This window comes from Phodopus roborovskii, unplaced genomic scaffold (genome assembly GCF_943737965.1).
Source record: "Phodopus roborovskii unplaced genomic scaffold, PHOROB, whole genome shotgun sequence".
Taxonomy (NCBI): domain Eukaryota; kingdom Metazoa; phylum Chordata; class Mammalia; order Rodentia; family Cricetidae; genus Phodopus; species Phodopus roborovskii.
Genome location: NW_026126444.1, coordinates 3038839 through 3144759, shown reverse-complemented (window position 1 = coordinate 3144759; position 105921 = coordinate 3038839). Strand labels below are relative to the sequence as shown.

General features: G+C 39.4%; 1 protein-coding gene across 1 annotated transcript; it reads right to left on the bottom strand.

Annotated features, from left to right (window-relative positions):
• Positions 1 to 5835: 5835 nt before the first annotated feature.
• On the bottom strand, positions 5836 to 96684 carry Musk (muscle associated receptor tyrosine kinase). The gene is made up of 15 exons (XM_051187821.1): positions 96489 to 96684; positions 89206 to 89332; positions 85043 to 85194; positions 81059 to 81186; positions 79110 to 79251; positions 47477 to 47601; positions 38293 to 38452; positions 31455 to 31461; positions 25445 to 25708; positions 23709 to 23884; positions 23031 to 23054; positions 12639 to 12837; positions 12028 to 12219; positions 10519 to 10667; positions 5836 to 6518 (listed from the first exon to the last, which is right to left on the bottom strand). Exons 1-15 carry the CDS (start codon positions 96565 to 96567, stop codon positions 5836 to 5838), a joined length of 2607 nt encoding a protein of 868 aa, XP_051043778.1. The 5' UTR covers positions 96568 to 96684.
• Positions 96685 to 105921: the final 9237 nt, after the last annotated feature.

Sequence of the window (105921 nt, the reverse complement as noted above, 5' to 3'; positions counted from 1 at the left end):
AAGTGATGGGGAAAATTGTGAAACCCTAATTTTATTGTACTTACTTGGGAAACATTGGGTAATCTTTCTTTATATTTGTGAAAGTTACAATAAACATGACTAAGAAGCTAGCTACCATGTCTCAGGATGAGGAGAGATGTTAGCAAAAGTTCTCCAAACTGCCCGTCTTTAATGAGGATTGTATTAGTAAGGGTTCTCAGAGTGACAGAGCATGCACACACACACACACACACACACACACACACACACACACACACACGGAAAGGGGATATGTTGGAATGACTTACTCTGTGGTCCAGCTAATCCAACAATGGCTGCCTATGAATGGATAGTCCATGAATCCAGTTGTTTAGGCCACAAGGCTGGATGTCTCAGCTGGTCTTCAACATATATATATATATATATATATATATATATATATATATATATAAACTCTAATGCTTCTAATAATGCCTCTAATGCTACTAAAGTAATGGGATTGATAGCAAGATGAGAGCAAGCAGGCAAAGAGCAAAACTTCCTTCTTCCATGTCCTTATATAGCTTCCAGCAGAGGTGTGGCCCAGTTTAGACTCTGATCTTTGCACTTCAAAAGGTATGCATTAACATTGTGTCCTCATACCTCAAAGGTCCAGATTAGAAGTCGATCTTCCTTCAAATTAGCAAAATTCCCTCATAGGTATGCTTCATTTGGGCAGTTTATTTAATTTTGGTTGTCGAACTTGACAACCCAAAACAGCCTTCACAAGAGGAGATGCTATATACCTTCTTAAACTGATCAATTTAGAAGAGAGAAATAAGCATGTTAGAATTGCAGGACCCAGCCCACAAAGGCTTAGACTAACAATGATAAAGTTTTCAGTGCAGAAGCAAGAAAGGACTTGGGTTTTATTCATCTGCCCCCTGATGAAGAGTTTCTTGACCTCTCTAAACCTCTATAAACAAATAGTTCCCTCTGTAAACAAATAGTTTAAAATATTCTTATTGTTGTAGGGTATCCACCAGAAAAGACTACCCAGACATGGGTTTAAACCAATGAGAAGTTTTTATAAGCTATCCAGCATCTACACTGTATGTTCAGGATTCTAGTGTATCCCCAGGCCTTTCTTAGGGTAGGCTTTTATAACCACAAAAAAAAAAAAAAAAAAAAAAAAAAAAAAAAAAAAAACCCATATTTTAGATTGACATACTTCAGTTAATAAGAACAATTAACCAGAAGCAGAACTACAGAAGCTAAAAAGCAAAAAGTTAGTACATATAGAGACTTTCCCAGAACTATGGACTTTGACAGATTAGGCCTTTGCTTTAGTTTTGGTAGGTGGTACTGTCTATGTTCTGAGTTGTATAGCCTGAATGCAATCAGTTGTGCTAAGGTCGAGGGGTCTACTAAGGTCTGAGGGCCTTTTACATTTATATATTACTCTAGTTCCTTTTCCTTTATTTGGCTCATAATTCTGGTGGCTGGGGGGGTCCAAACAGTAAGGTAGTGGGTTGCTAACTATTATAACATGCCCAGGAAATACAGAGGAAGCTAGAACACATAGTAGGGCATGTGTAGAAGAAATGACCTTGGTTTATAACAAACCACTCTTATGAAGAATAACTCACTCTAAGACACCAGCACTAATCTCATAAATTTAAGAGATTTTTTTTTTATGAATGATGTTTGCCAGTGCTATGGTTTGGCTGTGGTTTGGATGTGTCCCAAAGGATCATTTTATGGAAACTTGGTCCCTAGGGTAATAATGCTGAGAAGTATTAGAACTGTTACAAGACCAGGGGCATGATGGTCTGGTTGTATATGACTAAGGAATTTCAGGCATCATCCTCAGAAGAGATTAGAAAACGATGAATGCTGGCACAAAATCTTAATAAGTCAGAAGTTAAATATAAGACTGACATCCAAAAAGAGTTTATTCTCAGAATACAAGGTTGTTTCAATATTAAGAAGTCAATTTACATGGTTGTAAATTATTAACCTATCAACTAGGGAAAAATAGTCATTTGAATATGTCCAAATTCAGCATCATTTTTTTTCAATGAATAAAAACTTATAACAAAGACACAAGAAAATCGACTGTATATATTTCAACTTGATAGCAGTGGTTCTAACATGTATGACAAAATTTAATGCTTTAATATATAAAGTGCTTTTATGAAGCAATGAAAAAGAGGTACACTCAACAGAAAATAGTATCACACAAATCCCAAGTCAACTGTCCTCAAAACAATGAGAAATTTTAAAAACAATCGGTATGTAAATAACTAAGTGCAAGCTGCAGAATGAAAACTTCTAAATTACTATATTGGCAGTGTTCACAATGCTGCCGTACTTAGAATTGGTGAGGCTGAAAGAAATGCAGAAATGTGCTCTGTCATTTGTCTGGAAGCTACGTATATTGGCAAATGAAGAAATGTAATTGTCAATATGTTCAAAATCATTAAAAATACAAGTGCCCTTTAATCTATAAATTCTACTTCTAAGAGTGATTGCTAAAGAAATTACTTAAGAAAAATGTTCACAATATCCCATAACAAGTATTATGAAAGATTTTTATTATGAAAATATATATGTCTAATTCTAACAATAAAAACTATGATAAACTCATATATTCAATCATTACAAGCAATGCTGTACATGAATATTTTTGATACAGAATATGTTAGAGTACATTGGATGATAAGAACACAGATCAAATCTGTGTAAAAGTATCATTCTGTCTGCTTTGCTTTAAGTTACCTATCATTTATCTATCTATGTATGTATCTGTCTATCATTTTTCTATTTCCCTATCTACTTATTGATAAGTGGTAGAAGAATATTATGTGATATTAAAACTAATAAGCAACAGCTGGAGTTTCTTCATTCTTACAAAGATTTATTATTATTCTGAAGTATATGTTACTAATGTATGTTCTTGTTATTTTTCCCTTTTCATAAGAAATAAACACTTTTACAAGAAAGAAAACTTTAAGGTAAAATGTACATCTATTTTCTCTTCATATAAAGTATAACAGAAGCATAATACACTTTTTATATTATAAACCTTACATTTCAATTCTAAATTGAACACAATATAAAATTAGACTGCAGACAATTACTAAAATGAAAGTATAAATGATGTAGAAAAAAGAAAATTTCAACTCTCACTTTTGCTTTCTGAGACAGAGCTTTGCTAAGTGGGTAGTCAAATCTGGCCTGGAATTTGTGACCTTTAAGGCTCAGGCTCCCAAATGCTGAGATTGAAGGCTTGTGCTGCTATGCACAGTTCAATTTCACCAGAGTTTAAAAAAATAAAATTCATTGAAAAAAGAATATTGAGTGGGTAAACTCCTTGCCACACAGGGGTGAAGACCGGAGTTCATCTCCAGAAGGCATATCAGTCCAGGTGTAGAAGCTTGAGCTCTAACCTCCGTTCCATAGCATGATGGAGGTGGAGACAGGAGAATCCCTTCAAGCTCTCAGGCCAGTGGCAAATCACAAAAGACCTTGTCTTAAACAAGGTAGGAGATGAGGACCGACACTAGAGGTTGTTCTCTGATCTCCCCATGTGCACCATGACACTGTGTCTCCCCCAACACACACACACACACACACACACACACACACACACACACACACACACGCACACAAATTTGATGACAGAGTATTAATTTTCTATCATAGCAAGTGTTTAGTGTCATGAGTTATCTTGTACAACACAGCTATGGTAACAACATTTCTAGAGACTATGACAATATGTAACAAAACTTTTATTTTATTATTTTTGAAATTATTGTGGGTATCTGTTTGTGGGTAAATGCACGAGAGAGCAGATGCCCTTAAAGGCCAGAGACTTTGAACCCACCTGGGATCTGGAATTACAGGTGATTGCAAGGAGGCTGCTGAGAACTGAACTCCAATCTTTGCAAGAGCAGTATACACTCTTAACTGCAAGGCCATCTCTCCAGGTCCCAAAGCAAAAGCCTTAAGATTATCCAGACCATATGGTCCATATATCTCTCTCCTTAAAATTTCCACTAAGAGATATTGAGGGATGTGTACAAATGCAGGTGATCAGAATACTGCTTCCAATGATGACAATTAGAAGAACCTCACATGTTCAAAAATCTAAGACTGATTAAATTATGGGATATCCATAAAGTTGATACGAAGAAATTACATTAGTTTTTAACAATGACATGCAACAGATTCACAATAAGCTATGAAGTGAAGGAAAGTTTTTTTTTTCTGCTCTATGCTAATTCTAGAGAACATTTTTTAGCATCATGTGTAAAATGTACCTGGTACTTTTGGTGTGTTTGGTATCTGGACACTTATGTAGACTTGCTGGTGATTTATTGATATCTTCCTGTACATATTTCCTCTTTTTAATTGCTGTACTGGAACCATATTCCTATACTATATCACACTCTAACCCGCTACCAAGGGGAAAAAAACCTAGTGGTTTTAACTCAAAGAGCAAGTCAAACTCATCTGAGACAACTATGCCATCCATTGGACATTTAGATTGGTTTAAATTGATCATAATAAAATAGGCTTTCTTTCTAATAATTGAAAACACGTAGGAAGACAATAACAAGGCATATCGTGTAGGCTTTGAAACCTGATGCAGATGAAAAATCATCTCCACATGCCCTTATTCATGTGTATGGGTCTCCACTGAGAAACCTTAGGCATTATGGGACCTAAGTCCAGGAATTAAAAAAAAAATCATATTGAGTAACAAGTTGGTTTGGTGCAGAAGTTACAAAGTAACCCTCTGCTAATCATAGGATCAACCAATCAAAATACCTTCTAAAAGATAACAAGTCAGAATGCACAAAACATTCCTATGAAATAGCTCAGGACCACACAGCATCTTGTAATACCTTACATTATACCTCATGCTTTATGATATTTAGTGACCTATGGCAATATAATTACTTTATGGCAACTTCAAGAACGCACAGAGAAGAGATCATACTTGACATAGATGAAAAATGTATCTGTGGCCTATGTTATTTTAAGGAAAATTTACCAGTATAGTTCTCAAAAAAAAAAAGTAGACTGGTAAGTTATGAAAAACAATTGCTGAAAAGCAGGAATGAGGCAAATCATCTCCATGGTGAGCACACCCCAAGGAAGGGCTTCTGCTGGAGAACAGACAGAAAATAAGCCAAGATGTGCGGTCAGCACAGAGCTTGCAGGTTTTCCAATTTTTACCCCTTCAAATCCCATCAGTGAAATAGATGCGCAACTCTAGAATGCAGATATGTGATTGCACATTCAACACAAGAAAGAAGTAAGCAACAGAAAGGACCCGCAGTTTATCTTGAGTGGTGAAAGAATGCTTTCCTGTCTTTAGTTTTCTGTCCTTACCTAAATGCATACAGAGACACACACACTGTTATGGTAATAGACAGGATGTCTTATGTCAAAAATGAAGCTGCACATCCGGATGGATTCAAGCAAGCACAGCAGTGTCGCTCTGGGGGGGGGGGGTGACACTCTGAGGGGGGTGATGCAGGAACAGAACCAGGGTGTTCTCATTATACATTATGTATTAGGAACTGTGCTTGGGAGGGAGAAGAACCACTTACATCTTCTTACTTTTCCTAGCTTGTGTTTCCAACTACCTATTTCAATGAGACCCTTCTACCCTGTGGGTTTTTCACGATCTGGTTTTTTTTTTTTTTTTTTTTTTTTTTTTGGAGGGGGGTGGCAAACAAGCAACTGGCTCATGATTTCTACGATAAACTCTTCCCTCTCTGGTCCTATCCAGCCTCTGCTGTAGGATTCCTCCAGCTCACAGTCTGAAAAGCGCCTACTGTGGTTGTTTGAGCACAGTCAATCCTAGACCCCGACAGTTCCCTCTGCTCTCTCGCACATGCGCTGCAGGATCCGGTGGATACTGCAGAAGCTGGGTCTGTCTGCTGGCAGCTTGCTCCAACACAGGCGCATGAGGTTGTACAGTTCCAAGGGGCAGTTCTCGGGGCAGGAGAGGATGTTGCCATCTCTCACATAGTAAATGACCTCCTCATGGGCCATCCCATAGTAGGGCTGCAGGCCATAGGAGAAGATTTCCCAGAGGACCACACCATAGGCCCACACATCTGACTCTGTGGTATAGCGGTTGTAGAAGATGGACTCTGGTGGCATCCAACGGATAGGGATGGCGTCGTTTTCATTAGCTTTGTAGTAATCTGCAGAGTAAATGTTCCTGGAGAGGCCAAAGTCTGCAATTTTCACCACCATGTTCTCCCCTACCAGGCAGTTTCTGGTGGCTAAGTCCCGGTGGACAAACTTACGCTCAGACAGGTAGGCCATGCCGGCTGCCACTTGCCTGGCAATGCAGAGCTGTTCTGCACAGGACAGGGGTGGAGGACCCGGGCTGGACATTCGAGCCTTCGTGGACAGGTCACTGTGGCTGAGGCTGCACACAGTGTGAGGGGACATGCTTCGGAGGAACTCATTGAGATCACCATAGGCCATGTACTCAAAGAGCAGACACATAGGCTTTCCTACCGCACACACACCTGCAATCAAAATAATGTCTTGGTTAAGGTGAGTCTTTCCACAAGGAAAGAACACTCCAAAATCCAAGGACCAGACCAGAAAAGCTGGAATCCCGCTCTTTAGAGACAGCAGTAGCCATACTGTGACCCCCTCCCTTCTTCACTTAAACATCTGTTACCTGTTAAAATTCGATGTATTCCTTTCTTTCTAGGGTGTCTCAATTCCTGATCTCTTGATTCTTAAAATTTCCTTCTATTATCTTTCCACATAGTACCTACTATGGGATAATGCTCTTATTCACTGTGAAGATTTGTCACTCACATTGGTTTACTAAAATGCTGATTGGCCAGTAGCTAGGCAGGAAGTATAGGCAGGGCAATCAGACTAGGAGAATGCCAGGAAGAGGAAAGGCAGAGACACAGTAGCCAGCCAGATGCAGAGGAAGCAGCATGAGGCTCCCTTACTGAGAAAAAGTACTAAATACAGATAAGAATTATAGGTTAATTTAAGTTGTAAGCGTTTGTTAGTAATAAGCCTGAGAACTAGGCTAAACAGTTTATAATTAATATAAACGCGCGCGCGTGTGTGTGTGTGTGTGTGTGTGTGTGTGTGTGTGTGTTTGGGACTGAACAGCTACAGGACCAGGCAGGACAGAAGCCTCCATTCATAGCCTACCACCTTACTTCATATACATTCATTGTATTAGAGATGTTTCCCCCAAACACTTTATCTCTTGGAACAGAAAAATTATGCCCTGTTTCTTCAAATCCCTCAGACTGACCAGCTATCTGGAGACCAGGTACAAAGTAACATATGGTAGTTGGATTCAGGAATGTGTGATATAATTGTTCTGTTTAGTTCTCTGAAGAATGAGAACAAGAGATATCTACCACATTTAGGAACACTAATAAAAAGAATTCAAGATTCTTAGAGGAACTTCCTAAGTGACTGTAGTAAAATAGTTTGAATTTACATTTTTATCATTGATGTTCATTCTGTAAAGAAAGTAATGTTCACACATTAAGTGTCAGGAAGACATTTGAAAAACCTTAACATCTTACTATATATGAGAAATAAATGTATGAGCTTATACCATTAAATCTGATGGGCACAATTTCACATCATAATAAAAACAGATTGTCAGATTAATTTTTTTTCAGGGAAAAATTAGAAGTTTCAGTTTGAAAGAAAGAAGAAAAATGAGAAATAGGGCCTTTTCTAGTTATCTTTGTAATTCAAAATTTTTAGCTTACTGTATACATTAAAGAGAAAATCTAATGGTGATTACATTCCACTGACCCTCCTACATGACCTTCTTTGGGTTTTTGTTAACAATCATTTACCCGTGTCATCAGGTAGCTTTACTATTGCTATGCTAGTTAAATTGGTTTTCAAAGAATTTTTACATTAGGGAACTCAAGACAATATAATTGTCTCAGGAAAAAGATGTGTGCATGTGTGTGTGTGTGTGTGTGTGTGTGTGTGTGTGTTAGTATCATGGCTGTCCTCAGATCCACTTTGAGCCAATTGTGACTGAACACTTGATCCTTCTTCTTCTATCTCCAATTACAAAAGGTAGTATGAATCTTAGTTCATGTTGGGTAATACACTTGAGAGAAACTATTATTGATGATGAAGAAACATACTTCTCTGTAACCACAAATCAGTGCCTTGTATCTGGCTTGAGTTGGAATCGACCCCAGGAACAGGGAATGCTGTAAAATCGCACACACACATATAAATGCAGTCAAATTTTAAGGAATAGTTTCAATTAGTTTGCAAGAAAAAAGTCTCCCTTTGGTTCTCAATGTGGAGCATTGTCAAAGGCTTTCAAGTTACACAGAATTTAAAAAGCAAAAATGCTGTCTTTCTCTTTTTAGTACCTCTTTTTAAGCTCTATTTCTGTTTTCTGAGTCTGATCGGTGTTGAACAGGAAGTTTAGACCAATATAGTAGGCAGGATCTGCTTTTCCCCATGTATTCTCCCAGATGGTTCAAGCTCATAACACTTAAATGAATGTCCTATCCCTATCCTCACTCCAGAATTCAACAAAACCTCAATAAAATGTGTGGTCTTTTTCTTGTCTCTCTTCCTTGTTGCACAGTTCACATTTGTTCTATCAAGGGATTATCTGGCTCCACCTCTGAATTGCACACAGACCACAGTCCCTTCTCATTACCGCATTACCATGTCTCCTGCCCCGTGCCAGCATCTTCTCTTTCTGTGTATTGAAAGACCCCATTCACCATCTCCTTTTTTTCATTGCCTTCCCTTCAACTCTGCTTAACAAACCAGCCAGAGGCCTTCTGGGGAAATGTGAATCATGACCTGCCATGGCTTGGCCACTTCTTGGCTCAGACTTTCCATTTGATTCCCATTTTATTTACAGTAAGCCAGGGTTCTTTTTTTTTTTTTTCTTCTTTAATTTTTATACAGTAGTTACATCATTCCCCTTTCCTTACTTTCAAATTTATTCATTTCAAATCCACAGCCTCTTTTTCACTAATTGTTATTTCAGGCACACACACACACACACACACACGCACACATGCACACACACACATATGTATATATCATACATAGTGCTATATATTACCTGGTCAGTCTACATGATGTTACTTGTATGTATATTGTTGGGCTAACGATTCGGTACAGGATAAGAGTTGGTGAGCTCTTCCCCGAGGAAGATTATTTCTCCCACTCTCAGTATTCTTTAGTTCTTTGTGTGAAGGCCTTGCAGGATCTTCCAACCTCCCCACTGCACTTACTATGGGATCTAGTCTGACATAATTCTCTCAAACCATCCTCATCACTTTTTATTCTCCTCTCTCTCTCTCTCTCTCTCTCTCTCTCTCTCTCTGTGTGTGTGTGTACACATTTATGTTTGTGTGTAAGGGTGCATTGTGTAGGTATGTGTGCACATGTATGAGTATAGACACTAATGCCAATTGTTCAATTGCTCCCCACTGTGTTTTTTGAAACAGAGTCTCTCACTTCTCCTGGAGCTCGCCAACTCTGCTAGGCAGGCGAGTGCCAGTGTTGTTCTTGTCTCTCTTGTCTCTGCTTCCCGTGTTGGGATTTACCAGCATGTATCACATACCAAGCCTTCACGTGAGTGCAGGGGATCCAAAAGCAGGCTTCGTGTTGGTGCAGTGAGCACCATGCACCGAGCACCCTCTTCCTAGTCCCATCTGGTGTTCTCTAAGGACTAGATAAGCTTGCCAGGGGGCCTGTGCAGGAGTGGCTCATTCTCCAGTCTACCCTACCGTTCTCTTACATAAACATCACATGCCCACTGAAGTCTTCCAAGATAGTAGCTCACATTCCAAAACGTCTCCTTGGCTTTGAGTTTTAAAACAAGTCAGAGGCATAAAAGTCACATTTGCACGTGTTTACTCCTGCTGTCCCCTAAAAAGAATGTAAGCCCCACAAGGCCAGACAATGTTAAAAGGGTTATTTACTTCTATGTAATTATGTCAACTATTCAGTGAATACTTGTTAAATATATCAATCTGTGATGAAATGGGGACACAACAATAAATGAAAATATGATTTAAATCATGATGTCCTAACTTAAAGAAAAAATAAAATGGGTCAAATGTGATACACATAATTTTAGACCTTACTAAGTTTTTGATGGTAAATTAATAATGTTGTGAGGGTGAACTAATAAATAATTAAATGATGGTGAATTAATAAATAATTCTGTGTTGGTGAATTAGTGTCAAGGAGATTTTCTTCGTATGCAGTCCCTTGAAAAGATCTCTGATGAGAAAAGAGCAGCAACGACCAAGACAGTCAGATGTGAGGGAATTAAAGGAAGCAGAGCATGCTGAAACCTGGGGTAGAAGGTGTGTCAGGAGGTAGGGGAAGCTGCTAAAGTGGGAAAGGAAGAGAGAAACATATCCCACCGCTCAGGAAGAAAGATGAAAGAATAAATAAGTAAAGTAGAAAGAAGGAAGGAAAGCTCAGGAAACCTCTTTGCTGCGGAACAATTTTTCTTCAATGACATTTTCATACCTAAGAGCTTCACAATGTTGGGGTTGTCAAACTCTGCCATGAGGGCTGCCTCCCTCTGAAAGTCAGCTTGCATGTCTGCTGAGGCCTCCTCCTTGAGCATCTTCACGGCTACCATAGTGAAGGGTTCGTAAGGAAGTAAGCCTGGAGCCCTGAGAGATAAACCAAAGATGGGGATGTTTATACCTCCTGATTGTATTTACTCACATTTATATGGCCTGCCACCATGCTTATGCAGTCTTTTCAGAGCCAAAAGCTGAAGGAAGATGACACAGTAAGTCATGCTTAAATGCCTGTATGCCAGTTAGGAAATTTACTAGTTATTTTCTGCATAGATTATGTTTGGCAATGTATTATTTACCAACTAAAAGACACACATACACACACATGCACACACACACACACACACACACACACACACACACACAGAGAGAGAGAGAGAGAGAGAGAGAGAGAGAGAGAGAGAGAGAGGTGACCTAACATTAAATTGTAGTCTGAATCTAAATTTCTTGAAAGTGGGGACTAGGGCTGACTGCTTTTATGTTCCCCCATAGAGCCCAACGTTGCATCTTGCCAATCTCACAGCAAGTGTGTGAGACTTTTTATTTTAAATGTAACCTCAATGTCAAGGCTACTTTAATGGAAGCAGGCTATGCCTACTTAAGGACAAGACTGACAATTTGTGATTAAATCTAATTGCACTGTTGCCTGCCATGTGTCTGTAGAGCTGCATCCACAGAGTGGGTATTTTATTCCCTTTCACACAAAGTTGAGAAATGAGCAATGATTACTGTAATATACGCCCCTTTCCTTAACTCACTGATTTTTGATTATTTACATTTTCCCTTTCTGTTTTGTTACTCTATGAATGTCTATTTAATGACTAAAGAAGTCAAACTCTGAGTTCTTCAGCATTAATTCAAAGGGAACTTCAAATGAAGCAGAGAACAACAATAGAAAGAAGAATAGGAAGTAGTAAATAGCAGTGTAAGAAAAAATATGACTAAACTGTATAGAAAATTATTTTTTAGAAAGGAAATATGGTTGAATTGCTAGTAACTTCTTGTAAACTGCTTATTGTATTTCCTATAAATTACAAATTTAAATGCAGCACACTACATTCTTTCTAGTTATACTTTTTTAGTAAAAACGGGGGGATAATATTAAGATTTACAATAAAACATGTGGGGTCAGAGAGATGGCTCAGAGCACTGATTGCTTTAAGTCACACTCATCTGTAACTCCAGTTCCAGGAGACCCAGTTCCCTCCTCTGACCTCTGAGGGCACTGCACATACATGGTGCACATATACACATACAGGCAAAACATCAACCCATGCAAAATAAAAAAATAAATAAATCTTCAAAAATAGCCTTCAATACAAATTATAGAAAGAAATAAGTAACTCGATAACAATTTTATACAAAACAAATTAGTATAATGATCCAGTAATTTGACAAGTATAGTGAGTTCCAACAGAGATTCCTCCTTGCCCCTCATGTTTAATTTTACCTTGCTTGAAAGACCCTTCCAAATGCTCCCTCTCCAATGTCTCTGACATACTCAATGTTATTCCTGGGATACTCCAGGCTGAGCAACTTGGGATTCAGAAGGAGCGGCATCCTCTGGTACATGGGGTTGGGATGGAGTCTGTCCAGTAGGAGCTCGGAAGGCAGTGTGGTGAGGGTCACCGCTGCTGACTCTCTGCAGGTGAAAGAGGCAAGGTCACCAATAGCCTTTGACCTAGATCCTTACGATATTTAGAAGTACATCGAATACATAACACTAAGACAGCTGAGGGCTCTTGGGCTTGAGAACAATGATGTTGCTTGTTGTCCAGTCAAGAGGCACACTTTGTCACTATCCTTATCAGTAGCAGCAGTGAGAGAAAACAGAGTAGCCATTTCCACCAATGCTTACATTTTCTCTGTTGCAAAAACTGACTTTGGTACATGTGGCATTTTTAAAGTTCAAGGTAGGGGTGTCTACATTTCAAGCCAGGGTGTGGATGTTAGTGAGGCATCGGTGGTGTGATAGAAACGCCTTTTCTAATCCCCCGATTCCCAAACTGAGTGTGTGGGTTATAAGGGACAACTTGTGATGAGCTTCAACTAGACTCTCACCTTTTCTTATTTTTCCACTCTTTCCTTCTTCGGCAGCAGTAAAGAGTAGCGATGGTAAGAAGAGCAAACATGGCAAAGCTGGACATGATGGAGATGATGACAGTCATGGAGTATGCAGGCGAGACCGCCAAGGAAGAGGTGGAGGAAGGCATATTTGGAATGTCCACACTTGGCTTGGAGGACGTTATTGATGGGAATGCTGCAAGGAAACGATAGTCGTTTTTGCTTATGTTGGAACCTTTAGGAAGCACTTTTTGTGCTGAAGCATTCACTACCACAGCGCTAAGAATATGCTAGTGCATCAGGATCTCCTAGGTTATCTGTCTATAAAGTCCAGTATTAAGAATCCAATAAGGTGCATTTGCAAGGAAGAGGAGAAAAATACTTTTTCTGAAAGAAATGTAAACCCCAGGCTTAGGCTTCTTGTGTGCTAGCTATGACTGACAACACTAAAAATATTTTTACATAATGAGACTGAAGGTGAGAACTCTGGGCTGAGCTTGTGGTGTGTGTGTGTGTGAGAGAGGGAGGTGAGGGCAAGGGGAGAGAGAGAGAGAGAAAGAGAGAGAGAGAGAGAGAGAGACTGTGACTGGAAGAAGATGAAAAATGAAGCCATTGGAACAGAAATGAGCAGAGGTCAACTCATCTAAAACTTGAACTCTTGTCAAACTCCCATGTAAAAGACCAATTAAAAATAAAATCTGCATTTGTGATGAAAGCAGCAGATGCTACACCACGTGTGCTGCTTGCTTGGTCCCAGCTTGCCAGACCACAGTGGACAGAGTTAAACAAACTTAAACAAACTTACTGTGAATACCTTGAAATCTTCTTTGCAGAGTGAGTAAAGACAAAAAAAAAAAAAAAAAAACACATGGAACATGGAAACAGAATATTTTACACATAGCCAAAACCAGTCTTGACAGCTAAGAATCACCTTTGTAGCCTAAAAAAGAGAAGATGATCTCCTCAAATACCTGGGGAAGACTGACAGATGTGGCAGGTGTTAGACCACAAAGATAAACCTCAATAAATGCCAAAAGCATAAATTATGGAGCTCTGTTCTCTGCTCTTACCTAAAATGTATATAATGGGAGATTAAGTAAAATCCAACAAGACAACTAAGAGAAAGAAAGATCTGTATCTTTTCTAGTTAAAAGTAACTATAGTTGTAGGTCCGAAAACAAGTTTGTTTGTTTGTTTTTACCTTTGTTTTGTTTTTAAGACAGGGTTTCTCTGTGAAACAGTCCTGGCTGTCCTGAATCTCACTATGTAGACCAGGCTGACCTGAAACTTACTGAGATCTGCCTGCCTCTGCCTCCCAAGTCCTGGGATTAAAGGCATGCATGTGCGCCACTGTCTGGCTCAGAAAACAAAAATTGTAATGGCATATATGAAAGTTGCCTATAATTGTATTCACTGATAAACTCATGGTTTTATCTCCTGTTACACATGAGGAAGAGAATGAATGGAATTGAGACTTTACACATGCAACAGTAACTCTTGAGGACAAAAGGGAAACAGGACACAGAGACATCCATATGCAAGCAGAAGTTACTAAGAGAGACTACACAAACCACCAATGACAGAGATGAGTAAAGTTTCCAGTCTTTTAAATATTTAGAACTTGGTTTAATAAGTGGAATTTTAGTTGGAGAAAGACAGGAAAGTCACAAATGTAGCAGTTAAGACTGGTTATCTTGACAGACTCAAAGATCAATAACAACAACAAAAACAGTACATAATTACGCAATCACATTTCAAAATCTTAGAGAAAATGATAGGAACACAATAGTTACCAAATATGAACAAAAAACATTCATGAGTAGAGCCACAGGCAAAAAATTACTTTTAAAAACCATTGTGTATGGATGGAACTAGAGGAAATCATCCTGAGTGAGGTAACCCAGTCACGAAAAGACAAACACGGCATGTACTCACTCATATATGGATATCAGACATAGAGCAAAGATCATCAGAGAAGCTAGGAAACAAGGAGGACCCTAAGAGAGATATACATGGTCCTCCAGAGAAGGGGAAAGGGACAAGATCTCCTGAGCAAATAGGGAGAATGGGGGGTTAGTTAGGAGAAAGAGAAGGGGAGAAAAGGAGGAGAGAGGAGGATATGAGGGAGCAGGAAAAATAAGTCAGGGGAAGAATAGAGGAGAGCAAGAAAAGAGATACCTTGCCATGTAGTGGTGGTGCACGCCTTTAGTCCCAGCACTCAGGAGGCAGAGGCAGGTGGATCTCTGTGAGTTTGAGACCAGCCTGGTCTACAAGAGCTAGTTCCAGGACAGCCTTCAAAGCCACAGAGAAACCCTGTCTCAAAACACCAAGAGAGGGGTTTGGGGGGAGGGAGAAGGAGAGGGAGAGACCTTAATAGAGGGAGCCATTAGAGATTTAAAGAGAAATCTGGCACTAGGGAAATATCCAGAGTTCTACAAGGATGACCCCAACTAACAATATTAACAATATAAGCAATAGTGGAGAGGCTACCTTAAATGCCCTTCCATGATAATGAGATTGATGATTACCTTATATGCCATCCTATAGCCTTCATCTAATAGGTGATGGAAGCAAAATCAGACACCCACAGCTAAACACTGAGGCAAATTCTTGGAATTCAGTTGTAGAGAGGGAGGAGTGATGAGCAAAGGGGATAAAACCAGGTTGGAGAAACCCACAGAAACAGCTGACCTGAAAAAGGGGGAACTCATGGACACCAGACTGACAGCTCAGAACCCAGCATAAGACTGAACCAGGCCCCCTGAACATGGGTGTCAGTTAGGAGGCCTGGACAATCTATGGGGCCTCTGGTAGTGGAATAGTATTTATCCCTAGTGCACAAATGGGCATTGGGAGCCCATTCCCCATAGAGAGATACTCTCTCAGCCTAGACACATGGGAGAGGGCCTAGGCCCTGCCTCAAATGATGTGACAGACTTTGATGATGCCCCATGGAAGGCCTCACACTTTCTATATAACAAAAGAAGGATGGGATGGGGGTCGGAGGGCGGCATGGGAGGATGGGAAGGAGAGGGAACTGGGATTATTATATAAAATAAGATTGTTTCTAATTTAAATAAAAAATTATTTTAAAAAAAGCGGGCAGAAATCCTTCAAGAGCCCCAGATGATTATCCCAGATTGCCAGCGCTGATTAGTGGCTGCATATATGGCTCTTCAGAAAATATTAGAAAGTGAAGAAGACTTGAAAGAAGCTGAGGAGCATAAAGAAACAGGTGTAGCTCTGGATTCAGTAAAGTTAGAAGCGTGAAAGTTTTCTGTACAGGGTGTTTTCCACATTAAATCCTGGGGTCCATTCTACAATTCACTATTTTTTGTTGTTGTTGTTGTTGTTTTTGGCCACAGCTATATTTAGTGATATGAAAATGTGGCTCTCTTTATGAAGTTGCATATATTTTTCTTTGCATAACTTAATGTGTCAAATAAATGAGTTCATCTAAAAACCAACCAAATATTAATGACAATGACAAATGCACTCTTTGAGACTTGGGAGAGGTAAAAATCCAGCTGTCACACTATGTCCCATCTAAAGAACACACTTTTAATCCATCAAGGAAGCTACAGTGCTAGTATGCAACCCAGAAATATTACCATGAAAGTTGAAGGTACACGACAAGTAACTGACAGAGATTTAAAAGTGCCTAAGTGAGCATTTGCTGACTGATCCCAGTACAGTGAGAAAATACAGGTTTCACAAGCAGGAAGATATTAATTAAAAAAAAATCAAAAACACAAAAGAAAACTATATTTCAACAGTAGCCAGACATTTGGAAAAGGGCATTTTAAAGTGATGATTATCAGAAGTGCCTGTCTGCCTTCTTAGTTTGGAGGTGGGTAGCTTACCCCTGCTAGCTGAACAAAAGAAAACCTTTAATACGTGGGATGTCCATGGCCATTTGGAACACAGCATTCATGAAAGTGTAGGTTATAAGGGGTATTTATGTATGACTTCTAGTCTAGGAGTGGACATAGTGAACACCCCTACCTACCCATAGCTAAACAAGTGTTTTTGAACTGTAGAGGTCATTTGGTCACTAATGTGACTCAGGAGGACATATGGGACAGGAAGACATTTAGTAATGCAGCAGACATTTGCATGGGACTGATGAAAACTTGCCTTATTAAGTAAGGCACAGCATGGTGCTCTTAGACTTCGCAGGTTCTAGCACTGGTCTACGGTTACCCCCAGCTTTTTCAATCCAAAGGAAGCCTTAAAAGAGTCTAAATACAGTAAGGAATCACTACTAAAAGATAGCGATTAGAATCTATTTTTATGCATGGATTTTATAGAGCTGTTCATATTATATATAACATGTGAGATGATATGATATAATTTGTGAACCTGATATGATCTAATCAGGAAATAAATGGGTAAATTTTTTTCTTAAAAAAAATCAGAAAATCAGTTTGGTGGATAAAGACTTTGCTCACAAGAATGAGGATAGGAGTTTGGATTTCCAGAACCCAGGTGAAAAGCTGAGTGTGGTGACATGCACTTGTAACTCCAGTGCTGGGGAGGAGACACAGACAGCTGGATCCCAGAGCTTACTGGCTGGCCCATCTAGCCAATGGAGGAGCACTTGGTTCAGTGAGAGTCCTCATCTCAAAAAATGGATAATGATAAATACATCAATGTCTAGTCTCTACATCTGTGCACACAGGTGCACCTACCCACATACACATGTACACACACATATACAAAACATCCACTCACCCACCCATACCCACATACACACAAATACACATTAAATTATTATAAAGTAGATTTTAATGGTATATGTTGTAAAAATCCAAGATCACTCTCTAAGATTTATTTTTTAAATGCAAGAATTGACTGTTTGACCAGTAGTTCTTTTGCAAGGTTTTAAACATTTCTTCTTTTCTGGATAGTTCTATTATGATTCTTTAATTGTTGCTCAGAACATGTTGCTCTGCTTTTATCAAGAGCTGTATCACCTCTCTGGGACCAAATAACCAAAATCAGATTTCCATTATATTTCCTTCTTATCCTTACTTTTTCTCTAACAGTCTTTGTATTTTTATCTTTTCCCTATGATCACCAAGAATTCACTCATCCACACACTAGTACACTGATTGTTGTCAATGAATCTTAGGAAACAGGGGCACCGTGGCCTTCCTTGTCAAGGAGGCACAAATCAATAAGCAGATTATTAGTAGCAAAACGCAAGAGGACATTGTGAGAATAAAAACAGGTACTTATGAACGATTAGGGGCAGTGTCAGTTCAGGTCTAGGGACCTTGGGTGAGTCTTCTTATGCAAGGTTAAGTTAGATATAAATAACGATGGGGTACAAAGCTGCTATAGTCTGAGCATTTGCGTCTTGAAAAGCCAATTGTGATTTACGCCTTTATGAAAAAGGTCTGAGAGGCCTTCCCATTTGCCTTGGAGGATTACAATGAAGAGATAGTAATGTCGGAAGCTATGTCTACGGCAGCTATACACATGATCCTCACCTGACACCAGGTATGTCTGTGCCTTAATCCTGGACAGCCAACTTGCAGAACTCTGAGAGATAGACTTCTGTGGCTTTCAAGCTTCTCCTATTGTGCTTTGTTATTGTATCGTGATAGGCCAAAACCAATATGACTGTTTAGTGGGCATTATGAGAGTTGAGTGGGATGAGGGTGGTGAGATAATGTTTTACCAAGAAGAAATACATGCACTGGGTCAGAACCAAGCTGTTGTACTTCTCCCAGAATGCACCTCACAGTTTTGTTGTTGCAGATGGGAGTTTCTGCAGTTAATGCAGATGGCATCTCTAGGTCCTTAGGAGGTCTCCCAAGCCTAGGGCAGTTATTTGGCCTTTACCCTACAGGAAGTGGAGGAAAATAACCTTACAGGAGGGCTTCAAGTCATGCAGCAATTGGCCAACTGTGTGCATTAGAATGATGTCTCAGCTGCACCCTGACATCTATGACGTCATCACCACCGAGCCTGATCTCTGCCTCCTAATGGAACCTCCTAAGGAAGGAGCCAGAAAGAGATACCTGATGCACACCACTGGGCAGGATTCCTATGACACATACACCACTGATAAAGAGAAAATCTGAAAGCCTCTGTCCAGACAGGAAAAAATAAGACAAAATAAAACCTCACAAGAAAATCAGCAAAACAGCCCACATTAAATTATGTGCTTTCCAAACTAGAAGTTAGAAAAGACACAATTACATTTATAGGCTGTTCAGAGAAATACTATGTCGCTCAAGATCTTCCCATCATGCTATTTCATCTCAGTTCTTACAGTAAGAGAGGACTATCGGATATTATTCATCACCTCAATGATTCACTCTCGTGACCTCCTTTGAGAAAATACATAAAACATCTAACTAAAAACCAACTGAATCTGAAAGAGATTTCAAGATAAGAGTGAAGAGTAATAATAAAAATAAATATTTTTTAACCTAAATAGATAATGATGAAATGACTGAGAACTTCATCAAATTCTCTAAATAAGAATCCAGAGAGAGTCATTCTGCAAGGAAAAACTCAATGCTAGGGAAATAATGAACAAGAGAAACGTATTATGAGGTGCTCACTACAGGTTCCATGGTGGACAGAGTCAGGAATGGGAAGGATCTGGCTTTCATAGTACAGTGGGAAAATAACTAGCCCAAAATAAGTCAAGAGTGAGTCCTAGGAACCATCCTGCCTCTGCCTCTCCAGAAGTGGCATTAGGTGTGTGCCATTCCAGTTATCCTCCACATGGTGCCAGGGCTTGAACTTGCATCATTGTGCTTGTACAATAAGCACTCTACATTTGAGCAGCCCTCAAGCCTTTAGAGAGAGATGATTAGCAATTAGCATAGTTTATCCAACACTAATGAAAGAATACATCTTAACCACAGACAATTACTAAATTCTAATTTTCACTGGATCACATTCTGTCTACTGCATTCAGTTTGGAAGAACCCTCCATCCTCCTACTGCCAGTGTAGGGCAGACATGAAGGTAAGAGCTTTGGAACTCAGCTAAATAAAGGAAAAGTTGAAACTTGGGGACGTTTAATGCAAAGAGGAAGAATCTACAAGGAGATAGAGCATGTGTCTCCGAGCATTTTAAAGTCTGTGCTACAGAAGGTAAGCCAAAGGAGTGGACAGAGCACCAACTATAGAACCCAGGTTTAGTTCAACATGGCTGAAATGTTCTCACAATTGAGAGAGTGAATTTGAGTCAGGAGAAGAAATGTCTGTGGTGGCAATGCAGAAGGGGTTCTCCCCCATGGGAGAATTTATGTGAAAGAACTGTTAAAAATCACTTCCAACTCTGTTTTTGTGAATTTCTAGCTTTCCCATCCCCATAAAACAGGCACAATCAGCATTTAAAATGATTAAAATGAGTTCATTATATAACCCTCCCTCCCCCTCTCTCATTTCATTTGGGGCCAAAATAGTAGCTGACCATTACGGACACTGAATTTTAAAAGCACAGCATACATTTATTGTCTAGTTGTCTGGATGATTTATAATTGGGGACATTTTGGTCAATGGGAGCCAGTCAAGGGCAGTCATTCATAAGGGAACACGAGAAATCATCATCATCATCTTCTTCAGAATGAATCTATTAGAACAACCAGGCAAACTTTTCATGTGAGGCCTTGGAAATGTAAAAAGAAGGTAATAGAAAAGCATCAGCTGAAACCATCTAAAACTTAGACACTGATGATGGAGCCACAACCAGACAGATTGGGGCTTGAATACTGGCTTAACCTCTGACAAACAGGGGAAGGGGTCAAGTTGGCTGACCTTTTTCATATCTACTAGTGTGTAGAAAGGAGCATGTGGATAGCACCTACTTTCATAGGGCTGTTGGGGGACCCATGAGAGACTGTGTACCACAAAACCGATCAGTTTTTCAGGATTGGGGTACACAGCCTTCACTCTTTGTGTGCATGAGTGGCAAGAGAAAAGTTGGAAAGGACAAGAGGATGGAAGAGATGCAGCTCTCTGTTACCAGAATGAGCCAGACTGCATTTCTTTTTTACAGAAGCTTTGAAACAGAATGCAGACTCACTGCTGAGTGTGCCTGGAAGGTATGTGAAATCCCACAGAATAGACAAACAGTATGCTTAGCACAGAGTAATGTAAACATGGCAAAGTCGTGTGTGTGCAAGGAGATATTTCAGTTCAGCAGAAGATGGTATTAAAATAAAACAAACCCAGGAACTGCTGACATTCTAGTTCCCATGTTTGAGCAAGTAAGAAACAATGCAAAGATGAAGAAGGAATTAAACATTTTTTCAAATACTCCTCAAAGTGAACTAGTAATGATATTTGGAATTTACTAAGGAACCATAAAGCTGGGCCAGCAAGATGGCTCAGTGTGTAACTGCATTTACCACTGAACCTCCTGAACTGAGTTTGATTCCCAGGACCCATATGGTAGAACTGACTCCTGACTCTTACAAATTATCCTCTGGCCTGCACACACAGACAAACACACACACACACACACACACACACACACACACACACACACACACACACAGTAAATAAATGTAATAAGACCTTTAAAAAAAGAAATAATAAAATAAGAAATATTTGAGGGCTCAATACATTCCTATAGAACACAAGTTGGTGTGTGTAATCAGGACATTTGCTAGAATTAACCCACTATAAGATAGTAGAGAAGACTACTTGCTTTTAACTCAGAGAGCACAGATATACCCCACCTATATGTAGAGAAAATGATCCCTTTACAAGAGCTGGAGCTATTTTTCTCAAATAATCGCATAAAATTGTTTTCCAAAGTCAAGAAAATTATTATCTGTAGCTGGTTTGTGCTGATCAGTATCTCCACTTGCAGGAGTTATTTCTCTCCTTTCTGTAGGTCCCAGGGATTGACCCATCAGCATGGGCAGCAAGTGCTCTTACCCTTTGATCTGTCTTGTTGCCTTCCTGATGACCCTTTTAAAATGATTTCACTGAGCACTGCAAACACTATACTGAAAAGTGGCTATCTTAAAGCAATGACAACAATAAAAACCAACAAAACAAAGAAAACCTAATCCTTGTTCTATTCCACTATCAGAGGACAGTATTCTATACTACAGATAAGAAAGGATTTTGAGGGTTTTTTTTTAACCACAAAGAAATGATAAATAGGTAGATGACGAGACAGGCAAATCTGCATCATTTGAACATAATGCAGGAATTAAACTATGACACAATACTCCTCAAATATGTCCAATTTTATGTGTCAATTTTTAAAAATGTAAGAGGAATCTCAAATCCTAGATTGCACACCACACCAAATATTCCAGAATGTATATGTGGGTAACCCAGGCAGCTTCACTTTTAATGTTTTCCAGCTGATGTCATTGTGTAGAATGGATGAAGAATCACTCTGAGCCAGGGCAACATCTACAATTCCAAAAGAGTCGATGCCAGAAAGCTTAAGGCTAGCCTGAGCTACTTAAAGAGATCGTGTCTAAGAACATCCAGTATTTAGGACACAGCTCAGACATAAAATGGTTGTCTGTCATTAGGTTGGATGTGGATTTGTTCCCCATCACCACCAAAAAACCCACTATGTTTGAGCGCCTTTTAAGAAGGAAAGGACATTTCTAATTCTTCAGGCAACAACAATGGCACAAATTGGTCTTGAAGGTTTGATTTTTAAAGGACACAAAGTTGGGTGGGTAGGGGATGGACATGGGTCTGGGAAGGTGAATTGAATGAATATGATCAAAATACATTGTATGAGAGTCTCAAAGAACTACTACTAAATAAATACAACAAGACAACGAGATTCCAATGACATACTAAGAACTTTCTCTTTGTTGCTAGTAGAATGATTAATTTTAGAATAAAAACAAAATATGCTGAAAAGTAGGTTTATAGATGCTTTATTTCCTTTTCATTTTCTTCCCTTGGTCCACATGGCAAGAGGTTCTATAATTAATATAGAATTTGTATATAAAAATTCAAGAACTAAAAGAAGACTAAGAAAAAAAAGTACATCTATTCTCAAAAAAAGGAAGACTTGTTAAAATGCAGCTCAATATAGAAAAAAATAGTATTTGTTTCTATCCAAAAATAATTATGTAATACAAAATTGTCACTGTGGAATCAGAAGTATTCGTTTAAAACTTGGCTGATTTTGCAAACATATGAGGCATATCATCTTAGGGAAGGAGATAGCATTTGTTCCATTCACTAAGAGTCACGTTCTCTGTGTTCTACTTAGAAGCTTCAAGCCAGAGGAGGGGATGAGTCCGGCTCCAGAGCGGGGGTGTTCATGATGTTCAGTACATTCTGTTCTGGATATGGGTCAGTGTAATGTAAATATACATGCACGAGTCAACTCACAGACACCAAAGATTTCAGAGGCACAAACGGAATTACTTACTTGTTATGTTTTCTTTTTTATAATCTGAGGGGGAAAGGATAAAAATTGGTTTTAAGTAAGCGTTATCTCCTAGATCCTCGAGCTACCGCTAAGAAATGCGACTTTCCCTGCCAGCATTTAAACAAGTGACAGAAAAGCATTCAAACGTCAAGAGCGCGTCTTTGAAATTAAGTCAGCTGTTAGGGTAACATCGTCCTTACAAATGAAATTCATACGGCGCCATGCAGTGGCTCGGTTTTGTTCTGTGAGGTCAGCGTTTTCAAACATGTGGCTTGTTTTCTGCATGCTTAAAAAAATCTGCATCGTTGGCTAAGAAAGAGGATTATTTATTCTTTTACGCCATTCCCCTGACAAACTATGAGATGTTTCTTAGCCATTTTCCCATACATTCCAGAATATGTTACATTCAAAGGATCCCCTGTGAAATCAAGCATGACCCAAGCAGCAGTTAAAAATGCCCTTTGACTTATTTGAAAACAAATGAAATGAATCTTTATGCTAACCTATGTAATTAGGGTAGCATTAGGATTCTGCTATTGTGTGGATATGGCAAAGCGAAAAACATTAGAACAGCCTAGAAAGCCTAAAAATGTTAGAAGCTTTTAAGTACACACCTTACTTGACTCAAAACACTAAATTTTTCTTAACTTCCGAAATCTGGAAGGAATTCTTTGTTACCTAAATATGGCAGTCTTGTGCAGGCCATCGGATCCCGGTGCATGCTGGGAAGCTTGCTGCAGTCCGGCACCGGGACGAGATGCATCCCTGAGCTGTAGAGTCCTCTGTGGGTCTTTCCTTCCATAGCCAGCCATTCCTTTGCACAGAACAGCTCCTTTACTGCCAAGCAGTATTCTCTGAAATGTTGAAAGGCGAGCAAGACTTGATGAATTATAACTAGTTAAAGACAAGTTTGAGATGAGGCTAAAATTTCGTATTTCTGAAATATTGTCACATCGTAGTGTCTTTGTTTACAAAAGCATTTTTGAAATGATTCTTTTTTGCTTAAATAATGCAAGACATTATAAGATATAGTGTACTGTACTGTGAGATGAATTACTCTTTTAATTTTTTTAATTTAGAAAGAATTAGGTAAGTGTCCCTGATATATTGTGTCTTGAAGTTCATAATAAAAGTACAGGAGCTGGAGAGATGATAGCTCAGAGGTGAAGAGCACTTGTTACCACTGCAGAAGACCCAGGTTCAGTTCCCAGCAGTCACATGCTGGCTCACAGTCATCTGTAACTGTAGTTTCAGGGGATCCAATAGGCACTTACATGGTGCACATACACGCATGCAGAAAAAAAATGTTCATACAGACAAATAAAATCAATAAACCTTTAAAAATTAAAAACAAAGCTGCCGAAACAAGGTAGATCGCTTAAAGAACATATGAATGAAGGGACATGGACCATCGCCTCAGACCTGATGGGCAGGGCGTAATGAAGGGCACACGATGAATTTGTGCTTGCTCTTATCCTGGAATACAGCAGCAGCTCCAGTCACAGTTTACAGGAGTTTACAGGAGTGCTCTGGGTTCATTGGCTAGCGCTTCCCCTGGAGAATCAGAGTTCTGCTGGAGGGTGTAAGTGCTTCCACCTGAGATGCCAGGTGAATGAGTGTGTTGCTGTTAAGTTTGGACAGGTTGTGTAATTAGTGGAAGAGCTGAAGAAAGACTAGTTGAGGAATTGGAATTTGGAAGTTAACATTTGTTAGGGCTTACTTGGACAAATTGCATCAAGACAAACCTGGGTAATTCCAAATTAAGATTGTTGGAGCTGATAATAAGAGGAGAAAACCATTTAAGAGGGAGGATAATTAAAATACATAAGGGCTTGGCTGCAGCCCAAGCTTGTATAGCAAGCACACATGCACATGCGTGCACATGAGCTCGCACAAGTGCACATGAATGTGCGCACACGTACAGACAGAATACAACAGGTGGCCGGTGGCCTATGTCTCTATAAAGTAGGGAATTTTGTTTGTGTGTGTGCATTTGCACACATATAACACAGGGCTCTTTTTGTGGTGTGCAAGACACTTTTTGGCTAAGCCAGACTCTAATATTTTCTTTACATCCTGAGTATTTGTATTATTTATTGCCATCAATGGTTTAAATGGGAAGAATTTCATCCTTTTGTTTTTTTGGGTCTTTTGTTTTGTTTTTTGAGACAAGGTTTCTCTGTATTGTTTTGGAGCCTGTCCTGGTACTAGCTCTGCAGACCAGGCTGGCCTTGAACTCACAGAGATCTGAGATCTGCCTGCCTCTGCCTCCCTAGTGCTGGGACTAAAGGTGTGCTCTCCGAAGGACAGGCTGAATTTTGTCCTTTTAATTACTGTTCAAGACAATGTCTTTTTTTTTTTTAACTCTTGCATACAAAGAATGAAATTTTTCTTACTCAATTTCAAGGTTTTACCTGCAAATGGGCATGGGAGTAGGTACCATTCCAGGGCTGCACTCTCTGAAGAGGTGGTTACACATCAGGGCCTCAGCAGCTGGCCGGCAGAGAGGGCTCACAGCCTTCAGTTCATTCCACGCTGTGTGGATCAGCAGCTCTTGGGCCTCCTCAGGGTCCGAATAGGAGGTGTTGAAAAAGACAAGAGCATCTTTTGCCAGTACTGTATCACACACCTCCCCTCTGTACTGGGCGCAGTAGCCTTTGCTGTCTTTCTGTGATTTACTGCAAGAATCCATGAACAGTGTAACCAGTCATATGCAATTTCTTGGCATCCATCCTGCCTCTGCCACCACTCACATCTGCATCCCAGAAATAGGGAGAGACTGTCCTGGCAAATGTGTTGAAATGTTTCAAAAGAATATTCTCCCCGTTTCCAGCAGCAATGGTGTCATTTCTACATACCTCGGGCTGTGGAAAGCTTTGGAAATGGTCAAGAGCTGACCATTTATGTTTATGTTACACACAGAATGATGTTCTTACTACAGTCAGCTACCATACTTCTTGCACATAAACTGATATAATCCCCCCAAAAAACAAAAACGACAATAAATAAAACCATTCATTGTGATGGATAACACATGAGAGAATATATCAATCACCCCCATGGAGAAAGTTAGCAGCTTTAAGAACAATCAATGTTACCGAAACAAGTACCTGAATTGTTTAGTACAATCCCATCTTGGCTATGTCACTTGTTTACTTGAACAATAATAACTCATAGACTGACAGTTATTGAATATTCATCGGGTGTAGGCACCATCCTGGCCTTCTGTATTCTTATGGTTCCCATAAGATCTCTCTCAATCACTAACAGGATGGAAAACTTCAATCACATATCTCATTTAAATGTATACTATACTATTAAGACTTAGCTTTTCATTACCATTCTATAAAAGATTTAGAGTGAGGTAATTCATCACACTGAAATTTGTGAACTTTTGAATGACTAGGGAACACTATTTGAATTTGAAAAATCGGCACTTTATAAATGAACACTTTCAGCTCTTTGAAACAAACACATTAGGACAATACACAATGAATCCAAATAAAATCATGTTCCATAGGATAGTTTCAGTTTGAATTGGTCATTTGTTAATTAGCCAGCAGGATCACTAATGTACCATTTAATTCATAGGGGATATTTAAAATCAAAAGCCCTGAATAAGAAAATAAGCCACTTAGGGAATGCAATCTGCGATGGCACAAAATAAAATTTAAAAAAGACTAATAACTAATAACCAATAATGAGAAGTAGCTCATCCTGGTTTCACATCCTGGACTCACATATTATTACATCTTAGTAAAACAAGAGAATGAATAAGAGCAAAAAAAACAAAACAAAACAAAAAACAAATAAACAAAACCCTCTAATAGTTAAATAATTCTGTCTTTGACCTCAGGGCTACTCTTCCAGGTTCTAATATTAAGTGTTAACTACTTAGTGAGGCTATGTTTTGTTTTTCCATGAACGCAGAAATATAACACACATTGGTGATTTTCCTTTAATTGAATGTTTGGAGAAGAAAAAGAGACTACAGAAAACTAGTAAAAATGGATTCAGAAATGAGGAATTAGTAATCAAAGAATAAAAGAGCAAACGAAGGGAGTCAAAAAGGTTTGGGAAGCTTTAGGTAGCACACATATGTTTTTATTAAGTCTATAACTGAAGCATATGAATATTTATTACTTATATATATGCATTATTAATGTATATCTAGATATCAACTCTCTACCTGTGAACTGCCTAGTCATAGTTTGTCACTTTAACTTTTTTCCTTCTTTTTGGAAGATATTTACAAAACTCAAATTTTATACAGCTATCCAATTTTAGGTATCAGATATGGATGCAAATTGAATTATTTAGTCCATAGCCTTTCTAAAACTACCATTAAGTAATAATAAGAAGAACCCTGAATGGTATGCACAGAAAGAACTTGGGGTTGAGCTGAGTAGAAAGTCCCCCAGCCCATGTTTTCTGGGGGCTTTTACACTGCCCATCTGAAGCTGTATGACTAACTTGGTTCCTGATACTGCTAGGGCAGTCTTACAGGCGGCTGATTCTGTTCTTTTGAACACTGGGGCAGACATTGCAGAGCTTCCTTTACAGAATGCTGACAATTCTGCACTGTAGACCATCTCTTAAACATACAAATTAATGTTGCACATGGCAGCCACTCCTGTATTATCTCCTGATAACCCAAACCTGGCTGCGCACCTTCTGGAGTGGCAAGAACGGGTATTAGATCCCATTCATCCTCTCTTAGAAGGATGGCCCTGAAGTCAAATGGAGCATTCATGAGATTCTTCCTTCCTTTTCTCTTTACTAAAACAAATCTGAATATATTTTGAAATACTACCTTCCCATTTCTATGAAGGAGGCACCATCTTTTCCCTTTGAACTCTGTCCAAAGGCATATGCAGAGGGCCAGCTATGTCCTGTTTGGTTTATGATATCCCCTACTGTAGTGGAGGTACACTCGATAGCTCTCCCTCTCCTCGGATCTTCCCTTACATAGCAACTGCTGTATTTCCTCTACAAAGGTGACGGCCAAAGTTCTGAGCCAGTCTCTGTCATCAAAGCAGCTGTCTGTTGGCTGTACGGGATTCATTGGCAGAGGCCAGCAAATACAACTCAAGACCTGTCAGACTCAATTCTTAAAATATATACCCAGATTTTAAAAGGGCCTAATGATTTTTGATAATATTTTAAAACCTTGGAATGTGGTCAATTATGGCTACTCATAGTTATATAACTCAAAGCCAATTTAAATATTCACATATATGTACCATGAGGGACACTGTTTTTTTCAAAGTGCCACATAAGTTACATTTTTTTCAGTCTTTTTAAGAAAAATTTTCTTTTTAATTAACAATTGACAGAAGTTTTGTACAGCATGTATGAAATGATGCTTTGAAATTTGCATATATCACAGAATGGCTAAGTTGAATTAAAAAGATATATGTATTATCTCAGATGCATATTACCATTTGTGGTGAGAACAGTTAAATTTTATTTTTGTGATTTTTTTTTAAAAGAATGCTATACATCATTCTTTCACACCAGTCAACATGGCCTATGAAAGTTCTCTTTAACCTGTGTGTGACTGAATTCAAATCCTTAATATTTTAAAGCTTATGCTTTTGTTTTACAGACTTTTTATTTTCTCCTGAGAGCTAAGGATGGTATCTATATTTTAAGTTGTTGTAAAAACTTAAAAGAAGACTATTTAATGATGCATGAAAACTGCATGAGTGTCAAATGTATGTCCACAAATGAGGTTTTATTTTAAAAGAATCAATTATGTCTGTTTATATACTTTTCATGGCTGTTTTGGGGTAAGCCAGCAGACTGAGCAGTTTTAATCATGTCTGTATGGCTCACTGAGTGAATATATTAATATCTGACCCTTTATAGAAAATGTTAGCCAACCTCCGCTGTAGCATACTGATCAAATGTCACTTTGCTGAACTGCCAAGCACAATGTCCTCAGTGAGGAGGACATGACCTCTCGTGCTTCCTGTGAGAAAAAACTAAGAGCTATTTTCTATACAAAATGTATGAGAGTACAAAGAAGAAACACTTCTTATTTTAAAAAAAATTGAGAGAATTGATTTCGTCTTTTCCAGAAGCTAAGACAGAGAAAGAACGTGAGGTTGGGTGGGTAAGGAGGGATAAGATCTAAGAGGAGTTGGGAAACAGGGAACGAATATAATAAAAAATATACCATATGACATTCTCAAAGAAAAAATAAATATACTTACAACTAAAAATGAATTATATTAGTCCTATAGACAGATATTTTATATATTACATATTTGTGCAAAATAGATTATGTTCTTTATATATAGAACTATCAAAATTGAACTATAAATATATCTTTTCATCTTGCAGTTTTGTCTCATAGCATACTATAAACCTCTGTATGTACCTTACAAAACAGAGCTTCTAATCAATGTCCTTTATCAGTAGCTACATACAATGTTTTTATGTTATATCTGTGAGTGTAAGCAATTGTGACTAGTGTTCATTAGTCTTATTATTTCCTTAAAATAGATTTCTAAAAGTGGATTTTTTTATCTATAGATACAATCACCTTAATAAAAATTTCAAAGTTGAAAACTATAAAACCAGTGATTTTTTTTTCTCAGTATCAGCAGAGTTTGAGAGTATTACATTATCCCAAGAAAAAAGTGGATAGGCTGGTTCTCTTTATTTTTTGAGACAAGGTCTCACTTTGTTGCCTATACAAGCCTCAAAACTTCACAATCTTCAGTCTCAGCCTTCTGAGGTTTGGCATGACCTGCATTTTTACCACATCCAGTTAGAAATTATTCTTTGACTAGCATTGGAGCATCTACTAATATGCTTAAACTTCTTTATTTGAATTCACTTGCATGGAGATGATCTGTGTCTATTCTTTAAATTTATGATTCCAGTATTACACTCTTACAATTAATCTTCATGTGCAAGAAAATATAAATCCTCCATGGACATGGGACAGTAAAACTGGTTTTGTGCCTCCATTTCTAATATATTTCCAGGAACAGAGTACTTGCTTTTAAAAGTGGCACCAAGAGCAGTTATGCTAACAGTCTGGGAACAAAAGGTGACATGTGTGTCTTCATCATCAAATGGCTTGTAGTTCAACTCATACCATACTTACATCATATGGCCCTTCAGTGGTTGCTGCAATTCACTGTCAAGTTCTGAAGAGGCAGTACACTGCTTCTAAGAACTGTGAGTAGCACTTAATAAGTAGCAGTGTACCTCACAATAGAATGTCACAGCTATATATCCAGAGATGAGATTTAGAAGGAACCAGGCTTTATTGTGTATTGAGTTATTTTACTCCATGGAACTGAAATCAGTGTCTAGAGTTTTATATTCTTCTCAGTTTCTGGTCTTCTTGGTAAGGCACTGACCAGTGGTTGTGACAGTCTGTGTTCTGGAGTCTGTCTGCACAATTGTCAATGGAGGCCTAGCACTCTGTGATCTGTGTAGCTTGGCAACCCTTGCTGCATCCGGTTCCTTGTATGGAAAAGTATAAACAAAAACACCTCTCCCTAAAGTCTCTGCAATGTTGAAATTAGAACACTAACTGCAGTGGTCAGTATTGGTATTACGGATTAATCCTTCGTACTTATGCCACATCATGAAATTTTTAAAGCTTTTTTTTTTTCTTTTTTCTTTTTTGGTTTTCTGAGACAGGGTTTCATTAAGCCAAGGCTGGTTTTTGAACTCTGCTCCTCTGCTTTAGCATTCTGTGTCTGGCAAGTAGACACCACCATACCTAGTGAATTGTTTGATTTTTCTTTTTTTCATTTGCTTGAGATAAAGGGTCATGTAGTACAGACTGGCCTCAGATTTGCTATGTAGCCCAGGCTAGCCTCAAATACACTATGTCTGGTCTTAAACGTCTGATCCTTCTGACACAGCTGTTGGAGTGCTGGGATTAGAGCAATGAACTTCTATGCCAGGTTACCACGTAGAGTTTTATGAAAGTCAATTTAATATAAAACACTATAGATAAAAGCTTCTGTATGATTTTTTTTTATCTCTTGGAAAAATACAAGGAGAGTTTGGGGTCAGTCTTGAGTTGTGTTTTGAACTGCCTTATTTCTACCTGAGTTTCCAGTCAGTCTTGAGTTATGTTTTGAACTGCCTTATTTCTACCTGAGATTCCAGTGCAAAGACTTTCTCAGTTTCCCTTCTGGAAATACAGACAATCATGGTATGTGACAGGGATGTCTTGAGGATACAAATAACTTATGTAGAACACCTGACACACATAAATATTCAGTAGACATTACTACTGTTCTCTTCATTTTCTTTTTCTTACAAAAATATTAAACAGCGTTAGACATTAGAAATGTTCAAAAAGTTTACAGTGCTTAGTAGACAAAGCATTGGTGTGTCTAATAAACACTACAAGTGACATGAAACATTGGAATAATAATGGATTCTTACCTCCACTCTGGTAACAGGAAAGAAGTGTCCATAGGAAACCACAGACAAAGAAAAAGAACAGAAGAAAGTCAGCATATGCTCATCTTAAAGTTTAATCACTAAAACTAAAGCTTCTGAGACATTCTCTGCTTCTTCTGGGAAGTTAGAGACTACACTAACAGGTGGACTTCGGGGAGATTGAGACAGTCCTGTTCCCAGGAGCTGTAATTTTTCCAGATGGTGGCTGCCATGAGCACTGCCAGTCACACATGAAAGAAAATTTTGCAGTTGATAAGGTAGATAGGCAGATAGTAAAATAGAAGAGATAGGTAGATAGATAGATGATAGATAGATAGAAATGAATGATAGATGGTAGATATTAATAGGTATTACTGGCACTGGGATATGGTTTCTAATCATTAGTTGTATTGTTATTCGTCCGTTAAACTTCAGCAGGCAGCATGGAGAGGACTGAGCATCTGTTCAGGAAAGCCTTTTGCTCTTTCCTCTAGAAGGCCTCTTCTCCTTTGATATAATGGAGCTAGCACAGAGGAAGAAGAGGAGTTAGTTTTACAACAGCAGCAGGCCATATTTCATCTGTTCCCCAAGTTCCTGAATGAATGGTTGTTTATTAATGGGTGGGATGAAGCAGAAGAATTTCAAAGAGGGTAATAAGGCTGGAGGTTAAACTAGAGTAGGTGTTGTATTCCACTCTTAAACATCACCCAAGAGTTATAGAATCTGCTTCAAAGCTTGGAATGAATTGTATTTCCTAAGGGAAAAGAAGATTTTAGAAAGCATCAATACTTGGTCCCCAGTGACTGGAGAAAAGCAACACAGTTTTCTCTGTGTGCATGGCATGTCTAGATTTTAATACACTGGTTGCACATTTCAGTAGGCTGTTTACACATGTCATCTTGGCACCTTGCTGTTTCATCTTTAATTTATGAGCCAGTCAATCTGTTGTAAAATTCACAATAAACTCTCTCTCTCTCTCTCTCTCTCACACACACACACACAGAGCTCTCTCTCTCTCTCTCTCTCTCTCACACACACACACACACACAGAGAGAGAGAGAGAGAGAGAGAGAGAGAGAGAGAGAGAGATCTCCAAACTCCTCTCCTTCTCAATGGATTGCTAACCTGAGAGATAGAAGTCTACATCCCTCTCATGCTAAGGGGAGCTGTATTCCTTCAGGACACATCCCGAACTACATTCAGTAATGGGAACTGACAGGCTCCCAAGTGATCATGAAAGAAGTGTTAAGGGCTGTGTAAGATTTGTGAAACCCATCCCACCAGGGGAGTCACTGGATAATTACTGCAGAAATATCTCTGACTTAATTTATATTCTGAAAAATAGAATCTACTAAGTATTTTATCAAGTTAGGCAGGACAGGCTGATGGATTCTCATTTTTATTTAAGAGATGCTTCTGTCTCAGGGGATGGCTCAGCTGAGCAAAGGTGGAGGGGGTTTGGAGCCCTAGACATCAACAAAAATGCCCATTGGGTATGGTGGCTTCCTGTGATCCCAGTCTCAGAAGGCAGAGACAAGGGATCCTCAAAGCAAGTTGGCTAGCAAGACTGGCTAAATTGGTGTATTCTGGGTTTGATTGAGAGACCCTGCTTCAATGCATACAATGGAGGTACAATGAGGGTAGATTCTAACATCAACTTCAAGTCACCATTTTTGCACCCACACACATGCAGGAAAATAATACATGATACATGGAAAAGGGAATTTAAAAAGAGGGAGAGAGATGTTGCTAATCCTTTCCACAAGTTTTGACCTAAGAACTGGGATTTAGACTTGGATTCATTAATGAAAGAAAATCACATATGGGTCTCACTTCTCCACTATCCAGGCAGAAGCACATGGAAGGGGACAATAGGAAATCGCTCTGATGAGGAAGAAGAGAGGCAGATCCTAAGAGCAGCTGAGCGGGGAGACACTGGCCCGTGAGGGAGCTGAGGCCATGTATACAAGATGCCTTCTTCTAAATTTCTCTGGGATCTTCCTGGCTTGAGCAAATGCCAAAGAGGACTGAGCATCTGAGAGGAGAGAAGCCACTTCCAAGTGGAGGACAAGTGAGCAAAGAGAAGCGATGACAATTCAAGGGTGACTATAAGAGAGTTGAGGGCCCTGAGGGGCTCACTGAGTGACCATGTGTTTCTGGCCTAAAGGTACAGAAGTGCCTCTTCACATCTCCCTCTCTTCATCCCTCTCCTTCTCTCCTTCCTCTTCCTGCTCCCTCCTCTCTCACTCTCCCCTCTTTAGTTTTTTCTGTTCTTTTCTGTTCTGAATGATTAAGGAACCAGGGATGGAGTCCATAAATCTTATACTTCATAATACTTATACTTCATAATAAATTACTTTATTTCCCCCAACTAGATGTGTTTTCAATTTCTGAACTTTCCAATTTTTTTTAAAATTATATGAAAAAAAATCAGTAAAATATTGGTCTGCTTCTGAAACATACATCATTTGTAATGCCAGGAAGCTTCCTGACAGTGCCTTGTATGTCCCACTGCAGAACACTGCTAACAATTGAATAACAATCGAGTGTGGCTACCAGCTGAAGCTCATTTATCCTTTCCCCTTTTGGTAAGAGCAAATACAATGATGGGGAATGTTCTTCTGTCTTATTGGGTGAGTAGCCAGGCAGGAAGTGACGAAGCATGGCAGATACTGCCATTAGCTAACCATAGAGGTCTGGAGGTCTGTACAGACAAGCAGGAAGTGATGTAGCTGGACAGAATCTGAACATAAGCAGGGACAAACAGGAACCCGCTCTCTTCTCTGCAGAGATGTAGCAGGCAAAAGTGATACAGGGCCGGAATTCCCAGTAAGCCAAGACCACATGGAAATACTTAAATTGATAGAAATGAGTTAATATTTAAGACAGAACTAGCCAATAAAAATGCTAGTAATTGGCCAACAGCTTTATAACTAATAGAACCTCTGTGTGTTATTTGGGGCTGACACAGCTGAGGGACCAGGCTGGCGGGAAACAGCTTGTAACAATACAAGGCACTTTTTGTCACTATAAAATCCTCATAATGTTACAACAAAATGCCAGGGCACATTGTAGAGAAAGATACTCTCTACTTGTTTTTTTATGAAGCATGGAATGGTAAAAGGAGGAAGAGGTAACCACAGGCTCATCCCAGTGTTCTGAGAATAAGTGTGCTCAGAACTTTGGAACTCACTGTTTGATATAAAAGACCATCTTGGTCAGCTTTAACTATCAACTTGACAAGCCTAGACTAATCTGAGAGGAAAACCCTGGTAGTGGACTTGCCTAGAGCAGACTGGGCTGTGGGAGATGTCTTATTGTTAATTTACATAGGAGGGACCAGTCCACTGTAGGCAGCACCAACCCTAGAGCAGACTGGGCTATGGGAGATTGTCTTATTGTTAATTTATATAAGAGGGACAAGCCCACTGTAGGCAGCATCATTCCTAGGTAGATGTTCCTGGGCTGTATAAAAAAGCCAACTGAGTATATGCTGGCTAAAGACCCAGCTAGAAAGCATTATCCTTCATGGCCTCTGCTATCCTTCCTGGCCATGAAGTAAGTTCCTGGTCAGAGATAATGTTGTGTAGAAAAGCAGGCAGGCTTGTCTTTAAACTCTTGCCTTGACTTCCATCAGTATCAGAGGGAATAACTTTATCTCTCCTACATTGTTTTTGCCAGGGTATTTGTCACATGAATAGAAATGTAACTAGAACAAGGACTTACTAATGACACTGAAAATGGGAAATACAGCTGTGTGCCACTGTAATTATTCTGATGGTCTCTGGCTGATCCAGGACAGTGCTCATTCAAGGGATCATGGATGTCTTATTGTCCATCACAGTGTTGAGGGTCCTGATAACAAAGGGATGGAGAGATGCTGCTGCGCTGTAAGATATGTGCCAGTTGTGCTCAGCGGTCTTTATGGTTTCTGCAAGATCGTGACATGAGATGAATGTGCTTTGTGTGTGTGGGGAGGGGGGGTAGAAATAGTTGTCTTCCTAGGTTCTTTCCCTGTTGCTGACAGTGCTGTCTCTACAGCCATCTTGGTATCTATGATGGACGGGCTCTAAAGATTAAAGATTACCACATTGGGGGCGGGGAGTTCCCCCAGCTGGTCTGCTGTGGACAAGAGGGAGGTAAAGAAGTGAAGAATATGAATGTAAGGTTCTGTAGACTGTAGACCCTAATTTCTATATACCAGACAAAACAGTCATTAAGATAAATGCTGACAGGGAGAGGAGAGGGGAGGGGGAAAGGAAGAGAGGGAGGAAGGAGAGAGAGGGAGAGAGAGAGAGAGAGATTTGAGATTTTCAACTTCTCATTTGGAATTCTAAAAGCAAAGCACAGTACAAGGGTCTCCTGCTCATACCCTGACATGGGGTGACAGCACTACAGTGGGTAGAATAGCATGAATTGGGTGCACGGGCAGCAGACTGGATGACAAAGTCTAAATTGTGCTTTGATTTTGTACACCTTGCAGGAGATGCAGAAGTGGTTTCAGTCCATGGAGGACACAGGCAGATGAGTAGAGTCAGCTGGTCTGCCTTTGTTTCTCAGTGGAGATACACAGGGTGACTTCACTGTTAAGGATACAGAGCAGACTCTATGTAGGGACTTGATGATGGATTCGGCTTAGCTGTGACTCTAGAAGGAATCCAAAGGCAGCAAATCTAGGGAGGCCATTTGGGTTCTAACCCAGATAACAGATGGAATCATAAATTCTCCAGCTCCAGACTTCTCTAGATCCAAGGGATTGGAGGACACCACTGAAGTATAAATCCGTTTCCCTTTTGCCATCTAGGGGAGAGATGGAAAAAGGAAGAAGGGAGAACTCTTGCAAGGAATTATCACTAAGAAGCCAAGAACTTGCAGAAATGAGACTCTCTGAATCGTGGCTACACTGACATTTGTCTTATGTTTTAGTAGAGGAACAAGCTAAACTAAGTCATGTCAGTTTATATGCCTGCACTATCCCTATGTAAATGTGCTCATCCTTTCCACATAGCATATTGAAATCTTAAGAGAATATTAACGAATTCTTCCACTCTAGTGTCACATTTGAGCACTTGCAAACCTCAGTTTTATCCTGGTAGTCCCTCCTGTTAGTCCTAGATGTGATGTCTCTAGGCTCCAGCTGGGCATGCCCACCAACCTCATGCTATTTCCTATGTGTTGATTTGCTGAAGAGTGTATATCTTCCCATGTCACTTGCTCCTTCCTCTACAATGAAGAAATGACTCACCACTTATGGAGGACTGGACTGACCCAATCCAGACTCTTCATAAGCTGGCTGCACTTCACATTTCAAATCTGTCTTGCTACAGTCTACCTTCTCTGGTGTCCAGCACAATGACTAGTCACCTTCTGGACACACTTACAGTCTATCCATCTCACAGTCATGTCCATCCAAATGGTTTCTCTCCCCTTGAGCTCTCTTGCCTTCCTGTTGTGTAGTCAGTATTTGTGGGACAGGACAGAGTCTGTGCCAGCATGCACATGGCTGACAAACTTCTTTCCCAAAGGCAGTCCTTGGAAAGCAAGATCCATTGTTAATCAGTTTTTGTTTTTATTCTGCTCCACAGAATGGGCCACCGTCATCATACTTAACAAATGCATATAAAGTCAGTTATAAACAGCAGAGTGCAGTATAAGTGATAATCATTTTATTATTCTTTTAGCATAATGAATTTAATTTGCTTTTTGACATCTTGTCATTGCCTGGATGAAATGGTATCCTTTAACTGATGCAGTGACCTAAGACGGTATAGATAGACAGATCCTCTGAGGAGATGGTAGGGGGAACATATTTCTTGCCTTTGTGAGCATGTCCCCAAGGTCCAGTCTTGTCTACTGGTACTTACACTTTTTGGCCTCTATTCATTTCACATTAAAATCATAGACACTGTTGGAAAGTTCTCCATCAGGGAAGATCAAAGGAATGGACTGTAATAAGAAACAGCAAGCTCCAGGGGCTGGCCCTGAGTCCTCCGGTGCTGGCCTTACATGTCAGGCCAAACACCTCTTCACTGGTCCTTGAACAGTAGGCCTGCTATGAGTCTAACATGCCTGGTATTTCCTGATACAAGGATTATTTCCATCTCTAGGAATTCCACAAATGTGCCTAGAAGCTGTTTGGATATTTAACTTTTAAAAATAACCCTTCATAACACAATGTAGATAACCTAAAAACCCACGAGTCAGCTGTTTCCCAAGAAAATGCCTACAAATCCTGCTGTCACTTAGATAACACAGGGAAATGAACACACGAACACACACACACACACACACACACGCACAGCAAAAAAATGCCTTCAAGAAATGACCATATGGAAATTGGCTCAGCCATGTTAAATATCTCCTGCCTTTCTGACTTTCTGAGAGCATTGGGAAGTTTGCTTAACGCAGATGGGGGTGGGGGAGGAAGTGTTAAAAGGGAGAAGGGAGGAAAGGAAGGTAGGCAGGAAGGAACTAGAAAGGGAGAAGGGGGCAAGGAAGGGAGGGGGAGAGGAAAGGAGGGAGACAGAACAAAGGCAGGGAGAGCACTTATGGATAGGGACAGGGAGAAGACAGGGAGAGGGAAGAAAAAGAGAAGGAGAAAAAGGAAAGAGAAAAAACAAGGTCCTATAAATTGGTAACCATCATTTTAGCAAGAATGCTGAGATTTGATTCTTGGCACAAGAAAGTTAAAAATCTATGTCGCCATCACTCAACAGTGTCAAAATGAACAAGGAAATAGCCTCAAAGGGACTGGGGTGGTAAAAGAGGCTGTCTCTATTCCAGATGTTGTGGAATGTCAGCTGCCCCCTCTCCTGGAGCAATGGAAACATGCAGCACCTACCTACTATACTGACAGTGGCCGCTGCCTTTGCCGTGCTGAATTTCTCTCCATGCTTATTGGTAGCTATGCATGTGTAGAGTCCTGGCTTGGTGATAAAGAGCTGGAGTCTTGAGTCAATCACCCGGTCTTTCACACTCTCCTGGATGGACCCTGAGGAAACCTGATGGGGGTGGGAAAAACAAAAGGTAGAACTAGAGTACCCTTTTCTGATATACCGCATTGGTTGTCTTAAAGGATAAAGCATTTAAGTTATGATCAGCAGGCATTAGGAGAGAGCTGTAAACTCAGACACAAGTTCCCTGTCCCTGGCCTTTTGAGGTTTCAGATTCTCAAGCCAGGCCCAGATTCTCTTCCTCTTCCTGCTGCCTACCAATCCAAATGTAGAACTTTTGCCTCCTCCAGCATCATGTCTGCCTAAACTCCTCCGTACTTCCTACTATGATGGTAAAGCACTAAACCTCTGAACCAGTAAGCAAGCCCCAGTTAAATATTGTCCTTTAGAAGAGTCACTGTGGTAATGATGTCTCTTCACAGCAATAGAAACATTAGTACACTGGAGGATGAAATACATCAGTCTCCCAATAAAAGCTCCAAATCACCAAACATGAGGAAAGCTATTCTGAACTAACCAGGACCCACCCCAGCTGCTAGTCATAATAGTCAGACTAGCCTAGAGTTTGGCAATGCTGGCTCAAATCAGTATAACCATCCAGTTGAACTACAGATGTGTGACCACTAGCAGTTATTGTTTTAATCCACTTGACTTTGACCTGGTTTGTGAGATAGCAACAGATAACTAATATGAGCTCCAATGATACTCTTTATAGGTGCTCTAAGATTTATCCTGTTCTGCAGCTAGGAGAAGATAAGTTAAGAGGTTTTAGACTTCATAACATCTGACCACTTCTCTAAAAATGGACATCAGGTTGATAGATGTGTAGTATTAAAAGTTGTTTGTGGAGCCAAGACACTCATACAAACAATGCTGGACCCTTAATCCAGATGTCAAATGTCCTCAAAGAGCCAGAATATCAATATATTAGCATGCAATCAACAAGATTAACTATACAAATGCTTATTCACTAGTCATCCTTCCAACTATACAGTTAAGACTGCCCACATTTTCTTTTTAATTTAAATTACATTTAATTTATTTATTTTGCATAAGTGTGTGGGCACACTCATGCCATGGCATGGGTGAGAGGGTGGGAGTTAGCTCTCTCCACAATGTAGCTCTCAAGGATTGAACTCAGGTTACTGAACTCAAGAATTGAGCTGGCAGCTGGCAGGCACTTTCCCCTTCTGAACTATCATCTCACTGGCCCAAGACTGTCCACATTTTCTTTTCAGTTGAGAGTTAGAACTGTACCCCCTGTTGGTCTGACACCAAACCTAGGGTTTTTTAACCATTATTTTCCCTAGTCCTTGAAGAGAAGGCAAATGAATTGTCATCAAGCAAGTACAGTAGCATGGCTCTTGAATATTTTCAAAGCCTCATGCATGAAAGGGGTGATTGGCAGTCTTGGTAAGGTTGAGGAGTTACAGAAGCATTAGGAAGCTGTATCATCAAGCATGTGGCCTTGAATGGGATGTTGAACCCTGGACCTCCTTTCTTCTCTACTTCACAACTAAGGAGAGCAGCCTCATCCACACACTCCTACGGCCAGATACATTATTATGTTGAATTACATCCAAGAGAGGAGGCCAAGGGACTATAGCCCATGAGCCAAAATGAGTCTGTCTTCCTTGTGAGGTTCTTTTTCTCAGATATTTTTATCACAACAACAGAAAATGAACACTACAATCTTAACAAATCAACTAACAAATGCCATTGTAAAGATGGTGGCTTATTTTGAAATGGCAATTATTTTCTTCTGTTTTTGTAAGTACTATGACACATTTTCAATATTACTCATTAATCCCCATAATGTAGGTGAGAAAGAAATAATACAAGTCTGTAGGAAATTCAAGTGATTGAGCAAAATTAAAGAATTATTCAATGCTATTTTGGAGGATTGGATGTTGAGACCATATCAACATGAGCTTGGCTTCCTTGGAATAAATCCATTGGTATGAATGTGGCTAAGAGTGGGAAATTGAAGAGAGTTATCTAACTATTTCACATGCAAGTCTTCTCAGACAAATGAGAGAGAGGGAAACTCTGAGATGTGACAAACTTTCTAATATATCTGTCTTTGTCTTTGTCTCTGTCTCTGTCTCTCTCTCTCTCTCACTGTGTGTGTGTGTGTGTGTGTGTGTGTGTGTGTGTGTGTGTGTGTGTGTATGTGCAAGGGTAGGGTGCCACAGTGCATGTGTGGAGGTAGGAGAAAAACTTTGGATGTCTAGCCTTATTTTTATATTGTTTGAGGCAGAGTTTCATGCCTCCTGCATATGGCAGTTCCTGGAGACTATCTCTGCCTCCCACCTCTGAAGTACCAGCTCTGGGATTACAGATAAACACTTTCGCTTCCAACTTTTCTGGGCGTTCTGAGGATCCAAACTCATGTCTTCCTGTTTGTGCACTTTTCAGCTGCACCTCTTCCCCAGACTACGACCAACATTCTTCCTAACTGCCTAAGGGCTAGCTATCTCCGGCACTAGACACTTTCCATAGCAATTAGGCAATACAACTTTTTTCATTTATCTTCTTTGTCATGTTACCCTCTACTATCATTAGTAGTCTTAATTCCTGGGAAAACTTTCCAGGTCAGATCAAACATTATGGCACCCCCCACATAAGTAGCCTGGTCTCTATGGGAAACAGAGGAAGCAGAGAGAAATATCTTAAAAATCTTTAAGAGGGCATTGTGTCCATACTAGCAAGAGAGTACAACCAGCAAAGAGTTTGGTTTACTAGCATAACCTGAGTTTGGTTTCCAGAATTCACACACATGCACACATGCATATACAAAACTGATGTGTACTTGTAATTCCAGAGCTGGAGAAGCCTAGATAATTGACACTTTGAGGCTCACTCTCCTGCCCCTCCCCACATCAATAGGCATGCAGGAATTTCTGCTGAGTTTTTTGTTATATTTCTCAGAAGCCCAACATCTTATAGATACAAGTTTCCATGTTAGGTTTAAGCAGCTGCACATCTTTAAACTCAAAACTCTCCCTGATTTTACTCCAAAACACCAACAAGAAACAGACTGAGGTCTAAACTTCCATGGTCAGTCAGCGTGCTTGGTGTGCTTGCGTTTTGTATCTTATGCATGGGGATCATCTCTTTCCAGTTTATAGAAGTGAAGCGGTGGGGCTGTTGCTTCCCTTCTTTGCCAAGCCGGTTCCCTCCTTTGAGAAGAAAAGCTGTGGAGTGCAGCAACTTAAGAGCAGCCCCCCAATGTGGCCTAGCCTGCCCACTGTTTCCTGTTCACACCTAAGCATGCCATTCCTCAACACCTCCCCAGGGTCATGAGGTCACTGAAAACATGCCCCACAGAAAGGAGAAGAGCCCTGCAAGCTTCCTGACCTCTCCAGGGGGCTCCATCCAAGTGCTGAAATAGTTCAGTGTCCAGGCTGGGCCATCCAAGCTCCCCAGTCAAGGATGGTGTGGTTTCTAAGCCCTTTTCCTCCTGTGTTCAGAGGCCTCATTTCATTCCCTCAGTGACTCATGCGCAGCAGGCCTTGTTAGTCATAGTGCGAATTTGTTTTTCTTTCTTCATAGCTCACCCTGACTAACAGTTTAGTATTTTTGATGATCTAAAAATAAAAGCAACCCTCTGCCCTCTATTTGGATCACTTTGCCCCCTTGCTGGTTTTAGAAGATCAAAGGGATGAGTTTAGATTATTGCTGTGACCTTTTACCAAGGTATGCTTAAAGACAGTGGCCCTGCAAGTTTGTCTGTGGCCAGTATGGATTTGACTAATTTTGTATTGAAAATATTTTCAACTTATATTTATATCAAACACATATGAGATATTTTTAACCTGTCATTATTCCCTGAACAAAATACTGTAACAGTTGTTTCCATAGCATTTGTACCAAGAGATGATTTAAAGTATAGAGAAGAGTATGCAAATACTGCACCATTGGACTTAAGGGACTCGAGCATCCCAGGTTTTTGTTACCCATGGAGGGTCCTAGAATCAATATCCCAGGTTAAGCAAGTCGAAGGGACTTAACTCTGGTGATTATATCTGGCATTTACAGTGAGGATGTTTTTGCCAAGTCTCTCAGAGTCACTTAACTAAAGAAGCCAGAATAAGTTCTCTTCTCTGGCTAGAACATATTTCCTTTCTGACAGTGATGACTTTTGTAAGGAGGCAGATGGATCTGTTAATCTTCTTAACTTCAGTAATTACTTCACTGAGTATATTGCATACAAAATACCACTCTTATACCTTAAATATATTACAAAAAATAATAAATATTTAGGGGCTACAGTGGTTAAAGTATATACTGTTCTTGCAGAGGACCCGAGTTTGGATCTCAGCACCCACATCACAATGGGCAGCTGCTTGTAACTCCAGCTCCAGAGAATCTGACGCTGAACTCCTGGGCACTTGCGCTCATACATACACAAACCCACAAGTACACACACACACACACACACACACACACACACACACACACACATTCACATAATTAAAACTAAAGTAAGTCTTAGAAGCAGAAAAATAGAAATTTCTATCAGACATAACAACACCTGAGATAATGTATAATGCACAATGTCTGTGTGTGTCACTAATTCATTCACTGTGTCATCTTAAGATACTCTATCTACAGCCACAAATAGTCTGGTACCATCATGACTTCACCTGAACACAGAAAAACCTTGAAAAGTGTTCTGGCTTCAGTGGCCCCACATTTCAATACTTCCACCTAGCTGGGAACACATCATGTAGCAAGGTATGTGCTAATAATGTAGCAAGGTATGTGCTAATAAGGTCTGTTGTCCTGATGTTGCTATAATGGATATTGTTTGTTGTGATTCACAAAAAAGAAAACAGATACTGAGCTGAGAGGCATTTCCATGTTTTATTATCATAGACATAAATATTGTCCTCTTTCAAGCTAGCCATTGAATATTTCCACATAAGACTTACCATATGTAATTATTTTGTTTTACCAGCTAATAATATAAAACGACTCCAAAGTTCACATGCTTGAAACTAAAATCATGCCTTATTAAAAATATAGGTACAACATGGTTATCTACAAGAATATCAAAAAGCATGATCTTCAAAATATATGTACTTCCTATTTATTTTACGAAATTCTTTTAACAAAATGTTGTCAACATTTACAAAGTATTAGGAATTATATGTATTGGACAAAGCAAGAGAGGAGGACAGTTTTTCTAAAATTTAGTTAAATGTCTATATAACAGTTATTATTAGGATAACTTTCAATGAATATGGTTCTATAATATTCAAAAACTTTCTTTTTAAAATAGTAAGCTTCCAGGCATGGTGGCACATGCTTTTTTACCCTAATACTTGGTCAACAGAGGCAGGCAGATACCTGTGATTTCTGGGACAGCCAGGTCAACATAGTGAGCTCCAGGACAGCCAGTGCTCAAAAAATAAGAGAAAATATTTTTTAAAACAGTAAACTCTCCTCTATCCCCATCAAATTACTATATTCAATATTGTAATAGAAAATAAATAATACTTATCATGCCCAAGTTTATTTGACTACAGATTTTCATGGAAAAAAAAGTAACATTTCCATGGGAAGAAAGGAGATGTGTCTTTATCAAGTTGGAGAACATTGTTGGACTTTCTTCTACTCTTTTTCTCTGACTGTCCAATGTTTTTGTTTGTGTGGAAGATGGGGAACAGTCTCTCCTTTTTGTAGTGTTGTAGGCTTGTTACCATGTTACTTTACCAGGTTAAAGTAACAAACCATCCTGCATCACACACACCTTCTGTGCAACACCCTTAGCTAATACTCTGATGCTTCCTTACTCTGCTGGGTGATTCTAAATCTAGTCCAGTTGACTCTATTATCTATCACAGAGAGGAATCTGTTGACTGGAAGTTTGAATAGAGAGAATAGTAGAGGAGAGAGAAACTGTCTTCCAAGGTATTGCAGAGAAAACGCCTCAGAATTTGAGCAATTTGCATTGTACCCTCTTCAGACTCTGCACCATAGAAAAGTATTCAAGCTTGCCAGGTGATTGAGTAAGGCTGGCCTAACATTGACCTTGGAACAGGTCAATGATAGCTCACTGAAAGAACAGGCTGCTCCCGGTTTAGAAAATAGATATAATAAACCAGAACAGAAAATAGAGCAAGATGAAACAGCACAGTGAGACAAAAACAAAAAGTGATGCTGTAGGGAGTGAAGGGGTGGTACAACACAAGGGATCAGCCATTTACTGTGAGAATGCCAGCTTCTCCAATAGTTGATACAATTGACGGAGAATTATATTGATTGAAATTACATCTATGCCCAAACAGTGAAAATATGTTGCTTTACTTCATAAACTGTGCTAGTTAGGTTTGTCTTTTGTTTAGCAATTTGATAAGAGCTAGAGTCATCTGGAGAGACGGAACCTCAAGGCTCTAACATCACTGGCCTATATAGTCAAGTCTGTGTGTGTGTGTGGGGGGGTGTATTTTCTTGATGAATGGTTAATATGTAACCATCCCTAGGCAGGTGGTACAGGGGTGTATAAGAAAGCAGACTGAGCAAGCCATAAAGAGTAAGCCAGTAAGCAGCACCCCTTAGTTGTCTTTGCTTCAGTTCCTGCCTCCATGTTTCTGCTTGAGTCCCTGCCTTGACTTTCTTTGATGGACTCTAAGCTGTCAGCTTAAATAAAACCTTTCTTCCTCAAGTTGCTTTTGGTCACTGTTTTTTTTTTTTTTTTTTTTTTTTTTTTTGTTTTGTTTTGTGTTTTGTTTTGTTTTGTTTTGTTTTGTTTTGTTTTTTATCACAGCAACAGAAAACAAACTAAAGTAAAGTAAAAAGTATTTTCACATCAAACACAAATATACAACAGGCAACTTTGTGGAATATTCCTTTACACTGTATGAAGATGTGTTGCTGTGACTGGTTTAATAAAGAGCTGAATGGCCAATAGCTAGGCAGGAAGAGGTATAGGCAGGTCTTGAGAGCAGAGAAATAACTCTGGGAAGAAGGCGCAGTTGCCAGCGAGCTGTGGAGGGAACAGACAAGCTGGAGGACTGGTAAAACCCACAAGCCACATGGAAACACATAGATGAATAGAAACGGGTTAATTTAGGTTATAAGAGCTAGTGGAGAAAGCCTAAGCTAAGACCAAGCTTTCATAATTAATAATAAGTCTCATGTCATGATTTATGACCTGGTAGCCCAGAAGAACAGTCTGACTGCAAAGCAGTGTTTAAAAACATGACAGTAATAGTCCTGATTAATTTCCTTTTCTAGATACCAATAAACTAGCTGTTATAGATGATGAACCTTCATATTGAAAAGAAATTTAAATTCTAGAAAGAAATTTAACATATACAAAAATATCTTCCTCCGAGATACTTCCCAACCTCAGAAAGTTTGAATTTTATTTTGCCTTTAAGAAGTGAGAAGAGAAATTAAAATGCAGCAATCATAAAGTATGGAGAATAATTACGTACAATAAAGAAAGATCTCAGAACATTAAGTATCAGGATCGTGTCAGTGTGAGCTGTAAGTGAAATGGTCCACCTGAAGTATTACATCTAAGCTATAGTCACCAGGTATATCCAAGCAGGTTCAAACATTAAGTGGTCCAAGATTGAAGGTAACCCTTAGATCCTGACAGAATTAAGCAAAAATTATTTACCAAGGAACGTACCACCCTCCAGCCCTCAAAGTAGAACATCTTTCCAATACAGCGAGTGGTGGTTAATCAAAAGTAACTAGACACACAAGGGAGCACTGCACAACCAAGAAGATAAGTCAATAGACAATAGGAACAGACTTGCAACCTAGTCTCTCTCCAGACAAAGCGAAGCACAAGTCACTTCAGGGACTTCTGCAGGCCTTTCTGACTCACAATGGCCACTGCACCTCTTATCTATACATTCACTCATCTATAGCCACACTGACCTCTTTGAGACTCCTCCAACAGACATGTCTACACCCTCGTCTCAGAGACTTTGTCCACTAATCTTCCAGCAGCTCTCCATATAGCCTCCCCTGTCTTCATATCCAGACCTCTGCCCAGTTGTCTTTGTCTCATTTAGATGCAACCACACTATCGGAACTGGAATCTTTCTCCTAACATCCAGCTTTCTGCTTCATTTCCAGTTTTCTGTTTATCTTTTTTTTTTTCCATAGCTGACCAATCCACATAAATATACATTTTCTCTCTGATTTTATTCTCTGTTCTTTCCCACCAGAATGGAAGCTATTTGATACCATGGATGGTCTCCCATTTTGCTTGCTCTTATTTCCACGGGGCCTTAGAATAGTACTTGATGCTCAGCATCAAGTGAATTGAGCGCTTGTAAGTAAAGTGCTTAGAAGAGGGCCTGGCTCAAAATAATCATTTATCACATTAGTTATTATTATCACTATTACAAATGAAGAAAATGTATTGAACTGGTATAGATGCATTTTAATTCTGGATTGTTTTCCATTAAACTGATCTCCACCAGTCTTTTCATGGTACATTCTATGAAAATTATTTCAGTTGTGGGAAGAACTTGTAAACCTTTCTCTTGTACACACAAGTATTATACTTTTTGCATGATACAGGGACAGACATAAACTCCCAGGGTTCAAGACCAGTGGTTCCTGAGACTAAAGATGACTTTAAACACTCATACAAGTAGGGCCAGTGGCATAGATGGGAATGGTAACATTACATTGCAGTTACTTTTCTATTGCTGTGATAAAAAATACTATGACAAAGTCAAATTATAAAGGATAACATTTAACTTGGGGCTTATGGTTTCAGTGGGGTAAAGTCCGTGATGGTGGAGCAAAGGTATGATGGTAGCAATAGCTGGAAAATGACATCTTTTTTCCCCCCACAAGTTAGAGACAAAGAAAGTGACAGAGGGAATAGCTTTTTGAAACATCAAACCCTCCCTCAGTGACACATTCCCTCAAAAAGCCAAGCTTCCTAATCCTTCTCAAACAGTCCCACCAAACACAGGGGAGCCATTTTCATTCAAATTACCACACACTATAGGTACATGCTGTGTTCAGAAATTCATCACCAGTGGGTCGCCTCCCCCCCTCCCCCAATGATCCCAAGCACAAGGCACTCACAGCATTTCCGTTTTCAATCCAGCTGATGGTGGGGACAGGAATGCCTATTGCTGTGCAGCGTAGGGTTACAAAGGAACCAAAGGTGACATTGTGGGACTCAGGAGCACGCAGGATTCTTGCAAAAACTGTTAGGAAGACAAAGGGCATGAGTGACGTTCTTTATGAAATAGCTAAGCAAGATTGGACTTTGAAAACTGCAGTCATGTTGTGTGCTCCTGGGTGCAATCAATCCTTCTGCGTTGCTATGCTTCCTCTCCATGCTCTTTGGTCTATGATCTTTCATTTCTCACCATCCCAGGCCACACTGAGCTTATTTCTGACACAGAAGCTTGTCTTTGCTGTTTCTCAGTCTAGAACATTCATGCTCATGTCTTCATGTGATGGGTTCCTTCTATGTGTAACTCAGGTCTCGTGTTAAATGGCATTTTCATAGACTGTAATTATCCAACACATAGTAAAACTCCCACTCAACTTTGTCATTCTATTTTATGACATTACACACTGCTATCTGCTATTCCCTTAGTTCCTATTTATCTATTCTTCGGCTCCCACATGAGATTGTCTCAGCCTATTTTGTTCATTCCTGGATTAAGTGCCCAGAAACATTCAGGATCAAAATGAGGACAGGACACTATTTTAGTGAATTAAAGAAATGATTAATGTTTTATACTTTCAACTTATCATAGTAGGGAGAACAAATTCAAATATATCATACATTTCAGAGAATGCAATGATATACTGGGAAAAAGGAAAGGAATATTTTAAATTAATGTGAGGAGGAAAATGAGTCATTTGCATTCCTTAACTCTACAGATCTTCACCAATGAAAAAAATCAGTCATTCAGAGTTAACAGTTTTACCTTGAATTAAAGAGAGGTGGGAATTCAGAATGAATTGGAGAGCACTATTTTCAAGATCGACTAGATTTCTACTCTTCTTTATAAACTGAATTCCCATTAATTCAATTTTCTTCCCCAGAGTAATAACAGTGATGGTAATAAGCTTGGTCTCTAGTCTTCTGGTGTTAAATCAATGTTCTTTTAAGCTATTATGAAATCTTTTTGTTTTCATATTATATTGTCAGCAAATTTTATGCTCTCTTCTGTTATTTTCTAGGGCATAAGCCTAGAGCATGACAGGAATTCTAAATCCCAATTAGAACAACACTTTGAAACTTAGTTCTCCTAGTTCACTGAAATTCATGGAGTTTGAGGCAAGAAATAAACAGAATAATCATAGCAAGGCTTGAGCTTGTCAGGAATATTTCTGATTTTTAATAAATTCTTTATAAGGTTACATAATTCAAGGTATAAAAATGTAATCTTTCTTGACAACTGGGTCTTTGGTGAAAATTAAATTAACTTGACTTCCTATCTTCATATTGAGAACATGCATTATTCATAACATCATTTGGGCTCATTGCAAAACTCTAATGGTCCATTTTAAATATGTAAATGTTGTACCCAAAAGCCAGGAGAACAGAAAAGTAATAAAAGTGTCATGTTAACCACAACAATGATTAATAAATATTTTTTTTAAAGTTTATTGAATATTTAACATGCTTTTTAAAACCAAAATTGAGGGCTAGATGTGTAGTTCACTTGGTAGAGGGATTGCCTAGGCTATACAAAGCCCTGGGTTCAGTCTTCAGAACCATAAAAACCAGATGTTGTAGTAGCCCATGTCTGTAATCCCAGCACTGGGAAGGTGGAGGCAGGAAGATTTGGAGTTCAAAGTCATCCTCAGCTACATGGGAGTTTGAGACCTTCCTGAACTACATGAGATGATGTCTTAAAAAATAATGACAGCAACAGTAATATCCTGGCTTTAGAAAATCCTGGGGTCTAATTAAATATGCAACAAAAAATCAGAGTTCAGGAACACAGTAAACAATGCCCTGGAGACAATGTTTGTCAAACCCAGAATACAGGAAACTTAAAATGGTAAATTATTTAGTTGCTTCAACCAATAAATAGCAGGAGGGAAGAAATCTGTTCCAGGCTGAAGGAGGCTTAAGGGCTATATGATCCAAGTGATCTTCTTGGATTCTTGTTTTCCCAACTTAATCTGAGTTCACTGGCTGTGTGCTTTTGATGGCCAGACCCAGGCTGACATGCATCTTAGCAGGAGTCATCCACGTACCCTTCTTGTTTTCTGGTAATAGTAATGAGACCTAGAACATGCCACACAGCTGATCCCATTTGTAGCGCCTGCCTGGAATAGTGCAGGAAGGGATTGGCGCTGCCGTTCTTGAGTTGAGTCACACGTACCCTTCTTGTTTTCTGGTAATAGTAATGAGACCTAGAACATGCCACACAGCTGATCCCATTTGTAGCGCCTGCCTGGAATAGTGCAGGAAGGGATTGGCGCTGCCGTTCTTGAGTTGAGTCACTGTAACTAGTACCACACGGGGCCTACTACGTCTGAGCATTGGAGAGATGCTTGAGAGACTTGGACTTGGATCATTTTAGTATCACTCATATAAGAAAAGTATTCTAATGACTTGATTGTGCCCTTGGATTTGAAATGAGTGCCTTTTGGATGAAGATTAGGACAATAAAAATGGAAAAATAGGAAATCTAGATTATCTCTCCTGTTTTGATTTATAGAATTCTTCTTGGAAGAATGACCAGGGTTGGGTTTATTGTGTTCTGACTTACAGCTTTTCCTTTTCTTCTGGCTGTTATTGCACTGTGTGGATTGTCATTTAGGCTTATTGCAAAACCCTTGTTGATCTATTGTGCACAACACAGCTAAGCAGAAAGTGAGGTAGTGACTAAGTGAGCCAGCTCTTCTTGCACAGTTCATCATGACACTGAACATAATTGATTCCCTATATCGTCATCCAGGACTTTCTAGGGGCTCCATTCGGTGGCACATGATGGGTACTATTGGCCACGCAAGTAGCTCCATGAATATAAAATTGCTAATAAGTAGTTGTTCTCTCCAAAGCGGGCTTCATCATTAAGTGCAGAGTGCTAAGAGAAGATAATGAGTGGAGATTACAGCAAAACTGGTCCATTACACACTCCTAGGTTCTCCCCAAGAGGTAAGACTCAGCCTCCTTTTGCAGTATTGACAGACATCTTCAACTCCTCCTTTCACTTTTCCTCTACTCCCAAAGGAGGCTCTAAATGCCATTCATGTTTGTTGGTTCACATTGAGATGTCTAGTTATCATAGTACTCTTCATTCCCTCTCACTCTATGTTTCATCAAAATACTTGACATCACTTAACAGCTATGGGTTCTTTTATTTATTTGTATGTTGACTGTCCCTCTCCCTGAGACAGAAACATAGTAAGTTCTGGCTTTGCTTTGTTCATTACTGCAGGCTGACTATGTATTTGCTTGTCTGCGTCTATCTCCAGATGTACCCTGGTACAGGCTAAATACTCAATAAGTATTTATTGAGTGAGTGAGTGAGCAAGTAACTTTTCTGGTGAGATCAGGCAAATGAAGTTATCGGTAATATGTTTGTCTTAGCCCTGCTGGACCACCATTCTCTTGGCTACCCTACCTATAAGAGGGGAAAGAGTTCAAAGTTCACCAGGTCAGGATTTCTCTACCTAAACATTAAAATGTGAAATGTGAAATGTAGGAAAGGTAAGAATGAAAAATGGAATTTATGTTAGTCTCCTTGTTAGTTGGACTAGAAAGCTTTGGTTTTCAATACACTTTACCAGCAATGAAGCTCATGTACTTTTACCCATCTGTATTTGTTTTCAGTTCTAAATGTGAAAGGTGAAGATGGGCTGAGAAAAATTCCAACCATTTAACTACCATCAACAACAATCCCAGCAGCTGCAATCAACAATAAAAGTCAGACTAACTCCATCCTCTGCAGTAATGAACTTGGACATAGTTCCATAGTAAATCCTATTGTATTAGTGGGTAGCCACAAATTGAAATACCTCCTAGGTCATCAGTCCAAAGCACAGTGAGATCTGTTTCTTAGGCAATAAAATGAACATCAAAGTCTTCATTTTGTAATTTATGTTCATATAAGAAAAGAGATACTTAAACAGAGGGAGCCAGTATAGGTTTAAAGAGAAATCTGGCACTAGGGACATATTCAGAGATCCACAAAGTTGACTGCAACTAAGAATCTAGGCAGTAGTGGAGAGCCCACCTTTGATGCCCTTCCCCTATAATGAGATTGATGACTACCTTAATTGCCATCCTAGAGCCTTCATCCAGTAGCTGATGGAAGCAGAAGCAGACAACCACAGCTAAACACTGAACCATACGCCTGGAATCCAGTTGTTGAGAGGGAGGGGGATGAGCAAAACAGTCAAGACTGTGCTGGAGAAACCCACAGAAGCAGCTGACCTGACCTAGTGAGAGCACATGGACCCCAGTCGTAAAGCCAGGGAACCAGCATTGGACTGAAACAGGCCCTCTGACTATAGGTGCCAGTTAGGAGGCCTGGGCAGTCCATGAGACCTCTGACAGTGGAACCAGTATTTATCTGTAGTGCACAAATGGACTTTGGGAGTGCATTCCCTATGAAGGGATACTTTTTCAAGCCAGATACACGGAGGGCCTAGGCCCTCCCCCAAATAATGTGACAGACTTTGATGATCCTCCATGGAAGGCCTCACTACTCTAGGGGAGTGGGGGTGGGTGGGTTGGGGGACTCAGTGGGGGGTATCCAAGGATGCCAGGGAGAGAGAAGAGGGTTTGATATGTAAAATAAGACTGCTTCTAAATAGAAAAAGAAAATGTTTTCTTATATAAACAAGTAAACTGCAGAAGAGGAGTTTGAAATTATTTAATAATTTGAGGAACTATAACTATTCTGATGTTATTCCACTCCTCTTGCTATAGATGGTCTATTTGTCACTGTTGGACTCCCTATTCTCTCTATCTCATTCATATTCCTATGGCCAAGTATGGTATTATTCGCCAGCACCATGAAAAACAAACATAAGCAGTGTTTGACCTCTGGGTTTTTTCTTAGGGGATCTCCTCACACATTTTGGGCTTTATGTCTCTTGGGCAAATTTGCAGATCTACTGAAGGTTGGGAATCAAACATTAAAATTGTACTTAAGCAGCCATCAATTTCAAGGTTGTGTATAACAAACACAGCTGTACTCTTTCTGTCCCTACCCTGGCCACCTCCATTTTTCAAATTACTTTCAGGTCTGTAGTCAGTCCTGTGGCTGTATTTTAAAGGATGGTCTGTATTGAGGCGAAAAGGCCATCACCATACAGTCTGAAATTGTTCTTGCAGTGCCATGGAAAACTCAGGGACCAGGAAACCTAGACCAAGTTCAGAAATGACAGATGCTCTAATGGTTAGAGTGCAGCCCTTTTCTTGGTGAGAGGGCAGTTCAAGAAGGTTTCTCAAGTTTGGACCGTTTCTATTTCTGAGTGTTGTTCAAAGGATACAGGAGAGCTCATGAATTTTCTGTTATTTTTTTCCTTTCTATATTACATCCTATTATATCCTACCCTTCCTTGATACCCTCCCTTGAAGAGGTCTTTTTGTTTTTTGTTTGTTAGTTTTAAAGTTTCAAACAATCAATGCCTAGCAAGAGTAAAGGGAAAAGGGAGAGATGACTGAAAACTGACCCAGAGCACCAGGTTCAAATTCTTTTACTTGATTTGTATTGTAAACATCCTATTATCTAGAAAGAGGAAAATATCGCAAATACAGATTAGGCATCCCTTATGGTTTAAGTCTAACTGTCCTCCCCATATTGATGTGATCCAATACTTTGTCTGCAACTGGTAAGGCTGCTTTGGAGATTTGGGATTCTTTGTCTTCTCCTCCTCCTCATCCTCCTCCTTCTTTTTTGTTTTGTTTTTAAAGATGTATTTTATTATTGTAATTACATGTACATGTGTGGGTATGTATGTAGTATGTGCACCTATGAGGGCAGGTGCCTGAGAAGACCAGAAAAGGATGTCAGATCCCCTGGTGCTGGAGCTAGAGGCAGGTGTGGGCCTCCCAATATGAACTAAACTTGGGTCCTCTGTAAAAGCAGTACACTGCTCGTACCCGAGCCATCCTTCTGGCCAAGGGTCTGTATTCTTTAGGACATGTAGGTTGGCTAGCGGAACTGGGCTACTGGGGGCAGACCTTGATGACTGTATGCATTTTGTGGTACTAGTTCAAGCTCTCTGATTTCTGATCCACTGTGATGCTGGGGGCTGTCATCTCACATCCTTGCAGCTACAGATGGGAGGGCAGCAGTGGCCCTGTCTTCCCTGCCAAAATGGTTTGTATCCCCTGGATCTCTAGGCAAATGAAACCTGTCTTTCTTAAAGCTACTTCTGTCAGTTATCATGGCAATGAGATAAGCGGCTAATAAAGTGACCCTAATCTGAAATTTTAAAATCCAAAACCTTTGGAGAGCCAACATGACTCAACAAGTTTCAGTTTGAAGCTTCTTGCTACATAAACTTCAGGTCTTCAGATTTGGGATGCCCAGCTGCTCAAGTCTGAGCAAATACTCCAGAATGTGAAAACTCTGAAACCTGAAACACTTCTGACCCCAAGTACTTGAGGCAAAGGGTACTTAATCTATTATATTTGTGTCTGAAAAATGAGGAATCATCATTTTAAATAATAGCAAACTGTGTGAGCTGAGGACTTGTGGTTTTTAATCCTCAGATTATCATAGTTTGGGTGAGAAGAACATGAAGCATAGCCTTAGGCAGACAAGGTACTTTTTACAATGGGAAGAAGACTTGTTGCACATGAGGGTTTTCCCAGACAAATTTCATTTTCAGCTGCATTTTCTTCCTGACTATATTTTATAAAATATACATTTCCATGTTAATTAAAATAAAACTATTTTTTACAGTCTAGTGAATTATTTTCTTGGTTTTTAAACCATTTTATTTTTGTTGGCTTAGAGAAAAATGCATTAAACTCCTCATCCAATTGAAATGTTGGTAACCAAACACCTAAGTCAGCACCTTGAATATTTAATAGTTCTCCAAAAATTTTAACACATCTCCCCAAAAGAAATTTCTGTTCTGACCTGTGTGGGTTAATTCTTTTGTCTGTTCTTTTCATTTAATTTCATGTTGTGATTTTAGAATTTGGAATGCATGATTCCAACATGTCTCTGGATTCAGTGTTCTCCTAAGAAATGTGATTGGTCAATAACCTGGGTCTATAGGTCAGCAGCCTATCTTCAGATGCCCTGTTTAAGGCTATGACTTCTTATTTCCACAGGTCAATTGTCATTTCTTGGCAAAAGGATAGCACTTAAGGTCAGGAAAGTAAGCCACTGAAATGTAAAAAGAAGCATTGAAGCAGAAATAAGATGGGGAAATACCTTTAGTGTCCTGCTCAGGTTCACTGTCTTCTGTTAATACAAAGAGGACAAAACAGACACACACAACAAACACAAACAAAACAATGCATCATGAGAACGGATATCTGAGACCGCAGCACATCAATCGTGCACAATTCATTAGAATCTATTTGTTTCTTCTTTCAATAAGAAACAAATGCCATGAAGGGAAAGTGCTGACCTTTTTTTTGCAAGCAAACTATCCCATGGCATAAGATTCCAAATTGTAGTCAGGCCGTATTATACAGAAAATAAACTACGCATACCCGAAGATGTAGCTCACTCATGCATTTTTGTTTTAATGTGGACAAGGACAATCCCCTCTTTCTTTCAAGGCAACACAGTCCCTACTATTCCAGTGAATTCTGTTCCTCTGCTAGCTTGACTTCTCATCTTACCCAGCCCTGCTGTGAAGTCAGTGGTGTGGACTGTGGGATCTCAGCTATCATTTCTATGGCAATAGACTTGTGTTGTGGTAAACAGGGGATTAGGGGGGTTCTGCAGATCCAAAGCCTACCACCAACAAAGATCTGCAGCTCTCATTTAACCCCCAGAGGCAACTCAAAGAGTAGAGAAGAACAAAGCATCCTGGGAACAGACTAGCCAAGGTTGCTCTGGGAGAACACACACACACACACACACACACACACACACACACACACACACAGAAGAAGAAAACAAAACAAAAAATCTAAAACTCTAAATTGGATAGAAATGATTGAGAATTTCTACTGTTAGAAACCCTAGCCAAGAGAAAATACAAAACAAATTAGTTGTTCTAAAATCTTTACTATGACTATATCACATGCTAACACCCACACAGAACCCTAATTCCCTTTCCCAGAGCTTATTTGTTCAAATCTATTCAGACCTTTTTAAGAATTAACTAAAGAGAAGCCAGTTGCAGTATGTGTGTATGTGGGAAAACAGAATAGTGGTGCTGTTGGTCACCACTGTTTCTGACAAGACAGCCTTGTATCATGTTTCATAGATGTCGGGTATTTTCATACACATCATACACCACTCACTGAGCTTCTGCCCATATCTCTGTGATTGGGCATCATTGATGTGACTGAGCATACTTTATTTAAAGAAGACCTAAGACTCGGAGATCTACTGCCATGGCCAGAACCAGGAGTGCAACATCTGCATTTAGGTTTGGGCATGGAATCTGCCACTCTAACCTGGGGTCATAGAGGCATCTCCATTTCATACTTCATACCTAACCCCCTTAAAGTGAAATGCGTGTAAAATCTCCTATTAGATTTGACTCTATCTGAACTCTCCTGCCTTCACTAAGGAAGTCAATGGCATTTAGTTTTATTTTCTTGCTTTAAGAATCCAGGCTATGGGCTACTTATAGTTTATATAGTGATGTTAATTACATTAAAGGATGCTTGGAGGTTGTCTGTCACATGAACCTTGAATCTAGATAAATAAATTGGTTTTTTCATGGCATTCCTAACAGCACCAGGTAAAGCACAGAACACATGTTTGTTTTTTCTGTACTGGACACTTGGAAACTAAAGTCTCTGTTTTGTTTTTGTTGCATTTTTATTGTTTGTTTTGTTTTGGGGCAAGATCTCACTGTGTATCCTAGACTATGCTTGGAGCCCTGTCTCCCCTTCCTGAGTGCTAGGACTTTAGGTATGTTCTACCATGCCTAGGAAGAGTCCCTTCTGTATCTCAGACATTACCAGAAGAGATGAACAGAGGTCCACCCTTGGACGTCTGACAAATTGTGAAAGGATGTCCCACCAGACACACACTGCAGCCACACAGAACCAGCCAAAGAGATGCAACAGTGTCTGTGACTTGCTGTTTTGCAAAAAGCAAGTTTAAAGGTTGGCCTGGGAATTTCACTTTTATACATACACTATGAAAATTCCTTTCCATGCATAGATGCAAATATCCACAAATGTCTTACATGCTTTGTCATTAGTATGCACGCATATAAGTACATGCATACACAGCTGAGGTTATCCTAGAGAAAATATGAAAGGAAAATCTATGAGAACCTATTGAAGCTGTATACACTCTGTGGGGCAGCCTACTGGCCATTTCAAGGTCAGATTGCAGCCCTAAATTCTCCTTGTGACCCAGGTGTCCATACTGATTCCTTGTGACTTCTGAACTTGTTTTCTGACCATTTTGAAAATCCCATCTCATGATCTTTTTTTTTTTCCGATTTAATTGTTCAATTCTCATCTAATTTCTTTACATGTTGTGTTCTGTCTTGTCTTCCAATGGATTTTTAATCTTCTGTGGAAGGCATAATATTAGAAGCAGGGTTAGCAGCAAACTTCTGTTACGCTTTTTTTCTTTGAAGTACAGAACTGTCTCTTAGAGAAAATAAATAAAATATTATCATTTTTAAAAAAGTTCTTTGTCATTTGTATAGGGGATGATTCACCTTCTGCTTTCTTAGCTAGTCCAGGAGGGCAGTTAGGATGTATATCAGTACCTGCCTTGACTGACATGGTCTATTCACTTTACTTCAACAGCCAAGTTCAGTATCATTCAAGTAATTTCTTCAATATGTTCTTTTATAAGGAACAATGGATCTTTTTAGCAACATATTTTGACTGAACCTTTAAAAAGAAAAAGAAAAAGAGGAAAGAAATATATCCTAAACCAGTCTCCTTACAATCACTACCCATAAGACCTGTTTCCTACTTCCACTCACTAGGTGAGAAGTTTTTTAAAATTCAAATAAATAGTTTCGTGTCTCTAGATGTAATAGCCATAGCTCCTCATTCTGATTGCTAAATTATTGAACTTCCTTGGCTCTTCTTATCTTGAGTTACTCAGAATTCACTAATGTACATGATGAGTCTAGTAACTCTAAAGAAAAGAAGCATTCTATATGCTTTATTTCCATGGATAAAGTCTGTTTGTTTTTTATTTGTAGTTGTATGATATGGTCAGCCAACTGATGCCACTGAAAATCACAAACATCAGCTACTCAGTTTAATAAAACTATCTCACCAAATTCATCTATGCATGTGCATTTGTGAGATTATTCATCAGTTCATCAAATGAAGAGAAAATTGGAAGGGTTATCAAAAGTTACGCAGGAAGAAGGAAAATGAAGATCCCCTGAGAAAAGATAAAAGGGATAAACTTAGTAAAATCACACAGGTCACAAAGACCCTGTGGAGTGAATGAAAGAACCAGAAAAAAGCAGATGAAGGCAGCCTGAAGTCTTCTGGCCTCACGAGGGAGAGGAGCCAGAAAGATAAACAGGAATTTGATTGGTGAAGTTGAGGTCTCAGAGAGCTGAACATGCACATTCTCTCTTCCTGGTTGGATGGCACTGAGACCTCCTGTTTCTGGGAAGAAATTATCATGAGAAAAAGGCCAAAAAGAAGGCAAAGTGCATTTGGAGGAGAAGCCAGCTGTGGCCTGGCCAGCTCTGTTGGAGTGTGTTAGGTATTTCAGAGAAGTCTGAGCAATAGTGAGTACTGGAATCATGAAGGGAAAGAATCTGATACTTGTGAGATGCTACTTTGAACATGATCATTTTGGAGTTTCTGGTCTCCTAGTCCTTTTTAACTCAGTGATTAGGACCCAATCAATACAAATGACTCAGCACATAGCAACAGCACAGAAGTTAAAGCAGGCTCTTGGTCTAGGTCACCTGGTTACAAATCCACACTGTACATTAAACTCACAATGGGTATTCCTATTATAGAAGATGCTATTGTGTGTGTACCTGTGCTTTCATTACCTGTGTATATACCAGCTAAAGTTTCCCCTGTTTTATATATGGATAAAAAACCATTCCTTTAACCAGCACTTCCTCTTTCTTTTCAAACAATAATACATACCCTCACTTGTTACTCAGTTCATGAAATAGAATTTTCATGAGGATGGAATTGCATCTCAACCATTTGGCTTGGGTCAAATGATACAAACCATAACATGGAAACTACATTTGAAGTAGTACTGAGTCCACAGTTCAAAATCATCTCATTAGAACAAACACATAGCAGTAGTAGTATGAATGTCAAAACTGAACTAATATCTCAGTCAACAAGAAGATAGGCAAAACACACTACTGTTGAGTCTCCATTCTCTTAATAGCAGTTGAGGTCTGATTATAGATAAAAGATAGATAGATAGATAGATAGATAGATAGATAGATAGATAGATAGATAAATAGATAAATAGATAAATAGATAGACAGACAGACAGACAGCCATGCCCACCTGAGGTTGAGAATGAGTAGCTCATTGCTTGAAAACAAAGGCAAGGATGAGGTGTACCTCCTTGTGAGAGGAAGGGAGAACATTCACAGTATTGCATAATTTGGGTACCTGTGAGACTTCTGGGTTGAACAATACAGATTTGGGTTCTAAATTCTGCTCATAATATCTCTATTAGGAAGAAGGAACTGGCAAGATTTCTGAGGGCAACCTTCAAAATTACTGGAAAATGGGGAAAATGTTTTAAAGGAATAATAATTACAAGTGACAATCCATAATTTCATAGGACATTGGGAATAAAAATGCTAAGAAATCTAATGCAAATAGTAACTATGTAAAAAAACCACTCTGGAAGAAAATAAAACATTATAAAAAAATTAATACAAATGTCAACAAATAAGCCATAGCATTAAAAAAGTATAAGCAGTGATAAAATGAAAGGCCAAGTTCAAATACAAATTAATAATGCTGAAGAAAGCAATACAAATGCTAGGAATTAAAACACATGAAAAGTATTTAAAAGAAAAATAGAATAGCTAAAATTCATGTATATATGACACATATTTGGACTTGGTCAAGGCCAATTGAAGAATCAGTGAAAAAGAAGTTGACTCTTAAGAAATTATGAAGCCCTCAGTGCCTACAGATAGGGAAGGGAAACCATGAAATATGAGGAAGATGGTAGAAAAGATTCTAGGCTCTCCTGACATTACAAGATCATGAAAGACATAAAAGAGGGAAATGGCAGAGAAGTGGTATGTGAAGAGATAATGTCTCAACTTATAGCAACATCTAGATCTCTAGAAGCCCTAAACATCTGAGTGGTGATGAGTTTCTGATTTTAAAAGCCACAACTTTAGTGCTTCTAGTGATCCAGATGTTTAGTGCTTCTAGAGATCTAGTTGTTGCTACAAGCTGAAGTTTAGTGCTTCTAGAGATCTAGTTGTTGCTACAAGCTGAAGTTGTTTTAAAATCAGAAGCTCTCCATCACTTGTGAGACTTTTAGAAACATACTGCAGAAGACCACCTGCGTGGCAGAATAAGATGGTTTTCTTTAGGTCTGAAAGCTCTTTCTTTCTTTCTTTTATTTTATATAACCAAGTTCATTTAAATGAAAATAAACATTTATAGACAATATTTGGGAATTTGGGCGTTGTTCTTTCCAAACTACTTCCTGCTGGTAAGGGGCGCTGTCATGGGGGATTCTAAGAAGATGCAGAAATCCTGGCTGTAGTCTGTCAGGCTGTGAAAGCTCTTTCTTTACAGAAATGCTTGAAAATGTCTTAGTCATTCTGACTGGGAATAGAACTATAAGTCACTTAGGAAGTGTGTAGGAAGATTAATAAAAATAAGCTGACATTTGTGTTTTGAACTGTGTCCTCCTTAAGGAAAGGAAAGTTGCCTGGTTTCTCTACTTCAAGAGCACTCTGAATTTAATGGCTCACTTCTATCAAGTAGAAGGTGGCAGAAGTGACTGTGTGGCTTCTGAGTCTGGACTGTTAAAAATAAAAAGGAAATTCATCCTGCTCTCCACTGAATCTCAGGCAAGCGCTAGGGAAAGCTGATTGTAGGGACACTCAAATTGCCCCATACGGACCCAGAAGAGAAAGAACTGAGGAGTGTCACCAGCCAGAATCCACTAGAAATAACCTGTGGGCATGTCAAGTTGGACCTGGATCCTCCAACTTACTAATCTTTCAAACCAGTGAAGAAACAGTTGTTAACAGTTCAAATGTAAATATGACCCAGAGTACCCCCAGCAAAACCACCCAATAATTCCTGACACATGGGAACGATTTATATGTTGTTTTTAGCCATCAAGTTTTTATGAGAATTATCATACATTAACAATAACTGACACAGGCCTTATGACAAGCGAGCATAAAAGCACTGATTGTCAAAGGTCAAGAGAAAAAAGCCAAAGCTATCAGAAACTGGAGCTGGCTTACCAACAAAAGAACAAAAATGACAGAGAATTTTTCATCAATTATGATGAGAAGTCATGGGACAACCTTGAGAGAAAACATCAACTAACTGATATTTCAAAGATCATGTAAAGCATGGGGGTAAAACAAGAATGATTCCATGTAAAAGAAGGCATAAAGGGGCTGGAGAAACAGCTCAGTAAGTAAGAGCACTGGCTCCTCTTGCAGAGGACAGGGGTTCAATTCCCAGTACCCACATGGGAGCTCACAACAGTAACTCCATTTTCAGGGGACCTGATGTGGTGATATAATATTTATGATTTATTAAAGCTTGCCTGAGGATTCAGAAAAGCAAAGTCAGCCTCAAGCTATAGAGATCAGGTGGCACACCTTTAATCCCAACAGCCAGAGGCTAGGAGGTGGTGGTACACACCTTTAATCCCAGGACTCAGGATTAAGAGGTAGAAAGATCTCTCTGAGTTCAAGGCCATCCAGGGATACATGAGATTGAATCAGTCTAAAAGAGTAACAGCTCACATGCCTTTAATGACAGCACGAGAGGGGTATAAAAGATTGAAACAGCATCTTCAGTTTTCAGTAACAGGCATTGATTTTTCAACCACACTGAGGAGAGGCAGCGGTGAGGCTTGAAGAGCTCATGGATTAGCCCTTCAGCCTGAAGTAGAAGCTGAATTAGTGGCCTGCTGCTTTGCTTTTGTGACCTTCAGCTTGAAGTTTGAACCTCAATATCAGTTTCTGGGTCATTTATTTGTCATGTTACAATCTGATGCCCACTCTGGTCTCTTCAGGTACCATCCAAGCATGTGGTACATAGACTTGCAAGCAAAACACACACATACACGCACACAAAAACAAATTTTTAAAAATCATTAAAAAAGAAGACAAAGAGAATCCTAGTATCCATAGATTACCAAAGAAGGAACCAATGAATAATATATTTAAGAAATGAGAACCTGAACACATAAAGAAAAAGGAAATATGAAAAAGAAATTGTGGGTATAGAATCAGGGGTCTCAGCAGGAATATTAACTATTTACTTTTTGAGATTAAGAAATAAGAAGAGTAGGATGTCTGCCCTGCTTGGCAAGGCTGCAGATGATGGTCTGTGAATGAAAGCACCATCTCTGTGTTAAAGCGTCAAAGTCATCACCAAAGGAGAACATGTTGATGCTAGTGTCACAATCAACCTGCTGTGGGGAGCAGGAAAATAGATGAGAAAGAAGGATTTCAATAGAAAGGAAGCAGGCAGAAGAAACAACAAAATTAACATAGCACCTGGTAAAGATAAGTAGAATCCTGAGGCTGAGGCAAAAAGATTGCGAGTTCAAGGCTAGCCTGAGCTATCTAGGAAGGGCTTGTAAATTAATTAATAACTCTAACACATATTAGAAATAGTTTTCAAATAAAGTATAGATGACTAAACTTATCTACTCAAAACCAGTTCTCTTGGACTGGATTATTTAGCTATCTCCTGCTTATATCATATATAAGAAGGCTAGAAATAAAGCAATCAAAGATGACAAAGCACTGGAAAAACCTCAAATTAAAATGTATCAACAAAATTAATATCAAGTATAACAGAATTTATGATAAAAATAATTATAGGAAAAAAGAGCAACATTGCCCAAAGGTTAAGACCACACCTTATAAAGAGGAGCAACAGTGGAAAGGCTACCTTAAATACCCTTCCCTGTTAATGAGAATGGTGACTAACTTAGATGCCATCATATAGCCCTCATCTAGTAGCTGATGGAAGCAGAAGCAGACACCCACATCTAAACACTGAGCCAAACTCCTGAAATCCAGTTGCAAAGAGGGAGAAGTGATAAGAAAATGGGGACAAGACCAGGCTACAGAAACCCACAGAGACAGCTGACCTGAACAAGGGGGAGCTCATGAACTCCCAGACTGATAGCTAGGAAACAATCATCGGACCGATTTAGACCCCCTGAACATGGGTCTCAGTTAGAAGGCCTGGGCAGTCTAAGGGACCTCTGACAGTGGAACCAGGATATATCCCTGGTACACAAAAGGACTTTGGGAGCCCATTCCCCATGGAGGGATACTCTCTTAGCCTAGAGGCAGGAGGGAGGAACTAGTCCCTACTCCAAATGACTTGATAGATTTTGTTGATCCCCCCTGGAAAGCATCACCCTCCCTGTGCAGCAGAGGGGTGTATGGGATGATAGGGGTTTTGAGGGACATGGAAGGGAGGGAGAGGGAACTGGGATCAACATGTAAAATAAGAAAAAATAATTTAAAAAAGGGGAGTTATAACAATAATGTCCTTGCATTCAATAAAATAGTTTCAAACATGTGAAACTCCAACTAGTAAATTTTAGAGAGATGATTGTCAAATGATGGTGCTAACAGAAAAGCATGCTGAGAGGTAATCAACCCATGTGAAGGGCTAAGGGACTTATCTTAGATGACAAGACCAACCTTTAAAAGGGAAATTACATTTAAAAATAAATGTAAATGAAGGAGAAAAAGAAAACTATGTCTTCTACTCTAGTATAAGCACAGTTTACTTTTGTGCCACAGTATAAATTCATGAACCATAAAACTAAAATAGAAAGATTAAATGCTACAAAGCAGCTTCTCAAAATAGCAGGTTATAAAGTCAGGTTCCCCTGATCTCTATGCACCTTTCAAACAGAACAGCTCCTGCCTGCTCTGTTACACAGTGAGACTTCACATGGTCAATGTATTAAGGATGAAGAGTAGAGAAAATTCCTAAAGCATTTATCAAGGAGAAACAAAATTTATCCACTCATATGAAAAGATCCTCTTTTGAAGAATGTCTTTTCAGTGTTTCTTCTTTGTGTGTTTGTAGTTTGCTTTGCAGTTAGTACCTTAGGGAATTCTGAGTCTGGTACCACAGCTCTGCCCAACTCCAGAGACTTTGCCAAGGACAAGTTGAGACACTGAGAAACTGTACTCATGACATGACTAAAATAATCCCCATGCATTAATGCATGATGCCCTGGAACCCTGCCAGTGATGGATCTGAATTTTCACCTTAATTTTACTGCTCAATGGTTTTTTGATCTGGTTCTTGATCAGCTTCTACAAATTTAAATTTTTTCATCCAGAAGAAAAAAATGGTTTGTTTCCCAACTCAGAATTGAAAAGAATAAAAATCATGAAAAGATGGGGGATACTTGTGGACAGATAAGGGGAGCTTGAGAGAGGAAGTGTGGGTGTGTGTGTGTATGACCAAGAAACATTGAGCACATGTATAAATTTTCCAAAAATATTTTGAAATATATGAAATAGGAATAGGAACTCAATGGAGGAAGGAGGATTTTGTGGAGGAGGGAAGGGGACAAGAGAGAGTGCTGGGATGAGAGTATAAACACAATTTTGTAAAAGAATAAGTTAATAAAATAAATTTTTACAAATTAAAAAGACACTATTTTGTGAATCAGTCAATAGTAATAATAAATAATTATAAAGCACTGATTGAGGAACAGCTACAAAGCATGGAAGGTAAAATTTGAAGTGAGATTTAGATCTATCTATCTACTATCTATTACCATCCATCCATCCATCCATCTATATATCTATCTATGTATCTATCTATCTATCTATCTATCTATCTATCTATCTATCTATCCATCCATCCACCCATCTATATATCTATGTATCTATGTATCTATCTATCTATCTATCTATCTATCTATCTATCTATCTATCTATCAGCAACTGCCTATCTATATATCTTTCTAGGATACCCTTCTGACACATGAAGGCTGTTCTGTCTCTTCAACAGACTTCACAGGAAATTTTATTTTATGTTTAACATTGTCCTGACTTAGCTCACTACTTCCTGGATATTGAACATGCTATATGATGTTTTTATTTGTTTGTTTTTTATTTTATAGCTATAAAATCGAAAGCCTATTCCCAATTTCATTCCTAGACTAGACTGTCTAAGAAAGGAGTTGATTTGTAGAAAGACAAACTCATTCTATAGACATTCATGCTAAAGCATGGATGTGACTCTCTGTAGATTATTTGACTCTCTTCTAGAATTGTGTTCTCTAGGAATCATCGAATTGGTGATACCTCTTGGTACACAAATGCTATCAACAGCCCATTGTACTAGTTTTTATTGATTTTTCATTAATTGAACTAAAGAGTGTTGTGGCTCCCTAGTATTTCTCAGTAGATTCCACTTTCATCTTTCAATTATTAAAAAGAAAATCTGGAAATAACAACAAACCTATAAAAAAGCCTGGATTCTCTTTGTGACTCTTGGGAGCAAAGAAAAGAAAGAAGACCCTGGTATTACATTTTGACTTTGAAGCAGAGCAGGAGCACACATGAGGCAGTCCCTACTGTGGCTCCATCCCTGGAAGAAGGGAAACCAATACCCCATCCCCACCATGATTCTCTGCACTGAGTCCTCAAAGGAAGACCTACCACCTCACAAGACCAGAACTTTGTTGTAGCTGGCAGTGAGGATATGTCTGTGGTCTTTAAGATAACAACATTATTTTTTCTAGCTCATACATAAGGATTGGTTATTAATAGGCATGAGAAAGAATTATTTACCAAGTTGATTTGCCAAATTTCATGTGTTTGATGCTCGGGCTTTTCTGTAGATAGTATAATGATGAAAAAGAATTTTCCTTTTATTAAGTTGTCCCTGAAAATAGCTCACTTTAACCATCAGCTAATAAAAACCCAGGCTTCAGTTCCAATGTACTTTTCCAAAGAAAAATCACCCTCAGTTTTGGTGAGAAGAGGCTGAACTAGTTAATTACAGGGGGAGCAACCCTTCACAAGCTACCATTATAAAATGCCTGCAGCTGAAATCATTCTCAACTTACCAAAGCTTTGCAAACATAGAAAGTTCCAAGTGTTATCCACTCAACTTCTCCTAATCTTACATGATCATGGCAGGCATAAACAAAAGTTTGGTTCATCCATCGATTTTCTTTTTGATTGAAGCTCAGAAAATCAATTATTTTCTCTTATTCTTCAACCAGAACTTTTAGCTAGAAAAGTAAATAGGAGCCTAGCAGTGTTATCTTAGTCTCAAATATCACCATAGTATTGTGGTTTACTAAATAGCTTGCCCTGGTAATATCTGTGACTTCTTAGGTGGGATTCTGAGTGTCTGATAGGGCCACCTGCCTCCAAACTGTAGGTTTCCACACTTACACCATTATTATTAAAAATTACATTTGATACAGAATGGAATGATTAAAAATGTGTTTGATACAGAATGGAATAAAAAAGAACCTCAGAGATAGCCTGATTCAAGCACAGGCCTTAGTGGCTCCTGTGGTACCACTAATGGATGCTGCCCCAAACTCTCCCTTCTTACCACTCTCTGAGTGTGGGTCAGGGCCAGGCTCTGTGCACACATGATAGATCTACATTTTCTACCCCTGCCCATCTCCTTTTCCTCTCTCACCGAGGTGTTAGTCACACAACAAATGACTCTTCATCAGCCAAAGCTCCATTGGGTCACCTTTCCAAAGCTCTGAAGTTCCCATGACTTTTCACTCCTTTTGGAAATATTCAAGACACGAACCTACCTGTCATAGGTCATATGTTTTGAATATCTCCCATTGACCTATGTGCTATGAGGTCCACCAGTGTGTGATGCTATTAGGAAGTGGAGAAACTTTTAGGAGGTGGAACTTGATGGGAAGAATGTATGTCACTGGGACACACTCTTGAAGAAGATATGGAACCCAGGCTTTGCTTCCAGGCTACTATTAAGTGAACACAAGTCTCCTACTTACGTGCTCCCTACATGATATATTGTGCTGCCCCAGACTCAAGGCCACCACAAGGGTAAATGACCACTAACAAAAATCGTCTGAAACTGCTAGTCAATCTTTTAAGTTGCTCATCTTAGGCATTTTGTCATTCTAACAGAAACCTCACTGATATATCTCTTAACTTTTTCATAGCTTTCTAAGGTCTCTCATTACATTAAACATAGTAAGCACTGTCAAATGTAATAATTTAAAATTATGACATTTACATCTCACTCTTCTGGGTAAACTATCTATTTAGACTTTTAAGATTTGTGGGGAATAATGACATTCCAAGTAGACATCTTCAAGTCAGTATTTCTCAAAATGTAGCTCATGCATGACCTTCAGATGGCCAAGGAGGACAGAAGAGGTGTGCTGAATTCCCTGGAGCTGGAGTTGTAGGTGGTTATTAACCATATCATATGGGTATCGGGACCAGACTCCAGTTCTCTCCACAAGAAGCAGCGGGTATTTTCAACCACTAGTCCTCTTCACAGCTAGCTCATCCATATAGGCTTTTAGATGGGTACTATCCAGCCAAGAAATTTGGAAAAATACTGCTTCTGAACCATTCACCTTAATAGACACAACTAAGCTGCAAGCCTTATTCTTAGCTACATCTAAGAAAGGGTTAAACAGTGCAAGATGATGAGGCATATGAGACACTACTTTAGACAGGCTATTTTCATGGAAGGCCCTCTATTTCCCTCAGTTGCTAAAGTTTTAAATCAGCTTTTCACTTGAGATTTACTTGGAAACACTATGTGATAGAAAAATCAATATTCCTAATAAGACACTTGAGCAAATAACTACTTTTAAAGAGAATGAAAAACTATACAAGATTTGGAAACACAAGTTGTTTTTGTATTAGTATCATATTTTTTATCTTTTTTCCAGGAAAGTTGTCCCCACATGGGTCCTTCTGATGTGCTACTAAGGACACGTTCCTATTTTACACACGTCCTTTGATGAGCTTTCCAACACCACTCATCAGAATGGAGCCAAAGCAAAGCTATAATCTCTAACAAGCAGCAGGCATGCAAGTGTAAGGCAATGCTGATTGGAGGTGGATTTATGTTCTTTGGAACCCAGATGGGCAGTGGGGAATGTTGACATTCTGTTTCTGAAATATGAGAAACCTAGGCAGAAGCTTTCTCTGGATAGAAGTCACCCAGCTTTGTAACAATGCTCAAGCAGAAGAGAAGCTAGTGTCCATGGAGAAGCTACCATGCTCTGGGCTCTCCTCATCTGAAAGAACTCTCCTCCTTTTTTTTTTTTTAACACATGAAGATAGACTTTCAAAGTCCGGATAGGTAGTTATTCAAACCTCTGTAACTAGTAAGTAGAACCAGGATCAACACCCAGGTCTGACCAATTAGTCTGCAACTCCTCCAGAGGGCAGATCCATGTACTTCTGTGTACAACAAGGAACACAAATGGAAGATGTGCTGAAAAATCTAGGCCACCTCGTTCTATTGCTAATGTTGGTGTCAAGTTTCATTATCTGCAAATTAACTTATTCATTTGAACTTTTTATGCTCCCTCATTCCAGATGTAAAGTGATGATTATAATTCCAATAGATTCAAACTTAATAAAAACAATCTCTATTTTAAATAAAAACTTCTGTTTTGCCACTGATGGATTTCATTGTGTCTACATCAAAGATGAAGTTGACACATAAAAAAAAGGACTATTGCTATCTTCATGAATGTTAGCTTCATTTGGTTGCAAAAAATATTATTTAACTAACTCTAATGAAGTGGCAAGTGGAGGACCCAGGTTTTGATCTCAGGAAGTTTATTCTGGGCTCTGGAGCCTATCCATTTTCCATGACAGTTAGAAGCCTGTGCTATTAGCCAGAACAGTATGTTCTCTCTAAGAATCATGCCTAACGTTGACTATCATTCATGGAAGCAGATATACCATTTCAAATCTCAAAACTATACATCTGGAATCTGAGGAAAATAACTAAAGGTAAAATTATTTGAACTCCTGCTTATCATAGGATTTAAAAAGTTTTCCATGGTCTCTTTGCATCCAAATACATGAATTTTCTATTTACAATTTGAATTTGAGCCGAAAGGAGAAAAAGTAGCTTTTCTCTATCACTTAGCACCTGGAACATTGATGGGTTATCTTTGCTGGGTATATTATTAAAGTTTCCTATTCTGTGTATGTCTTTTTGTGTATTAAAATGAGGCCTATCATTTTAATACACAGAAAACGAAAATTAAAACTTCCTCCAACTACAGATCATCAATTTTTTTCAAAATTACTTTTCATTGTAAATAATAAATAAACAAATATTACATAAACCATTTACATGTTTTGAAGCCTAATTTTTTTCATATTGGATTAGAAGGGCCTGGCTGTACCTCTGACTTCCATGGCTATTTGTTCAGTGCTGTATGTGCTAATGTACCTTCTCCTTGGAGTCTTTAGTGACAAGTCTACAGAACCATTTTAACACTCTTCCCCTAAAGTTTTACAGAACTCCAGGAAACCACCCGTAGTCAGACTCTTCTTGAAGCATGCACCCATCAATCATGCAGATTCAGTTTTTCCAAGAACACCCCCTAGGGGTATAAGAAGCTTATGGCTTTTTCTTTTGTTTGGTTTAAAATGCAGCAAAGCAAACATGTTAGTGGCACCAAACAAGTAGAGCTGATGCCGAGAACAGGACCACTGCACATCTATTAAAACTTCAATCACTGAGACACAGCACACATGGGGTTAAATACCTCTCTCTGTGGCATTTGTCATATTAAGAGCTGTAGCATAAACAAAGGAAAAAGCAAGTCAAATGTGGTATAAACATTACACAATTGCTTCCACTCTTGTAGATGCTACAAGAAAATCTGATTTCCAAATGAGAAGGCAGGAAGAAGTCTAAGATTGGGAAGACGGTTTTATCTATTATATGCATGTTTACTAATATAAACTTCAGATATTTGATAGATGATCAAGAGACCGATAGGTTGGTAAATAAGTAGATGAGTGACATAGGTGATTGTTGGATGGATTGGATGGATGCATGGATGGATGCATGGATGGATGGATGGATCAGTAGGTGGATGAGTGTGAGAGAGAGAGGAGAGAGAGAAGGAGAGAGAGAAGGGGAGAGAGAGAAAGAGAGAGAGAGAAAGAGAGGTAGATAGATGATAGGTGGGTGAAAGGTGGATAGGTAGACAAGACATTGTTTATTTAGTTTAGGAGGATCTACTTTGTTGTTTGCAAAAAATCTCAAGGAGGCAGGTTTCTAAATAGACTTGGGTAGTGCAAGGGTATGCAAATAAAGCCTTTCAGATGGCAGGAAAACTATTGATGGCCCTCAAATGCCCAGACTATCAACAGAGACTCATGTCCTAAAGCCACTTAAAATTTCCACACTGCTTGCTTTCCCTCCCTGCTGCTGACATTCGCATTCTTGCTGTGGTAAGATGCCGGTAAGCTGCATGGAAACAGGAGATGCTAAACATTAGAGAAGAATATAGCCACCCTTTTCATGGGATTCTACACATTCTTGTCCACTTTCAGCCCTGTCTGGCTCTCATTTGTCCCTTCTGTGTAGCTGTCAAGCCACTTCACACATGAGATCTCCAGTTCTCAGGCAGCTCCAGCCTCCTTTCTGTCTAACCTTTATTTCTCTGTTGCTTAAAATGCCAGAAGCAAGCCAGGTCATAATAGATGATGCAATCAATCACCAGGGATCTTGGCACATTCCACCATCCATCTATTTTAATTTGGGTCTTGAGAACTCTCCACTCATTTCACTTTCCTTCATCTAACAGGACTCATGTGGATGTAATACCTACACAATGCAGTAAGGTCTACATTCAGTCCCAGATAAGTAAATCCTGTCACCCATGGTTAAGTCAAGAATACAAGGAAAGGAGACAAAAGCTAAAGAAAATAAAACAGTTTGAAAAACTTGCATTGTAGCAGGGTCATTCCCAAAGATGAAAAGACTTATAGCAAAGACCCATATGATCAGAAAACATACACTGTCACACTAAAAATATTGTAGTTCTGAAGGATTAGATACGATTGATTAAATATATTTTAAAAGAGGTTTATGCCAGTGGTTAAGAATAGGATCAAAGGGGTTGAAGAGAATGACTCAGGTGTGAAGAGCACTTGCTGCTCTTGCATAGGACCAGGGTTCAGTTCCTAGCGCCCAAGATAGGTAGCTCCCATTTGATTGCAACTCTAGCTCTGGGGATCTGACACCCTCTTCTCAACTCCATTGTTACCTGCAAGCATGTGATGGACACACATGTACTTAGGTGCACACACACACACACACACACACACACACACACACACACACACCACGTGTGTGCATACTCATAAAATTAAAAGAAAAAATGAATTTTTAAAAAAGAGAATGGAAGAAGAAATTCAACCTTACATTGTAGAGTTGTCGCTAGTGATCATGTGACTTTGAAAGCCAGCCTTACCAATCACATCAGCACTTCCCACTATCAGTTCCCTGGGTCACTGATCATCTGCCTGGCTTTAGAGGTGATTGGGAGAAACTTTCAGATACACAAAAAACACTTTGGCTCATTCATAGGATGCGAACCATATCTAAGTAAGGCACAGTGCCTATTAGATAGGCAGGACTTGCCTTTGAGAAAAATATTTCTAATCTACAGAACTGGGAAGTCACTGTCTCTGATTTCAACCTAACAAAAATATATGGATAATAATTTTTTTTTGAGAAGCAAAACTTTATATGGCATCATTCTATTGGGGGAAATAGGATTGTTGCTTCTCGGATCTTGGTTAAAATAAGCAATGACAAGAAGAAGGATCATGTCTAGTCTAAAAGAGTGCAGTTTTATAAGCTAATATGTTTAGCTTATCTCTGTTTGATTGCTGCATGTTAATTCTCATATTTGTAGATAGTTATGGAATGACCATAGCTAAAGGTTGAAATCACAGTTCAGGTATGTCATTCTTTAGCCTCTGTAAGATTAATTCCAACAGGCATTGACATGTACAGCAAAGGAATAAAAATAGCCATCCCTGATTGTAAGAAAACCAATGATTGTAAGATGTTACTAAGATATGGTCAAATACTAAAAATGAGCATTTGGGGGTTTATGTAATAGGTTAAGTAGATTTCCCTTGCTGTGTCCTTCTGTGAAACTTATCCTAAATCTATTGCTCCAGAGGTCCCAGAACAAGAGTCAATTTTCCACAGGAGGATGGGCACAGCCATGAGACTAACAGCCCTTTTCCGCAAATCCAGATGACTATGGAATTTGGGGAACAACAGAAATTCCCTGACAAGGTCTAACCAGTGTACCTTCTTAGGTCTCACTTAAAAGTGATCTACACTTTTCTATGGGGACTTAACATTTGTTTTGTATTTCCTTTCTGTTGCGAGTCAATGGCCAATTGAGGGAAGCACTATAGAGATCAGAGTCCAAACTAAGTGTTCATGCTGGAGCCTCCAAACCACTGGAGAACCCTGACAAAAACTGCAGGGTTCTGCTTGCCAGTAAGAAAAGGAGTCAAATGCAAAGAGAATCTAGGCATGTACCTGTTCTATGACCCCCCTTCACCTACTCTATCTAGAAAGTTCTGTGTACTTACTTCCTTTGTGGATGTCGTCATGGATTGATTTCCTTCCCAGAGGGAAGGGAAAGCTTTGTAATTTCTCACCCAGGTCCTCACCCCCAATATTCTTCATCTGAAAGCAAGTGCTGCCAACACCTAGTCAACCTCTAGGCTAGATCAAGGGCATTTCTCTAAACATTCCCTTTCCTTGAGCTTGTTCTAGAAAAGCATGGAACAAGTCAACAGAAAAACAACACATCTCATTGATGCATGGAAACGTTCATGATATCTTACCAGAGCAGTACAGAATTTGGAAGATAAATTTTTTCATAGCATGAAGATGTGTATTAACTCTTCCTAATTATAAAAGTCTCTTTACAAAAAGCATAGGGCTATTTGAATTGTATAATCCATGCAGCTTGTCACATAATTCTATATGGAGAGATGCAGGCTGTTAGCTCTGATGCACATGTACTCTAGCATATATCTTATAACATGGGCTGGTGTTTAACTTTCTTTTTTTACTTATGAACAATTATGTAGATAATTAATTGATAGTTTTCAAGTACATGGTAGTCCTGGTGCAAGGACTTATTAAAGAAGAAAGATAATATAACCTGCAAAAAATTCTGTATTGTTCACTGTGTGCCTACCTTAACCAGTGTCATGGCAACTTAAGATGTGGGTGGTGATTTTATGTGTATTTTAGAGATGGGGATATTTAGGCTCAGAATATATATGGTGGATATTCTTAGACATATAAAATCTATTTCACTCCTTTTTAATGGCTCAATAAAATTTCATCATAGTCTCTTTTTTATGGGTATACATTATAATTCTTTTAACACACACACACACACACACACACACACACACACACACACACACATATATATATATATATATATATATATATATATATATATGTAACTTTGTGGCATCTAACCTCAAACATACTTATATACATTTTTATATAGGTATGTTGTCAGAATTCAAATTAAGACAAATCTGTGTACTTCTTAAAGGTTGATTTTTTCCCCCTAAACGACCACCACTAAGCTATCCCAAATTATCAGCTGAGTTGAAAGTGATTTCTCTGCATGTTATTCTTTGTATGCAAGCTGTCTTTTCTTCAACATTTTGGTAGCATATAGCTCTTGTTTTATTATGCTATGTCTGGATAAAGCTGACCCTGTTGACTGATCAGGAGCTGGTGTTCATGGCCTACTTGAGGATTTAAGTCTTCCATTACTTCTGGTACATTCTTAATCATATCTTTAGGGCTGTTTTTTTTCTTTTAATTTTCTGCTATCATATTTTTCATTATTTCTAAACTCATTTAATCTTTTCCATGTTTTAAAATCAAGTTACTCTAGTGTCTAAATTCTAAAGTGGTCTCTTAAATGAGCAATTGTCTCTCCTATCAGAGTTCAATTTCATCCATTATATATTTTCATTTACTCAAAATGGCCTTTCTTTCTTTTTTTCTTTCTTTGTTTTGGGGTGGGTGGGAGGGATTTCAAGATAGGGTTTCTCTGTAGCTCTGGCTGTTCTGGAAATCACTCTGTAGATCAGGCTGGCCTCGAACTCAGAGATCTACCTATCTCTGCCACCCTGCGTTCTGGGATTAAAGGTGCATCACTGATCAGCTCAAAATTGTCTTTCAGCTTCCTAAAATATTATTTAATTTATTCTTTGGAATTTTCACACGTGCACATAATAAAATTGTTCACATCCATCTCCACTTCTAACTTTACATCCTCTTATTAATTCATTTTCTTATCTCATAGTGGGTCCAATTAGTGGCACCCTTATTTGCATGGGTGTGGAGTCATCTACTGAGCATGGCCACTACCCAAATGAAAAGTGTCTCTCCCTCTCCCACAGACATGGGCTGTGACTGCCAATAGATACTCTGTGGGAACGAGGCCTCTGAAGCCACTCTCCCCCAGCTTGGAGTTTTAAGCTGCAAATACACATTTTTTTTTAATTCCACCTTTTGTGTCTTTAACTGTTTTTGAGCAAATTTATTAATGTCCCCTGCTACTTTATTCTTCTGACTCAATTCCTCTTTGTTGCACTGACTCACACTCAGGTGAGTTCCTTCCTACTTACACAGCTACAGTTCATGCTGTGAACTCATCCTTACTGCGCTTTCATCCATCAAAATAATGTGTCCCCTGTGTAAGGCACTTCCACTTCCAATATTTTGTCTTATTAAACTTTTCACTTATGACCTACTCTTTATGCTAATTTCTCCCTCCAGAGATCCCCAGACTGTGTTGTCGTATCGATTTAATATCGTTTAGTGTTTAATATTTTTCTAAGAAGATTTGTTTTTTTCACTCCCCAATAATTAGAATTCAGGTAAAGACACACAAATGTGTCCGTGTGTTTGTGTGTACATGCCCGTGAATTTTCCTGGCCCCTCTTGCCATCGCTGTGCTTCTCAGCCCTAAGCAAGGGTTTCAGTGTTTGATTCTACTGCCCATGGGGTCTAAAACTTTGTCTCCTCATCTCTATGGACTTAAGACTGGGAGGTGGAGGTGGGCACCTCACCCATTGCCTCGGAGCGATGGGGAAGCTGCTTGGGAGCTTACTAACCAAGTTGCACAATTTCTAATAATTTCTGGTGTCTAGATATTTACCTCTTATCCCCATGATTTGTGTAGCTAATCCTGAATTTCTAAACATTTGTAGTAGGAAAGCTTTTACGTTGTCATGGCTGTCTATTGCTGGAGCTATAAGATTTAAACCCAGGTTTCAACCCTCCTAGATTCCGTGTTTGGGTATTAAGCTACATGAATTTCATGCATAAAGATTCTGGGACTCAGTGCTTCTCTCTCAGGGAATATTTCTTTTTGCCCTAATTCTCCCTTCTGCCAAAATTCCAATACTCATGTCTTGCCTTTGAACATAATGGAAGCACACTTTTTCTAAATATATATCTGTACAGTAGATTAAAATTCATGTAATTGTGGTAGGACGTGATTCGGCCATGTAGAAGATGCCCCTCCTCCCATAGTCATGATCCTGTCCTCTGCTAGAACCTTAAAGTTGTTCCACAATCCCAAGTTTCCTTCTGAGTCACTGTTCCCATCCCGTGGCTATTTTAAAATCTTTCCACTGTCCTTGCCCCTGCCCCCACTCTGTGCCCTCCCTAAAGAGGATAACCTGCCATCTACTTCCTAAAGAAAGCAGAGACCAAGAGAACAGCATTGTCAAGTTAGACATGCCTGATTTATAAACGGGTTCCTATTGACAAATGTTCCCATTTCCCTCCTTACTCCAAGGAAGGGAATGTTCTGCCCCTAATGAGAGCAGCTGTATAACACATCATGGAAGCCTAGGCACTTCAGAAAGTAAAAGCAGGATTCTATTAATAATTATTCCGGGACAACAGGTGTCAACGAGAACTGTCCTGGGAAAAACAGGACATGTGGCCGTATAAAGTTTGTAATTCTACCTGAACCCTGGATATAATGCCTGTGTGTGCCAAAGTAGCATGTTCCTTTGACAGTGTCTCCTTCCTCTGTAGGGTCATTTCCCTTCTAATGACATTTTAACATGGTCAGTCTTTGTAGCCACTCCCTTTTTTCTTTTAATTTCTGGTCTCTTTTTGCCAAGCTATTTGAAAATTTGTGCCCACCCCCCTACTTTTTCTCTCTACATTTGCAAGATTCTGGATTCTTCTTCTCTCACTTCCATCCTGACACTACCCTAGACAATGTCATGGAAATCTGTCTTGTTCCCAAATAGAGGAGACAGCATTCAGTATGCCTCAATTTCTTAGATACTGCCATCTGTGTGGCCCTCAGTGTTCAGTGTCCCTTAAGTTCCTAAAATGGCACAGTATAGGACCTTCGGTCCTCCATGTAAAGTATTTAGATCAAGAGCACACTTTAACATTCTAGCTATCCATCCCTTTTGTAAAACATACACCTTGGATCAGCTTGAGTTTCAACAGAAAGTCTGTATGTCAGATATGGACATAAGACAGAAGGGCAATATGGTTTGAGTGAGAATGACCACATATGTTTGAATATGAGTAGAACTGTTTGGGAAGGATTAAGAGGTATGGCCCTGTTGGAGGAGGTATGTCATCGAGGGTTGGGTATTGAGATTTCATTCCCAGGGTGCTTTCTGTGCCTCCTGCTTGTGAATCAAGATGTGAGATCTCAGCTCTTTCACAGCCATCCATGCTTTTGTTTCATCATCATGGACTCTCACCCTCTGAAACTGTAAGCCAAATCAAATGCTTTCCTTTATGAGTTGCTTTGGTCATGGTGTTTAGTCACAGCAACAGTAGAGTAACTAATAGAGGTAGACTCTCATTTGTCCTATCACTTTAGAGACCTCAGACCTGAAGATGGGAATTTAGAGAGACTTACATTCCATGTGGCAGGATATTTCTTCCGTATTTGTTATGACCATTAAGATGTACTTAGTGTGCCGTACCCAGTGTGGTGACATGCCTGGCATATTTTTTCTCGCTAGAGGCTACTAGTGGTGTGCCCGTCTGTAGCTAGCATTAAATGGCCTCAATTATCAGTATGGAGTTCTGCTTCAAAAAACAAGCCTATAACTAACATGAAGTTGTTAAGTGTGGGTACATACATTTATCAGTTCCAACTGAACATAGCTAAGCGTTGCAGTTATTTTGAAGCATCTTCCAGTCATTTTGCTATTACTTTTCTATGCATTTTGAATTCCAAGTTGAACTGACTCCTCCTTAAAGTTCTTTCTGAACTGTAACTTATGTGTATGCCCAACTCTTTGTTTAAAAGGAAATCAGCTTCAATTTTTAGGAACGTCTTGAGCCAAAACAAGTTGTATATATGTGTGTGTTTATGTCTTAATGGCAATAAGATGATGACAGATATCATGTATGCCATGCTTATTATGCTCTAGTAAAATTATGCCACATTTGGGGATATTTTGATCAGAAGTAGAGGAAGCAGAATAGACAGGTGCTAAAATGATTTTCTTAACAACTGTTAGAGAAGCTTCAAGTGTTAGCATGAGTTCTCAGCCATAGCGAACTTCCATAAACCCTCTAAGCATATGTTAACAGTCAAGGCAACAAGCTTGATCATTTCAGTGTTAAGAAGACTAAAGCTGTGCCCCATCTTTTTGATTCACAATTAAGGAAATAGAAGACCACCATATAAATAGGCCCTAATGAATTAGTATTGGTGATAACTTTTTCTAAGCCCAATTTGAAGTAAATTGTTTTAATAGTTGGGAAAATAGGAAGCTTGAGTTTGATGGATGATCTGAATGGATAGCATTATTCTATACCATTCTACAGAGCATTCAAAGCAATCCTGAATCTAGGCAGAAATTCAGTGCGTCTGAGGTAGGTTTCTGAATACAGTTGTATGTTTATTTAGATTTCACTGTAAAAAAAAATGTCAATTGCATTCTAATTCTAAGTAGATTTGATAATTTAGAAGGTATTAAACTATACAACTATATTGATAACTATGCTAATGTATCTATAATATATGTCTTTACCTAAAAATAATAAATATGTATATAAACATATACATACATACAATCTGCCATTTCCTAATGGAAATTTTATGAGCAGTTGATATGATGACACCATAAAAGTGTTGCCTCAACTAGAGGCAGCTATGGAAAACGAGGTCATTAAAACTGTGAGAGAAAGGACATGGAGCTACTCAGGAAATAAAAATAACTTTAATAAAAGCCTGAGTCAGAATGGAAATTGCAGGAAAGGATAGATTTTAGCCAAGCAGAATGGGGTGGCTCAGAGATCTGGGATCCATCAAAATCTTTGTTTATTTAATCACTGTTTCTGCTCTTATGTCTAGTCTAATGTTTCAACACTCAGAAAAGGAAAATAAAAGCCGAGAAATCTGTAGCCATCATCTGTGAAGTACATTCAAGGCCAAACTGCGGGACATAACCAATTGCTTATTAATTCCTTAACCTTGATTTTACAGAGGAAGAAATAAGTCAGAGCTCTTGAATCCATGGCTCAGAACAGAAAGAGTGAGGAAAGATTTCATATGTAAAGTGCTCACATGGTACAGGTCTGCTGACAGTCCCTTTCCGTCTCCCCCATTTATTGAAAATAGTTTTATTTTTCTCACATAATACATTTTGATTAAAGTTTCCCTTCCTTCTACTCCTCCTATTCCTCCTAACCTCCCCTCCCTTCTGAATCCTAGTTCTTATTTTTAAATCAAACGTGATAAATAATTTTAAGTGAAGAACCAGATGGATAAGGAATAGAACACTAAAATTTGTTTGTATTCTGGTTTCTAAGTAAAGATCTTTCTCACCAATTTATTGAATTAACTAATGATAAAAAACTCTTTGAAATAATTGTTATGTTCAAGTCATTGCTACATGCTTCACAGAATTAGGACCATGTTTTCTATGTTTGATTCATTATCTTATTTTTCTCATATTTTGTAAAGCTGTAATTTGAAAAAGATTTTTCCATCTTAATTTTTTTAGAAATCAATCCAAATGCATTAAAAGACAAAATTACTGTCTCCAAACTTATAAATAAGAAAATTACCCAAGCCAAAAAGACACACTAAAATAGTGTCGTATTATTTTTTCATTACCATGAATTTTGTTTGTTGCAATGGTCAAAATTATCAGCAATGAGGGCAATAGGCAGAATCTGGTCTTTTATGCTAGGGATGTGTCTTCTGACTTCTTTGTTTTCATGGCCTTGCCCTCAGAGCTGAGGAACCACAGCTTCCTACATCACATCTTTCTCAGCCCAAAGCACAGCGTTCTCAGCAGACCATGATGGACACATGCTGCCTCTTACCCTCAACTTCCAGCTTCACCAGTTTGGAATAAGCTGTGCCCAGGCTGTTTTTTGCCACACATCGGTACTGTCCTGCATCTTCCTTTTGTACATTATGGATCCTTAAACTCCCCGATTCAAGAACTGCAATGCGGGAATTTTCCTGCCAAAGACAGGAACATGGGTTTGAAAACAGCCTTGGTCAAAGACACACTTGCCTTATTTCATTGATTTATCACTGTTCTTAACACCCAAAATATCAGCTTCTATCCTATCTATGCATATTACAGATACTACTGAGACCATGCAAGACAAACTAAATTAACCATCTTGATGATCTCATGAGATTGCATCTATTCTTTTTTACCCCTTCTTTCATTAAAATACAACACTAATCATGAGTTCCAAAAGTCATGATTGTGTCAGTTTGATTGAAAGCACAATTGAAAGCATTGTGCTTTGGGGCTAGAGGTATAGCTCAGTGGTAGAAAATGTGCTTAGCATACAAGCAGCCCTGATTTCACCCCACCCCCCCCACCCAGAACAAAACACAAAGCAAGACAAAAATGTAAAACATTGATTTCAGTTACCACACTTTACCATATACCCTTAGGGTAGCTTTAAGAGAATGCACATTCTTTGAGAATCTTAAAATTACTTTGGAGTTTATATGGGACATTTCTCTTCTCTTCTTGAATTTACTGTATCTTGAATAAGGTGCAGTCAGTCATCTTAGCTTTTTATTATAGAAAATGCACCATAACAAAATGCAAGCCAGGATGTGTAAATATTGGCACTAAAGTTGGCAAAGCTCATCAGATTTATAGTTTGTTTCAGTTATTTGACATATCCTGATAAGTATGTATTATTTTCCAAGGAGTGTGCATGGCCTGGTAAGATGGCAACAGAATCTGTAATCTCATTTTTAGGTGAGACAAAGTCAAGGATATGATCATGATACAGAATAACAATTTATTAGTAAGCATGGGGACAATACACAGAAGCAATACAAGCTAAGCCAATGAGTAGTACATGTTGTGTGTGTGTGTGTGTGTGTGTGTGTGTGTGTGTGTTTGTGTGTGTTATATCTACATGCCTGTGTAGGTATGTACATCCATGTGCATGTATGTGGCAAGAGGTCCTGATCTATTGTTCTCAATTTTATTACCTTGAGCCACGATCTTCAATGAGCTTGGAGTTAGACTGGCAGCTAGCAAGCCCCACAACCTTCTCCTCCTCCCAAAGCACTGGGTTTAAAGACACATTAATATGGATGCATATAAGCTCAGGTTCTCTCACACAGCAAGCACTCTGACCTGTGAAGCCATCTTTCCAGCCCAAATGCATAGCTCTAATCTGACTTCCCTTCATTACTGAGATGTGTTTGTCTCTATTTATCATTCTGAGTCTCCTTGCTCTAGTTTCTCACCTTTGTTTTCTCATTTTCTTCCTTCCAGTCCTCATCTCTCTCCTCCTAGAAACTGCCAGTTCTAAAACTTGGGTATTGGTTCAGCTTTGTCATCCCTAAACTCTCAAATATTTGATGTTAAAGAATACTAACAGTAAGTGGTTCAGCTGAGTAAGAAAAATAAGCCTTGCATTGCTTGGGCTCTGCCCCCATTTCCTCTCTAATGTTGCTGATTTTTATCTCTTCTGTCTCCAAGACAGTCCGTGCCGGAATGTCCTAGAGAGTGTGCTTAATGAGCAATTGAAGAATTTAAGTTAGGCTAATGCATTTGGAGTAAAACATATACTAGAGGTGTGTTAGTGTGTTAGTAGATTTCAGAGATAATAGCATTTAAAATATGACTTACACTGGTTGGAAAGAGAGCTCAGCTATTAATAGTGCCTGCTGCTTTTGCAGAGGACTGGAAATTAGTTCCCAGCACCCATACTGGGTGGCTCATACTGTCTGAAATTTCAGTTCCAGATGATGTTTTATATACAGATTTTAATACAAAATGACTTACCCTGAGAGCACTGTCCCCTTTGATCCAGGAGACAGATGGCTTGGGATTGCCCATTGTCGTGCATGGTAGAACGGCTTTCAATCCCTCTATTATTTTTACATTAATGGGAGGGCGAGTTATTTTAGGTTCTGTGGGGAAAATGAAAATCAAACATAAAAAGACAATGTAACTTTCTAGTTAATTCTTGGCATTAATTTCAAGAATCATCTTAGAGACCTTAAATTGCCAAAGGCTAAGACAGATCATTAGTAAATGGAAATCAGTCTAGGGGATGGTTAAATCTGGTTTGCTAAAACCTCTATTTTCTTTTGCAAAACTCAAATTTATAAGGCATACTAGATATCTGAAATTTCTTAGTACTTCTTATTTTAAATGTCATTTAATAAAAAGTCACCATAAACTGTCCACATAATAATTCAACATTCTGTAATTTATACCAATAGATGTGAAACATTTGAAAATTGTCCTAAGTTAATCATGTCAGTTTGAATTACAATCTACTTTTCCTTTAGTTTCTATTATTTTATTTACTTTTTTCTGAGATAAGGTCTCATTACATAGCTCTGGATGACATAGAACTCACTGTATTGAAGAGGCTGGCCTTGAATTTGAAATGATCCTTCTGCCTCTACCTCCCACATCCTGAGACTACATTTGTTTCCAAGTCTAGTTCCCACCTTCTTTGTACTATTAAATATGCTGTTTCCTCTAGAAAGCATGTTACTAACTGTAAAAAAACAAAACAAAACTCTGACACAGTTTGTAGACTCAAAATGCTACAAAGAGAAGTTTACTGTTCATCCAGTACTCAGGCCAATGTTTCTGGAGAAGTGGGTGATATTGATTCATTTTTATTCTCTACTACGAAGCTTTGAAAAGAAGTTACTAAATCTAACATGTAGAACTGAGAGGTTCAAATGCCTCCAAGCACTCAGAAAGTAACTAAACTATCTCGAGTCCCTAGTATTTTTAAACTGTAGATACAGAAGAGTCAGAAAGGAACTAAGCTACCTCGTGTCCCTAATAATCTTATACTATAGATGCAGAACAGAGAGATGTCTTTCTGGGACAGATTTCTGAGATGTGTGTGTGTGTGTGTGTGTGTGTGTGTGTGTGTGTGTGTGTGTGTGGTGTGTGTGTGTGTGGTGTGTGTGTGTGTGGTGTGTGTGTGTCTGTGTGTGTGTGTGTGTGTGTGTGTTAGGCCACCTTAATAGAGACAGGCAAGGGATAAATACTTTTTCTTTTTCTTTATATGTGAGCATGTGCGAGTGCTGTAGAGCCTTTTGTGTCATTGTCAGTCATATCTACAAAGATTAAATGCCTGTTGGTTTTTAACCCAGGCATATATTTCCCCTTACTGTTAAAATGACTCTATATTATGGCGAACACACAAGATAGACTTAAAATATTTTATAAGAAAATGTCAGCCTTGGCCATTCTGCTATATTCTAGAATTTATAGTTCTGTTTTATATTCACAGTAGGGAACACTTAAACTTTAGCTACTTGCTGGCCACTTTGACTGTAAGTTGTATTGTTATATACGTGTCAGCAAAACCTTGGTTTGGAAGTTGATATTCTTATTACTGTCAAAGAGAAGTTTCCAATATTCCTTTCATTGGCTTCCGTGAACAAGATCCCCACAGTGAACCTGGGTCATAGATGATGTTTTATGTGAGAAATTTAAGGAGCTATCTGCTGTATTGAGGATTTATCTCCTGGCTTCCCAGGAAACAGCTGTCTTGGTCACTTGTGCAGTGGGAGGTAAGGAGAATCTTTGGGAAATGGACTAAAAAGTAAGCTAGGGCTGGTCAGAGTAGTCACATGGAAGCATAGAGTCTCCTGTCGAGAAATTGTGACTTACTGTGGAACACATCAGAAATGGCTAGCTTATTGAAGCAAAGTACCGGTGGTACCCTGCTGTGCCAGCATGAGCCCTAGGTTGAACCTGAGGTTTCAAAGGAGATGTTCTAGGGGAAGGGTGTTGCTGGCATCATTGTGGTGGTTAGGAATCATCCAAAACTTAACAATTGGAATGGCCACACTAGTAAATACCCACACAAACATAACTCTTCCTAAAATGAAGATGGGGCCAGGGAAGGAAGAAAGAGATGAGAGGATTTGGTGTAGAACCAAACTTAAAAAAAAAAAATAAAAATGTTTGAGAGAAAACAACATAGGAAGAAAAGCAGAACAGTGAATTACTGAAGTGAATCCATTCCCTCAAAATAACATTCTTTATCAGAAGGGAGCCTTCGTTTCTCAGCCACTGAGGCAGTATTGGCCTCTTTCCCTGATTCCTTTGTTGAGGAACACATCATAAGTCTTTTCTGGACGCATGCCATCTACTTCCTCATGGTGACTATGAAATCTGTCCTCCACAATCAATCACAATAGCTTCTGCTTGAGGTAATCAAATACTCTATTAAACTTATACTTAAGGAGATTAACACACATTTGAGGGAAAATACAAAAAAAGAAATGAACTGAGATGAGAGCATAATTTATCTTGGATGAAGCAAAAATAAAGTAAGAAAATGTCCTTTTTAAAAATTCACTAGCAATTCCTTCAGAGAAACATGGAGCACTGTGTCATCCAAGAAATGGAGCTTACTATGCAAAGAACCATTAGAGACAAATTCATTCTTAAAAATTGATTTCTTCCAACGAAACAACAGCCAGGGGTAAGAAATAATGGAGAAAAAAAAGGAGATCTAAAACCAAAAAGATTCCAGTAGACCCGGGTTCTATCAGACGGTAACATAAATGCATGTGTGATTTTCTTTTTTTGTCATTAGTAATGAGAAAATAAAGTTTGCATTATGGCAGGGTTGAGATTGCTGCCAATAGCAGGTACCTACAAGTGCAAAGTGCATTGAGGCCAGAAAGCGCTGGCACTGCTCTTACTTGAGAAACCAGCAAGTTTGTACATACACCACAGAGGCAAGTCTTAAGTGTAAGCAAGTTTCCCACATCCAGTGAAGCCATACAAAAGTGTTCATAGTCAGAACGTGACATATTGGCACTGAAGTCTTTGAATCTGCCAGCATGTGGCAAGGCCCAGTATGGGTCCTTGATTTGTCAGAATAGCAAAGAGTTCAGCTAAATAACACTGGGTGTTTGCAGGGTGATGGCTTCGAAGGGTGATTCCACCTCCTGGCTATTAAAATCTTCCAGGATGATGGCAGACAAAACCAACAGGAAGATACTGGGAGTAGAATGGGAGACTCTGATGGGTATGTGGGGTTCAGGAGCAGGTGCTTGATGGAGTTAGAGAAGAGAATGGCCAGAACCCCATAAGCCTCCATGAGAGAGCAGTTTGTGAGGAATACACGGATAATGGCTTAGTTGCTTCTGGTTGCAGCGAAAACCGAGTAGCCAGGTTGGGAAACTGGAGCATCCTCCGTTTAAGTGGGAAGCCACTCAGAAGGAAATAAATAAAAGGATGAGATATTTAAAAAAAAAAAAAAAACAGGTGTTGACCATAATGGAACTATGCTTTTTAAATGCACAGAAAGAGCTGGTCAGATAGCTCAGCAGTTAAGAGCACCTACTGCTCTTCCAGGGGATCAGGGTTTGGTTCCCAGCACGCACAGCAAGTGGCACACAACCACCTATCACTCCGGCTCCAACGGATTTGGTGCCCTCTTTTTGGTCTCAGTGGATACCTGAACATACACAGCACACATAAGCACATACATAAATAAAAAATAAAAATAAAAAACGGAAGCTTTAAAAATGCACAATGATTTCAGAAGGAAGTTCCCAAATATAATCAAGAGCTGTGTGAAGGGCAAAAACAAGGCAAGAGAGGACAGAAAACTAAAGGATTGCCTTAACGTGGTTGTGACAGGAATAAGGGTTGGCTCTGGAACCTGTATTTTGTACTTGAGCTGACGTTCTGTTATAGGGAGTGTTCTGTTTAGTGACTGCTACAAATGTGTGGACACAACTTTAATGTTAGATGATGCTCTTCCCTACTCACTCATCTTCACTTGAAGAGCACCACAGCTCTCCACGGCTCCTCCCACTCCATTGTTGGCTATGCAGCAATAGATGCCATCATCACTGTCTTCCACACTCAAGATGGTGAGGAGCTGACCATTTTCCCGGATGCTGTAGCGGGTGTCAAACAGCCTGCAGGTCACAGAGCAAAGTGGAGGATTAGTGTCCCATCTGTGTGGTTTTACACACACACACACACACACACACACACACCTACACACACACACACACCTACACACACATAAACACACATACACACACACAAACACACACACACATACACATGCAAACACACACACACACACACTTACACATGTCTTTGATTAATGGATCAAATTGATGATCAGTCAGTGAGGAAGCAGATAAAGAGTTAGAGGAAATGTATTTTTTATAATCTGGTTTCTCTGGGCTCCATAATCAAAGCACCGTTGAGTTGTACAAAACAATTCTGAGGTGTTGGCTGCTGCTAAGAACAAGTGCAACATTTACTCAGGAAAGTATGTGCGTCTGTGTATGCTCGCATGCCATTCTGAGCTTACAAAGTATGCAAGGCTGTCTGACCAGCAAGTCACAAGGATTTGCCAGTCTTTGCCCCACCCCCTGGCCAGACCAGACTTAGGGATGGGATTACAAGCACCCACTACCACAATCAACTTTCCTTTTGAGTATGTATATTCTGGGGATTGAATTAAGGTCCCCCCCATGCCAAGAAAGTATATCATAACTAAGATGTATGAATCTTTTCCTGCAAGGAAAAGCAACTGGAAAAGGAACATGCATGTAATTGTAATGAACAGAAAGAAATAAATACTTATAGATATCAATAACAATTAATTGGATATCCATTTATTCATTAAACAAGTACTTTTCATTCTTTTTATAATTTTTACTCATTGCATTTTCTATTTCATGGGTATGGGTGTTTTGCCTGCATTATTTCTGTACACTATATGCATGCCTGTTTCCTATGGAAGCCATAAGAGGGAGTCAGGTCCCCTAAAACTAGAGTACAGATAGTTGTGAGGAGCTGCATGTGGGTGCTGAGAATCAACCCTGGGTCTTTTAGAAGAACAGCCAGTGTTCTTAACCACCGAGTCAACTCTCTATACCTTTTTATTCTAGTACAATTTAATAATCATTAATATTATAGCATGTTTCAATAAATGTGAGTATAAGCAATGAGTTTATAACTAACTAAATAAATGGTAACAAAATCTTACTTTCATTTTGTTGAAGCCATTAATGACTGAATAAATACTTTAAAATGAACTGTACAAATTACCTTTGGGTTTGTAAGTTGTGCTCATTCTATATGCTTTATAAACATATCTTAATTCAACAGAATAAAAGGTTTCATTAGGACATTTTCACACATGCATATAGTAAACTTTGATTACCCTAATTATTCTTTCTCCCTTCCCTCCATCCTCTCCAAAACTCTAGTACTTCCCCTTTTTATAAACAAACGAATTTTAGATGGTTAACAAGTGGCAGGCACTTCTCTGCCTCTGGTTTAGAATGCACAAGGAAATAAAAGATCTTCAAGCTATAAAAACATGTTGTGTGTGCTTGTATGTATGCACATACATAGTCTATTTAATTATGTACAATTGTCCACTGAGAAGAGACTCAGGGCAACAGAAAGAAGTTGGAGGGGAATCATCAACTAAAACCAAGTGGCTTCTGTTGTTGGATTTTATTTTTATTTTATTGTTTGTTTTATAATAGGAACTCTCAGTATCAAATGTATATGGTACACCGAATGACTGTCTCCAAAGACCCATCATGTCTTAGTCACTAGAGTCTGTGATACACTGCAAGGGGGATTTGAACACAGTTAAGAGTCAAAATGGGGGAAAAAAAGGGGGGAGGACTTAAAATGGAACATTCTCGATTACCCACAAGGGACAAATGTAGTAACAAAGATCCTTTTATGATGGAAAAGAGAGATGGAGATCTGACATGCAGAAACCAGTCATGTGACTACTAGTTTATGAACAGAGGAAGGAACCAGAGGACACAGGTGGCCTGTGGGATCCAATTGTGTCTTGGAGCATCCAGGAAGAGCTGGAGCTGCCAGTGATTGCTTCACACCCTGGAACTGTAAACTAATACGATATTTTGTCTGATATCACTGCATTTGTGACCACTTGTGACAGTCTCAGTAGAAAATAAATACAAGTTTTGGTACCCAGAATCATGGTGCTGCTGACACAAATACCTGAAAATGGAGGTGTGGCTTTGCAGTGAACTGGCAGAGTTTTGAGCAGCATGATAAGAAACAAAACAGAATCCGCCTAGTTTTTTTTTTTTTAAAGAGACTATCAGCTGAAACATACTTGTTAATGATACCTATTGGGGTCTTGGAAAGAGTAGGAGAATGCTAAGTCATCTTAGAGAATGCCAAAGTAATCACTAGCTGACAGATGATGTGAAGGGAATGTTGATAAAAATATGAATGTTAAGACCTCTACTGGTGGGGGCTAAGACAGAACAAGGGATGATACCTGGGCGGGGGGAGATGAAAGAAAGATGATTCTTGCCAGAGTGGCAGAGAGTTCAGCCAAATGATGCCTCACCCTCATTTCGAATTCAGATCTTATGAATAATGGACTCATATTTAGCCAGGGAAATTTCCAGGCACACTGTTGAAGCCACACCTTGTGGTCCTTGGAAGATTGTAGTAAAATTCAAGAAGAGAAAGGTGACGTGGAGTACTGCTGGGTCTGGAGAGCTGTCTCAGTGGTTAAGAACACTGGCTCATGCAGGGGTTCTGGATTTGGGTTTGGTTCCCAGAAGCCACAACCATCTCTAACTCCAATTTTAGGGAACTCAGCACTCTCTTCTGGGCACCATGCATGCACAAAATATACATATATGAAGAAAAAATACTCATACATGTAAACTAAAATAAATCTTCCAAAGACTGACCACACAAAAGAAGAAAAAATACTGCTAAGTAAAAGTAGAAATTTAGGCTTCGTGAGTTGGAAAATCTCTATCCAAATCGCAAAGAATGATAAATATGTTTTCCGGTGTTTGAACTGTGTGTGTGTGATCTGTTCCGTCCCGGAGAGAGCTTGCCTGGCAGAGTTCATTAAGGCTGTGGTACACAGTGACTTCAGAGTATGTGTCACAGAAGGAAACATGACATTTCAGTCAGAGGCAGTGAAAATATGCCTGTCCTTTCTCCCCTTCCAGTTCACGGGCCCTCGTCTATGGGCACCCACTTAAGGACATCGATGAAATGTGACATTTTCCCCAGAATTCATGTGTTAAAGCCGAGTGTCAGATGTGATGGTTTTTGAGAGGTGGTCTTTGGAAGGTGATTGTGTCTCATGGGACTGGATCTCTTGTGAGTTCAACTTGTGTCCCTACAGAAGAGAACCAAGAGAGTTCCTCCACGCCCTTCCCTCACACGAAGAGACAGTGGGCAAAGTGGCCATCTGTGAACACAAAAGGAAACCTTCATCCTCTGACCACACACTGAATCTGCTGGCTCCTTGAACTTGGAACTACTCAGTCCCCAAGGCTGTGAGAACTAATTTTCTGTGGTTCATTAGCCCCAGTCCTAACAGAGCAGTCACAGTAGCTCATGTGAACTGAGCACATTCCGTGTTGACACTGCCTGCTAGAGCGCCCTCCAGATCACTTTGTTTTAGTTTTTGTAGAGTACTTTTAGTGGGATAGCTATCGTGATGAGGGGAGAAAAGCAGACCCTTTACCTGCCGAGTGGGCCTTTTATCGGTTTGAGAATCTGTCTTATTTTGAAAAAAAAAAAAAAAGGTGATAGAGATGCAGAAATCAGATTTTTAGACAATAGATTTCATAGTATGGGGATACAGAGGGGAAGACAGCCTGGCCCCTCAGCTCCTCTGAGTGTCTTGGAATACATGTCATCAGACTTAGCATACCATGGTACTTCCTAGTTCTGTTAAGATCCAGGGTTCTCATCTGGCGTTGCCCATGTCAGATGAATCCATGTTTTGCCCTGAACTTCAGATCTTCCGATTAAGAAATGAATATTACATATTCTAGAAGGTGACTTTCAGTGCCACCAACAGTATGGGTGCATTTCCATGGGTGGGAAACTATGGGGCAGAGCCAGCATCCATCCTTAGCATGATGACACACAGTACTCACTTAATGAGGATTTTATTTCTGGTCCAAGAAATCTCAGGCTGAGGGTAGGATTCCACGGCACACATGAAAGTTGCCACTTCTTCAACTAAGGCATCTACGGTTTCAAGAGGTGTGGTGATGACAGGAGCTAAACAGAGAAAAAACAAGGGAGAACTCTCCAGAATGTTATTTTATTACTCACCCTTTAGCAGCCAGAAGCCATGACATTACTGTTCAAAAGCCCACTAGACATTGGGTGACCTGTCTGTAAAGTCGGTGCTCTAGAGAAGACAGGAGATTCTTGACAGGCTAGACTAGCTGAGTCAGCAAGAGACCCTGTTGTCAGCAAATACAGTGGACAGCAACCAAGGATGACACTTCATGTCAATCTGTGACTTCCACACATACGTGTGTACAGATGTGAAAACATGCACCAAGCCACACAAAAATACACCAGCAAAAAAATTTAAGTAAATGAAAATGTAAATTAAAACTGTACTCATTGGGGTGGCTATAAAGATAAAGAAAAATAATACATCTATGAGAGATTAGAACCCTGTGCATTGTGGGTAGGCGTTAAAATGATGGTCACTGGGGAAAAAGAGTACGGAGGTTTCCCAGAAAGAAATCAACAGAGAATCATGACCAACAGTTCCAATTCCAGGTACATATTCAAGAGAGCTGAAAATAAGGACTCAGATACTCAAATATTTTCACCTCTCTATTCATAGCAACACTACTCATAATAGCCAAAAGATGGAAGACACCTAAGTGCCCACCAACAGATGGATAAACAAAATTAACATACATATACAATGGACTGTTATTTGGCAATGAAAATAAGGGAAGTGTTACATTCTTTGACACGGAGGAAACGTGGAAACGAAGAAGCAAGTATATGGAAATAGTCACAAAGGGTCATGTTATAAGATTCTATTCCTGAAGCATGTGCAACTCAGAAATCTACAGAGCACAAACACATTAATCATCATCTATGAATGCGTGGGAAGGAAGGTGCAATTCTGTGGAGCTGGATTACAGGTTGTTGGGAGCCTCCCAGTGTGGTCCTGGAGATGGGACCTCTAGAAATTCACCAAGTGCTCTTTAACTGCTGAGCCATCTCTCCACCCTCACAAAATAGAATGTTAAGTCATTACTGGTGCCCTAGAATCTATCACACACATAGGAAGGCATGTTAGATGACTCAGGCCATGAGGCTGATGAATTTCACTTAGCTGTACTAGTGGAATAAAGTGAAGTCAGGGCAAGGGGGTGGGGGGTTTGCCTTCTTGCAATGGTCTGCTAGAGATGGTTTGCACTGGCAAGAATGAATTGCTCTTTTTTATTTTTTTTCCAGGAATTTTGCTAGTAATTGTTAAATAGCTATTATCAATAAACTAAATTGCATAATTCTCAACATAAGAAAACACTTACAAATCAATTACTTCTAGGCCACAGAGATATCTTGAGTTTACTTCCCTAGGACCTATGTGAAACAGTTGAATACAGAAGTACCTGCCTTTAATCCCAGTCTTAGCGAGTAGTGTCCCCAAGGTTTACTGGCCAGCAGATTTAGTATGTCTCAAAACATAAGGTGAAGAGCAGCCAAGAGACATCTGAACAGACACACACACACACACACACACACACACACACACACACACACCACACACCACACACACACACACACACACACACACACACACACACACCCATCACTTTTTAACTACACCCTATCTATGCTCTGGGGTGCTGAAAACGACCTACAACAGTAGTGTGCATGCTGACGCTTGACTGTCTCCAGGATTTGTTGCTGGTTTGAAACTGGATGTTATTTTGTTTTTTTCTCAGAAAGTTGAATGTTAACTATACTTCAGAACACTGTCTGATAAACAGGACAGGATAGGATTGTTGCAAATTAGTACTTGAAAGTGTGGCAATGACAAAGCACGCACAGGCTTTCGTGAAAGGTAAACATGCCAAGGCAGGAGAGCAACACAGAAGAAGATATGGCGTGTCAACAGTTGCAGAGGCAGAAGTAGCTTCTTCTGTTTTGTCTGCTTCATCCCTTTCAAAACAAATCTAACTACCATGTGCTGTTTATTTTAAAAATGAATTTATCCATCAGTTTCTTTCACTCCACACTGACACAGACATGCGGCGGTGATGGCGAAACACACTCTGCTGGTTAAGATCAAAGAAGTAAAAGACAATCCTCAAAATCTTGAAAATCTTAGACGGAGAAATACATGAAGTGTCATTGAGAGCAGTATCGTGTCAACGTCTTCCCACAACATTCAATGATGTGACAGTCTCGGGTGATGTCTGACTCTGGTTTTAGTAACATCAGTACCTGAGATTGTTCAAGAACTTTCTATGTGTTCCTTCTCACACCTTATCTTCATTATCTTATTTATCAAAAAGTAAGAGGTAAATACAATTGAGCATTTGCAAACTAGACATCATTTTTTGTAACCATCCCAAAGGTAGGAAGTGATAGAGGTGAATTTCGGGGTTAAGGGTAGCTTAGAGGCCCTGTGTCTTGGGGTTGGAGAGGTGACTCAATGGGTAAAGTCCTTGATGTGGAAGCATGAGGATCTGAGTTCAGATCCCCAGAGCACACATGCAGCTTAGCACTGGAGCAGGTGTGTCTGAATACCGGTGCTCTTATGGGAGGATGGAAGGTGAGGACGGACTTCCCTGCAAGCTGGCAGGCAGCTAACCTGCATTACACAGTGACAAACAAGAGATTCCCCACATACATGCCTCTGCTTGCACACACCTACACTTACACATTAAAATACGCACACGCACGCGCGCGCACACACACACACACACACACACACACTGAGAAAGAGAGACACACATACACACACACAAGAGACATAGCCTATCTCCAAACTCTAGATGGACAGCGTCTTATAGTCGTGGTTATACACAGAAAATGGGAAGTTTAAATCAGTATTAATTTCTAGTGGCAGAACATAGTTTTTCAGGTGCATTTTGCCCATCTTCTGAAACTACTCAAATTCCCTTTGAAGTGTTCACTGACGCCATCGAACAGCTGTACCAAAGGATATGGTTGACTCTGCAGGTCACTTCCTGTTTGCTGTCCTTAGCCAGCTTTCTTCCCAGCCAGAGCCTGTGTAAATGGGACCTCTGTCTTTTCTCCCGATCCAAGAACCACACGAACAACAAACACACAAGGATGAACACATCCTTTTCAGATCCAAAGAAAATTTATCTTAAAATTTATCTTAAATTCTAGCTCGGGATGAGTGGGTCATAATACTACCTTCCTTTGTCTTTTGTGGGCTTTAGAATACAGTGATCACATGTCATCTTCTGGCTGAATCATTACTAATGACCTTGCCCAAATGCAAGAAGGCAGGTGCATTGTTTTGTTTTGTTTTTGTTTGTTTTGTCTTGGTTTTGTTGTTTTTGTTGTTGTTATTTAAAGAAAATTGATAGCCAGGAGGTCACACCTTTATTTCCAACCTTCTGGAGGCAGAGGCAGGTGGATCACTGAGTTCAGTGCCAGCCTGGTCTACAAAGTGAGTTCCTGGACAACCAGAGCTGTTACATAAGAAACATTGTCTTGCAAAACAAGCAAAAATTGGTGCTGAGACCTTTAAAAAAAAGCATGTTTTTCTAATTATTATCAATATAGCATTGGTTCTTTCTTTTTCAACCTAAGAAAACACTTCAATATTGGAAAATTTTCAGATTCTCCCACGAGAATAATAGGTATTTGTCATTATCTGACTCACTTAATTGCTCTGAAATGAAAATTTTTGTCACGGTAACTTATAACATTAACCTAGAATGACACTCAACCATTTTCAAAGCTGTGTCATTAATTCCTTGAAACTGAATGTATTTATTTGTGGTTGTTCCCATCTGGGATGGACTTTCACAGAAGTTCTGTGTAATCTTTGAGAATGTTTGCGTTTGCATCCCTTGGCAGTGTTCCTTTTGGTTAAGCCACCATCCTGTAAGGACCCAAGTAAAGCATGCTGCCTATCACCCTTCGTGTGACACGGGATAATGGCATTGTCTCATCCACAAGGAAACTGAGGAAAAGACTATGTGCTTTCTTTAAAGATACACAGCAAGATGTTGGGGATAGGAAAGGGGACATTAACTGCAATGCCTGCTCCAGTCTTCAATACCCTTGCTTCACATTCTTCAATGTCCGACCTCTGTCGTCTGATATTTTCATGTAACTCCAGATTCGGTAGCCTCAGGTTCTTCAGATGCACAGCCCCTGAGGAGCACTGATCCTGAATTAATCTGAACACCTGCCCTCACGACTCCTGTGTTCATGTAGCGCTTGCTGGGCACAGAATCACTCTCAAACTGCTGTCTGCAGGCCTGCCATGCTGTCTGCACACTCTCCTGGGCCTGTGCACTTCTGTCACCTTCCTGAATGGACCAGTCTAGGGATGTCCCCTTCATCCCTCCTAGTGGCCTCCTAGAGTCCTACTTCACCTTTAGGGACATTAGGAAATTGCCAGTCTTTCCTTCCCCCATAAGAGCAGTGACGTAAAGCAGCAGTGTTTTCCTACACTTACAATGAGTAACTGACAATGAGTGTCGGTATGAAACGCTCGCCCGGGACTTGCTGTCCTGGATGGAGTTCACAACAGCTGTGTCAGCTCTGACTGACTTATAAGTAAATCTGTGAATCCTATTCCTACATGTGATTTAAAAGACAGGGCTTTTCCACCTAAAGAGAAACTAGATGTTAAACACTCTAGGTTTGTTAGTAAGTGGGTCATTTTGAATGTGGGGTTTTGTGAGGAAATCCTTGTGTATATTAAATAACTCCAATTCTGCCCACATGAACTTTAGCTCTTACGGAATTTTTAATGCCCCACCATAAATTTAACAAACCCTGATAGATCAGCAAGGGCTCTTGAGACTTAAGCTGAGGAAATTCAACAAAACTTTTGTCTACTTTCATCCATGATGACCTCTAAAAGTCTCCTACTTGAGGTGAGGAAATTAAACTCACAAAAAACAAAACAAAACAAAACAAAACAAAAAACAAACAAACAAAAAAACATCTCACTGGAAAGACAGTGACCCTCTTTTGGAATTTGAATGTTAGGTTAGGCATTTCAATTAATTTAAAGCTAAAATAGTAAACTATTACTCTGCAAAGTCAGATAATCTTATGAAGAAAACTGTACAGAGGGAAACATGATTCTTGTGAATTTTCTCCCCAACCTTAAACAGCCCTGTTTTAAGTACATCCATTCTGAAGCTGCCCACTATTCCAAACAAGAAGGTTTATTCTGTGAGACATCACTGTGCAGGTCCCTTCATTTTAGTCCAGACAAGTGCATTCTCTAACAGACTGATACCTATTTATCTTCTACCAGCTTCCAAGAACTGCTGTGAGCATAAGCAAGTACAGCCAGGACATCTTCATCTTTTTCACTGATAATTAAGAGAAAAATACATTCAAATAGCTCATCTCTATCAAAATATGCCACGTGTTACAGGATTAACGTCTTAAGGATTTCATGTGCAGTGGCGATATTTGCTTTCAGAAGTCATCTTGTACATTGAACAGATGTCTAATCACCTAGGGATAGTGTGTGGGGATAAGACCAATGTGAATCCAGTGCTAATTTCAACTTTTACAACAAACAGAGTAGGCTAAGAAACTATTGGTTTTAACTTTAAAATTTGCAGCAAATACACTGTAACAAGGCCAGACTGGATGGGTGTTCTGGTGGTTTTCTTTAAAAGCTGAGCTACCTGATATCCTGTATACTACCCTGTACCACGATTCTGACATTTGCAAAGTAGACATGAATGATCATATGCATTTGAATGAAGGCTTAGGATGACTGGGAACTTTAAAAATGTCATTTTTATCCAGAATCTAAGTTAGTATAAAAATAGAGGTGTCTTGTTGTTACTGTTTTGTGTGCCCAGGTTTGATTTGGAACATCAAAGCAGCTGCCTTCTTTACAAATTGGGGTTTAACTGTATCCTTCTCACTTTTGGGTAACTGCTTGGTAAAGATTAAAATGAATAAGACCTATTAGGATCTATAGGTCCAAACAGCCAGGTGTTGTCCTACCGGACATCCGTAGTCGGATCAGGAAGTATTAGAATAACCCGCAGCCAATGTTAAGTCCTTTTGGCAATTATTAGCTATTTTTAAAGGTCCAGATTCTTTTTATTACCTCAAGGTGCCTTAAAGTTATCATTGGGATGTAAATGACTTAGTACATTTGACCAAGTAAAGTGGAGGAAAAAGCAAGTAAATAAAAATATAATAAATCCGTGTAATCAGATTGTTTGGAAAGAATGCTGTCTGTTACTTACATGGGATCCTTGACCTTTTGCCTCTCAAACTGTAGGTGAACTACAAACCCTAAAGATTTGTTTCCCATGTGCACACAAATGTCACCTTCACTAATTATTCAAGATAAACATTTTCAGTGCTTTGGCAGCTTGGTCAAAATGGAAACTAATTCATCTGAATAAAGCCCAGCACTCTTCAAAACTTGGTCATAAGACTCTTAACACAACACTATTTAATGACATTTAGTCTGCTTCTCTGTGCCTTGCTTTGAGAAGACGCAGGAGCTTTGCAAATCACGTATTTTCTACTCTTCCTGGTTCTAACTTTCATAATACTCTGGCCAGAACCCACAGTGCCGTGGACAGTCTTGCTGCTGCAACAGGTGTTTGTCACTTTCTTAAGTTGCTTTCCCCCTTAGGTGGTGTTATTTCCGGTACATTCCAAAGCGCTGAAAAAAACTAGTGCAGTCTCTGGTCAAACTCAAATCACAGCACCAGCAGCAAAAGCGCAGAGTCAGATGTGTCCGGGCTTTGATTCCATAGGCACTTTCTGTGTGTCTTTCCCTAGGTCTGATTTCTAGCTACTAAAATGTCCATTAATGATTTGACAAAAGCTGAAACTGAAAATTGCTCCTTAGGAGCAAAACATTCTGGATATCTGGAAGTGGGGTGGATTATATTCTTGGCAAACCCAGCGTGGAAGGGTTTTTATCACACGTGTAGACCACCCCAGCATTTGACATACCCAGAAACAGAACAGACCTCCATAATTCACAGTCTACCTGACAACATCTCCCTAGAAGAGAGGGCTCTATGCGCATCATGCTGTTTTAATCACAGCCCAGAAGACAACCATCATGGGAGAAGAATCAAGCATGCTGTGTAACTCTCTTCTTTTTCTCCATCACCCAAACACACCACATCAGAAATCAGCCACCATGAAGCTCACACACACTTTAGACAAGATTGTGTAGACTGACCTTTTGGAAGTTTCTCAGTCCCGCTGAAGGCAACCAGGGTGAGAATCTGTAACAGTGGAATGTTGACAAGCTCTCTCATGGTTAATCCAGGCTCAGAGTGAAGGTTACTTCTGGACTATTGAGGAAAATTCTCCGTGGTTTACATTTTAAAGCATGGTTTGTTACAATAGGGTCATCTGCGAATGACTGTTTGTGTCCGCAGTGCCACAGGCTCTAAGTATAATCAGGAATCCTCAGACCTGACTGTGATGATGGACATGGCCAGCTGGGAGTATCCACTTAGGCCAGTAACGCAAGTGGAGAGCTGGAGGAACAAGGGAAAGAAAATCCCTTCAGAATCCCTTTTAAGACAGTGGCAGAAGGACAATACCAGATGCCATTTGTGGCCACTACAGTTTTCCCTGAGCTATAGCGTTCCTAATGTGAGTTTGGTCCACCAGTACCCCTGCACTCAAATGAGGAATCCGGATCAAACTAATTTTGACTCCTGTCCATCTCTCACCCGACCCCCATCCACAGTCAACCCAGCCCAGCTGCTCCAGATTTCACCCACTCCACACTCCTTGAATTCTTCTCCCGTTGTCCTTTGTAGCAGCATGATGTGACCTAACCTTGTTCTTACAGTCCTGAGAGTCTTCTACCTTCTCCCCTGGGTATCTTATCATGAGATATCCCCTTCTTGCCCCAAAGCCTGTAGTGATTTCTTGCAATGTAAAACTGCATGCAAGTCTGATGCTGAAGGAGGACTTGCTGGCATCTGCTTGTCTCTCTAGCCTCATATTTTATGGACCATGCTTCTTACTATTCTGTATCATGTTTGAAGACTGGTTAATATTGCCCTGTTCCAAAGAAATGCTAAATGACTAGAAGGTAGACATCTTCTGAAACCTGTGGGAGACTGCATGAAATCATACTGAGCATTTGCCCCAAAAGACTAAAGGTAGGATACACCAATTCTCCCAGTAAGACACAATCTTAAGAAGGTACTGGTGATGCTCACAAAAGCATGCTATTTTCATGACTTTTCTCACTGTTATGGCCAAATAGCTGATGGCAACAATAGAAACCTAAGGATGAATGGGCTTGCTTCAACTTCAAGTTTGAGGGGTAGCCCATCTCATAGTTCTGCAAGGGGGATGAATTCTAATACATCACACCCAAGTTTGAGGCACATTGCATCCATAGTCAGGAAGCAGGGATGGCTGAAGGTTGTCATTCAACTTGCTTTCTTCTTTCTCCCTGTAAATTTAGTTCAGGGTCACAGCCCATGGAATGCTATCACCCACATTCAGGGTGGCTCTTCTCTCCTTGCTTACCCTTTCTGGACATACCTTTGCAGACATGCCCAGAAGTGTGTCTCCTAGTCAAGTCAAGATGACAATGAAAATTAACCGTCACATCTGCAAAACCATAGTAATGAGGGCAAAGCTCAGATCCTGATCCCCACTTTGTAAACCAATCTAAAATGTAGTCCATACACATCCTATGTAAAGGAAAACATGGTAAATGATATAGACAGGCACATAACGAAAAACTAACCTCACACTTTCCCTATTCACTCTGTTCCCCTCTCAAATGATAGTAAGTACTTATAAGGAGTGCTGGCAAGAATATGGAGAAAAGAACCCTCACACTTTCTTGGTAGGAATCTAAATCAGAACCATACTGGAAAATATAATGGGAATTGCCTGACACTCTAGAAGTAGCGAATGATCAAGCAACCTGCCTTCTTGGATATAACCAAAGAAAGTGAAATAATTGGCATGTCTAAGATATTTTCATATGCTTACAATATTACTCACAACAGTCAAATTAGGGAATGACTTAAGGCTAAGTGTCCATCAGTGTGTAACTGGAGAAATAAAATACCATACATACACATCAGGTAATGCTACACTGGCTTCAAAGAAGGAGATTCTGCCATTCACGATATGGGTGAACCTGGAAGGCATGAGTACAAGTGATGGAAGCCAGACACAAACATATAAATACCGTGTGATCTCTCTTATATGTGGAATATTTTAAAAAATGTCAATCTTGAAGTGGAGAGTAGAAGGGACTTATCAGAGGAAAGATGAGAGATGGGGAGAAATGATGATTTTTTAAAAAGCTACATGTTTCTTGTTGGTCTAAAAGGGTGGGCTTTTGTGATCTATTCTGTGTACTAACCAAATTTAATGCAATGCATGGCTTTAAAATTGCCAGTATATATTTAATGTGCTTGCTGCCTAAAATCTGGTGCCTTGGTGAGGTGTTATTCATGTTAATTAGCTTGATTGGATCTTTCTGCAATGTGTACCTAAGTCAAAACTGTTCCGCATACATATACACAAAATATATTGTCAATTGAACAAATAAATAGAGTAGGGGATGAGGAAATGAGCTGGGGCATGAATCTAGGCATCTCCAGAAGAGTACACTGGAGTGGAGAATGTTAGCAGCACTGGAGGAAGAAGTTGTTTATAAACATAAATTGTCAAACATTTGTTGTAGGGATGTATTTTGCAGGGGCCTATAAAAATAAAGTCAAAGGCACAGGGTAGAGAAGACAGAATGCCCCATGTCTCGGAGAAGGCAGGAGGAATGGGGCCTTTGAACACAACATCTTGTCACAAAAAAAAAAAAAAAAAAAAAAAAAAAAAAAATTGCTGAGGCAGCAAACTAGAGAGATGTCTGAGCAGTTAAGAGCGCTTGTTTGCAGAGGACCTAGGTTCAGCTCCCAGCCCCCACATCAGGCAGCTCACAACTGCATATAACTCAAGTTCTAGGAAATCCAGCGCCCTCCTCTGGCCTCTATGGGCACTTGCACATACATAGAGTACAAACACACACCCAGGTAATCATACACACATGCAAAGTAAATAAATAGTCTTAAAAGTACCAAGGAAGGGATGGATAGGAAAATACATAGGCAAGGTAGCACAAAGCTTGTGGAGTCCCCATCCGATGGCTGCTGCTGTCTCTCTCTATAAATTAGAAGGCTCAGTGTGAAAGTGTTTAAAGCTTTTGCCTCAGAGATTAGGGAAGCACACAGCTGAGGTTGTTGGCTTTAAATTTAGACTGATACTCATTTACTCTGGCATGATATTTTTTTTTTCACCAGGACTTGCCACCTTCCTAAATGATACACGTTGAAGGTTGGGTAGGTTTATTTGGGGAATCGAGGGAGGAAAAGGTATTAGTTGCTGATACATTAGTCCAAGGAAGCAGTATTCCAGAAAAGAGAATGGAAAGTGATAGATGCTTGGAAGCAGAGCAAGGGATATAGAACTGTCAGTTAGCAGGTGATGACACAGGCAGAAAATGGACAGTGACCAGTACTGGTCCTCATGTTGGGATCACTTGAGTGAAGTAAGAAACAGGAGACTGGGATCAAAGACAGCAAAGGGAGTAGCCCCGAGACATGGGTAAAGTTTCTGGTTTAGGTGTTAGTCTGGGGAATGGTCTGGGGTTATTTTGTTTAAATGGAGGTAAACTCATTTCTCAGTGTAGAGGCCAGCTCTGAAGCCACTGGCATTTATGAGACTTTGAGATTGTAGTAGTGTGGATAGAATGGGTTTGAGACACATGGGAAGAGAAAAAAGAAGGCAGATTTGGTTAATAATAATCCAGGATGAGTGTCAGATTTCCAACTTAAAAGAAAACATGGAATATTTAACTGTGTCAGCTGGAATTTCCAAGAGGAAAAGCAGCCACTGAAATGGATGTATTTATATCCTATATCCATAAGTAGCTATTATGGTCTGTTGTGGACTGACTGAGACATGCCTCCCATAGACTGATGTATTTGAACACCTGACCTCCAGTTGTGAGTTAGTGGAACTACGTGGGGAGGTAATGGAACCTTTAGGAATGGAGCCTTGCAGGAAGATGTACATCACTGGGAGCAGGCTTTGAGTATTTGTGATCTCACCCCACTTCCTATTTCTCCCCCTCTTCCTTTCTCCTGCTCTTCCTCTTCCTCTCACTTACTTCCTGTCCCTCCCTTTGCCCACTCTCCGTGGCTCTCTCTTTCTTTATTTTCTCTCTCTCTCCTTTCTCCCTCTGACCCTCTCCCTCTCCTTCCCTCCTCCCACTCACCCTCCCTCCTAGTTTCTCTTCACTTCCTGACTACTCTCCCCTGATGCCCTGCTTCCAGTGTATGAGTGAAAATGTGGCCAGCCAACATTGTGTTCCTGCTGCCGTTCCTGCCTGCCACCAAGCCTTCCTTGCCACTATAGGGTCTATCCTTCTGGATTCATTAGCCAAAATGACCCCTTTCCTTCTGTAAGGTACGTTTGGTCATGGTATTTTATCACAGCAACAGAAAAGCCACTAATAGAGAGTTCCAGGAAGACAGGAATGGCCTACTCAAAAAGAAGACAGGGCTATATACAAAAGTGCAAATTGTAAACAAAAACCTCGTGCAGAACCCAGGAGCCACTAATAGTTGCTATTAATCAATGCTAGAGAAAACATTTACCCCGAAACCTACACACAATTTCCCAATGAGAAGTATGGCCTTTGGTTGAGAGATTCAGTTTCAGAGATGGCTCCAATTTCTAGAAAATTCTTTCCATTGTCTAAACCCAGTGGGAAATGAGGGGTCGAGAAAACCCAGTGGTAAGTTTCATAGAAGTCAGTTTCTTGGGTCACAGAGCAAGTGACTGTGGCTTAAGAATGGCTCTGGAAGGCAAGTGGGGAGTGGAAACTCTAGCAGGACTCTTTAGGAAGCTTTAGCTCTCCTTGGTACACAGATGACATACAAAGTAGGAGAGGCAGGCATGCTCAAATTCTCATGTGTTGCCACTGTTGATTTTTTAATTGTTCAGTCACAACATCAGTTGCTCCCAGAAACTGACTACATTGCTTCTGTTATGGTATCCTTTCCTCTTTGAAGTCCCACCTCAGCACCATTGTGTTATAAAGGTTGTTTTGCACAAAATTCTCTGAGAACCATTGGTCACATTCCTGAACCCAGAACTTCTTCCTGGTTCAAAGTAGTCTGCATAGATACATTTCATATTATGCTGGGTGCTTAAGTGGTTTGGCAAGCTTTGCTTGAAGATACAAGTCTGAAAACCCAAGGGAAGTAGAGTTGGAAGAGCCTAAGTCCTCGCTTCTGATTTGACAGTGCTGAAGGAAGGAACCCTCTGCTCCAGACCCTGGGGCCAGCTGCTCTCGTCAACTAAATTCTATAGGGCTGTCATGTTCCTCTTACTCTTTCAGGCTTCATCTCTCTCGGTGTCATCTCCTGCCAAGGGCTGTTCAGATGCTCACTGATACCCTAAAGAGCTTAAGTATGTTAAAATAATGACAGGTCTAGATGCCATTCTATGACCGGGTAGTAATCATGGGCATAGATGTGATTGTCTTTGACAGTGAACACTTTCTGAAGCCCAGTACTCAAATCTTCATTTATATTTGTGTGTGTGTTATAGTAGAAGTCTGCTCTCTTCTCTGCACAGATGCTAAGAAAAGCAAATCCCTGCTCCTCTCAATCCTGATGGCTGGGTATGGGTAAATTACCTGAGCTCAGATAGTCAGACACCTTTCAGGGACTTGAAATCTGGATCATTTAAGAAGGGAAAGTTGGAATTCATTCTAGAGTCAATGATATCAAGTATCCAGTGGCATCCATGCCAACAGTACTACACAGTCATGGCAGCACCTTCTGCAGTATCCAGTGTCCAGGGATGGCAGAGTCTCTGCCCCATGCTCAGCAGCTGAGCTGTGTCACCCTGACCTGGCTATCTCCCTTATGAGATCTTGGCCATTGTACTAGACACCAGCTGCCCTTTATTCCTGAGTGGATTTCTTGGATTTCCTAGCATTTCATAAGCTAACAAAAGGCCTTCCAACAAATTATTTTTTCCTAAGTTAATCAGAGTTACCCTCTGTTTATTGCAAAAACACATACAACAATGTCTATTTTTCATTTACTAATATTAAGGCTTTAAAGACTATGAATTGTGCAAAGATTCTTATAATCACTAAACAATAAAGATAAATTGTTTAATGTTTTGAAAATTTCATACATCAATAATGTATTTTATATCATTTTATCCCTTCCTCCCTCTACCTCCAACTCCTTCCACATCTCTTCCACTCCCTCCCAAATTCAAGACCTCTTCTTTAATTATTAGTTCTACACACTTTATATACTATTTAAATGTAACATATCAGTGTATTATTAATAATATATAATTACTATAGCATTTTAATATATTGGTATATAATATATATCCTAAGTTATTTCAGTGTTGCCTATATGGACATGTGCTTAGGGCTTGTCACTTAGAGTTGGGATTGGATAACCTTCCTCATCCCTGGGAGAAAAACCTGAATCTCCATAGTAGAGGTAAATTTCTAGTGCAGATTTGACTTTTGAGGATGATCTCTACATTCCATCTTGATGGGAGATGTCATTCTGTATATATGTTTCTCATACTGGTTAATGAATAAAGCACTGTTAGCCAATAGGAAAGGAAGATAGGAGGGACTAGGAGACAAGGAGGAAAGAGGAAGTAGTAAGGAGGAGTCAAGATGGAGAGATTGGGAAAACGACACGCCTGCCCTATTCCCCGGTAAGATGAGACCAGTTGGATCAACAGAAATGGGCTAATATTTAAGACAGAGCTAGCCGATAAGAAACTAGTACCTGGCCAACATCGTTATATCAAATACAGAGTCTCAGTGTGTTATTTGGGGCTGGTGAAGCCGCAGGACAAGACCAGCAGCAGGCAGAAAAACCTTACTCCTTACACTATCTATATTGCACAAACAGACTTCTTGTTTTAATCAACATTTGCTAGTTTAGGAGGCCTAGATATTAAACTGGTCAAAGGTATTTTTACCTTCTTTAACATGTTCACTTTTACTCAGTTTCTATCATGTACTGTTACTATCCTGGAAATATTAAATATGGCTAATCGGTGATGCTGAAAGGATTATCAAGCTAGAAAGTGTTGTCCAGAGATCACACTGGACAAGGCCTACCATCTGGGACTGACTTATGGATCTCTTTACAAATTGGCATAAGCAACTTGGCAAACTCTAGTCAGACATATATGCTATTGCCATGTGCACACATGGCTAATGATGAGGTCAGTCAAGCTTCTGGTCCTAATGACCTCCCTCTAAAGTCTCATGTAGTAACTTCCTCAGCAGATAGAGATTTGTTCTTGAATGTCGTAGGAATAAGAAATTTCTCACAGGGTAGTTATCTAAGCAAATTCTCCCTTCTACTTCCAAGTACCAAGGAAAAGAAAAACCTCAGAACCTGCAACAGCAACTTCATTAAGATTATTCCAGTCATCAGTGGAGACAAAAAAAAAAAAAATCATGATTTCCCCACAAGAGTTTGAGATGATGATCTATGGGCCCTGGAAACATGATTTTTTAACCAGCAAATCTGTCCATCCTGTATGTTTGCCCACTGATTTCACCACCCAGAACAGTGGAAGGAAGATTATAATACTGGCTTTAACCTGTTTAGCCTACCACATTCAGTGTTGATTGTGGGTTTTTAGTAGGGAAAACTTTCAATGCTTAAAGGTCCTAGTTATAGTGTATTCTCCATGAACCTTTCCAGTAACTGAAAAATTGCTGGAACATTCCATTCTCTTCCACAAAGCACATAATTCACACTTTAAAAACTGAAAAAGACAATTAAGAATACAAATACCAGGATTAATAGCACTTAGAAATACTAATCCAAGAACTCTCAAAATACTTACATATAATATGAAGTAATATATTTTAAAGGCCATCATCATCACATATGGACAACTTCATATATCATAAGTAGTTGTTAGCTTCCTTTGAGAAAAATATGTTTCTTAATATGATGTTATATTAATAAGGTACTTAAATAATATCTAAATTTATGAATACATTAACTATGCAACTTAACTAAAATATAACTACATTGTAATTCTTAAATTTTTTGGAACATGGTCTCACTATGCAGCTCTGACTATTCTGGAACTCACTTTATAGACCCAGGCTTAGAACTCACAGAGAACTGCCTGCCTCTGTCTCTCAAGTGCTGGAATTAAAGGAGTGTGCCACCACACCTAGCTCTTTTTAAGTTTCAATACTTACTTTATTATTATTTGAGAATTTCATATATCAGTATATATAACATTTCTACCCCATACTTAGCCTACTATAGTTAATCCACTGCCCTTATCACTCCTTCTACAATTCAGGACCTCTTCTACCTTAATTATTATTGTTTCTCTCTCTCTCTCTCTATCTCTTTCTCATACACACACACACTCGTGCGCAACACACACACACATCCTGTTGAGCTGTTGAGTGTATTTAGTATTGCTCATCTGTATATGTGATACGTGTTTAGAGATGACCATTTGATATTGACATTTTAAGGTGTCCAGTTACCTTTGTCTATTAAAGCTTAAAATGTTGGGAAAGTATGCAAGCTATGAACAGCTTTTAAAGTTTGTTTTCTTTACAAAAAGAAGAATTAAATTCCCTTCCCCTCAGAGCTCAGTTTTATTCCAACCTATCATTGTACACTTAGTTCCTACAATTGTTCTTGGAACTGGAAGGCTAGACACTCAGAATGTCACCTAAACTTGTGTTTCCTTTGTTCTTCAATGCTCTGACCAAGTCTTAGCATAGCGTGTGAAGAAGAAAAGTGGCAGTTGATGGCTTTGTCAGAACTACCATTCCCTGAGTCAGTATAGTACATCCACTAGATAAACACAGTCAAACTCCAGGAGTTTGTTTTTTGAACTAAAGAAGCTTACTGTCAATCAAAAATTGAACAAGCAAGCTAAATAAGCCATAACAGAGAGACTACTCTTAACATGTTTTACAAAGTAGAGCCCTATAAGATAGCTTTTCTCTGCTGAATGTACCCAACTATCATCAAAAATCACAAGAGAACTGAAAAGACTACATCTGAATCGTATTAATTACACCAAAGTCAAATCCCAGACCAAAAGTACTAGAAGAGACTGGGTGGGTGGGTGGGTGGGGGTTAATTAAGGTTTCTATTGCTGTGAAGAGACACCATGACCACAGCAACTCATACAAATAAAAGCATCTAATTGGAGGGGTTCACTTACAGTTTCAGAGGTTCAGCCCTACCATCAGGGCTGGGAGCATGACAGCTGAGAGTATGGTGGTGTGTAGGCAGACACGGCGCTGGAGAGGCAGCTGAGCGTTCGACGTCTGGCAGGCAACAAATGAACTGTTTCACACTGACTGCAGCTTGAGTGAAAGAGACTTCAAAGCCCACCGCCACAGTGACACACCCCCTCCAACAAGGCCACGCCTGCTAACAGTGCCACTCCCTTGGAGGCCATTTTCTTTCAAACCACCACAGGGGCATGAAAAAGAAAATGCTGCCTCGTTTGGAAAGTCTTCTATTTGAGGCAAAATTCAAATGTTATGTAAGAATGAATACATTTGAGAATATAAG

Excerpts from the sequence above, each read along its gene's own strand:
- Musk (XM_051187821.1), bottom strand. The coding sequence starts at position 96,567 with ATGAGAGAGCTTGTCAACATTCCACTGTTACAGATTCTCACCCTGGTT. Across the intron at positions 12,838-23,030 it reads TAAAAAAGAAAACATAACAA|CATTCCCATCAATAACGTCC; the intron begins GTAAGTAATTCC and ends GTTTCCTTGCAG. Across the intron at positions 10,668-12,027 it reads GGAAGGGTCTTTCAAGCAAG|GGCTCCAGGCTTACTTCCTT; the intron begins GTAAAATTAAAC and ends TTTATCTCTCAG.